Source organism: Hypanus sabinus, chromosome 10, assembly GCF_030144855.1.
Source record: "Hypanus sabinus isolate sHypSab1 chromosome 10, sHypSab1.hap1, whole genome shotgun sequence".
NCBI classification, from domain to species: Eukaryota; Metazoa; Chordata; class Chondrichthyes; order Myliobatiformes; family Dasyatidae; genus Hypanus; species Hypanus sabinus.
In genome coordinates, this window is record NC_082715.1 from 137512674 (window position 1) to 137656852 (window position 144179).

General features: G+C 43.5%; 1 long non-coding RNA gene across 1 annotated transcript; it reads left to right on the forward strand.

Moving 5' to 3' along the window:
- Window positions 1-13367: 13367 nt before the first annotated feature.
- On the forward strand, window positions 13368-83351 carry LOC132400358 (uncharacterized). The gene is made up of 4 exons (XR_009514236.1): window positions 13368-13669; window positions 15733-15929; window positions 39557-39712; window positions 82781-83351. It is a non-coding gene; the product is annotated as an uncharacterized LOC132400358 (long non-coding RNA).
- Window positions 83352-144179: the final 60828 nt, after the last annotated feature.

The window sequence follows — 144179 nt, forward strand, 5'->3', positions numbered from 1 at the left end:
GCCACCAGTCTTGATTTAGAATTATAGAATCTATTATCGGTCATTCACGGTGTCCTTTCTGCTCCTCGGTAAGTAAATTGTGGTTAATTAAGTGAGAGGTGGTTAGTTGTGAGATGCATGATGTTACAATTTTACATATAGTTGGTAAACAAGTATAAATGTTCCAATGGCTTCACTTTCAAGGACACTTCACCTCATGTTCTCAATATTTATTGTTTAATAATAATAATAATAATAATAATCTCCTTCTTCTTGTATTTGCACAGTTTGTTGTTTAAATTTTGCACCTTGATTTGTTCGTCCTTTTAGTACGGACTTTCGTTGGTTCTATTGTGTTTCTTGTATTTACTGTGAATGCCCACAAGGAAATTAAACTCAGGGTTGTATCTGGTGACATATACGTGCTTTGATAATAAATTTACTTTGAACTTTGAAGTCTGTAAGTTGGATATGAATAAAACATAAATGAAAATGATAATACATATACTGTATATGTACATATACATAAATAACACTGGCAATTAATTAAACTGATACACATTAGATCAGGGGTTCCTGATGCCATGGACCCTTACCACTAACTGAGTGGTCTGTGAACCCCAGGATGGGAGCTTCTATATTAGATGGAGACTATCAGACAACAATATTTTCACTCAGTTATAAACACCATGTGCATGTCATGGTTTTTGAACCCAACTGCAATTATTTGAACAAGGAATACATTTTCATTTGGAATTCGGGTCAGATCATTTCATTTGACCAAGGTTTTAAAAATAAACTCGACATTTCTCTTGAAGTGATATTCCTCACAGAAGTGCTATTGAGGCCTCGGAGATCCATGTGACCAGAGCTGAGGATGCAGCTTTCAACTGCTGACTTCATCATCCATGGTTAGAGCCAAATCGTCAATTTCATGCCTCGGCCCATATCTGCCTCAGAACAAGGCGTCTCTGTTGACTTTGGCCACCACACAAGAAAGGCCTTTCTTGTAGGCCTGACGACATGGAGCCACTTTTTTTCCATACAGATCCTGGTATCCGATGAGCCAGCTTTCAATCAAAAGACCTGAAATGGGGCAAGGATAATGAGCGTGTAGCATATCAAAAAGGGGATGAGTATTAAGGCTGAAAAGAAAAGCTGTTAAAGACAGCAAGCAGTCTCCACATCAAAGAGAGGGTGGACTGCCTTGTCAGCAGACTGATAAAGCATCATTTGTTCCCATTTGACTTATGCAAAAGGTTTGGCATGTAGAATTCCCGTCTTGCAGACGCAGGCCCTGTTGTTCGTGTGTCAGGAGTTAGGCAGCTGGGTGCGTTATACTAGCGGCAAACCGTATAATCGCTCGACTCCGCTGTTACAATGAGCACTTGTAGGGGGTTGGCTAAGGGGAGGAACCCACTTACAATAGGAACACAAAATTGCAGCTGCATGGAGAGTAATAATTTTGTAAGGGACTAGAGGGCTGGGCTCCCCACTCTGACACATACAGGTTTGTTTTAATTCATAAGCAGATTTTTAACACTTTCAGCTGGCGGTGGGGATCCAGCAGCTGCCTGGCCGCAGAGGATGCTCAGATTGTACATTCTGGTGGGGGTCACTTTACTTTTGACCTCTTCGTTTATGATTACAGAAGATCTGAGAACAACTGTGGCGCGTTGGAGGAAGTCAATAGAAAGGCATTGATTCCTAATTAATCGCAATAAATTCATATTAGTTAGCACTCTCTGCCAAGCCTCCTGCTCCACTCGGAGGCTGGCCTGGCTCACAGTGATTATCTTGCAAAGCTGCATTGTGGTGATAAATGGTGAGCAAATGGCAATAAATAAAATTTACCCTGTGCATTAATTTGCCGCAGGGTAACATTATCATTAATCATCCGTGTTTATATGAGATGTAAATATCTGGTGTTTGAATGCTTGTTTTTTTTTTCTCTATGACTATTTGAACAACTTGCAGGGGCAGTTATTATTCTCCCTCCAACAGCATTGTTTTATTTTTATTTTTTAATTAATTTATTTAGCGAGACAGCGCAGAACGAGCCCTTCGAGCTGCACTGCCCAGCGACCCCTGACAACCTGACTTAATACTTACCTAATCACAATGACAAATGGACGTACTCAGTACATCTTTGGATTGTGGGAGGAAACTGGAGGACATGAGGAAAACACACTCATTCCACAGGGAGGACGGTTAGACTCCTTGCGGAGGAGGCCAGAATTGAACTCTGAACTTTGACTTCCCGAGCTGTAATAGCATCACGCTAACCGCTACGTCACTGTGGAACCTAGAGTTTGCTAAATAGAAATAGTTTATAGTATTCGATACACATGGCCACTGGACCATTTCCTCAAGTCAAAGCGTGGGCTTTTGAAACTCTACAACAGTGGACGAAACTTTGGTGCACAGTATTCACTGAACACAGCAAAGTTCTGAGTTTTAAACTCTCAATCATTTGGGAACGTTTCAACCCAACTTTATTTCTCAGTGAAAGGTTTGGTTACAAAGTTATGGGTGGTATTTGTGAGGCTGTAAAATAGAAATTCTATTTTACCACTTCACCATGAAGTTCTCGTCACTGGAACAGCAAGCTGTTTGCAGTTTACTCTGCTGTTGATGTTGACCGTTTGCCTGCACTGTGCCCGACATAAAATTTGAATTAGATGCTGCCTGGCCTGCTGAGCTCCCCCAGCATTTTGCGTGTGTTGCTTGGATTTCCAGCGTCTGCAGAATCTCTTGGATGTACATTTTGAACTATATTTTATTAACATACTTTTGAGAATATTTTGATTTGTGGTGTGTGTGTGTGTGATACAAGTTTTGTGGGTGCACCATGGTCCGGAGGAACATGGTTTTGTTTGATTGTACAAATGTACAGTCAGATGACAATAAACTTGAACTTGAAGTGGGATGTCCCATCATAACATGAAATCACAGGTGGAGGAACACTTATGATATGCTCGAGAGCCATGGCGTGGTATTGTTTGGGATATTGAGGCTCAGATTCAGATTAAAATTTATTGATTAAATCTAAAACAGCAATTATTTTTAGCGATTTTATTATTTCGTGCATATCTTTTGGCGAATGTTATCTTCTTTCACATTAATCCGTTTTCAATTAAAAAAAATGTTCAATGAGTCAAACTAGGAATGAAGGACATTAGTTCTGCAGTCGTTCCATAACTGTTCAATGTACATTTGATACTTGCTTGATCCTGAGGCACCAGGGGTCTGCACCAGCGGTGTGTCGCAGGTTTTTGTCAGTCAGTTTACAATTGACACTCGTGCACTATGGAGTTGTGCTTTGTTCGTCCTTTGTGAACATTTGCAGTTTTGTACTTTTTTTGAAAATTAACCCTTGTTTTCACATTCAGTTACCCATCACAGTGCAAAAGAAAATGAGCAAAAGAAAAGCAGAAAGTGATGGTAAGCGTGAATTCAATGAACAGTGGGAAAATGAGTTCTTATTTATAGTGGGTCCATCAGGAAAACCGTTGTGTATTGTTTATGAAAACACTTTCTCACATAATAGAAGACATGATCTTAATGGACGGTATAAAACGCAAAATCAGACTGAAATAGAAGGAAAACTGAAGTTACGGAAAGTCTGAGTTACAGAAAGAATATGTGATTAAGAAAAAAGAAGAAATCAAAAGAAGACAATATATTTGTTAAAAGTCTCATTAGGTTAAGTAATATTTATCTTGTTTTTGTATTAAATCAATATATCATGTAAAAATGCTAACTATGTCTATATTAACAGTTTTTTTACAAGAATTGAATGGGTATACAAGATTTGTATAGCACATCTGAACTCATGCGTGCAAAAATTGACGCATGGAATGTAAAAGGTTGGCCACCCCCTGTCCTACTAGATACATTTTGTCAGCTACTTTAATCCCTTACGTCTTCACATTTAACCTTCCTCAGGCAGAATAAACATTCAGATTTCAATCAGATTTTGAAATGGAGAGATAAGAGTTTTCCTCTTTCCATTCGTACTTCTGCAAATTCTGAATTGGAGTTCAAGTGATCATTGAATTGACACTGACACTGACGTGGAATTCTAACATGCTTAATAATTCTGGTCTAATTGACACTAATTCAGTACTCTTGCAGAGAGAGGTTCAAGCAATGACATTTTGTGAAAGTTTTCATGCTGGGAGAGTATCATCTCCAGCAGAAAACACAGTGCCTCCTTTGCGGGCAACTAGTGATAGATAAAACATATTGTTTGTTCAACATTGATAATGCATGAAGAACTTTTTATTAATTAGTAGTTTTTTAGAGATATTTTAATTTCCAGCAAAGTCCAATAACAGCACACATACACGAATTCACTTTCAAGGACTCTACAACTCAGGTACTCATTATTTACTTACTTATCCATCCACCTATCTATTTATTATTTTGTATATGGCTCAGTTTCTGTGTACCTTTTAACAATTGTTTAATTTTTGTTGTTTAGAGATACAGCACAGAACATAGAGGTGCATAGCAGCCCACCAATTTAACCCCTAGCCTAATTGCAAGAACACTTACAATGACCAATTAACCTATCAGCTGGTATATTGTTGAGTTGTGGGAGGAAAGCTGAGCACGCAGAGGAGACACACGATTCATGGGGAGAATGCACAGAATCCCTACAGGCTGCGGTGAGATTTGAACTCTGAACTCTGATGCCCCAAGCTGTTAACAGTGTTGCACTAACTGTGACACCAGTGCGGTTCCCTATTGCATTTTTTGTTTTCCTGTGAATGGCCATAAGAAAATGAATCGCAGTGTAAGATATGGTTACGTATGTGCTTTGATAAAAAGTTTACCTTGAACTTTGCTTTCTTTCTATAAAACTTTTATCACTGTAACCCATCACGGCACAGTGGGAGCTCTGCGTAAAATCCACGTTCTGGCACAGGCATATCTTATCCATTATACAATACAGACATTACTACCAAAGTAATATTACCTGCATGGTGCTGATGGTGTATTAATTATGGAAGCGTTTTTCAATCATGAAAATTTGTTACATTAATGAGTAACTGTGGTAAACTCCTTTATTTATAAAAGTACAGAAGATATAACAAGTAGTTCATTAATTGTTAGCCGTGGTCACACTTTCAGAAGGAATCCAGGAAAATGAGTGAATAAATTAAGATCCATCCTAATTCTATTTTTGTATTTGCAGTTTGTTGTCTTTTGCACATTGGTTGTTTGTCCATCTTACTGGCTATAGTTTTTCCTTGATTCTATGCCATTTCTTATACTTACTGCGAATATCTGCAAGAAAATGACTCTCAGAGTTGTGTACGATGATAAATTGACTTTGAACTTTGATAATAAACTCACTTTGAACTTTGATAATAAACACACTTTGAACTTTGAAAATAAGTTTACTTTGAACTTTGAACTTCAGCTTTATGAAGTGAATTGATATGACCATGACAAAGTTTGCTGCAGGGATAGTTTTAAAAAAAAGATTTAAAAGATTAGAAACATCAAAACGTACAGTGAAATGCATCATCTGCATCGATGACCAACTGGGTCCAAAGATTCTGCTTGGGGTATCCCACAAGTATTGAGAGGCTTCCACTGCCAATATTGAAGGCCCACAGCTTACTAAGCCTAACCATACGTTCTTTGGAATGTGGGAGGTGATGAACCATCAATAACTCTGAGACATGGGTTAAGGTAGGCTTTTATTGGCTGGAAGAAAGCACAAGCAGCAAGTGACCACCACACAACATCCAGGAGACTGAGGAAGGGTCTGTGACTCCAATCGCCTTTATACCGGGGTCTGTGGGAGGAGCCACAGGAGCAGTCAGTGGCGGGGGGTGGGGGGGGGGTGTCCGGACAGGTATATGTAGTTCACCATAGGAGGAAGCTGGAAAATTTGGAGGAAACCCATGTGGTCATGGGCAGAGTGTAGAAAACATCTGTTAAAGAAAGGTTAAGGTTAATTGTCCAACTGGAAAGCCATGTCCTTCTTCAATATTGGAAAGCTAATATTCCACAGGGAACCGACTTCCCTCATCTTCTGCAAGATTCGCTAATCCCACACCATCAGATGCGAAAACATAAGGTAAAAAAAGTACGGAAAAAGTTACCTACTTTATGGAACCTGCTCCTGCAAGGACAGGATAAAGTTTTCCAAAATGTAATGAGTGATAGATTCTCCTGGGGGTAAGAGTTCGGTGATCTCAGTGGTGCAAAGGTAGCCCTCGTTTCATGAGCTCTGCAGGAACTACGATGAAAGCTTAAAAACAGACAGCGTCTACCATCAGATCATATTGGTTGTGTGGCTGCCGGAGTCCAACCAGAGTCAAAGTTCAAAGTTTAAAGTAAACTTATAATCAAAGTACGTATAGGTCACCATATACTAATCTCAAATTCATTTCCTTGCAGGCAAAGAAAATACAGAAATACAGCAGAATTTATGAAAAACTACACACAAATAAAGGCTGACCAGCAACTGATGTGCAAAAGAAGAAACATTGTGCAAATAATTTTCTTTCACTGAGTTGTAAAGAGTCCTTGAAAGTGGGTCTGTAGGTTGTAGAATCAGTTCAGAGTTGAGCTGAGTTAAATTATCCATGCCAGTTCAGGAGCCTGATGTTTTTTTTTGGGTAAAAACTGTTTCAGAGAATCTCCACAAGACCAGGCAGAGATTCTCCAGAATTGCACTGGGGAATCACTTCTCAGATCACTGCAGACCTCTGAAATCCTATGGGTTTCATTGGGATATACATGTACTTTGAACTTTTCCCTCTCGTTTTGTATTACTTACTTAATTTAAGTTTCTTTTTATACACACTTCTTATTGTAAGTTACAGTTTTATTATTATGTATTGCAATGTACTGGGACTGCAAAAGAGCAAATTACATGACATACGTATGCCGGTGATATTAAACCTGATTTTGACTCTGCTAATAACATTGCGTTGTTAGTGTCCATGCAGGTTAGAGTCACAGAAGGAGGCCATGGAAGTGTAGTCTAGAGAAAATAAAAGTTGCTGACAAACATAATAACTTAATGCAAAGAAATGATATTTCACGCAGAAATTTTAGTGAATTTTTGAATGAAATCACTTGTTTGATTCTGTCGTAACTCAGCAGATTTTTTTTTAAATTACAGTTGACTCCAATAACTTTAAAATGTTGTAAAGAGGAAAAGCAGGTGTTGAGATCTCCCTGGGCCTGTGACAATTAGCAAAGAAATGACCTTTTGCATTAAATGACCAAACTTCTGCTGAGATGAACTGAATTAACATCTAACAACAGGCCTGTAGGGGGAATTAGTGACTCAGACTATATGATTGTACAGACTATGAAACTGTCGCCATTCATTAACATTACTCTGTAAAGTTCTCAGCAACTTTTCTGAAGAACCATAATTAGATGTGGAAATCCATGGGCTGTTGCTGGTAACTGTATGCATCGTTGTATTAGCTCCTGTTTAAATTGTAAAAAGTATCATGAAAAGGTCCTCAGATATTAATTGTGCTGGCTCTATATGTAGCTTATCACTATATCAAGTAAAAACTTCAAAATGTAAATATAGTGAAATTATTTAAAAACTCTTTCCAATAGACATGAGAGATTCTACAAGATGCTGGAAATCCAGGGCAACGCACACAAAATGCTGGATGACCTCAGCAGATCTTTCTTTCTTTTTACAATATTTTTATTCAGAAAAAAAAACAAGATTTACAGAGTGCAACACATAGATACATCTCAACATAAATTGTGTACATTCATATATTGTAATAAAATTGATCAGAATGTTATAGCGTAACACAAAAAGGTATACCACTCTGTAATCAAAAATTTAAAGATAGGTCATACATCGTAAAAGAAATTTTTTATATTAAAAAAAAGTCAACCCCCTACCAACTACCAAAGAAAAAAGCTGATGGATGATAATGGATAATTAGAAAAAAAACATATTCCCTTCAGAAGAGAAGATAAAAATATACATAAAAGTCTGTGAACTCAGCAGATCAAGTAAATAAATGGTCGATGTTTCAGGCCGATGAAGGGTCCTGATGAAAGATTTCAGCTCGAAATGTTGACTGCTTATTCCTCTCCATAGATGCTGCCCGACCCACTGAGCTGCTCCAACACCCTGTGTGTGTTACTCATTAGTCTATGTAATTTGTAACATATGAAAAATTGAATTTAATACCTAATTTCAAAATATACAGGCTTTTATGTTCTGTTCCTGAATCTCCTATTGGAAACATAGAACATAGAAATCTACAGGATATTACAGGGCCTTTGGCCTACTCTACTCTGGAAACTGCCCAGAATATCCCTACCGCATAGCTCTCTATTTTTCTAAGCTCCATGTACCCTACCATTAATATTATATTCTATCTTCAGATTGACAACTATTCTGTCAACATAACCAGTCAAACCATTCATAAGACCAAAAGACAGAGGAGCAGAATTAGGCCATTCAGCCCATCGTGTCTGCTCTGCCATTCCATCATGGCTGATCCTGGATCCCACTCAACCTCATACAGCTGGCCTCTTGCCTTCTCAGTAATAAAATGCATGTTCAAAAATAAAATAACTAAATAATTTAACTCGTCTTTCAGTACAAATGTTCAAAGGATATCTAATTCACATATTGAGGATGTTTTGTTTTTTGTGTGCCATACGCTGCCAGAGCCTCAGCGACCACTTATCTTTTCAAGTGCTTGTCTTGGAGGAAAGATCCTGTGAGTGGTCCCCCACATCCTTCTCACAGTGCAGTGGGTTTTTTCACAAGGCCGAGTTGCGAGCACGACACTTAACCCGGCACGGATGGAAAGCGTGTCCGGGAGCAGCCCGACTGGATTTGAACACGGGAACCTTCGCTGCAGAGTCTGGCGCTGACGCCACTCCGCCACCAGCCAGACATTGCGGATATAAGTTCTGTGAGAAGGGAAAGCCTTCATAGGTCTGGCACAGGTATATCCGGGATAGATGGCATGTAGCAAAGGGTTTCCAGGTGAGCAAAGGAGAGATTAAACACTCTAAACCAAAAGAGTTTCATTTAATGTGAAGCGCCAATGACCATGTACTCTACCTCACACATGCGCTCTCTTTTTGTCCTACTGATTTAATTTATTTTTACACATATTTCTTATTTTAATTTATATACATATTATTATATATTGTAAAACAACAAATTTCATGACCTGTGTCAGTGATATTAAACCTGTTTCTGATTCTGATTAATTTCTTTGCTAAATGTTAGAGTCCCAGAGAGATCACGGCACCAGCTTTCTCCCTTCAAAAACACTTTAACAATGTCGGGGTCAACAGTAATTTGGATTCTAAAAATACTGCTAATTTACAACAGAAACACACAGGTGATTTTTATTTCAAAATTTGATTTCAATTTCTGCACAAAACTTCCTTTCTTAGAATTAGCAAGTTCAGGTGAATGAGAAGAGAGCTCAGGAACCTTGCAAAGTTCTGGTGGGGCTTGATTAAGTAGGTAGAAGGATGATATCTCTTCTGGTAGAGGTCGAAGTCCCAGAATAAGAGGTCCGTTATTTAGGACAAAGGGTTCAAAGTTCAAAGTAAACTTTTTATAAGAGTATGTAAATGTTACCATTGAGATTAATTTTCTTGCAGGCATTCATAGGTAAATAAAATATACCACAGACTTTACAAAAAAACTATAGATAAACAAATACTGACGAGCAACCAATTTGCAAATGAACGAAAAATAATGGTGAGAACTTGAGTTGTAGAGAGTCAAGTGAAAGGGAGACTGTAGGCCCTAGAATCAGTTCAGAGTTGAGGTGAGTGCAGTTATCCATGCTGGTTCAAGAACCTGATGGCTGTTCCTGAACCTGGTGGTGAGGGACCTGAAACTCCTGTACCTCCTACCTGATAGTAGCAGCGAGAAGAGGGCATGGCATAGATGGTGAGGGTCTTTGATAACGGATGCTGCCTTCTTGGGGCAGCGCTCCATGTAAATACACTCAGCGGAGGGGAGGGTTTTTCCTGTGATGGACTGGGCTGTGTCTACCATTTTCTGAGGCCTTTTCCATTCCTGGGCCTTGGTGTTTCCAGACCAGGCCATGCTGCAACCAGTTAGGATACTCTCCACTCTGCATCTTTAGAAGTTTAAAATATAAACTTCTGTACTTCCTGCCCAGTGGCAGGTTTCTGATAAAGAGTGAACGGGGTTTGCTGGGGTGGCATGGCTCGAAGGCCTGGAAAGGCCTTCCGCACCGTATCACTAAACAAATGAATGAAGGTCTTCCGCTGAATGTGGCGAACCTCTGGAATTCTAGACAAAAGGGTTGTGGAGATTCAGTTGATGAACATGGATCAATGGGGGGGGGGGTCGCTCTTTTAGAGCAATCATATGATAACATTTTATATTCCAGTTCTGCTGAAATTAATGCTAACTTTGTATTTGTCTTCCTCATCACCACTCAACCCGTAAATTAACCTTAAGGGAACCCTGCATGAGGACTCCCAAGCTTTTTTGCATCTCTGATTTTTCAATTTGATCCCCCGTTTAGAAAATAGTCTACGCCTTTGTTCCTTCTATTAAAATGCACCACCATACACTTCCCTACACAATATTCCACCTGCCAGTTGCTTGCCTATTCTCCAAATCTGTCTAAGTCCTTCTGCAGACTCCTGGCTTCCTTAATGCTAACTGTTGAGGAAGCAGGGAGTCTCTTCACCCGTCTTTCTGTTATCTGAAAACTTGGCTACAAAGCCATCAATTCCATCATCCAAACTGTGGACAGATAATGTGACAATAAGCAGCCCCAACACAGACCCGTGTGGAACACCACTGGCAGCCAACCAGAAAAGGCTTCCTTTATTCCTACTCTTTGCTTCCTGCTAGCCCGTCAGTCTTCTATCCATGGAAGAATCTTTCCTATAATACCATGGGCTCTTTCTTGTTTCGCAGCCTCATGTAGTCTCACATGGTAGATAAGGGGTAGAAACATAGAAACATAGAAAATAGGTTCAGGGGTAGGCCATTCGGCCCTTCGAGCCTGCACCGCCATTCAGTATGATCATGGCTGATCATCCAACTCAGAACCCTGTACCTGCTTTCTCTCCATACCCCCGATCCCTTTAGCCACGAGGGCCATATCTAACTTCCTCTTAAATATGGCCAATGAACCGGCCTCAACTGTTTCCTGTGGCAGAGAATTCCACAGATTCACCACTCTCTGTGTGAAGAAATATCCAAGAAAGTGGTGTTGAGGTAAAAGATTGGCTGCGACCTTTTTGCATGGTAAAACATGTACGGGGGTCCAGTGGCCTACCTCTGTTCTTATTTCTGCAGCTCTGATGTTCTCAGAGGTTCAATATTCTGCCTTAGTTAACAAACAATCGATGTTCTTACCTCGTTATTTAAGTAGTAAAAATCCAGCAGAAAAGGCTAGTTAAGAGGACTGAAGGAGAGCATCATTACCATTTGGGACCACTAGGTGGGGATGTCTTGTGTCAAAACTCAGCATTTTCAGTGACAGTTTGGAATGAATTCACTGCAATTCAAATACTTTGTTTATTAGAACATTTTCCAGGTAAACAAAAAATCTAACTAAATGGGCAATTTCACCCTCATTAAATGTTTAGATTCTGCCTCAACTAGAATGCGATTCACCAAGTTCTTATGTTTGTCAATCCATAATTACACTCTAAGAACAAGGGTACTTGAAAAGACAATTCAGACCTTTCAGGATATTCTATCATTCAATCAGACCTTTGACATGTGTTCACACGTTCCTTAATTCTTTAAAACTTTTAGATATCAGAGAGTCTTCAGTGTCAGATTTAAAGGACTTGTCATCCATTGTTTCATGCATAAAGAATTTCCAAGTCAGTTTGATATGGCGTGCTGCCACAAGAAAATCACATCAAGGCCATGATGGCCATGCTCTGTTCTCAATACTTTCATCAGGCAGGAGGTACAGGACCCGAAAGGTTCCTCACCACCAGGTTCAGGAACAGTTGTTACCCTTCAACTATCAGGTTCCTGAACCGGCATGGATAACTTCACTCATCACAACTCTGAACTTATTCCACAACCTACAGACTCACTTTCAAGGACTCTACAACTTATGCTCTCAGTATTATTTAAAAAATTATTATTAGCACAATTTACCACCTATTGGCATACAGATTATTTGTCACTCTTTGTTTATGTATCGTTTTTCATAAATTCTGTTTTAGTTCTCTATTTTCTTGTCAATGCCTGCAAGATAATGAATCTCAAGAAATGTGCTTTGACAATGAACTTACTTTGAATTTCTCTTTGTAGGGGGAAGGTCCCGATGACCCAAAATATCACAAATCCTTTTTCCCATAAATCTTGCTCAACCTGCTGAGTTATTTCAAGTCCAAACCTATGTGGAAGTGTGTTCTAACTTCACTTTTGAATGTCCTTATTGTGCCTGTGATCAAAGTCATTGGAGAGATGCTGAAGTTGGTTGATTGAATTTACTTTATTTCCTACATCCTTCACATACATGAGGAGTAAAAATCTTTACATTATGTTTCTGTCTAAATGTGCAGTGAGTTATTCATAGTAATTTGTAATAAATAGTATGTACAACAGGACAGACAATATAGCATAGAAATACAATTGTTTCAGCGTGAATTCATCAGTCTGATGGCCTGGCGGAAGAAGCTGTCCCGGAGCCTGTGGTCCTGGCTTTTATGCTGCGGTACCGTTTCCCGGACGGTAGCAGCTGGAACAGTTTGTGGTTGGGGTGACTCAGGTCCCCCTATGATCCTTTGAGCCCTTTTTATGCACCTGTCTCTGTAAATGTCCTGAATAGTGGGAAGTTCACATCTACAGATGCGCTGGGCTGTCCGCACCACTCTCTGCGGAGCCCTGCGATTGAGGGAGGTACAGTTCCCGTACCAGGCTATGATGCAGCCAGTCAGGATGCTCTTAATTGTGCCCCTGTAGAAAGACCTTAGGATATGGGGACTCATACCAAACTTCTTCAACCGTCTGAGGTGAAAGAGGCGCTGTTGTGCTTTTTTCACCACACAGCCAGTGTGTACAGACTACGTGAGATCCTCTGTGATGTGTATACGGTGATGTGTTCACCCTTTCGATCCCAGATCCATTGTTGTAATTAGAGGTGAGCCTGTCTCCATTCCTCCTGTAGTCCACAATCAGCTCCTTTGTCTTTGCAACACTGAGGAAACAATGATAGAAAACATTAGAACCTTAAAGCACCCCCCTCCCCGCACAAGCAACAGCAAATGCATCAACTCTCCCCCTCTCCCCCCTCCCCGCGCTTGCTCCACCAAAAGCGTCAACCCCCCCCCCCCCCTCCCGCCACCCACCATGCAAGCAATAGCAAGCCCCCGGAGACCATGATCTGGAGTCTATCAGAAAACAATTGTCCGTCCTAACACTCTGATATCTGAAACAGGATCTCTGACTCACTAGCGAGGGAGAGAGGTGTCACTCCTGGAACAGGTGAGAGGGAGACCAACAGCCCCCTGTTTCGATGTGACAGTCTGCAAGACCCCAGCCACCTTGAAGAGGGGAAGAAGAGATATTGAAGGAGAAATTAAGCTGTTTCATGGATGAACTGGAAGAAGTCACTTAGGCCAGCGTTAACATAAACATCTCCTGGACCCTCTCCAATGCCAGTACATCCCTTCTTAGATAAGGGGCCCAAAGGTACTCACAGTAATCCAACTGTAATCTGGCCAATGCATGATTAAGTTTCAGTATATGAACTTCTCTTTAAATTCAGTTTTATATTCACTTCCTTATTTACCCCTGGCAGTTCATATTTGTCTGATGTACTATTTTTACTGGTACATGTTTCTCCTGATGTCTATTGATCTTGCCCGTAAATATTTCCCACTGTTTCTGCACTACCCGACGGAGGTTGCATTAATAGTCATTACAGAGGTAAAGGGAAGGGAGCTGGGCTCTGCATTTATTCAGTGTTTTGCCTGATCTGTCAATGCCTGATGTGAGCATTGAGTCACCAGCTGAGAACCAGCTTAATGCTGTCAAGTTCTCAGCCAACCACTTCATTCCCACAACACAAACTCATTACACTTGCTCTCGGTGTCATCGTTCCTGGGAATTATTTAAACCGTGGAGATTTCCAATGGTCTCTGGAAATAATTCGACTGACTATGTTTTCTGTCTTCCCTTCAGCTCTTCCTTTCCTGTAAGAACTTGTTCTGAGCACCAAACTGTTCCGATTCCCTTCAATCGTTCTCCCTCAGGTTGAAGTTGATAACCCAGCACCTGACGGATTTTATAATGAGTTTTAAACCCCATGATCTATTGACTACTTGTTCAGTGATGGGTAAAGTCTCGGTGATAGGTGCGAGTGTGGAATGAGCTGGCAGCAGACGTGGTGGATGTGGGTTTGATTTCAGCATTTAAGAGAAATTTGGATGTACATGGATGGGAGGGGTACGGAGGGCTATGGTCTGGGTGTAGGTCGGTGGGACTGTGCAGATGAATAGTTCAGCATGGACTAGATGGGCTGAATGACCTCTTCTGTGCTGTAGTGTTCTATGACTCTGTCTCTATAACACCACACTACCTGCTTCTGGGCCAAGTGAATGTGGAACAGAAGACGAGATGTCCACCTATTTCCTAGAGGGGTAATAATCAATTTTATATATATACATAATGTGAAAAGAACTTCATTATTAATCCTAAACACAGGAGATTTTGCAGATGCTAGAAATCCAGAACAACATACACAAAATGCTTGAGGAACTCAGCAGGACAGGCAGCATCTGTGGAGAGGAACAAACAGTTGAAGGTTTGTTCCCTTTCCTTTCTAGTCCTGATGAAGGGTCTTGGCCCAAAATATCAACTAATGCTCATTCTCCCCCATTGATCCCTCAGTATTTTGTGTGTGGTTTGTTCTTAATCTGCCTGGCAGGTTTAATTTTGGCCTGAGTGTATTTCAGGTTCTTGGGATGTGACAATGAAGTTAAACGCTCTTACACCATTGAATAAGCAGCAATTAGATTCAATTCTGTTATTCCTTCACATATCTGTGATTTTCTCCATATTTGCTCTTCTGACTCATTTCACTGTTTCGATGTACAAGTGACAAATAAAGTTAATCATTAAATCAATCAGAATGACTAAACCAAACCCGAAGCATTGACTGTTCATTCATTTCCACAGATGCTGCCTGACCTGCTGAGTTCCTCCAGCATTTTGTGTGTGTCACACTGCTGTGCTCACAAGTCAGTGAAAAATGCACAAGCACTGCGATTTCCGTCAAACAAGATAAAACATTATTTTATGCTAGCATGTGATTAGCTTTGGAGATTTGCCATAGAAAAATATTTTTCTGTCTCCTTTTACTCTCAGAATCTGCGATTTACTAGCCTTGTTTTCTTTTGTTTTCTGCAACATGATTGAAATTGGTTCAAACATTCTGGTTTAGACTGCATAGCTTTCATCACGAACCACATCTGCCGAGTCTCCTCCACTCACACCCTGTAACTCCAGTGGATCAGAAAGCCATTGACAGCGATCTGCACTCAGAAATCAACAGTCTTTTGGGAGCAGTCATCCTGGAAGATGATGATTATCTCGCTTTCATCCCGACCAGCAACATGCAGTCAATAGTGCACTGTGTTAAAGATTTATAAAATTTCACACTTGTGAGAATTCAAAGTATTGCTACTTGGCAAGGCTCGCAGGATAGATAGCATCCTAACCTTCTGATGTTGTTTGTGGTTGCTGTTTTAAAGGTTACGGTCCCGGATTGCAAGGCATCTGACCACAAAATCCTACAAAGGATTGCGAGGACAACTGAGAGGATCATCGGGGTTTCTCTTCCATCTCTGAGATACTTACCAGGAATGCTGGACACACAGGCCCTTAGCATTGGCGAGGATCCTTCCCATCCATCCCACAACCTCTTTCAGCCCCTACCATCAGGCCAGAGGTAGGACATGGACTTCTTTCCCTCAAGCCATGAGACTATTGAATTCCCTGCCACCACACAGGTTTCATCACATATGAAGGGCATGTATCGTTATACTGTTTACTTTTTAACTTGTGTCATAAATACACCTTAATCTCCTGGAATATGTTTTATTATTTGTTAATAGATTTGAGGTAATGTTACTTTATGTTTTATGTGTGAGTTGTAGGCACATTGATCTTGGACAAGTGTTGCTTCATTTGATGGTATACATGTGTACGGTTGAAATGAGAATGAACTTGAACTCGAACCCATTGTTCGATTATTTCTTTCTTATTGTCTTTACAATCAGCTAATTATGTCAACTTTCACCTAATGGGATAGACAGTGCGCTGACGGTTGGTGACTGGCTTCAAAGACAAGGCCTCTCTGCTGAGACAAGTGATTGACCATCCAGAACTGACTGGTCCAGAGCACCAATGTTCTATGGGGCAAGGCCTTGGGGGTACCAGGAACTTGTGTGATATGATTTAATGAGGCAAGTTCCTGGCATGTGGCAGAGCCAGAGAAGGATCCACTCAAGACAAGACTGAGCAAATCTTCAACGGACACTGAAGCCAGAAGTCAACATTGTCTTCTGTCAGCTCTTTTTAAATGCTTCTCAATGCCACTGCTGTTCTAAAGTATTAACAATCAAATAATAATTTTAATGACCCCAGCATCGACGACATCTCCAAAAGATGATTCCTCAAAAAGATGGCATCCATTATTAAGGACCCCCATCACCAAGGACATGCCCTCTTCTTAAAGTTCAAAGTTCAAAGTAAATTTATTATTAAAGGACATATATGTCACCAGATTCATTTTTTTTGCAGGCATTTTTAATAAATCCACAGAATAATAACCAGAACAGAAGCGATGAAGAATTGTGCCAAGTTGGGGGTTCAACCAGTGTACAAAAGATAGGAAAGTGTGCAAATACAAAAAGAAATAAATAATAATAAATAAACAAACAATAAATATCAAGAACATGAGATGAAGAGTCCTTGAATGTGAGTCTATTGTTTCTGGGAACATTTCAATGATAGAGCAGAGTGAAATTATCCTCTTTGGTTCAGGACCCTGATGGCTGAGGGATAATAACTGTCCCTGAACCTAGTGGCATGAATCCTGAGACTCCTGAATCTTCTTCCTGATGGCAACAGCAAGAAGAGAGCATGTCCTGAGTGTTAGGGGTCCTTGATGATGGATGCTGCTTCCCTGCAATAACGTTTCATGTAGATATGCTCAGTGGTTTGGAGGGCTTTACCAGAGATAGACTGGGCTGTATCCATTACTTTTTGTAGGATTTTCTGCTCAAAGACAATGGTGTTTCCATAACAGGCTGTGATGCAGCCAGTCAATATACTCTGAAGTTTGTCAAAGTTTTAGATGTCATGTCGAATGTTCACAAACTCCTAAGGAAGTAGAGGTGCTGCTGTGCTTTCTTTGTAATTGTACTTATATGCAGGGCCCAGGACAGGTCCTCCAAAATAAAAACATCAAGGAATTTAGAGGTACTGACCCTCCCCACCTCTGATCCTCTGATGAAGATTGGCCCATGGACCTCTGGTTTCCTTCTCCTGACATCAATAGTCAGCTCCTTGGTCTTGCTGATTTTGAGTGAGAGGTTGTTGGTATGGCCCACTCAGCCAGATTTTCAACCTCCCTCCTATATGAGGATTCATCAGCATCTTTGATTCAGCCTACGACAGTGGTGACATCAGCAAACATGAATATGGCATTGGAGCTGTGCTTTGCCACACAGTCTGTAGAAGTTTGTCAAAGTTTTAGATGTCATGCTAAATCTCCGCAAACTCCTAAGGAAATAGACGCACTGCCCTGCTTGCTTTGTAATTGTGATTGCGTGCTGGACCCAAGGCAGGTCCTCTGAAATAATAACACCAAGGAATTTAAAGTTGCTGACCCTCTCCACACTGATCCTCCAATGAGAACTGGTTCATGAGCCTCTGGTTTTCTTCTCTGAAACCTATAATCAGCTCCTGGTCTTGCTGATGTTGAGTAAGAGGTTGTTGTTATGACACCACTCAGCCATATTTTCAATCTCCTTCTTAAATGCAGATTCGTCACCACCTTTGATCACCACCTATGACAGTGGTGTCATCAGAAAACATGAATATGGTTTTGGAGCTGCGCTTAGCCATACAGCCATAGGTGTAAAGCAAGTAGAGCAGGGGGCTAAGCACACAGCCTTGTGGTGCACCTGTGCTGATGGAGATTGTAAAGGAGATGTTGTTGCCAATCCAAACTGACTGAGGTCTACAAGTGAGGAAATCTGAGATCGAATTGAACAAAGAGGTATTGAGGCCAAGGTCTTGAAGTTTATTGATCAGTTTTGATGGGATGATGGTATTGAACGTTGAGCAGTAGTTGATAAAAAGCATCCTGATGTATGCCTCTTTGCTGTCCAGATGTTCCAGGGTTGAGTGAAGAGCCAATGAGATGGCATCTGCTGTGGACCTGTTACTCCGGTAGGGAAATTAGAGCAGACCTGAGTTAATCCTCAAGTAGAAACCGATATGTTTCATCACCAACCTCTCAAAATACTTCATCACTATGGATGTAAATGTTACTGGATGATAGTCGTCGAGGCAGAACACCATGAAGTTTTCGGGCATTGGTATAATTGAAACCTGCTTGAATCAAGTGGGTACCTCCGACTGCTGAAAGAAGGTTAAAAATCTCAGTGAACTCTCCAGTCAGTTGATCAGCACAGCTCTTTAGTACTCGGCCAGGTACCCCGTTTGGGTTGGTTGCATTTTGTGGGTTCACCCTCCCGAAGACTGCTACATGTTGGCCTCAGAGACTGAAATCATCGGATCATCGGTGGCTGTGGGAGTTTGTGTTGGTTCCTCCAAGCTTTGATGGCCAAAGCGAGCATAGAAGGCATCGGAAGTGAGTCCCTGCTGTGACCCATGTCACTTGATTTAACTTTATAAGAGGTTATAGTAGTCAAGCCAGCACTGTGTCACCAAACTGGAAGGTCTCTGATCTGGCTCTCCGCCGATTGCAGATCCAGGGATTCTGATCGGGGAAGACTCTAAATGATTTTGTGGAGCTACACTCAACTACAACTGCTTCAGTAAAGTCCGTAGTAAAATTTAATAAAGTCTCATCGCTAACGTTAAGGAGGAGGTAGAGGAACCTGAAGACTCAACATTTTTCCCCTCTGCCATCAGATTTCTGAATCTGCAATGAGCATGAAAACTACTTCAATAATTTTTTTTGCTCTCATTTTGCACTATTTAATTTGTTTTTTAAAATATATTTCTTACTGTAATTTATAGTTTTGTTATTATTACGTATGGCAGTGTACTGCTGCTGCAAAACAGCACAACATGTGCCATTGATATTAAACCTGCTTATAATTAACGATTACCAAAGTTCAAATCTCAAACTTAAAATTCATTATCAAAGTATGTATAGCATATACAACCTTGAGATTCATCTCTTGCAGACACTCGCAAAACAAAGAAACACATTTGAATCTGCAAAAAAGATGCGCGCAATAAAGTGCAAAAGAGGACAAATCACCCAGATAATTAAAAAGTAAGCATAAACGTCAATGAAAGCCAATCAAAAAAGACCACACTTTACTGAGAAAACAAGGAATACCCCTTACTAATCTGATATGCAGTATATGGCTGCCTAGTATTCACCATAATTGGCAACACTGAAGAGAATCTTGGTTTAAGCCAGTAAGACCATAAGACATAGGAGCATATTTATGCCATTTGGCCCATTGAGTCTGCTCCGCCATTCCATTATGGCTGATCCCAGATATTACTAAACTCCAGACACCTGCCTTCTCGGCCATATCCTTTGATGCCCTGACCAATCAGGAAGCAATCAACTTCTGCCTTAAGTAAACGCACGGACTTGGCCTCTACTGCAGTCCGTGGCAGAGCATTCCATAGATTTACTACTCTCTGCCTAAAAAATACTCCTCCTTACCTCTGTTCTAAATGGGGAATAAAAGGAGAGGGAAGGGGAGGAGTGAGAATTACTGGAAGTAGAGCCACCCCGAGACCCTCTGTCAGACTCTGCCAAGTTCCCAGGGTCTAGCAAGAATCTGAACGTTTCATGAGCGACACGCACTAAACGGTGGAGGAACTCTGCAGGTCAGGCAGCATCTATGAAAATAAATAAACAGTCGATGTTTTGGGCCGATACCCTTCATCGGGACTGGAAAGGAAGAGAGAAGATGGCCAGAATAAGAAAGTGGGGGGGGGGGGAGAGAAAGGAGGACAAGTAGATGCTTCTAGACCTGCTGAGTTCTTCCAGCATTTTGTGCGCATTTCATTCAGTTTTTTGCAGGAATTCAGACCTTGGTGGTCTGACAGAGAGGAACTCAGGGCAGGGGTGTGGGGTAAAGGAGGTCTTGAAAGTATTTAAAATTACGAGGGGCTTAGATAGGGTGGGTACCTAATGTGTGTATTCCCACGGTAGGAATGTCTAAAACTGTAGAAAATCAGTTTGCAGTGCGAGGGAGAAGGTTTAAAAGGGACCCTCACCTCCACTTTTGGCATTTAATGGGAACTTTGCAGACAAAGGGCCTGAAGCATTGTTGACGATCTCTACCACCCGTCCCACAATCTCTTTGGCCCACCACCATCAGGAAGGAGGAACAGGAGCATCAGGACTAGGACTAGGTAACAGCTTCTTCTCTCAGGCTGTGAGACTGATGAACATCCTGCCACTGCTGGGGTCTCGACACTCGGACAGCGAGCTGTTCACTGTCTACCGTTTACCTGTCATGCACGCTATATAAATTTTGAATCATATTTTATTAACTTATTTGTGGTAATATTTTGCTTTTCTGTGTGTGATATGTTTTGTGTGTGCTCTTTGGTCCAAAAGAACATTGTTTCATTTGGTTGTAAGAATCATGATCAGGTTTAATATCGCTGGAATATGTAATGAACGTTGCTGTCCTGTGGCAGCTGTACATTGCACGATATAATAATGACCATATATGACAGTAAGAAGTATATGTAAAAAAATAAATTCCATAAGTAGTGCAAAAAAGAGGGAAAATAAAACAGTGAGGTAGCATTCATGTGAATTCATTCAGAAATCTGATGAAGGAGAGGAGGAAGCTGTGCAGGAAACATTGAATATGTGTCTTCCTGTGCTTCTTCCCTGCTGACAGCGATGAGAAGAGAGCATGTCCAGAGTGGTAGGGATCCTGTAACGCTGGATGCTGATGGATATCTGGCAAGTTTCCCTTTTACTTCAGCATTCTTCACTCCTCATCTGTTTGGGCATAGTAGTTTAGCGAGAATGGCTCCAGGGAAAGTGTTTTGTCCTGTGTGTGGGACGCGGGAAGTCTGTGAGTCCTCCAGTGCACCAGGTGCACCGAGCTGCAGCTCTCAGAGAACACGTTAAGGAACTGGAGCTGAAACTCGATGACCCTCGACTCATTCAGGAGAATGAGGAGGTGATAGATAAGAGCTACAGAGAGGTAGTCATGCCTAGATTGCAGGAGGCAGGCAATTGGGTGACTGTCAGGAGGTGGAAGGTGAAATGCAGAGTACTCCATGTCTGTTCCCCTCAATAATAAGTATACTATTTTAGATATTGTTGAGGGGGCGACCTACCAGGTGGTAGTCACAGTGACTGGGTCTCTGGCACTGAGGCTGGTGATGTGGCTTGGAAGAGAAGAGAGGTGAAGAGGAGTGCAGTGGAGGTAGGAAATCCAACGGTCAGAGGAAAAGAGGCGAGATCCCCTGGGTGTAATAGAGACACCCCAATGCTATGTTGCCACCCTGGTGCCAGGGTCAGGGATGTCTGGATTCGATCCATGGCATTTTAAAGGGAGAGGGTTGAGCAGCCTGAAGTCTTGGTGCAAATTGGCACCAATGACATTGGTAGAAAGGGTGAGGAGGTCCTGAAGAGAGGTTTTAGAAAGCTAGGTAGAAAGTTAAAATACAGGACGTCCACGGTGGCAATCTGTGGATTGTTGCCCACGCCATGTGCCATTGAGGGTGAGAATAAGATGACTTGGGTGATGAAATCATGGCTGAGGAACTGCTGCAGGGGCCAAGGGTTCAGATTTATGGATCTCTGGGAAGAGATCCATAATTATGGATTATGGAAGAGATCCATTATGGATCTCTGGTGAAAGTGTGACCTGTACAATAGGGACTGGTTATACCTGAACCCCCGGGGGACCCATATCCTTGTGGGCATGTTTGCTAGAGGGGGGTGGGAACCAGAGTGATAGTGTTGAGGATGAGGTAGTTGGTTTACAAACAGAGGTAGTGTGTAGTGAGACTGCTAGCAAGGAGAGGCTGATGAGAGAGCAAAGATGTAGTCAACAGGATGTAGTCAACAAACTAAAAGGTTGACAGAATCAAAAAGGGTGAATACAGGACTGAAGATTCTGTATTGAACGTGTACAGTATACAAAGTAAAGTAGATGGACTTGTAGCACAGTTGTAGATTGGCATGTATGATGTTATAGATATCATTGAATCGTGGCTGAAAGAAAATTATAGTTGGGAGGTTAACATTCAAGCATAGGCATTATGCTGAAAGGACAGGCAGGAAGGCAAAACAAGTGGTATTGCTCTGTTGGTAAAAAAATGAAATCAAATCATTAGAAAGAGGTGACATAGGGTTGGAAGGTGTTGAATCATTGTGGGTAGAGCTCAGGAAATGCAAGGGTAAGAAGACCCTGATGGAAGTTCTTTACAGACCCCAAAACAGTAGTAACGATGTGGTTGAAAAATTACAATGGAAGATAGAAATTGCATGCCAAAAAGGCACGGTTACGATAGTCATGGGTGATTTCAATCTGCAGGCAGATTGGGAAAATTGGTTTTGTGCTGGATCACAAGAGGGGCACTTTCTAGAAAACTTGTGAGATGGCTTCTTAGAGCAGCTCGTGATTCAGCCCACTAGGGGATCAGCTGTTATGGATTGGGTGTTGTGCAATGAACCAGAATTGATTAGAGAGGTTAAGATAAGTGATCTCTTAGGGGTAGTAATCATAATACAATCAAATTCACCCTGCAGTTTCAGAAGAAGAAGCTAAAGTCAGGTATTAGTATTACAGAGGGGTAAAATGAATTACAGAGGCATGAGAGAAGAGCTGGCCAAAATTGTTTGAAGAAGAACACTGGCAGGGACGATGGCACAGCAGCAATGGCTGGAATTTCTGGGAGACTTTCAGAAGGTGCAGGATATATACACCCCAAAAAGGAAGATGTGTTCTAAAGGCAGAGAACACCACCATGACTGACATGAAAAGTCAAAGCCAACATAAAAGCCGAATAGGGGGCATATAAAAGAGCAAAAATTAGTGGGAAATTAGAGGATTGGAAAACTTATAAAAACCAACAAAAGACAACCAAAAAGACATAAAGAAGTTGAAGATGGAATACAAAGGTAAGCTAGAGAATAATAAAGAGGATAACAAGAAGTTCTTCAGATACGTAAAGTGAAAAAGAGTAGACATTGAGTCACCGGAAAATGACACTGGAGAGATAGTATTGGGTAACAAAGATATGGTGGAAGAACTGAATAAGTATTTTACATCAGTGTTCATTGTGGAAGACTTTAGCAGTTTGATGGAAGTTCGAGTGTGTCAGAGAGTAGAAGTGAGTGAAGTTGCCATTACAAGGCAGGTGCTTCTTGGGAAACTGAAAGGTCTGAAGGTAGATAAGTCACTTGGACCAGATGGTCTACACCCCAGGGTTCTGAAGGAGGTGGATGAAGAGACTGTGGAGGCATTAGTAGTGATCTTTCAAGAACAACTAGATTCTGGAATGGTTCCAGAGGATTGGAAAATTGTAAATGTCACTCCACTCAGGAAGAGAGAGGCAGAAAAAAAGAAAGTATAGGCTAGTTTGTCTGACCTCGGTGGATGGGAAGATGTTGGAATCAATTGTTAAATATATAGTTCCAGGGTATGTGGACGCCTATGATAAAATGCGCCATAGTCAGCGTGGTTTTCTTAAGGAAAATCTTGCCTGACTAAACAACACACAGGGTAGACAAAGGAGAAACAGAGGATGTTGTGTATGTGGATTCTTAGAAGGCCTTTGACAAGGTGCTACATGTGAGGTTGCTTAACAAGTTAAGAGCCCATGGTATTTCAGAAAAGATACTAGCTCAGATAGAGCATTGGCTGATTGGCAGGAAGTAAACAGTAGGAATAAAGGGAGCCTTTCCTGGTTGGCTGTAGGTGACTAGTGTTGCAACCAATTTTTTTTATGTTATATGTCAATGATTTGGATGATGGAATTGATGGGTTACAGACAATACAAAGATAAGTGGAGGGGCAGAGAGTTCTGAGGAAGTAGAAAGGCTATAGAAGGACTTAGCCCAATTAGTAAAATGGGCAAAAAAGTGGCAGGTGGAATGCAGTTTTGGGAAGTGTCTAGTCATGCACTTTGGTAGGAGAAATGAAAGGGTAGATTACTTTCAAAATGGAGAGAAAATACAAAAAAATGGAGGTGCAAAGGAACTTGGGAGTCCTCGTGCAGGATTCCCTAAAGGTTAACTTTCAGGTTGAGTCAGTGGTGAGAAAGTCAAATGTGATGTTAGCATTCATTTTCAGAGGACTAAAATAGGGAAAAAAGGATGCAACATAGGGGTTTTATAAAGCACTGGTGCGGCCTCACTTGAAGAATCATAAGCAATTTTGGGCCCCTTATCTAAGACATGGGAGAAAGTTCAAAAAATGTTCACAAAAATGATTCCAGGATTACAAGGCTTGTCACATAAGGAGCATTTGATGACTGTGTTCCTCTACTCACTGGAATTCAGTAGAATGTTGTGTGATTTCATTGAAGCCTATTGTATGTTGAAAGGCCTCAGTAGAGTGGATGAGGGGAGAATGTTTCCAATGGTTGTGGAGTCTAAGTCCAAAGGACACAGCCTCAGAAAAGATGGGCATCTTTTTAGAACAGAAATGAGGAGGAATTTCTTTAGCCAGAGAGTGGTGAATCTGTGGAATTCTTCATCACCAGCGGCTGTGGAGGCCAAGTCAATGGGTATATTAAAGGCAGAGGTGGATAGATTCTTGATGAGCCAGTGCAAGAAGGTTGATGGGGTGAAGGCAGGAGACTGGGCTGAGAGTAAAATGGATCAGCCATGATGAAATTGGTGAGCAGACCCAATGGCTAAATGGCCTAATTCTGCTCCTACATCTTGTGGTCCTGATGACAATAAATTTGAACTTGAACTTGAATTTCTTTTACATAAAGAACAGCTGCTATCTGGAATGAGCTGGTGGAGCAGGAACAAATACAGCTTTTAAGAGGCATCCTAACAGTTATCTGAATGGACAAAGTGCAGAGGAAAATGGAATTCATGCAGGCAAGTGGGATGAACACAGACAGGCTTGGTGGTTAGCATAGACAGTGGGCTGAATGGCCTGTTCTACAGTGTGCTGCTCTAGAACTGTGTGACTATGCTGGAGCACAAGAAGTATGACCATGTTCAAGAAAAGAGACTAATTTAATTGCAGTAATTGCAGATAAACAGGAACAATTATTACTCTTCGAACATTAGGCTCCTGAACCAGTGTGGATAATTTCACTCACCTCAACACTGAACTGATTCTGCAACCTACAGACTCACTTTCAAGGACCTTACAACATACATTTTCAATATCTATTACCTTTTTATATATTATCATCTTGTTTTAATCTTTCTTATATTTGCACAATGTGTTGACTTTTGTACTTTGTTTGTCCGTCTCTGTGTGCAGTTTTTCATCGGTTTTATTGTGTTCCTTTCTATTTACTGTGAACGCTAGCAAGAAAATGAATTTCAAGGGTTGCTAATGGTGGCATAGATGTATCTGGAACTTTGTGGAGGGTTTGGCTGTTACCTGTGACAGGGAAAGTAAACTCCCTCCTCAACAACCTCGTGCCGGAGAAGATGAAGACATACTGCCTGATTTGCAGCCTTCGTCTCACATACCTCAAGGCATCGTGGCCCTGATATCTGAGCTATGCTGCACTTCACAGGCAGGTGGGGTCCTAAAGGAGGCTTTTGGCACATTGGCTTTCTTAAATCAGAACAATGGGTGCAGGGGGTGGGATGTTATGTTGATGCTTTGTAAGATCTTTTTGTAAGATATTATACCTAACCTGGTTACAACATATCGATGCAGCTATAAAGAAGGCATATAGTATTAGTAGTAGATCCCAGAGGGTCATGGGTTTGTGCCTTTTGTGAACTGTGTCCTGTGTCCTCTCCTGGGCATGGGTTTGTGCCTCTTGTGAACTGTGTCCTGTGTCCTCTCCTGGGCATGGGTTTGTGCCTCTTGTGAACTGTGTCCTGTGTCCTCTCCTGCCCCAGCAGCGGGTTCCCCCTCTCTACGTCTCTTCCAAGGGAAGGGCAAGTGCCGATACAGCTTGGCACCAGTGTCGTCGCAGAGGTTGCCAGAGTGAAGTTGTAAACAACATCAAACTGTCTTAGGGGCCCCGGCTCTGGATTTCTTCCCTGAGGTTTACTCCTGAAGCCTCTCCCATGGGTGGGTACGGCCGCAAGGCAGCGGAGGTTTAAAATCAGGGTTTTCCTTCTCCTAGGTGGGCTGCTGTCCAAGTCTGACGAGCCCCACCTGCCCGAAGCAACTGGTTTTGAGGCGCCAGTGGTCTGCCTTTGCCCCTTCTCTTGTCAGTAGAAACAGTTCCACTTAGCTAGTAGCTAAGCCACATGTGAGAGCCTTTGACTTGGTTGTCAAAGGCTGTTAAAGTTGCATGCTATTTCGAGCACTTTATAGGTAGTGGGAGTTTGTCCCCACTTCCACCCCGGCTACGACAACCTTAGGAACCTATAAAAAAGGCAAGTCAGCATCTATATTTCATTAGGAGTTTGATGAGATTTGGTTTGTCACCAAAAACACTCAGAAATTTCTATAGGTGTGCCACGGAGAGCTCCATCACCATCTGGTATGGGGCAGTGGGGACAACCGCACAGGATCGAAGTAAATTGCAGGAACTTGTAAAGTTAGTCATCTCCTTGACGGGTACTAGTCTCAGGAACCTCCAAGATAACGTCAAGGGGTAGTGCCTTAGGAAGTAAGCATCCGTTATTAAAGACCCCCTACCACTCAGGAACATGCCCTCTTCTCATTGCTACTGTCAGGAAGAGGGTACAGGAGACTGAAGGCACACACTCAGCAATTCAGGAACAGTTTCTTCCCCTTTGCCATCCAATGTCTGAATGGACCTTAAGTCCATGAACACTACCTCACTACTTATTTGTATTTCTGTTTTTGCATGTTACTTATTTTAATTTACCTATTATGTATATATATACTTACTGTACTTCAGATTTTTTCCTCTATGTTCATCATGTATTGCATTGAACTGCTGCAGTAAAGTTAACAAATATGCTGGTGGTATTAAAACCTGATTCTGATATTGATGAGGCCTAAGTTGGAGTATTGTGTGCAGTTCGGTCACCTACCGACAGGAAAAACGTCAATAAGACCAGAAGAGTGCAAAGGAAGTTTACAAGGATGTTACCAGTACTTGAAGACCCGAGTTATGAGGAAAGGTTGAATAGGTTAGGACCTTATTCCTTGGAATGTAGAAGAATGAGGAGAGATTTGACAGAGGCATACAAAATCATGAGGGGTACAGATAGGGTAAATGCAAGCAGGCTTTGTCCACTGAAGGTGGGTGGGACCACAACTAGAGGTCATGGGTTAAGGTTGAAAAGTGAAATGTTTAAAGGGAACACGAAAGGGAACTTCTTCCCTCAGAGGGTGATGAGAGTGTGGGATGAACTGCCAGCTGAACAGGTGGATAAGAGAAATTTGGATAGGTAATTAGATGAGAGCGGTATGGAGTCTATGGTCCCAGTGCAGGTCGATGGTTCAGCTCGGACTGAATAGGTCGAAGATCTTCTTTCTGTGTTGTAGTGTTCTATGACAATTACTCCAACAGGTCCAAAAGAACAGGATCGACTGGTACACATGGCTCTTCATGTAGAGCCCTTGACTCCATTAATCTCAAGGGTCCACAGAACAACCTCCTTCTCAGGTATGGCCGTTCATATTTACTCTGGCATGCAACTGAGGATCCGATTCACGGGTTCCACAGCAAACATGACCTCAGGTCAGACTGAGAAACTGGGCAACGTGTGTCATCTGTTCGACGTCTTCCACCATATTTCTTTCTGAAACGTCACCACGGGCAGAGATTAATCGGGAGAACAAAGGAAGCGATTCAAGACTTTTTCCAAAGCCTCTTTGAAGAAGTGTGTGTTCTCAACATGCTTTGGCAATCCTCGGCATGTGGCCATGTAAAATGGAGGGATGGCTTTGCGAAGCTCAGGATCATTTGTGGGGAACATAAGGCCACCAGCAGCAGGAGTGACGCTTTTTCACCCAAAGTTCCGACCACTTACCCTGTCGAACTGCCGCCAACTTTGCTCGAGTTTGCAGGTCCCACATTGGCCTTATTGCCCACTCCAGGACCCACTACACCAGAATGGAAGCCAATCACCCTTGACCCCGAAGGGTTGCTTAAGAAGAATAAGAAGCACAGTGCTGTGCTGGACTGTAAATGGAGCGTATCGGAATGAAGAATGGTTCTTGTCCCGCTATTGCCCGAGGTTAGGAAAGGGAGGATTAGATTTGAATTTGCATCAACACTGACGCCATTGCTGGGGATAATTACAAACATTCAATTTTATACCAGTGTGAATTACATGCTAGGGATACATTGTGAGTTTCACGGCTGTGATTTAATTAAAATTTCCAGCCTGCTTTATGGTGCTGCTGGAGTACTTCAATTCAAGTTGCAGAACAGAAACACTGACGCCTAGTACCAGCATTAAAAGAACAATTCCCTGAGAATGCATAGAGCCACCTCTGTTAAATTGCAACGAGGAACACAAAAGCCTGTAATCCCCGTGTCACTGAAAAGTCTTTCAAGTTACAGCGGAGAGCACTTGAGCCACAGGAATAAAACTCCGTTCTCATTCAGTTCTGCTCCACGGGGTGAGTGAGATGAAGGATCCAACTGGGGGAATCAGACACGCAGTGAGGGAAGGTCAAATGATGTTCATCCAAAATGTATTTTAAAGGGGCAGGGAATTTTGATTCTTCCGCATGATTATTTCATTTTACGTGTGGGATTAACAAATTGCAGTTTCCATTAAAGAATACATTATATTTGCTTTTCCCCCCCTCCCCCTTTGAGCTGCATGACAATCTTAAGACCATAAGATCTGAGAGCAGAACTAGGCCATTCGGCCCATTGAGTCTGCTCTGCTATTCCATCATAGCTGATTTATTATCCCTCTCAAACCCATTCTCCTGCCTTCTCCCCATAACTTTTGGTGCCCTATCAGCCTCCATTTTAATATACTCAATGAATTTGCTTCGACAGCCGCCTGTGGCAGTGAATTCCAGAGATTCACTACCCTCTGACTAAGGAAATTCCTCCACATCTCGATTCTAAATGGAAGTTCCCTAATCTGAGGCTGTGCCCTCTAGACCTAGTCTCACCCACTACAGGAAACGTTAAGGGGATGTTGATGTGCATCGTGGTGGATGAAAACAAAGGAGGTGGAACGTAGGTCAACAGGAACCCAAGAGAGCTCTACGCGAGCTAGGCGTAGGTGCAAAGGAATGGAATTTACTGAAGAGGATGGAGAGCTGTTGAGAGGCCGACAAGACGGTCGTGGCATCATGTGTAAAATCAGCTGGCACTCATATGCCAACTCAAGCCACAGACGCCGCAGGCTCCCTTTTGAAGCTGTTCTGAGACACAACGGGACCCACAGGAGACGATCACGCCAACACCCATTCATCGGGTAGCCCTCAGAGCAGCCTTTATGGAGCAGTGAAACCACCCACATAAGCCATTGGTCTGTGGGTGACATACCGTGGTGTGATGCAACGTAACGCCAAGGTTCTAGACCACAGGACTGATGCGAGTTGGAGATTGCGGTCGGCAAATATCAGATGGGCTGCCAAACCGAGCAACCCAGGTGCTGATGAACACACAGGCCACGTCTGCAGCCGTCGTCCATGCTGGAGGGATGACCTCTGCCTACCCGGTGGCGCGGACCACCATGGTAAGAAGGTACATGAAACCGTGGTGGGGGGGGAAGAGGGCCATGAAGATCCACGCTGACCTGGTCAAACCATCGCTCAGGGACCTCAAAAGGTGCCAAAGGTGCCCGAACGTGATGGCTAATTTTCACCCACTGGCACTCAACACTCCAATCATGCATGTCCTTTCTAAGGCTGTGCCACAGAAATCTGACCTGGAGGCAAGAGGCCACGTACGGAGTTGAAATCAGTCCAGTTCCAGTTTTGTGGGCATCTTAGGACAAGGGCAAATGGGAGAGACACCACACAGGAGAGAAGACCCTGCTTCCCTGAACTTAATGTCAGCCGACCGCAGGCCTGTGACTGCTGTTCAGTAAGCCTGGGCCTCTGAGTCCGTAGCTTGGTTGGCTGCCATGTTGGCATAGTCAACCCCGATGTGTATGGCCTCAACAGCTGGCCATGAGGGGCAATCAGCCACGGCATTATTTTCCCCTTGATGTGCTATACATCAGTCGTGAACTCTGATTTGTAGGCCGGGGGCATTGCTGCCGTGCAGACCAAGGGTCTGATATTTTGGCCATCGTGTGCAGGAGGGGTTTGTGGTCAATGAACGCTGTGAAATGGTGACGCTCTGGAAGAAAACAAAGATGGCAGAGAGCCAGACAAAGACCGAGAAGCTCACGGTCTGACGTGCTGTACTTCCTTCCGGGAGGACGGAGCTGCCGGCTGAAGAAAGTGAGTGGCCGCCACACGCCTCTGACCATCTGTCCGTGCACAGCGTCCACAGGGTAGGCTGGGGGATCAGTAGTAATAGCTATGAGTGTGTTGGGGAGTGGGTGCGCCAGTAAGGTTGTGTTGGAAAGAGCTCGTTTAGTGTCAACAAATGCCCTGGTCATGTCCGCTGACCAGTCAAGCACGTGATTAGGGTATTGCCTTTCAGCGCACTGTACAGGGGGAACATAAGTTTAGCAGCTCAGGGAATTAATCAATGATAGAAATTCACCATTTCTAAAATCTCTTATAGTTGCCTTAGTCATGCAGGACAGTGGGGAATCGATAATAGTGGCTACTTCTGATGGGAGGGGTTTCGCACCTTCTGTGGAGATGCGATCCTGAGAAAGTCAATGGTTGACAACACAAACTGGCGTTTAGCAGGATTAATAATCACCCCGTGTTGGCTGAAGTACTTGAAAAGTGTACGGAGGTGAGATACGTGTTCGGATTTGAATGCACTGGTGACAAGTATGACATCCAGGTAAACAGAAAGAAAATCTAAGTCTTTTAATACAGAGTCCATCAACCATCAGGGTCTATGCTGCACTTATCAGCTCAAACAGCTTGCGCAGAAACTCAAAGAGGCCAAACAGAGTTATCACAGCCATTCTGGGAATGTCCTTCGAGCACACATACGTCTGAAGATAGCCCCCGTCCACTTCTAAAAGAAATCAACTTTCTGTCTGAGAAGACTTCAATGCATGGGACTGAGTAATAATCAGGGATGGTGACCTTGTGGGACTGAGTAATAATCAGGGGTGGTGACCTTGTGGGACTGAGTAATAATCAGGGGTGGTGACCGTGTAGGACTAAGAAATAATTGGAGTGGTGACCTTGTGGGACTGAGTAATAATCAGGGGTGGTGACCTTGTAGGACTGAGTAATAATTAGGAGTAGTGACCTTGTGGGACTGAGTAATAATCAGGGGTGGTGACCTCATGGGACTGGGTAATAATCAGGAGTGGTGACCTCATGGGACTGGGTAATAATCAGGGGTGGTGACCTCGTGGGACTGAGTAATAATCAGGGGTGGTGACCGTGTAGTACTGAGTGATAATTGGGGTGGTGACCTAGTAGGACTGAGTAATAATTAGGAGTGGTGACCTCATGGGACTGAGTAATAATCAGGGGTGGTGACCTTGTGGGACTGAGTAATAATCAGGGGTGGTGACCTTGTGGGACTGAGTAATAATCAGGGGTGGTGACCGTGTAGTACTGAGTAATAATTGGGGTGGTGACCTTGTAGGACTGAGTAATAATTAGGAGTGGTGACCTCATGGGACTGAGTAATAATCAGGGGTGGTGACCTTGTGGGACTGAGTAATAATCAGGGGTGGTGACCGTGTAGTACTGAGTAATAATTGGGGTGGTGACCTTGTAGGACTGAGTAATAATTAGGAGTGGTGACCTCATGGGACTGAGTAATAATCAGGGGTGGTGACCTCATGAGTGAGTAATAATCAGGGTGGTGACCTCATGAGACTGAGTAATAATCAGGGGTGGTGACCGTGTAGGACTAAGAAATAATTGGAGTGGTGACCTTGTAGGACTGAGTAATAATTAGGAGTAGTGACCTTGTAGGACTGAGTAATAATCAGGGGTGGTGACCTTGTGGGACTGAGTAATAATCAGGGGTGGTGACCGTGTAGTACTGAGTAATAATTGGGGTGGTGACCTTGTAGGACTGAGTAATAATTAGGAGTGGTGACCTCATGGGACTGGGTAATAATCAGGGGTGGTGACCTTGTTAATTCATTGGTAATCACCACATGGGTGGCAACCACCATCGGTCTTTAGGACTGTATGGAGAGCCAAAGCCCAGGGGCTGTTCGACTGGCGTACATTGCCAAGTCTTTCCATGTTGGCACCCTCAGACTTCATGGTTTCCTGCTTTTCAGGGTCCAGTGTTTGCGTGCAGGCATGGACCAGCAGGCCAGTTGTGGGAATGTGGTGCACGATCCCTTGTTTTGTGATTTAATGGAGAACGTGGGCTTGGTGAGGTTTGGGAATGTAGCCAGCAGTCGAGTATTTTCACACGTAGGGGTGCATGTGCTTGACACAGTCGTTGTGGGAAATGTACTGCAAGAGCAGGTGAACGCCCCCAAGTCCATGTTGTCACCCACAAGCCAGGAGTTCTTAAGATGAGCGAAAAGTCTTTGGGTGCACAGGAAATCTGCCCCAAGCAGAGGTCTAGTCACTTTATCCAGGAAGAAATCCCATGTGTAACATCGTCTGTCTTGTCCTGTAAATCTGGATCCAGCTGCCGCTGGTGGCCTCCAGCGAGGTTTCATCACTCTTTGCCTTCTGATCAATAGGCGATGCTGGCAGCACACTCACTCTAGCAGTCGAGTCACAAGAAGATTTGCCCTGGTCGGGTGCCCGTAAAGAACAGCGGTCAACCCTGACAACTGGAACCCACAGTCTTCGCAGACCTCTGATGTCCTGATGCAGTGGCACTGTCGAAGCTGAAAGGCAGTCAGCACTTCCTAGCCTTCGTTTCAAAGCGAGCGTGGTAAAAACGCAGATCCGGCGTAGTCTGTTCCACAGCTGTGGGCATGCGTGTGTTGGAAGCCCTGCTGACCGGGCTTATTGAAGCAGGGAAAGGATGAGGAGTTATGTATCTCTGTCTGGCTGAGCATTGACTATCAGGCACTTTAGTAAGCTCCCTATAGTCCTTTATGGGTGCAGACATCTCACCTCTCCCGGATGTTCCAGGAGCCTCCCACATATTGATATTGGCTCCCTGACACCTGCAAATTATATACAACATCCTGGAAATTGTTTTTTTTTTGAGAGTAAGGGGGAGAGAGAGAGAGACAGCCAGACAGACATAGTGAGAGAGTGACAGAGAGAGCATCCTGATTGGTTTCTCTTCATGCTAAGTAGACCTATCAGTTTTCTCTGTGGGCGGGCTTTACAGCCGACCGCTCTCTCTCTTTCATTGTCCATCAGTTCAGTTTAGTGTCCTGCAGCGCCACGGCAGAGTGTTCCAAAAAAAGGAAATATAAAACGTACTGCTCCCCAGACTACTCTAAAGTGTACTCCTGCCTAATGGGGGTCAAAAGTAATGACAATGTTGCTCGCTGCACTGTTTCCAACAGTGACTTTTCTATTGCCCACGGTTGGTTAAATGACTGTAAAAGATGTTGAGGTAAGTTTAACAGGTGCCATTTGTTCCCAGTGAGAGACAAAATCTTGAAAAATCTTGAAAAATTTGTCAGTGGTCAATGCAGAGAGCCAAGATGAGGTGAATTCAGAGCCGATTTTGACTTTGTCAGAGAGATTTCCAAACATGATCAAGGCAATTGCAAGAGAACAGCTCCATTTGGAAGTCCTGGATTGTGTCTCAACTAACCTTAAAGGACTGGTGCCAACTACAAAAGTTTGCCAGTTGATGAGTTCTGGGAGAAGCTGTCCAAAGTAAAATCTGTGAGCACAGGGCAGTTGAGATGCAAAGAGCTCTGCCAGTTGATGAAGCTGCTTTTGGTGCTGCCAAATTCTAATGGTGATGTAGAAAGGGCATTCAGCATGGTGTGTCACATTGAGACAGAATTCAGAAGTCAGCTGTCTCACAAAACACTTGTGAATCTGATGTCTTGCAAAATTAACGAATTCATTGACACAGACTGCTGTGAGGGTGAGACTTCCAGTAAAATGCTCAAATCTGCCAGGCAAGCCACATCACAGTACAAGGGAAGTTTACGAAAGAAACAGAAAAACTACCTTGCATTAGCATTTAGCTACTAGCATTGAGACTGCCAACAAAATACTCAACAAGGAATATATATATGTAAATAATTTCAATATGTAATCAAATAAATTTTGTTCTTTCATAATCAAATGTCCTGTATACATACACCCTTGGAGGTCGACTGGAGGGGGGATATGGGGTTGCGGGGGGGGGGGCGGGGGGTAGAGGTGCTATTCCCTGAAATGAGTTTTTGCAGGGTGGGATATCTGCAGGTGTTTTAGTGAGGGCTACGTGAACTTGATCAGGCATCTTCTGCGTGAAGGGTACTTTAAATAAAACAAGGATGGTGATTTCCCAGGAGAGACAGCATGCGCTTCATTAGCTCCGAAGGCCTAGCATCACCGAGGCTGGACAAGGAGAGCAGCTGTTTGGCGCGCTCGGACTCCGCTAGTCCATAAAAGGTGAGATTTCAGCGACGGTGTTTATCGTGTTCAGACAGGTGCTCTAGTAGACTCACCACTCTCACAGCCATGGAACAACTCAGCTATGCTACTACATAGTAACATTTGGTGTCGTCCGCAGAGATTCCTCGCAGCATGAGTTGGGGTTTGGCTTGTTTAAATGAAGCGATGGCGTTTTGACCGCAAAACTCCAGCCTTTTAAAGTGACTGTGTTGGCCAACGTGTTCAATAACTCTGGAATCATCCTACAGCATCGCAATCACCAACGTAGGCTTTCATAAAGTAAGAAGACAGAGGTGTTTTAAGTTTAGGAGAAACTGTAACAACTCTTTTATTGCCCTCCAAACACAGAATATAAAGCACGGTTGAAAAACTTCATGTAATTCTGTCATCACGTCAGACCAGCCTCTCAAAGTGAACCCCAGCTCAATATCGGTGGTTGTGAATTATACAAACTTTAGCCCGGGGGCTGGGGGGGGGGGGGCAGACATGGTCAACAGCCCCCCCCCCCCCCCCCCCCCCCAGCATTCCTAGTGGCTGGCGCTATTTACTGTTCTTGTTTAAAACTGTTTCCGGGGGATTATGGTGGGGATGTTCAAGCTGCTGTTATCTGTGGTCACGGACTGAGTGCTCGCCACATCGGTGTCAGGAGCCGGATTAGAAATCGACGGCGAGATCGAGGAGCTACGGCATCGGACGGAGCGCCTTAAAACCCAGGGAAAAAGTCAGGAGACTGGACGGAATGCCTCCCCTGCACCCGTGGCTCCCAAAGACGGGGCGCCGACCCGGAGGGGGAACCTGGAAAATGACGATCATGTCTTCCCAGGGAACCTCGACGGGAGGCAAGTGTGCACAGTCTCCTCAACCCGGGGGAACACGGTGGAGCATGTCACCCACCTCCCTCAGGGCCTACACCGGTGAACTGAAGATACTGCAGCCATGGGAGTACGGGCAACATGGCGGGCACCACCGACGCTGCCAGAGCAAGAGGAAAACTAAGAGGCCTCTGCAATTCACGCTACAAGGTCCACCCTGAAGATCCTGGATACATTGGTGTCAGCCGCCTGGAGCCTTACCAGGTGCAGGTCAAACTTGCTGCACAACAGGAGCGGCCCCGAGGCCTGCTGTCCCACTGGGGGGGTGGGGGGGGGTGTACTGAAGCCTTGGCTCTCCGGCAGGGCAGTCCCAGAGAGTGGTTCTGGTGGGGACCAGCGTAACCATCACCGGTCTCACAGTGTCCCACAGCGGAACCAAGCGTGAGCGGCAGTTGTGAGGGAGACCTCCCCGCCGCCGACCAGCAGCTGCACAGCGAGCGGCTGAGTGATCCCGTGCTGGGCCAGGCAAGGGAATGGCTGAGCATGGAACATCAGCCGGAGTGGGCAGCGGATCCAGAGACGGTGGAAGACATGTCTTGCAGCTGGTGGGCCCCCCCCCCCGTCCCGGCGGCTCCGCGCCACAGTGCTGCGGTCGGTGCCTGGGCTTGTTGGAACCGGCCATTTCAGGGTCAGAAAGACACTGGGCGACCTGTGCAAATGCCTCTGCTGACCAGGGCACAGGCAGGACACGGGGCTGTTCGTGCACTGCCCCAATGCTTGCACGTCCCAGAAGGGGCCTGGCCGCCAGTCTAGGGTGCCAATGCGGCGTTACCCACTGGGAGCCCCAGTATGGGTCGACTGCCTCACCTGGAAATAGGGACTACCCCCAAGTTTGGAAGCCAGTGGAAGGGGCCGGGATAGGTGATTGAAAGCATCTCCAGCGTCATATACTGAGTGCGGTTGCCCGAGCAGCAGAAGGCACTCGTGCTGCATTGGCACCATATCGGCCGTTGGCCACCAGCGTCACAATGGTGCTGAGGGAAGTCTGTGGCACACTGGGTACACTGCCTCTTGCCTCTCCAAACAGTGCCTTCCCTGGGAGGGGAGCTGCAGACAATCCACAGTGCCACCTGCACTTTTGGTCTCTGTCGTGGACTCTGGGGTCGCCTGGGAAGGCTGACCCCTTAGGTAGGGGCAGCGTAGGACTTTGGGGGAGAAGGTGATGGTCGACAACGCACCCCAGCATTCCCGGTGGCCAGCGCTATTTGCTGCTCTTGTGTTAAAATGCTTTTGTGGGATTATGGTGGGATGTCCAAGTTCATGCATTGTTACATTTTAGCTTGGGTTAAACAGTTATTTACATGTGTGTTTGTGGATCACCCTGAATGTAAATGGGGTGTGATCCCTGGTACGAGACTGCCTCGGTTCTCACACTGGGCCCGGTCTGTTTCTGTGCTTGTTGAGCGAAACAAGCTCCTCTCATCTGTCATCGTGGGTCAAATGCTCGCTACAGTATGTTTCCATCCATTACACTACCCAACCGCAGTGACTCTGTCTAGGCCTTTCCATAATCTTGCCCTACTCTTACGGAGGTGGGCATTCAAATATTCAGATTCCGATTCACTCATTCACCATATGTACATCGAAACTCATTGTCGAATGTATCATACCAACACAACCTAAAGATGTGCCTGCAAGTGCCACCTCACATTCTTATTGCTGCCTCCCCATCAGTTCCTCATTCTGCCCTCGTACTTGTTCCCTTTGTCTGCCTATCACCACTCCTCCTTCATTTTCTCCAATGGTCCATTCTCCTCTCCTATTAGACTTCTTCCTCTCTTCAGCCCTTTGCCTTTTCCACCTATCATGTCCCAGCTTCTCACTTCATCCACCTATCACCTTTCAGCTGGTATTCCTTCCCTTCCTCCCCCACATTTTTATTCTGGCTTATTCCCCCCTTCCTTTCCAGTCTGGACGAAGGATCTCAAGAGTTTTTTTTTTAATTTCCACAGATGCTGCTGGACTTTGGCATTCAGTGTGTGTTGGTCTGTATTTCCAGAATTTGCGACATCTCCTGTGTTTCTATTTTCTGCCTGTGTCTTTAAAGTCATTTTATGTAACAAGAGAATGAAGGAAATAGACTCCGGAGTTGCAATTTTAAAAAATGACCTTGCTGTGTTAAGTGGAGAAAATTACGAAAACCAGGCAACTTTTTGTTTGCTAATTAGAGCAGGCTGAAAAAGGCTATCTAACCATTCATATCGCTTCATAATGGCCTCAGCTGTTTATTCAAACTCTTTTCATTCATTAGTGTTGGATTGGGGTGTAGAGTCATTATTTTCCTGGTATTTTTCTCATAGTTTAACTTTCTATGCTTGCTTGTATTTTTATAATTACCCATATACTCAGCAGCTACTTTACCTCCATACCACATAAAGTGGCCACTTTGTGTATGTTCCTGGTCTTCTGCTGCTGTAGCCCACCCACTTCAAGGTTTGATGTGCTCTGCTCTTCTGCACACCCCTGTCATAACACGTGGTTATTTGTGTTACTGTTGCCTTCAGGTCAGCTTGAACCAGTCTGGCAATTCTCTTCTCGCAATTTCACCCACTGAGCTGCAGCTCACTGGGTGTTTTTTTTTGTTTATCAAACCACTCTCTAATCTCTAGAGCATGGGCTCCCATGGTTAGTGGTAGGGGACCATGGCATAAAAAAAGTTTTGGAGCCCCTGCCCTAGAGATGATTGTGTATGAAAATTCCAGGACATCAGAAGTTTCTGAGATACTCAGACCACCCTGTCTGGCACCAGCAGTCATTCCAGGGTTAAAGTCACGTGGATCACATTTCTTCCCCATTCTGTTATTTGTTCTGAACATCAACATAACCTCTTGATCTTGTCTGCATGCGTTTATGCATTGAGTTACTGCCATATGATTGGCTGACTAGGTACTTGCATTAATGAGCAGGTGTACAGGTGGTACCAAATAAGGTGGCTGCTAACATGTAATTGTTCAGTGAATTTTCTTCTATTTACGGAATAGTTATTTCTGTATTTTTCCAGAAGTTTAGTTTTCCTGTAGCATGTGTCACAGCACTTGAAGCTGCCTGTTTTATAGGTTAATTATTATCACTGGAACTTCTGTTATCTCTAGTGTGATTCTGAGATGATGATGGATTCGACTGTTTAATTCTTAGATTAGACAATTTAATTGTTATTTTCGTTGTAGTTATGGATATAATTACTTATATTTAAGTAACTGCTTACTATGATCCCTAAGCTATAGTATGCACTTAATAGTTTAATATACCTCTAGTGGTTATACAAAGCATAATTCTAGAAATTCCTTTGTTCTGCATTAAGTGATGAAGTATTTCCCATTGGTATTGTAGTATTGAATGCATACTTTCTAATTGGTTAACTCTTATCTATAGATTTGACTGGAATTTTCCTTATCTCTATGGATATAGAATAGATAAATACAAAGCAACGGCATCTCTATGTTCTTTGTTCTTCAGTGTCTCTTCCTTCTCCGAGTAGTACACCCATATTACTGTTTGTTTCAATTTTCCCTCTTCTATCAGCTCTTAACAAAGCAATCATGAAGCAACACATTTTATGCCTCCTTCCCTTCTTCTCAAGGAACCTTGGGTTTAAATACCAGAGTCCATCATTGACCACAACTACCTTTCCCTTTCCTTTGTTCTCTCGGCTCCTCTTTCTTGTTTGTCTTCCGTGCTTGTAACAGGTGATAAAATGACTTAAATTAATAAAACGATCCTCAGCAGTAACCTTTATGCCTTGTTCTTGACCTATGCAGAACCTTTGGATCACAAACCCATCAGGATCCAACAACCGGAATGAAAAATGATTCAAGATTCAAGATTGTTTAACGTCATTTCCAGTACACAAGTGTAAAGAGGACAGAATAATTGCAATTTCAGCAGCATCTTCTTAAAAGAAATTTACTTTCCAGGTATGAGTTGATTATCGATTGTCCCTATCACCCATGAAATTTGTTCTGGTCTCGGGGATAACGTAGAAACTCCTTTCGGACAGCGGCAGGAATTGAATCCTGATTGGTGACCGCTGGGTGCTGTAAAGTGATTGTGCTGACCACTACGAGATTGTGCTGCCTTCAAAAGGTAGAGAATAACAAAGGTTCACAAGCTTCTGAAGGACAAAATTTCATCTAATCTCTGTCTTTATTAGGTAATCCTTTGTTGCAAAGCAGTCTACTGCTGGTCCCTTTTAGTGACTTAAACAGCAAAAAAACAAGTGCAAGGATGGTTTGAAGTTGCTGCCATTTGCTTATTTTCCTTTAATTCCCATGTCAGCCTCATGCAGAGAAACTGCAAAATATGGAAATAATAATGCGCCAAACCCAAACCAATCCCGAAATAAACTTTGGCTATTGTTTTGTTTCATAATTTTCAGGAATGCCATCTGTATTCCTTGATATTTTTTCTCAAAGCTTATTTTCTTGCTCTTCATTAATTACCCTTTGCTGGTTTCTGGATTTTTCCCAGCCACCTGTCATACTTGTAGCCTTCACAGCATAATCTGCTTGATCTGCCTATTGACTTCTCAGCCAGTCCGAACCAGCATGGAGATATTGGCTCACCACAACTCCGAACCACTTCTACAACTTTATTGGTCAGGGTCGACCATGGGTGTTGTGTCACAGCTGTCTACGTTGTACATGCAAGTCAGGGCAGTATGATATGGAGAGCAAGCTGTTGCCCGTGCAGCAGGCTCCCCCTCTCCACACAGCAGATGAATCCAAAGGAACAGCAGAGACTGATACAGCTCGGCACCAGCAGGAGTTGCCAGTCAGTGTCGAACTCGACTTAAGGATTCCAGCTCCGGATTTCCTTCAGGGTTCACTCCCGTACCCTTCCCCAATCTACAACCTACAGTCTCATTTTCGACTCAGTACTACTTTTTTATTTGCACAGCTTGTCTTCTGTTGCACATTGGCTGTTTGTCAGTCCTTGTTTATGTACAGTGCTTTTGCAAATTATATTGTACTTCTTTATTTTCCTGTATATGCCTGAAAGGAAATGAATCTCAAGGAGGTATATGGTAACATATACCTACATCAATAATAAACTTATTTTGAAACTGAAGGGATTTAGACATTGTGTAAGCAGCAGAGATTAGTTTAGTTGGCCATTTGAGCATTAATTTAACTGGTGTGGTACAACATTATGGGTCGAAGGGCCTTTTCCTGTATTGTACTGGTCGATGCTTTATGATCTAACTATCAGCACTTTAACTAGCCACTGACTGATCATTCTTATCCTGTGGTATTTATTTTTTAAAGGTGTGCACATACTTGACAATTATGAGAAGTTTTCCCAGGTATGTGATACAGCTTAGCTACAACCTTGCATTTCATTCTGTTTACCCAGTATGTCTTACTAAACCCTGGCATTGTAATCAACTTTATTTAAGTTTATGATGCTAGTTTTAGTCATAAACATCTCACTCTGAGCTGTGTGAAATTCTGTCACATTACGATCTCTCTTCACTTGAATACTTAGTTCTGAGATTATTAATAATCCTTATTATATATGCAACACACACAAAATGCTGGAGGAACTCAACAGGCCTGGCAGCATCTATGGGAAAAAACACAGTTGACGCTTTGGGCCAAAGCCCTTTGGCAGGACTGGAGGGAAAAAAAGCTGAGAAGTAGATTTGAAATGTAGGGGGAGGGGAGAGAGAGAAACACGAGGCAATAGGTGAAACTTGGAGAGGGAGGGATGAAGCAAAGAGTTAGGAGTTGACTGGTGAAAGAGGCAAAAAGCCATGGAAGAAAGAAAAAAGGGGTGGGGGAGGAGCACCAGTAGGAGGCGATGGGCGGGCAAGGGGATAACATGGAAGAGGGGCAAGGAGGTGGGAAATGGTAAAGGTCCATGTCTGATTCCACTGCACATTGTTCTAACGGTTCTGGATGCTCTATAATAAAATCAAGAGATTCTGCAGAAGCTTTAATATGTTTCTTGCACAGAAACATTCTCTTCAGCCCATCTAATCCGTGCCACAATTACTTGTCTCCCATGTGCCTTCCAGCTCCATTTCTAGGATTCCTACTTTGCTCCCCTGCCAAGATCTTGGGTATCTACAATTCATCCATTGCTGCTCTTAATGGTTCTTGTATCGCATCCAGAATGACCTTGACTCAAAACGTCGACTGTCCCATTCCCTCTACAGATGCCGACTGACCGTTGAATCCTTCCAGAGTTTTTTTCTTCCACCTTAGTTGAGCTCCATACCATCTGGGCAGGCAAAGAGAAAACATGAGAGAGGGATAAAGGGGACGGGAAATGACAAGGGCCGCCAGGGAAGCGGTTAGTGCGATGCGATTATAGCTCGGAGTTAAAGCCTGACGCCACCTGTAAGGAGTTTGTACACTCCATCCCCTGAGTGACTAGGGTTCGTTTGGATGTGGCAGATTCCTCCACTGAGTTCATTTCTGTAAGAAATTCGTATATCCTTCCTGTAGGTGTGTGGGTTTCCTTTAAATACACCAGTTTCCTCCGACAGTCCAAAGATGTACCATTTTAATAGGTTAATTGGTCATTGTAAATTGTCATGTGAGTACGCTAGTGCCCACCTTCTTATTTTGGCATCTCAACCCTTCCTTTCCAGTCTGGATAAAGGGTCTCAGTATGAAGCATCAATTGTTTAATTATTTCCATAGGTGGCTGCCTGACCTGCTGAGTTTCTCCAGCATTTTGTCTGTGTTGTTAAACAGGTGTGCTGTTGGGCTGGAAGCGCCTGTTCCACACATGCCTCTAAATAAATAGATAAATAAACTGAAATATGCTTTATCTTATACCATCACTGCTTTGAAACTCAAGAAGTCTAAACTGACAGTATGAAAGAGAACAAGCTTGATTCCCCAAAAAAATGTTTGAAAAACAAGTTGTGGCAGGAACTCAGCATCAGTGGAGGGGAAGGGAGAGTCAATGTTTTGCGTCAAGACTAATCTTCTGGGTGAGATACGGAAAGAGGATCATCCAGAGAACAATGGATAAAGTGTATAAACCTGAGATCTAGGCAGGGGACAGAGTGGAAGGCCCAGAAATGGAGCCAGGAGGTGCATGGCCATGGTGACAGTGGAGAGAAGTACAAAGGAAGGACACATGGGGTGACAGTGATTCTGGGCGAGAGCACGGCCTCTAGGCGAGAGAGCAGCAGAACGGTGAGAGCGGGTCTCACAGCTCTCCTGATGGACATTTCACTTCTGCTATCGGGACCAAAACTCAGACCAAGATTCAGGATTGTTTAATGTCATTTCCAATACACCACGGTAAAGGAGAACAAAATAATTGTTGCCCCAGATCCAATGCAGCACAGAAACACGGAAAGATAAAGAACATAATAACAATGAAAAACACAATAAATATAAATTAATAAGAGAGCTTATGTACATAGATCGATTGTATGTCCATAAAGTGATGCTAGGCACGAGAGTGTCTGCACATAAGGTGACTGACAGGAAATGATAAAGCAGTGGTGTTTGGGGGTGTGGTGAGGAGGGTTAGTGGGTGGAGGTGTTGATCAGCCTTACTGTTTGGGAAAGTGAGTGTTTTTGAGTCTGGTGGTCCTGATGTAGATACTACGTAGCCTCCTCCCTGATGGGAGTGGGACAAGCAGTCCATGAAGAGGGTGGGTGGGATCCTTCATGATGTTACTGGCCCTTTGCTCGAAGTTTTCTGTACATATGTACTTGACAGTGGTAGGCTGGTGCCAGTGATGTGTCGGGCTGTTTTGACTACATGTTGTAGAGCCTTCCTCTCTGCCGCAGTGCAGTTTCCGTACAGTGCCATGATCCAGCACGTTGGGATGCACATCCGTAGAATGAACTGTGTATAGATGCGGTATTCCAGCTCTCTTCAGCCTCCTCAGAAAGTAGAGGCATCGGTGAGATTTCCTGATTGTGCAGGATGTGCTCTGGGACCGTGAGAGGGTGTGCGAGATGTGCACTTGCACGAGTTTGAAACCGCTCGCAGCTTCCACTACTGTGCTATTTGTGTAAAGAGAGGTGCGAGTTCTGCTGGAGTCGGTCACTGTCCCCTTTGTCTTGTTGTCATTGAGGAAGAAGTTCTTGACACTGAGGATAGTCTCCCTCCTGCATTAACGTCTGATCTGACAAAGAGAACAAAGACGAATGTAATTCAGATGCTAATGGGTAAAGACAAGCCAGTCAGTAAACCCAGTAACAATGGACAAATTATTGATTGTTAATTTTCACAACGAAAAGTCAAGCGAAATTTGAATGAGTTTCTTATACTTGACTGCAAGATGAACATTATGTCTATAACCTCAAGGGTAACAATTTACCAATTAAAGTCTGAAAATTGAGGTAAATGTTTGTTTCATTATCCATTTGGGATAAATTAGTTAAAGGACCGAGGGAGGCTTTCATACCTTTGCCAACGCAATAATCTCTAGCAGGAGACAATGATGTTTGTTGTGTTGCTTGTTTCTGCCACTGAAATCATACTGGAGCCTGCTGATGTCAATTAGCAGAATAACTGAAAACTATTCAGCTTTAGACATTAAATTAACTTAATATAAAAAACATTTGCAGATGGCACCTAATGAAAAACAAGTGGACACTGGAATTGTTACGAGGGTTATTCTCCGCTAATGTTGAAAATCTGACAAAATATCCCCCCACAAAGATGAATAGGATTGTGTATTCTTGTCATTTTAGTAACATTATCTTGGGTTTGATCTATGTCAAAAACTTATGTGCAAGACATAGAACTTGTAAATTACAAATGGGTAATTAATGTGAACTGGTTTTAAGGTTACCCTGAAACTCAAAATCTCGTTGCATGGTTCAATGTTTCCAGTATCCAAAATTCATGGCAAGCTGAAGAGTTTCAGTGTGAAATCTCTATGTATTTTGGTGTCAAGTGTGCAGGAGGAGAATACTGAAGGAATGGCTTGTCACATGAAGAGTGTTTGATGGCTGTTTTCACTAGAATTCGAAAGAATGAGGGGTGACCTCATTGAAATCTATCAAATGGTGAAAGGCCTTGATAGAGTCAATGTGGAGAGGATGTTTCCTGTGCTGGAAGAGTCTTAAAACCAGACAACAGAGCCTCAGAATAGAGGAGAGTCCTTTTAGAATGGAGATGAGGAAGAATTTCGTTAGCCAGACAGTGGTGAGTCTTCGGAATTTTTTTGCCACAGGCAGCTGTAGAGGACAAGTCCTCATGTATATTCAAGGAGAGGGTGATAGATTCTTGATTGGTCAGGGCATGAAGGGATACAGGGAGAAAGCAGGAGAGTATGGCTGAGAATAAAATTGTATTAGCCATGATGAAATGGCAGAGCAGACTCAATGGGCCAAATGGCCTAATTTTGTTTCTGTATTTTATGGTCTAATGGAAAATAAGCCATCAAGATCCAAAGGCAACAGGGCGCTATGGTAGCTATTACAGCTCAGGGTGTCGGAGTTCAGAGCTCTTTAAGCAGGCCCGTGTGTTCCTTCCCGTGTGTGTTTAGCTTCCCTCCAGGGGCCTGGGTTTCCTCCCACAGACCAAAGACGTGGTGGTTTGTAGATTGTCCTGTGATTAGGCCAGGGTTAAGCTGCTCGATTGCTGGGTGGTATGGCCAGTGATGTGTCTCTAAATGAAAAAATCATAATTAAGTCTATTATCGAGGTACATACCATATGCTTTCCCGAGATTCTTTTTTTTTGCTGGCATTTACATGAAAATAAAGAAATACAATATAATTTATGAAAAACTATAAAAAATAAAGACTGACATGCAACCATTGTGCAAAAGAAGACAACCTGTGCTGAGTAAAATAAATAAGTAAATGCTCCTGAGAATGAAGAGGAATCAAGGCCTAACATGACAAATGGGACTAGCACAGAAAGGCATTGTGGTTGCTTGGAATGAGGTGAATGGAAAGGGCCTGTTTCTGTTCTTTACATTTCAATGATTCTGTGAGCCAGTTTGAAAGCCCGTAATCACTTGGAAATAATAATCTATATTCTCATAAAAGTACCACATTGATTGTTTGCCGGTTTTGCGCCACCTCTTCGACGTGAGTAGGATTTGGGAATTCCTTTCGGAGCCCCGACAACCATCCTATAAACATCCACTGGGATATGTCTTTTTATTTCTTTAACTTCACCTAAACCAGGCAACAAAGAGATTCCCTCAGAAGTCAGTATGACTGAGTGACTGTCAGGAGGGACAAAGGTGAAAGGCACCTCATGCAGAGTGCCCCTGTGGCTGGTGGCTGTTCCCCTCAACAACAGCTCCACCACTTTGGATACTGTTGGCAAGAGGGGTGACTGATCTGAAGAAAGCCACAGAGGTCAGGTCTCTGGCACTAAGTCTGTCTCTGTGGCTCAGAAGGGGATTGGGGAGAAGAGATGAGCTGTAGTGGTAGGGCATTTGTTGGCAGGGGAGCAGAATGGAGGTTCTGAGGAAACACGAATGAGATTCCCGCATGGTTTGCGGCCTCCCACGTTCCAGGATCAGGGATGTCTTGGATTGAGTCCACATCACTCCTAAGTGGGAGGGTGAGCAACCAGAGGTTGTGACCCATCTCGGACCCAATGGCATGGGTAGCAGGGGATGACGAGCTCATGCAATCTCAGGATTGCTACCCATGCCACGTGCTAGTGAGGCCAGATCATACAATTCAGCATGTGGCTAAGGAGTTGGTGTAGGAGGGATGGCTGGAATATTTCCCACTCTTCCCGGAATGGTGGGACCTGTACAGATGCATCTGAACTGGATGGGGGAATAATATCCTAGTGGGAAGGCTTGCTTGTGCTCCACAGGGTGCAGGAGGGTTAGGGGGGGTGGTGGGATTTAAACTGGAGCTGCAGGGTGTTGGAAACTGGAGTGCCGGAACAGATAGTGGAGTGGTTGTGGCGAGAGGTATTGTTAAGCCTAGGTTGAGTGTGGCGGGACTAATGTTCTGAGCTGTGTGTGTATTTCAACGCAAGGAGCGTTGTAGGAAAAGCGGGCCACCTTAGGGTATGGATCAGAATGTGGAATTCTGACATGGTAGCCATTAGTGAGACTTGAGGAGCAAATCTGTAGAGAGATTTCAGGTTGTTGCAAGAAGCGTTTAGTTTGTGATTGTAGGCGATTTTAGCTTTCCACATATTGACTGGGACTTCCAGACTGTAAAAGGGCTGGATGGGAAAGAGCTTGTGAAATGTGTACAGAAAAGTTTGCTTAATCAGTACACAGAAGTCCCAACTAGAGAAACTGTGATACTAGATCTCCTATTGGGGAACGAGACGGAGCAGGCCACAGAAGTTTGTGTAGGTGAGCATTTACCATCCATTAGATTCAAGGTAATTGTGGAAAAGGATAGTTCTGGTCCTCAGGTTGAGATTCCAAATTGGAGAAAGGCTAATTTTGATGGTTTTTTTAAAGGATCTGGCAAGTGTGGATTGGGATTGGTTTAACACTTAAGAATAAAATTAGGAGAGCTAAAAGAAGGCATGAGGTTGCCCTTGCAGACAAGTTGAAGTAGAATCCTGAGGGATTCCAAGAGCCCTAATAGCAATAGGATAGCACAGCGAAAAATTAGTCCTCTTGAAGATCAGAGTTGTAGTACATGCGTGGAGCCAAAAGAGAGGGGGGAGATCTTAAATGGATTTTCTGCATCTGTGATTACTCATGAGGTGGACAGTCTATAGATGTTATGGTCCGGTCCATGAAATCCGCATTCCGGTTCACGGTCTGGTCCATGTTCCTTATTCCAGGTTTTTCGGGTTTCCCCAGTTTGTGCTAAGGCAGCTGATTCTGGTTTGGGCTGGCCTCATAAATAGCTTCAGGATTCAGCCTCTGGCTGCTGGATTGTTCCTGTCTGTATCCCTTCCTGCCTCTGCCTGGGGCCTTGCCCTGTTTGGAACTGTCTGTCTGTGTCCACACCTTTGCTAGGTAGGTCCAGCTGTTTTGCCACTCTTTAGTGTTGGGAACTGCCTCTCTGAGTTCTGTGTTATGAGTCCTGGCCCTATGTCCTGTATCCAAGGAGGGGACCTGGCTCTGTGTTCTGTGTGATGAGTCCAGCCCTATGTTCTGTACCCAAGGAGGGGTCCTGGATCTGTGTTCCATGTTCCTGTCTCTCCCTTGACCAAGGCTTTGGGTTCTCATCATGTCCATGTGCCTCGCCTAGCTCAGGAGTACCTTGCCCAGCCCTGTGCTGGGATTCCCTTGTCCTGTGCTGGGGTTCCCTTTCTGGGAGTCTCACGTCCAGTCCTGTTGTCTCTCACTCGACCAAGGCTCTGTGTTCTCATGTCCATGTGCCTCACCCAGCACAGGAGTACCTTGCCCAGCCCGGTGCTGGGATTCCCTTGTCCTGTGCTGAGGTTCCCTTGTCCTGTCCAGGAGTCTCTCATCCTGTCCTGTGCCACGTCTTATCCTTGCCTGGTTCTGGTGTCTGAGCCCGAGTCAAGACCCAGGTTCAGTCTCTGGCTTGGAGTCCAAGCCCAGGCTCCTAGTTCCCAGTTCCATGTCCTGGTTCCCTATCCTAGTCAGGTCCTAGCCCAGGCCTGGAGTCCTTGTCTCATCTGGGGCCGGTGTTGTGTCCAGTGTCTTCTTCCTCTCTTCCCCTGCTTCCTTTGCACACCTCGTCCTGTTCCTGGTAGTTCAGTGTCTGTGTCTTGCTTTTGGGTCCACACCCATTGCTCCCTTATGACAATAGAAGTGAAGAAATATAGCAGTGAGGTCATGTTCCCTATACAGATTAGAGAGAAGAAGGTGTTTGTGGTCTTGAGACAAATTGGGGAGGATAAATCTCCAAGATCTGACAAGGTGTTTCCTTGGACCCTGTGGGATGCTAGTGTAGATACTGCAGGGTCACTTGCAGAGACATTTAAAACATCACTAGAGACAGGAGAGGTACCACAGGATTGGAGGGTCACCAATGCTGTTTTGTTGTTTAAGTAAGGCTTTAAGAATAAGCCAGGAAATTTTAGGTTGTTGAGCCTGACATCAGTAGTTGAAAAGTTATTGGAAGGTATTCTAAGGGATGGAATATATAATATTTGGATAGACAGAGAATAATCAGGGATAGTCAACATGGCATTGTGCATGGTATGTTGTGTCTAACCAATCTTAAACAGTTTTCCAAGGAAGTTACCAGGAAAGTTGATGAAGCCAAGGCAGTGGATTTTGACTACGTGGTCTTTACCAAGGCCTTTTGCAAGATCCCACAAAGGAGGTTGGTCAAAAAGGTTCAGTTGCTTGGCATTCAAGATGAGGTAATAAAATGGATTAGACAATGGCTTTGTGAGAGAAGACAGAGGGAGGTAGTGGGTAATTGCCTCTCTTACTGTGGGCCTGTAACTAGTAGTTGTTTCACAGGGATTGGAACTTGGTCTGTTGTTTGTCATCTATATCAATGATCTGGATGATAATGTGATAAACTGGATGAGCAAATTTATGGATGACACCAGGATGGGGAGTTTAGTGGACAGCGACGAGGACTATCTATGCTTGCAGCAGGATCTGTACCAGCTGGCTGAAATAGGGCAGATGGAATTTAATGCAGGCAAGTGTGAGGTGTCGCACTTTGGGAGGACCAGCCAGGGCAAGTCTTACACAATGAGTGGTAGGGCACTGAGGAGTGCGGTAGAACAAAGGAATCTGGGAATACAGGTCCATAATTTGTTGAAGGTGGTGTCACAGGTTGAGAGGGTCTTAAAGAAAGCGTTTGGCACATTGACCTTCACAAATCAAAGTATTGGGTACAGAAGATGGGATCTTGTACTGAAATTGTGTATTTGTTGCTGAGGCCTAATTTGGACTATTGTGTGCAGTTTTGGTCTATCTATAAGAAAGATGTAAAAAGACTAAGAGTGCAGAGAAAATTTACAAGGATGTTATAAGACTTGAGGGCTTGAGTCACAGGGAAAGGTTGAATAGGTTAGGAATTCCCTAGAATATAGAAGCATTAGGGAAAATTTGGTAATTATACAAATTGAGGGGTTTAGATAGGGTAAATGCAAGCAGGCTTTTTCCACTGAGGCTTGGTGAGAATGGAACTAGAGGTCATGGGTTAAGGGTGAAAAGTGAAATCTTTAAGGTGAACATTGGGGGGCAACTTCTCTCAAAGGGTTGTGAGAGTGTGGAACAAGCTGCCAGCACAAGTGGTGGGTGTGGGTTTGATTTTTAACGTTAAAGGGAAGTTTGGATATGTACATGGATGAGAGGGGTATGGAGGGCTATGGTCCAGGTGAAGGCAGATGGGACTAGGCAGATTAATGGTCCAGCATGGATCTAATGGGCCAAATGGTCTGTTTCTGTGCTACAGTGTTCTGTGACTCAATGAATGGAAATGGCTCATGATTATTTCTGGTTTTGGTGGAAATATTCTGTTGGACAAGGTTAATGGGTGATAATGTTGTGTGCAGTGCTCACTGATTGGTTCATAGAACCTGTGTGTTGGATCACAGAACGTAGAACAGCACAGTAGAGGCCCTTTGGCCCACAATGTTGTGTCAAACATTTAACCTGAGATCAATCTGAAGTTCAAAGTAAAATTTATTATCAGAGTACATACATGTCATCACATGCAACTGAGATTCTTTTTCCTGTGGACATACTTAGCAAATTTATAGAACAGTAACTATAAGCAGGATCAATTAACAGCAAGCTGTGCAATTGCAAATATAAATAAATAGCAATAAATAATGAAAGCATGAAATAACAAGATAAAGAGTCCTTAATGTGAGACCATCAGTTGTGGGAACACCAGAGGTAGAATGAGTGTAGTTATCCCCTTTGGTTCAAGAGCCTAATGGTTGAGGGGTAGTAACTGTCCTTGAACCGGGTGGTGTGAGTCCTGAAGCTCTTGTACCTTCTACCTGGTGACAGCAGCGAGAGAAGAGCATGACCTGGATAGTGAGGATCTTTGATGATGGATGCTGCTTTTCTACGGCAACATTTCATGTAGATGTGCTCAGTGGTTGGGAGGGCTTTACCTGTGACCTACTGGGCCGAATCCAAGGTAGGATTTTCCACTCAAAGGCATTGGTGTTCCCATACCTGGCCGTAATGCAGCCGGTCAGTATACTTTCTGCTACTGTACACAGCTTTAGAAGTTTGTAAAGATTTTTGAAGACATGCGAATCTCTGCAAATTCCTGAGGAAGTAGAATGCAACCCTTCCCTCCCACATAACCCCCCATTTTTCTATCATCAATGTGCCTATCTAAAGTGGTTCTTAATTGTCCCTAATGTACCTGCCTCTACCACTGCCCCTGACAGGATGTTTCATGTACCAACCACTTTGTGTGAAGAACTTACCTCTGACAAGTCTTTATACTTTCCTCCAGTCACCTTAAAAGTATGCCTTTCCTCATTTGCCATTTCTGTCCTGGGTGAAAGTCTCTGGCTGCCCAGTTGATCCCTGTCCCTGTACACCTCTGTCAAGTCTCCTCTCATCCTCCTTCGTCCAAAAAGAAAAGCCCGAGCTAACTCAACCTATCCTCAAGACATGCTCATACAAATGAGTGTGTCAACCCGATCAGGGCACCGTCCTTGCACCAGCAAGTACAAGTTTGGAAACTTTCAGTCTTGCCAGTCTTGACTGCTGAATCTTAAAGGGTCACCATGTTTCCTTAAAACTTTTAATTGCAGATAGGTGCTTGCTGTTTGCTGTAAGAGTGCCAGAGTTCCCCTATATAGAAGTAAAGGAAATCAAGGATATTGAGGCATACAAGTCTCACCGCCCTCCATTCTAACAACTTTTGAACAGGAGCACCATTGAGAGTGTGCTGTCTGGCTGCATTATTGTGAGGTGTGGAAGCTGCAAGGCATTGGATCACAAGACCCGATAGAGGACAGGTAAAACTGCTGCGAGAATCACCCCGAGTATTGTTGAGGATCCCTGTCACCCATCCCACAACCTCTTTGACCCACTACCCTCAGGAAGCAGGACCAGGACTGGCAGACTGGGTAACAGCTTCTTCCCTCAGGCCGTTGGACTAATGAATACCCCACCACCACTGAGGACCCATCACTGGGGCAGCGAGCTGGTTACAGTTTACTGTTTACCTGCGCTGCACATTGCATACATTTTTGATGTATATTTTTAACTTATTTATGGTAATATTTTGTATGTGCGATATATGTTGAGTGGGGGCACAGTGGCCTGGAGGAATGGTGTTGTTTGATTGTATATACATACAGTCAGATGACAATATACTTGAACTTGAAGGTAAACAAAGCTCCCAACACTCGCTTTGCTACAGCTTGTTCCTTTGGGATCCTGGTGAGAAGTCTTGACCTGTGTTCCTTGTTGGGTTTACAGCTTTGATGGTCTCTGCTGTTGCTCCAGTGAGGTACACAGAAAGTTTGTAAAGATTGTTGACTGTAGGAAGCAAACAATATAGGAAAAGCCTTTGATTCGATACAAATGTAGAATGCTATGTGGATGGCATCTGCGGCTGATTCACATATGCGCTATTCTTCAGCCTGTTCCACTTAACGTGCTCAACTCAATTACTAAGATGGTCCAACGTGCATGCAATCGGGAGCGAAAAATAAGGTCTGACAACCAATTGAAATTCAGAAACATCTCTTTGCAAGAATGTCAAGGGATTTTCTCTGAGAGTTCTGTACAGGCACAAATAGAAATAATAATAAGAGGTTTTTTTTTCCAGCCAAGTAGGAGTCGTTCATTTTGAAACTGTTTTTTAGTTCCTCACATCTTTGAATTTGCAAGGAGCCACTCTAACGAAGACAGCTCACTTTATCTCCTAACTCAAGAGTTATGAGATTATTTTTAAAGGCACACAGATGTTGCCCATCAAAGAATATTACAAATGTTATTTTCCCTGAATCCATGTATAATTTATCATTATTTTATCTAGAGATATGGTGCAGAACAGGCTACTCTGGCCCACTGAGCTGGGCAGCCCGGTAACCCACCTAACTAACACCAGCCCAAGCACGGGACAATTTACAATGACCAACTAACCTACTAACCAGTATGTTTTTGGACTGTGGGAGGAAACCGGAGTACCCAGAGGAAACCCACACAGTTCAAGGGGAAAATGTATTAACTGCTTTCAGACGGCACCAGAATTGAACTCTGAACTCTGGAACTCCTTGAGCTGTGAAGATGTCACACTAACTGCTATGCCCTAACTTATTTATACAAGAGCAAACACGAGGAAATCTGCAGATGCTGGAAATTCAAACAACAACACACACAAAATGCTGGTGGAACACAGCAGGCCAGGCAGCATCTATAGGGAGAAGTGCTGTTGACGTTTCGGGCCGAGACCCTTCGTCAGGACTAACCAAAAGGAAAGATAGTAAGAGATTTGAAAGTTTTTATATAAGATTTATATGTTTTTTTTAAGGTGCTAAATGTAAGTACTAGGAAAAGATGACCTTTCCTTATTAACTCAGAATCAGCATCAGGATTAAAGTGAGTATTCAACAGTCTTCCAAATCCTATCTGATCCTCCTCCACAGATGTGTCATGTTAGCTAATCCATCCTCATGAGGAACATTTGTCCATGAACCCAATGGCATTGTTCTCAAACAATAAGGCACATTATGCGGTACCTTAAAACATGTGGCAATAGAGAGTGAAGTCTTTGGAACCAGGTTTATTATCACTGACATATGTGATGGAATTTGTTGTTTTGCAGAAGCAGGTTAGGGCCTGGCATGGGAATTGGTACAGTTGACCAAAAACCCGAGTGAGACAACTGACAAAGCAGAGTTTGTGGATTCATGGGCTGTTCGGAAACCTGGTGCCCTCAACATCTGAAAGAAAAAGGAAAGATGACAAATAGTTAGAAGATCAATCTTTCATTGCTGATGTTTCACACTTTTATAAAATGGCTTGCTTTATTATAACAGTGCCACCAACATTATACTGTCTCACATGAACATGCACCTCACACTGTATGTCACCCTGTTAATCGTCACTCAGGGGCAAATTCCCAAATCCCCAACTCCCCCCTCCCATGCACAAGCAGCAGCAAAGCAATGACCCTCCTGCCCCGCAAAAAAAATCGGCAACCCCCACTGAGCACTCAAAGCATCAATAAAGACACAGACTTGCAGTATCCCAAAGACTACTCGTTCACCCGGTATTTGACATTCCACAGGCTCTCTCTCCCCCTAATAAGGGAAAAAGAGATGTCCCTATTTCACAGCGAGAGGGGAGGCGGTATGTGCTGGATTTTGACTATGCATGCTGTGTTTGACTGAATGTACTATATTTTGCACTTTGGTTCCAGAGGAACGATGTTTCATTTAGTTGTGTGTGTGTGTAATTTTATTTGTTCAGAGTACAGCACAGAGTGTGACCTCCCAGCCATTCAAACTGCCCGCTGCAGCAATCCCCAACAACCCCTATTTAAACCTAACCCAATTGGGACAATTTACAACTGACCTGGTATGTCTTTGGACAATGTGGAGGAAACAGAGGAAACACATGCATTGCATAGGGACGACATACAGACGGCGTTGGAATTGAACTCTGAACTCCAGAACACCCCAAGTTGCAATAGCGTCATGCTAACTGCTACACTACTGTGGCACCCTATATCTACTTTCAGTCTGCTCTGAGATCAATCTAACCCTTCCTTCTCACAGAGCCCTGTGACCCCATTTCTCTTTCATCCCTGTGCCAATCTAAGAAGATGTCAGAATTGAACTCTGAACTATGATGTCCTGAGCTGTAATAGCACCAAGCTACCATGGAGCCCAATGTGAACTTGAATTCCAACCCAATGACCCTTTAATATATCTTTGAGTCTTTTCTCTCTACAAGCTACACCTCAGTGTTAGGTCTGATGTGAGGGTGCTGTTTCACTCACATATCTAAATAACCAGTCAAATGATGTCCTTTTTGAGAACATCACCTGCCATGGCCCACCACAGCCTATCTACTCCTCAAGTTACCATTCTGTTTTTCCGATCGACATTCCTACTTCAATTTGTCTCCTTCCATCCTCCAATGCCTTTTATTTGCTCGTCCATCCAACCTGCAGAAATGGAGAAATGGGATAAATGACGGTGGGTGGGGAGGACAGGGCTGAGATGGTGCTGGGCGGAGGGCATTGAGGGTGAGGTTGAGGCAGGGATGAATATCTTTGGATACGCGCTGTTGTGGTCTGAGTGTCACCAGTGAAAGCAGCTTAAAACAGCCCAATAGGAAGGGGTAGACACCTGAGGTTATGGTGCAGGGACAGGAAGAGAAGCCATTGTATACAACCGGCATCGTCGCAGTCACTCTGGAAATGAAAGTGTGCACTCACTGGCCACTTTATTAGGTACTCCTGTACACTCGCTCATTAATTCAAATACTTAATCAGCCAGTCATGTGGCAGCAACTCAATGCATAAAAGCATGCAGACATGGTCAAGAGGTTCTGTTGTTGTTCAGGCCAAACATCAGTATGGGGAAGAAATGGGATCCAAGTGACTTCGGCCGTGGAATGATTGTTGGTCCAAATGGGGTGGATTGGGCAGCATTTCTGTGGGTGAAAATGCCTTGGTCAATGAGAGAGCTCAGGGGGGAATGGCCAGACTGGTTCAAGCTGACAGGAAGGTGACAGAAACTCAGATAATGCTATATAACAGTGGTGCGCAGAAGAGCAGGTTTGTTAAAGTTGTTATGGCTGAGGTTGGTTATGGGGACAAGCTCCCACTACCTATTAAATGCTCCCAATGGCGTGCACCTCAAACAGCCTCTGTCAACCAAGTCCAGCTCCTGGCCTTCACATATAGCTTAGCGACTAAGACTGGAGGAACCGTTTCTACTGACAGGAGAAGAGGCAAAGGCAGGTTACTGGTGCCTTGAGACCAGTTACTTCGGGCAGATGGGGCCCATCGGTCGTGGTTGGCAGCTCATGTAGGAGAAGGAAACTGATCTCAGACTTCTGCTGCCTTGCAGCTATACCCACTCACGGGAAAGGTTGGCGAGTAAACCCCGAGGGGAAAAAATCTGGAGCTGGAGTCCCAAAGGGAGTCCTACATTGAGGTCAATGCTGACTGACAACTCCTGTGATGCTGCATCGGTCTCTGACGTTCCTTTGGGTTTATCAGATGCGTGGAGAGGGGAGAGCTTGCTACATGGGCAACAGCTTGCTCTCCATATGTACTTGCATACCTGGATGGCTAGGATGCAATATCCATGGTCAACTCTGACCGATGGAGGCCTAAGACCAGCTCAGAAGAGCATCTCTGAATGCACAATACATTGAACTTGAAGCGTATAGACTACAGCAGCAAAAGTCCGCGAGTGTACACTCAGAGGCCACATTATTAGATACAGGAGATAAAGTGGCCACTGAGTGTATACAAGTTCTTGCTTAACAATTCCTTCACTTTAAAATGGTCACCATTGCACCTTACCTCTTGGCCACATAGCCCCATACCTGTGTAATCTTTTCCAGACCAATGAACTGAAGTGTCATAATATGAGGTCCACGGCAAATTAGTTGTTTGGATCCCGAACTGGCTTGCACATAGAAGACAAAGGGAAGTGGTTGAAAGGGACATTTGAGCTGGAGATTTGTGATTAATGGTGTTCCGCAGAGATTGCGCTGGGACCTCTGCCGTATGTGATCTGGATGAAAACGTAGATGGCTGAGTTAGATGATCCCAAGATTGGTGGAGTTGTGGATAGTGTAGAAGACTGGCAAAAAATGCAGTACGATATAGATCAATTACAGATATAGGCTGAGAAATAGCAGACGGTTTAACCCAGATAAATATGAGGTGTTGCATCTTGGTAGGAGAAATGCAAGGAGGAAGTACACTGTTAAAGACAAGGTCCTTAACGGGAATACTGGGCAGAGAGGTCTTGGGATCCAAGCTCATAGTTGCTTGAAAGTGGCTACACAGGTTGATTATGTGGTCAAGAAGGCTTATGGAATGCTTATAGAATTAGATGAGACAAGAGGTTATGTTGCAACTTTATAAAACTCTGGTTAGGTCACGTCTGGAATATTGCACACATTTCTGGTTGCCTCACTATAGGAAGGATGTTGAGGGTTTGGAGAGGTTGCTGAAGAGGTTTACCAGGATGCTGCCCGGTTTAGAGGGCATGTCCTATCATGAGAGGCTGAATAAAATTGGGTTGCTTTTTCCGGAGCGCCGGAGAGTGAGGGAACATCTGAGAGGTTTATAAGATTATTGGAGGCATAGATAGAGTAGACAGAGTATCTGTTTTCCATGGTTGAAATATCTAACACCAGAGGGCATGAATTAAAGGTGAGAGGGGGGTAGGTTCAAGGGGGAAGTGAGGGGTAAGTTTTTTTTTCAAAGAGTCATAGATTTCTGAAATATGCTGCCTGGTTTGGTGGTAGAGGCAAATAAATTAGAGACTTCTAAGAGATGTTTGGATGGGCACATGGATGTATGGAAGCTGGAGGGATGTGGACATGGCACAGAGAGGAGGGATTAGCGATTGGGTGCTTTTGATTTGCTTCTTAGTTGGTTTAGCACAACATTGTGGGCTGAATGGTCTTTTCCTGCACTGTACTCCTCTATGTTCTATGGCATGATATCTTCAATAGGAATAAAGAGAACTTCAAAGGAGCTAGATACTGGGGGAAATGGAGGATGTGTATCCTGATAATTTCTCCCTTGCTCAACGTGTGTATGTCGGTCAGGCTTAAAGTGCTTTTTGTTATCTATACCATTGCTATTGTGAGGTAAAAGATGATGCATTTCCAAAATATTTAGAATATTTCACTAACAATTTTAAATATTAGGTAAGCTGAGGACACGGACAAACTCACATGAAATGAATACTTGAAACTTCATCTATTTCTCTTTGGGTTGTTAAAATTTCAGTCTGACATCAAAAACCCAATTGCAGCTCAAGGTAGTGTCCACGGCCAGACTGAAAGTGAGAGGCCACACTGTTCAAAGTGTTGAATCGTTACACAGTGGAAGTCCTTCCTTCATCATTGTTTCTGCTGGCACCAAACCTATTCTTACCCTCACAATTCAATGCTTTCTTCTGTTTCTTGATCTACTTGTAATTAATTTTTTTTGAAGGTATAATCTTTCCTAGAGTAATTATGATCTAGAAACTATTGACAATTTTCAGAACAGCAAACAATGCCAAACACATCCTTTCCACTGTAACCTAAAACTAGGGATTTGTTAGGAGGATGTTCCACACCCCATGCATATTTTAATTATTGCAGAAAAATATATCTGTTGTTTTTATTAAAGCAGATTCATTTAAACCTGGTGTCTTATTTCATTTCTGAGATTAACCAAGAAGTTTCAGTGTCCTTCTTAACTCACTGTAGGCAAAGATGTGCATGTTTTGCAGGGTTTGATACAATGAAATTTATCACTTCATCTTGAGGTCCATGCCTATGGATCATAAAGTTGCTGCACAAGTTGTTCCCGTGGTTACGTAAGCGCATGGTATGTTGGCTTTCATTAGTCAGGGGATGGAGTTCAAGACCCACGAGGTAATGCTGCAGGTCTATAAAACCCTGGTTAGTCTACATTTGGAGTATCACATTCATTTCTGTTTTCCTCATTATAAGATAGATGTGACTGCCTTAGAGAGGGTGCAGAGGAGGTTCACCAAGGTACTCCCTGGATTAGAGAATGTCTTATGAGGATAGGCTGTGCGAATTGGTCTTTTCTCTTTGGACTGAAGGAAGGTGAGAGATGACTTGATAGAGATGTATAAGATGCTAAGAGGCATAGATAGAGTTGATAGCCAGTACCTTTACCCCAGAATGACAATGGCCAATGCCAGAAGACATAATTTTAAGATGGTGTAAGGAAATTTTAGGGGTATATTGAAGGTAAGATCTGAGTAGCAAGAGCATGGAACGTGTTGCCAAAGGTCGTGATGGAATCAGATACATTGGGGACATTTCAGAGACAAGCACATGAATGAAAGAGAAATGGGTCACCGGGTTATGTGAGAAGGAAAGGTTGGACTGATTTTAGAGCAGGTTTGGGGTGCCATGGTAGTGTTGCTGTCAGCACAACGCTTTTGCGTCTCAGGGCCTTCTGCCGCTCAGAGCTCAGTTCTGGCGCCGTCTGCAAGGAGTCTGTGTCCTCGCTGTGGAATGCGTCGGTTTCCCCTGGGTGCCTCGGTTCCCTCCCACAGTCTAAAGTCCTACCGGGTAGGTAAATTATTCAATGTGAATTCTCCCATGATTAGGTTAGGGTTGATCGGGTTTGCCAGTGGTTACTGGGGCAACGAGGCTCGAAGGCCCAGAAGGGCCTGTTCCACACTATATCACTAAATAAACAGTTAAGAGGTGGGCCCAATGTGATGGGCCGAAGGCCCTGGACTGTGCTGTAGTGCTCTGTGATCTCTTATGATAAACCTGCTAATTGACTCTGATTTGTGCAATTGAACATTAGGAACTCCCTCTGACCACAAGGCCACTTGCAGGGTTGTATGTGCACTGGAAGTTGTTATGGTCACTGTTACTACCCAAGGAGTTTGCCACAGAATAACTAAATGATTTTACCAGCAGATGGTATTATCTGTAGTTAAGTGAATGAAGAATCGTACACTAATCACACTGATCACTTTGCACTATAATAGACTTGGTTCTGCTCGTGTTCTTTCTTGTAAATATTCTGTATAACTTGCGTTTAATTTACAAGACAGCTGTTTATCTGATGCTATCTGCCTATAATGTTGCCACAAGTAAGTGTTTTATTACAGCTGTGAATATGTCTACATGTGCAAACTTGACTTTGGCTTTGGACATCAGTAGGATGGGGAAAAATCTAGAGGGGAGCACAGCGTTTTGTTTAGATGATGTTATGGATGCCTTGGAGAATCGTTTAGTAATCTCACATCCTCACAAAAGGCCATGGACTTCTGCTTTGTGCTCTGGATCAACCAGAGGTCAAGATGGTCGAGGCCTGAAGGTCAAACCTGTGATTGGAGAGGCCTGGGGACAGAACCAGAGGTCAGCGCAGTCTGCAGGGCAAAGCCAAAGACTGAGGTCTGGTGGCTGGCAAGCCTGGAGGTCGAAGACCCAAGCTGGAGAGTCCCGAGGTAGATAGAGTGGGGTCAGGGCCAGAAGCAAATGCTTGGAGGCCCGATGGCTGTGAATTTTAGAGCCCGGGGCCAAGGACTGGAGGCCCAAAAGTGACCTGGCCGGTCCTGTAACTGGGGGGGGCGGCTTGTTTTGCTTTGGTTGCCTTGTTCTGCTGTTGTTCCTGCTGCTTGGGTTGTTCTGCTGAGCACTCTGGGTGGGCTATGTTGGCGCCAGAATGTGTTGTGACAGTTATGGGCTGCCTCTGCACAATCTTGGGTGTGTTGGCTGTTAACATAAATGACGCATTTTGCTGTACGTTTCGCTGGATACGTGATAAATAAATGTACCTGAACTTGAATCTGACTGACTGGAAATAGAAGCAGCGATGCAATGTGTTTACTGCACCAGTGATCAACACAATTCTACTCTCCTCAGCTTACAAATAAGGTGAAAAAGTCTGCAAGGTGTTTTCCCTCCTGAGGGAAGCCATTTAACTCGCTCCTAGTAATTAGCGGACATTTTATACTTGACTTCACTTTATGGTGAAACTGCCCTCTGCGAATAAAGAATAGTTCGCAGCCTCCTAATCCTTATTACCGAATGGCCCAGCAAGGTCCTTATCCCTAAACTCTGGAGGTGCTTAATTATGTTTGTTCTTTGGAAAACATCTTGTCAGGTGACATGAATCGTGTGGAATTGTTGAATGGAGAACAACTGAGGATATAAAATCAGTTAGAAATTCATTTCTTTCAGTGGAGTTGATTTCTCTTTAAATGTTTTTTTCTTTAATTGGCAATATTTGCACATTTTTTTTGCTGTCACACAAAGTCTGGAGTGAATCTGGAGTGAATCTGGAGAGTGAGAGAGAGAGAGAGAGACACACCCTATAGCTCAGTACGATGTGGTAAAGTGTAACTTATGAGAGACAGCATAACCTTGTAAATTTTTGTCCAGAGGACCATAAGACATAGGAGAAAAAGAGGCCATTCTGCCCATCGTCTGCTCTGCCATTCCATTATGGCCAATTTATAACCACTCTCAACTCTATTCTCCGGCCTTCTTGATGCCCTTGCTAATCAATCCCTGCTTTAAATATACCTAATGACTTTGCCACCACAGCCATCTATGACAATGAATTCCACAGATTCACCACCCACTGGCTGAAGAAATTCCTCCTCATCTCTGTTCCAAATGAACATATCTCTATTCTGAGGTTGTGCCCTCTGTTCCTGGACTCACCCACTATTGGAAATTCCCTCTCCACATCCACTCTATCTAGGCCTTTCAATATTCAATAGGTTTCAAAGAGATTCCTCTGAGGTACCCCTCAGCTATCCCCTTCCTAACCAGCGGAACTGGGCTGCCATCAACTACATTAGGTTGTTACTCCTGGTGCTGTAAACTCTGAACTTCCTTCCCCTCATTTCAGATTCAGAAGCAGGTTTATCTTCACCAACATCATGTCATGAAATATGTTGTTTTGAAACGGCAGTATAGTATAAGACAGAAAAAAAAAATTACTATAAATTACAATAAATAAATAGATCAGAAGATCTCTCTGCTCGATCTTTTGCATTATTTGTTTATATATACCCATTGTAATTTATAATAATTGTTATATATTGCACTCAACTGCTGCTGCAAGACAACAAATTTCATGACATGTCAAAGATAGTAAGCTTGACTCTGATAAACAATGCAAAAGATAGTGGGATAGTGATTATGGGTTCATGGGCTGTTCCAAAATCTGACGGTAGAGGGGAGGAAGCTGTTGTGTGTCTTCAGGCTCCTGTACTCCTCTCTGATGGAAATAATGAGAAAGGGGCATGTCCTGGAGGCTGAGGGTCCTCGAAGATGGATGCCGCCGCCTTGGGGCACCACCTGTTGAACATGTCCTTGATGGTGGAGGAAGGTTGTTCCTGTGATGGAGCTGGCTGATCAGTGTCAGAACCGGGTAAAATCTCACTGGCACATGTTGTGAAACTTACTGTTTTACAGCAGCAGTACATCAGTACATTGTGATACATAATACATATTAAGAAAACTATTAATTTTACTAAAGAATATTTATATTACTGTGCAAACGTCTTAGGCACATATAGCTAGGGTGCACGGTCTTTTGCACAATACTGTATTTGTCAACGTGGAGCACAGAGCAAATCTGGCAGGAGAAAGGGACGTTGGGAAAGGTGGGGGTGAAGCCCTGCAGGAGGGGTGTGGGCTAGGTGGCATAGAAGGAGTGCCAGGAGTGGCATTGGCATGGGTACAGACACACCCATCCCTGAGACACCAGGCCAGGTCATTTGATGCCAAGCATTTGCTTTATTGATCCTTACAGAATGTTTCTCTGGTGCTTTCTGCTCTCTTCCACTTTTCCCAACCATGATTCCCCTCTCTGTGACCCATTCCCAGTCTCAGCCCACAATAGAGACCTGTATCAGAATCAGGTTTATCATCACTCACAAATGGCATGAAATTTGTATTTTTTTAAATGGTGGCATATAGTGCAATGCATAAAATTACTACAGTGCTGTGCAAAAGTCTGAGCTATATATAGGTGGCTGTGACTTTCGCACAATACTGTAAATTATGTAAATAGTGTGAAAAGAGAGCAAATAAAAAGAGGTAGTGTCCATTGTCCATTCAGAAACCTGTGAGTGTCTTTAGACTCCTGTACCTCCTCCCTGAAAGCAATCACCAGCTAATAGAGATACAGGATGCTATAAAGGTGCAGTTTATGGGAACAGTGCTGGATTTTGTTTTTCGTTCGTCAAATGAAAGTGGAATTTGCTGCAAAGCCTACATTACATTTCCCACACCCCATCCTCATCACATTCTACAGGGGTTGTATTGAGAACATCCTGAGCAGCTGCATCACTGCCTGGTTCGGAAATTGCACCATCTCGGATCACAAGGCCCTGCAGCGGATAGTGAGGTCAGCTGAGAAGATCATCGGGGTCTCTCTTCCCACCATCACGGACATTTACACTACACGCTGCATCCGCAAAGGAAACAGCATTATGAAGGACCCCATGCACCCCTCATATGATCTCTTCCCCCTCCTGCTGTCTGGGAAAAGGCTCCGAAGCATTGGGGCTCTCATGACCAGACTATGTAACAGTTTCTTCCCCCGAACTATCAGACTCCTCAATACCCGAAGCCTGGACTGACGCCTTTCCCTATTGTCCTTTTTATTATTTATTGTAATGGGTGCACTGTTTTTGCGCACTTTATGCAGTCCAGTGTAGGTCTGTAGTCTAGTATAGCTTTCTCTGTTTTTCTTATTACGTAGTTCAATCTAGATTTTTGTACTGTGTCATGTAAACCATGGTCCTGAAAAACGTTGTCTCATTTTTACTATGCACTGTACCAGCACTTATGGCCGAAATGACAATAAAAGTTGACTTGACTTGATTTACTGAGGTAGTCTCTCAAACTGCTGGGCTCTGGTTCGTGTGTGCGCCTTGCCACTGCTGGGTCCTAGAACATCCAGTACAATTTCAGTGAGGAACTGGAAGGGCACCCTCTCACACCTCACCTCTGACTCTTTGAACTATGTACATACACCAGTACCCACAGGAACAGGCCTGTTGGCCCACAATGTTATGCCAAACCAAATAAATTAGCAACCAAAATGGCCAACTAAATTGATCTCTTCTGCCAACCCTATTCCCAGTTCCATTGAGAGTAGGGGAAATTCAAACAAGAGGACATGAGTTGAGAGTTAGGGGGCAAAAGTTTAGGGGTAACACGAGGGGAAACTTCTTTACACAGAGAGTGGTAGCTGTGTGGAACGAGCTTCCAGTAGAAGTGGTAGATGCAGGTTCGGTATTGTCATTTAAAGTAAAATTGGATAGGTGTACGGACAGGAAAGGAATGGAGGGTTATGGGCTGAGCGCAGGTCAGTGGGACTAGGTGAGAGTAAGCGTTCGGCATGGACTAGAAGAGCCGAGATGGCCTGTTACCGTGCTGTAATTGTTATATGATTACACTATGTCCATATCCTTACATTTTCCTCACATTCATGTGCCGATCTAAATGTCTCCTAAAATTGCTGATGTATCTGTCTCTACCACCCCCTCAGGCAGCACATTCCTGGCACCCAACACTCTGTGATGTCACGTACCCCATGACCAGATTAAAGAACCAGCAGAAATGGAGAACACACTGGAGTCTGGTATTGCTATAAACTACTAGTGTTTATTAGTAACTATGCAATACAGTAATATTAATGCAGATATATTGAACAGGTTAGCAAAGATATATATATGTGTGTGTGGAAATAGGAACAAAACCAGGCTCTTTCAAACCTAGGGGTAAATAGATACAGTCTTACGATGTGATGAAGAGAGTTCAGTTCAGTTCGAGGTAGTTAGTTGAGTAAAGTTGGAGAGAGAGAGGTGAGAGGTGATGCCGTCAGTCTTCCCGTTGTCTTCTGCATTCCTGTTGTGGTCACCGACTATGACCATGATACGTACGACTGTTCTTCAGTGGTGGAACTATTACCCAGGAAAGGAATAATTCCCCACCGGTAGTACTTTTTCACATTGTGAGCCACTGATCAATTTCTACAAATCGATCCTCTGAAACCCCACCTTCCTGTGGGTGCAACAAAGCTCGTTCAGTGTCCACACTGTGTGTCTGTCTGTGTAACAGCGGACCTGGTTTTTACCTCCACATGTTGGACGCCAGCTGTCCATCAACCTGCTCTGCCCTCCGCTCTTTGCAGGAACTTTAACAAGCAGGCAAGTGTTCTTGTGGAAAGGTAAACAACTTTCAGAGAAACCATAACTTCAATCTTTTGAGCAGTTTCTGTCTCTCTCTCTCTCTCATTGCACTGGACGCCTCCCTCTCTCTCTCAATAGCAGCACAGTTTATAGGGTCAATTCTGGACCCCGTTCCAAACTAGGGTTACCCATGACAAGGAAACTAACTTGCCTTTTGCATGTCCCAGGGTGAGGGACTTCTCAGAATGAGACCCCAGCATTCTTAAGTGGGAGAGTGAGCTGCCAGAGGTTGTGGGCCATGTTGGTACTGAGGACATGGGTAAGGTGAGTGATGAGATACTGCAAAGTGAATTCAGGGAGTTGGGTGCTAAGTTCAAGGACAGGGTTGTGACCTCAGGTTTGCTACCCGTGCCACAAACTAGTGAGGCCAGAGATAGGAAGGTCATCCAGTTTAACACCTGGCAGGAGTGAGGGCTTCAGATTTTTGGATCATTGCGCTTACTTCCAGGGAAGGTGGGAGCTGTACAGAGGGGACAGTTTGCAGCTGAACTGGAGGTGGACCAATATCCTAGTGGGAAGGTTTACTAAACTAGAGTTGCTGAGGGATGGGAACCAGAGCCCCAGAACAAATAGTGAAGAGGGTGCGGGGAAGGATGTCATTAAGCCGACAGACAAAGTCAGGAGTTAAAATGTTGAGCATGGTGGGACTAATATTCTGAGCTGCATATATTTCAATGCAAGGAATATTTTAGGAAAGGTGGGTGTGCTTAGAGCATGGATCAACACGTGGAATTATGACATTTGAGGCATTAGTGAAATGGTTGCAGGAGGGGAAGGATTGGCAGCTCAATATTCTAGATTCTGTTAATTTAGACATGACAGAAAGGGAGGATTTAAAGGAGGAGGGGTGGTATTACTGGTCCGGGGAAGTATCAATGGAGTGCTCAGTCAGGACAAATTGGAGAACTTGTTTAGTCAGGCTTTACGGGTAGAAGTGATGAATAAGAAAGATATGAGCACATTAATGGGATTATAGTATAGACCACCCAGCAGTCTGCAGGAATTAGAGGAGCAAATTAGTGGAGAGATTGCAGCCTGTTGCAGGAAATGTTAGGTTGTGATAATAGATGATCTCAATTTTCTACATATTGACTGTGACTCCCGTACTGTAAAAGGACTGGATGGGAAAGAATTTGTGAAACTGGAAATTGGATTATACATTAGCTTCGCAGAAGAAGCCAGAGAATATTTCTAGATGGTTGCCTCTCTGACTGGAAGCATGTGACTAGCTTTGGCCACAGGGGTCTGTGCTGGGTCATTTGTTGTTTGTCATCTATATCAAAGATCTGGATGATAATGTGGTTAACTGTGGCTAAGTTTGCAGATGAAACCAAGAGTGGGGGTGTAGTAGACAGTGGGGGAGACTATCAAAGTTTGCAGCTGCATCTGGAAAAATGGGCTGAAAAATGACAGATGGAATTTAATGTGAGGTGTTGCACTTTGGGAGGATCAACCAGGGTAGGTCTTACACAGTGAACGGTAGGGCACTGAAGAGTGTGATAGGGCAGAGGGATCTGGGAACACAGGTCTGTAATTCCTTGAAAGCAGAGTCACCATTGGATAGGGACATAAAGAAAGCTTTTGGCATGTTGGCCTTCAGAAATCAATGTACTGAGTACAGGTGTTGAGATGTTGTGTTGAAATTGTATAAGACATTGATGAGGCCTAATTTGGAGAACTGTGTGTAGTTTTGGTCACCTAGATAGAACATAGAAATCTACAGCCCATTGCAGGCCCTTCGGCCCACAATGTTGTGCCGACCATATAAACTACTCTAGAAACTATCTAGAATTTCCCTACCGCATAGCCTTCTCCTTTTTTCTGAGCTCCAAGTACCTGTTTAAGAGGCTCTTAAAAGATCCTGTTGTATCCACTTCCACCACCACTGCCAGCAGTGCATTCCATGCACCCACCACTCTCTGTGTGAACATCTTACCCCTGACGTTCCCTCGGTATCTATTTTCAAGCACCTTAAAACTATGCTCCCTCTTGTTAGCCATTTCAGCCTTGGGGGAAGAAGCCTCTCATCATCTTATACACCTACAGGAAAGATGTAAATAAGGTTGACAGAGTACAGGGAAAAAATACAAGTATGTTGCTGTGACTTGAAGACCTGAGTTATAGGGAAAGGTTGAATAGGTTAAGATTTTATTCTGAAGAACATAGAAGATTAACGGAAGGTTTGACAGAGGTATACAATATTGAGGTTATAGACAGAGTAAATGCAAGCAGGCTTTTTCCACTGAGATCATGTGATACTACAACTAGAGGGCATGGGTTAAGTGTGAAAGGTGAGATACTTAAGGGAAACATGTGGGAGAACTTATTCACTCAGAAGTTGCTGAGGGTGTGGAATGAGCTGCTGGCACAAGGTGGTGGATGCAGGAGTTGATTTCAGCGTTTCAGAGAAGTTTGGATAGGGATGTAGATCGGTAAAGTCTGGAGGGCTATGGTCTGAGTACAGATCTATGGGACTAGGCAGATTAATGGTTCAGCACAGACTAGATGGGCCAAATAGCTTGTTTCTGTGCTGTAGTGTTTTATGACTCTATGACTCAATTTTCTTTGAAATTACCCACTTTCACCTTAAGTGTGTGACCTTTGGTATTAGTCATTTCAACCCTGGGGAGAAAGGATATTCTGTCTACTTTATCTATGCTTCTGATAATCTTATAAACCTCTATTAGATCTCCCTCAGCCTCTGCCATTCAATAGAAAGCAAACCCCATTTTGTCCAACCTCTCATTATAGCTCATGCCCTCTAATCCAGGCAGAATCCTGATAAACCTCTTCTGCTCTCTCTCCCAAGCCTTGACATTCGTGGTACAATGGAGTGACCAGAACTATAAGTAATATTCAAAACGTAGCCCAACCAAAGTTTTATAAAGCTGCAACACAACTTCCTGACTTTTGAACTCCATGATTGGACTAATAAAGGCAAACATGCTGGAAGCCCTCTTAACCACCCTATCAAACCTGTGTAGCCGCATTTCAGGGAGCTATGAACTTGGACCCCAAGATCCCTCTACTCGTCAGCATTATTAAGGGTCTTGACCTAACAGTGTACGGTCTCTTTGCATTTGACCTAGCAAGGTGAACCACTTCGCATTTGGCTGAGTTTTGATCAGCCATTCCTTTGACCCTACACGCAACTGATCTGTATCCTGCAGTATTCTTTGCCAGTCTTCTACGCTGTCGACAACACCACAAATCTTCGTATCATCTTCGTGAAGACTGAGCGCTCCTGACAAAACTCCACCCACTGAACTGCTGGAGGGGCTCGGCAGGCCGGGCGACGTCCATGAAGAGAAACGTATAGTTGGCATTTCGGGTTGTTCCCGATTTATTCATCACGTGTACATGGAAGCTGGCAGTGAAGTGCTTTGCCATGCTTTGAGTCCCTTAACCCGGAGAAAAAGCTGAACTGAGTTTAGTTGAGTGTGTGGTTGGACAGAGAGACCTGTTTGATGGCAAAAGGTCACCACAGTAGTAGTGCGACCACTTGAGTCTGGTAAGATGGAGGTCGTTCTCATGTACAATACCAGGTACAATAATTGAGTGCAATACTTTCCAAGTTTTTAGACGTAATGTTGAATTTCCTTGAACTGCATTTGATGTTACCTTTGAAGTGTTTCCTTTGCCAAACAGGGCCTCATTGACCTTTCTTCAAGTGTGAGGAAAGGATTTGTTTCGGAAGTCATGAGCCAGGCAGCCGGGGGCATGATCTATCCCGCAGAGTTGGGGTTGTTTTATCACGGTGAAGATGATCTCATTTTGGCCTCCCCCAGTACACTGGTGTTGATGCATCTGTTCTTCCAGCTGATCCTGAAAATCTTCTGAAGTTCAAAATTCTTTGGTGGTATTGTTTAGGGCTACAACACCTTACGCACAGGGTGGTAACTACTCGTTTGGATTCGACCTGCTTTTTGTGGGGAGTGGATAAATTTCTGCATTGTCAGGTAGATGTCAGTGTTGTAACTCCGCTGGAACAGTTTGGCTAGAAGTACAGTTAATTCTGGTGCACAGTCAAGATTATCACCTGCTCCCATGGCCTTTGGTACACTCAGTTCTGACGTCCATTTTCCAACACTACATAATCGAATCTGAAATAATGAGCCCAGACTTCTGTGATTACAAGGAACTTGTTGAATGCTGAGATACATGCTATTTGAAGCCTGCTGGTTCACACAGTTGCACATATTAACCACCTGTAATTTTAGGTCCTGAACCCTCGGCCAACCAAGTAACGATACCACATTTGGAGACCATAAAGTGCTGATTCTTAGCTAAAAGAAGTTGCGACATGTAGTGTAGTGTGCCTTCAAGAATTGGGGATATACCAGGGTACTTAACTCAGAACACAGAATGTAGAAGAGTACACCACAGTACAGGCCCTTCTGCCTACAATATTGTGCTGACGTGTTTACCTATTCTAAGATCAATCTAAACCAGGGGCTCCCACCCTGGGGTCGACAGACTTCTCAGTTAAAAGTAGCGGTCCATATCATAAAAAAGGTTGGGAACCCCTGATCTACACTTCCTTTTCCACAAGCCCTCCATTTTCCTATCAAACATGTGCCTATCTAAAATGTCTCTAATGGAGCTGCCTCTATCTCTAGCCCTGGCAGGGTGTTCCATTAACCCTCCACTCTCTGTGTAAAGCAGAGGCAAGACAATGGTGGTGATTTCAAGTAGAATATCTGCCAGGATTCTTAAAATCAATCTAAAATCTAAAATCAATCTTAAAAACCCTCCCCCATAACCGGCCATTTTTCTTTCATCAAAATGCCTAAGTGTCTCTTAAATGCCTCCACCATCACCATCATCACCCCTGGAGGCACCTTTCATGCACTCACCACTATTTGTAATAAAAACCTTCCTCTGACATCCCCTCTGTACCTTCCTCCATATCGCTTTAAAATGATACCCACTCGTATTGGCCACTTCTGCCCTGGTAAAGGCATCTGGCTGTCCACTCAATCTGTTCTCATCACCTTGCACATCTCTATCAGGTCGTCTTTCATCCTCCCTCACTCCAAAGGGGTCTCCTCCCACTGCTCAGTGTTTCTGTTCATGTGAGCATGGTACTTCACTGCTTGGGTTTGAAAGCTGCTCATCTATTGGGGAAATTATTGCACTTCAGTGAAAAATATCTGGCGAGAAATCCCTGCTAGTACTTATGTGATCATAAATCACTTTTCTTGCAAAGCTTGTCTGGTTCCATTATCATTTAATTTACGGGTAATGTTTACACTGGGTTGGAATTGTTATTAACATTGAATATTGATGCACAATAGTGTAAGCTATGCACAGCTTCTTATTAAATCAGGCCAATTATGGAATAATACCTGAATACTTCTGAAGCGATAATGATCCATTAGAAAAGATCTGTGGTGCAAGATGTGTAATTGCATTTATTTGTACTTATTGCGCAGATTGCAAGCTTGTAGTCATTTAAATAATTTTAATAAAACTAAAATAAAATTTAAACAATCATAAACAATTATCTTGTGACCACATTTTTCTTAAGCTGCAAAATGTACAGGTAACAACTAAACTTACGGATGTGTGGCCAAGCACAGCTCCAGTGCCATATTCAAGTTTGCTGATGTCAGCGCTGTCATAGGCCAAATCAGAGGTGGTGAAGGACAGCATAAACGAGGGAGATTAAAAATCCGGCTGAGTGGTGTCACAACAATATCAGTAGGACCAAAGAGCTGTTAGAGGTATGCAAAATAATGAGGGGTATAGGGGGTAAATGCAAACAGGCCTTTTCCACTGAGGTTAGGTAAGACTAGAACTAGAGCTCATGGGTTAAGGGTGAAAGGTGAAATGTTTAAAGGGAACATGAGAGGGAACTTCTTCACTCAGAGGGTGGTGAGAGTGTGGAACGAGTTGCCAGTGGAAGTGGTGGATGCGGGTTGGATTTCAACATTTAAGAGAAATTTGGATAGGTTGATGGACGAGAGAGGTATGGTCCAGGTGCAGGTAAATGAGCTAGGCAGAATAATTGTCTGGCATGGACTAGATGGGCCAAATGGCCTGGTCAGTACTCTAGTATTTTATGACTCTATAAATTTGACTTTACTTGCAATTGTAAGTTATAGATTTGTAATTTTCTGCTGTGGCCACACATGACAAATTTGTGGGGCCGAGACCCTTCATCAGGTCTGGGGAAGAAAAGTAAGAATTCAGAGTAAGATTATATAATACAACTACTCTGTACAGACATCCACAGCATAATAAATTTCAAATTGTCTCATTCAGGCTTAAAGATCTAATTGCTGCGGAGGATTTCTTACTCTTGTGGGATAATGTCTTTCCTGACCCGCTGGGGTTATTCAGTTGGCGGGTGCGACTCGTGGCTGTGAAACAAGCTCAGCTCCTGGGGCCGCCTCCGTGGTGGTTGCTGGAATGGACGCTGGGACTGCTGGAAGTGGTTCTGAGAGCTCCGGACACCCTTCTTGTGGACATGTTGGCTTCCTGAACGGTGCATGACAAGCTGATAGATCTGCTGATCTATTTCAGACCACCAGATGAAGCTGTGAGCCAAGATCATTTTGACCACGCCTAGAAGTGATGTGGCTCCTCCAACACTTTAGCTCTTTGCTTGGATGTACAAAAACTTCCAATCCCCATACAACGCAACCTCTGACAAGAGCAGGTTCATCCAGACGCTGGTAAAAATGGAGGAATTGGCATTTCTGCTGCACATTCCATTCATTTTGTGTTGCCAAATAGATCTGAGACAGTGTGGGTCTTTTCTGGTTTCACTTTGTATCGTCTCTGCTGTAATAGAGAGACTTTCAATTTGCATTAGGGAGAATATGTCAAAAGGAATGTCGTCTTTTGTAATATTTTCAGGTATTTCTTTTTCCAGGATCGTTACCCTCCTGAGTTTGATCTTGTAATCATGTCCTCCAAGAAACAGAGCCCATCTCCACATTTGTGTTGCTGTTGTTAGTGGAACACCCTTCTGTGGATTGAAAATGGACACCAGTGGTTGATGATCAGTAATGAGAGCACACTCTCCCCTATAAAAGTACTGCTGAAACATTTTACACCCCAAACCAGACTTAACGCCTCTGTCAGTTTTTCTCTGCAGTGGTAAGGCAATGTGATGCAAAGGCTCTGGGGCAATAATTTTCATCACTCATGACATGTGACATGACTGCACCTGTATCATAAGCTGAGGCATCACAGGCAAGCTCCTCTGGCCGATGTGGATCGTAATGTGTCAGTTCAGTGTCACCATTTCCTTTGTTGTCTGGAAAGCCACCTCACACTGCTTTGTCCATTGCCGTTGCTTCCCGATCTGTAGTAATGAGTTCAAGGTGTGGATCACAGTAGCCAGGGTTAGCGGGAACTTGTAGTAGTAATTGATAAATCCTAAAAAGGACCACAAATGTGACAAGCCCTTTGGCCTTGGGGCATCTGCCACTGCTTGAATTTTCTTAGCATATTTGTGTATTGTTTGAATGTCAATGGTGTCAAGCAGTAAATGATGCTTGATTTAAAGAATTCACACTTGTATTGTGCTCTAACCCATAATCTTCTAATCTTTCACACTGTCTTGAGATTTCAGAGATGTTCCTTGTCATCCTTACTGGTAACAATGATGTCATTCAGGTAACAATGAGTGCCTGGGCAGCCTTGTTACCTGCTCCATGGCTTTCTGCCAGAGTGCAGGTGCAGATGCTGCTCCAATATAAACCTATTATAGTGATACAGCCCTTTGTGTTTATGGTGAGAAACACTTTGGACTCGTCTTCCATTTCTTTCTATAGCAGGCTTCAGGAAAATCCATTTTACTGAAGTGCTTCCCTCCAGAAAAGTTTGCAAACAAATTCTTTATCCTGGGCAGAGGATATTGATCTACTTTCAGAACTGGGCTGATGGTGACCTTAAAAGCACCACAGATCCTGACAGACCTATATTCTTGGCTACTGGGACCACTGGCGTGGCCCATGGGCTCCACTCAACCTTGAAGAATTCCTTCAGCTTCCAGGCGATCTAGCTCACTGGCTACTTTATCACAGATGGAATAAGGAACCAGGTGGGCTTTGTAAAACTTGGTTGTGGCATTTTCATTTAACACTATTTTAGCCTTTGTGTGTTTTGAATTTTTGAATGCCGTCCTTGAACACTGCTGTGGCATCATCCACCTTTCATAATTTGCTTTCAGTTGACTCCATTGCAGGGGATGTGGCATGCAAATGGTGGATGGGTTGCCAATCAAGTTAGTTGTCTCAGCCAATCACAACCCGACAATGCTGGTCCTCCTGTTATTACCACATAAGTTCAATGTTGGTTGTTGTATTTCACTGCTTTTAATCTCATTCCCATTGGAGCTGGCTTTTCTCCAGTATAAGTTCTTAGTTGGATATCTGCAGGGTTCAGTTCATTATCTTTTGAAATACCATTCAAACTCATTTTTTAAAATGTCTGAAACAGCTGAGCCTGTTTCCGATTCCATTTTAGTTAATTTCCCATGCATTACTGGTGTAAGACAGATTACTTGTCTATTGTTAGTTTTCATGTTGTAAATCTGAATGCTACTCTGTCCTGCATCACTCATCATTATTTGATTTTTTTTTTGTCAATGGTTTGCAGATTAGTGCCACTTTTGAAACTGCATCTTTACTTTGTATATTTTTCTCCTCTCTGTGCAGTCCATTTATTTTTGTTGGACTGACATGCTCTTTGTTCCTGTGTTGCTAATTTTTGTATTTCAGTTTTAAATCTGCATTGGTCTGGTGTATGTGAGCCCCTCCCAGAATGGTAGCACAATTTGTTTGGCCAGGCAGGTTTCTGTTTAAATTTTGTTCTTGTTCACCTTCATTCCAGACAGCAAGTCAATTGAGCCTCTGTCTGTTGTTTCCATAGATACAATTATTTCAACTGCTCTTTTAGATGTGAAATGTGCTTCCGTCAGGAGCCATTCTTGAATGCATTCTTGTAAGATTCCGCACATAAGTGATCTCTCAGTGCATCATTAAGCCCCTCACTGAACTGACAATGCTCAGATAATTTCTTAAGTTCAATCACATATGCCAAAATGGACTTCCCTTCATTTTGATTCCACTTCTGAAACCTAATGTGTTCTGTAATCAACAATGGCTTCAGTTCTAAAAGTTTCTGCATCACTTTCATGATATCAGCAAAGCTTATTTCAGCTGGTTTGGTTGGAGCAGTAAAATCTCCGAACAAACTGTATGTGTTTCCACCCAATGCATTCAACAAAACTAGCAGAGGCTTCTCATTGGCTATTTCATTTGCTCCAGATTCCCTGTCTGCCTTCATCTCTCCCGAGGATGCCCACAAGGCAGTGGGGTTATTTACCCACAGCTGGGGATCTGGTTCACTGGCACCAGGGCATGTCCACACACTGGCGGGCCTACGTGCTTCATGTGCAAGGACCAGATCTACTCCCCGTCTTCTGTAGTTCAGCCTGAGTGAAAGGAGTTCAGTTTCTGTGTGTCGCCAGCGAGCTAGCACAACTTGAGACTTGCTGTTGGAGAGGCAGGGAGAGACTTATACATTCAGCTCCCCTTTTCGCAAGACTGCTAGCCAGTGGAGGAAACTGAAAGTGACAGTGAGTGACAAGCACTACCCACTTCACAACCACACTACATGCATTACAACAACCATTTTGACACCCAGAGCTCACTGTTTATAAACTCATGAATTTGCCTATTTTCTGCCTTTTTTTATTAACTCAAGCATCGTTCTCCTCTTGTGAAGAGGAGAAAACGTGGTTTCATTTTAAAAAAAAATTCAAACGTCTCACTCTGCTTCAACAGTTGTCTCGGGTTCACTTAAAACTTCCTCGTCTCCGCTGTTAAGCTTTGTAACTCCAAAACTTGAAACTAACTGAAAGCCAAACAAGAGAGCCTGAAAGATGTGTGTATTCTTCATTTGTACTTTTAGCGAGGTGCTCACTTATGACGCGGTGGCGTGTTGACATATTCTATTCATGTACTTTTGTATACAATCTGTAGTGGATTATGTAAACAACCAAGAATGCTTAATGTATTTACAAGATTACTCAAATATTAAAAACACAACACATTTAAATGGGGTAACACACACAAAGCTGGAGGAACTCAGCAAGTCGGGCAGTATCCATGGAGTCAATGTTTCGGGCCAACATCCTTCATCCTGACTGTTTATTCCCCTGCATAGATGTTGCTTAACCTGTTGAGTTCCTCCAGAATTTTGTGTGTGTTGCTCTGGATTTGCAGCATCTGCAGAAACTCTTGAATTTTATGTAAATAGGCATTTGATGGTCGGCACAAACTCAATGGGTTGAAAGGCCTTTCTCCATTCTCAATAATCTGCAAGTCTGTAACTCCAAACTGCATCTTTGAGTGTGGTGAGGCTTATTTTTGTCTTCATGACTGACTGACTGGGCTCTTCTTTTTGAAAGATTCTGAGTAGTCTAGTTCATTAAACATTACAGCATGTTGATCTGCCGGACTGGAAACAATTATAATCTTGGCCAAACTAGACCCTGTCAGGAAAATACAGGAGAAGAAAGCAAAGGTTTTGCTGTTAGCAGAGAAGATTTAAAAGTACATTCATAGCAGTAATATTTTGAATTCTGACACTATTGTTCAAAATTATCATTGAACATTCTAGAATGAAATATCAGCTGTCACATTTGTTCACAAGTGCAATTATAATCTTTTCGCTTCCAAACATCTACATATAAGTTAAGTAAATTTCAAAATGAGTTGGATGAGCAGATAAGCTTAAATCATGTTATATAGATTGAAACAGAAGCTTTAGAATAACAAAATAGATGCGAATAAAATGCTACCTGATGCATCAAAGTGAATGAATTATTTGATGGGTTTACTTTGCAGCATTAATACAAATGGAAGTGAATCTGTTATGCATTATCTCTCTTCTCTCATCACTTTTTCTTCTTCAGATCCTCCTCACAATATTTTTAATCTTGAGATTTTTGTCTTGAGGTAATGACGGCAATTTATAATCATAATTGGTGCTCAGCGCTGTAAATTGGATGTCTACATTTACAAGGTGGCATGGTTGTGCTGCAGGTAGTGTAACACTTTACAGCACCAGTGACTGAAATTCTGGTTTCAATTTTTGACACTATATATGAGGAATTGGTATGTTCTTCCCATAATTATGTGGGATAATTATGCTCTGTTTTCCTTCTGCATTCCAAAGACGTACAGGTTAGGGTTAATAAGTTTCCGGTATGCTATTTTGGAACCAGACACTTACGGGCTGTCCCTGGATAGTATTGGTCATCGACACAAATGACATATTTCACTGTACGGTCTGATGTTTTGATGTACATGTGACAAATATCATCGTCGTCATGATGTAGGTGAATATGGTCTTTGACCATAACTGGTCTTGGCAAATTTTTCTGCTGAGATGTTTTGCCATTGCCTTCTTCTGGGCAGTGCCTTTACAAGACGTGTGACCCCAGCCATTGTCAATACTCTTCAGAGATTGTCTGCCTGGTGTCGGTAGTCACATAACCAGGACCTCTGATACACACCATCTGCCCATATGACCGTCCACCACCTGGTTCCATAGCTCCACGTGACCCTGATCAGGGTGGGGGTGGCCACACCTTACCCAAGGCTGACCTGCAGGCTAGCGGAGGGAAGGAGCACCTCCTTTGGTGGATTGGAGCGTGGAGAGTTTGGTTATCGTTGTATTGGAAAAAGACCAGCGCACACAGGCTATTCAGCCATTTAGCATGTCCACATTGAATCTGTAACTTAAACACAAGAGATCCTGCAGACGCTGAAAATCCAAGATGGCACACACAAAATGCTGGAGGAACTCGGCAGGTCAGGCAGCACGCGTGGAAATGAAAGAGTCGACGTTTTGGGCCGAGACCCTTTTTCGGGGCTGGAAAGGAAGGCGGAAGGCACCGGAATAAAAAAAAAGGTGGCGTGAGGAGGAAAGAGGAGAAGCTGGAAAGTGATCAGTGAGGCCAGGCACGTGGGAAAGGTAGAGGGCTGGAGATGAGGGAATCTGATAGGAGAGAAGAGTGGACCATGGGGGGGAAAAGGAAGGAACTTTACTCCGTTCTGTCCGCCCTATGACCCTACTTCCACGCACACACTCTCCAACAACGATCACTAGGTAGTGATTAGTCCTGATGAAGGGTCTCAGCCTGTAACGACTGCTCTTTATTCCGGGATCTTTGCTTCCCTCCATTGGTGCTGCCTGATCTTCTGAGTTCCTCCTGCGTTTTGTGCGTGTTGAACAAGATTTCCAGCATCTGCAGAATCTTTTAAGAAAGTGATTAGCAAATGGTACTGCTGTTTCATTCCTACCTTTTTCTTAACTGGGATTTAAAGATGAGCTCTATTTGTCAAATGTACATTGAAACAGGCAGTGAAAGGCATTGTTTTGTGTCAATAACGAACCAACACAGTCTGAGTGAGGATGTGCTCGGAACAGACCAAAAGTGAAGCCATGCTTCTGGCACCAGCATAGCATGCCCACAACTAACTTGTATGTCTTTGGAATGTGGGAGGAAACCATTGCGGTCACGTGAAGAATGTACAAGTTCCTCGCAGAGAGCAACAGGATTTGAACCCGGGTCACTGGCGCTGTAGTAGTGTTATGCTAGCGGCTGCACGACCATGTCTTACCACTGTCATTTCTTGGAAGCTCATCTCTGGTCAGGAGCACTCAATGCCCCCTCTATTCACATACGTTCCCTGATAAAATTCATTCTATTGAAGTAAATTGAATGAATTTTGCAGAAATTGTGCACAACACTGGCACAATTGCGTACATCATTCAACACTACTGGTAATAAGCTTTGTTTCCTCTTGTAGAACTTCAAAGACCAGGGGATAAATCAATATACTTCACTAAATTTGTTTGGTTTTGTTGGAAAAACCATTTAATGCTGAAGAGACGCAAGTTGCTTTCAGTCCTGTTTGACGCTATTTGCAATAAACGCCTGAAATTTGGAGCTCACCAATTTTTAGTGTCCTTGACTGGTGCTATTGGCACCAGACTCCTGAAATAAAGGTAGGCAAACAAACGTTATTTGTTGGTTAACTTAACTTACTTGCTGCCCGTTATGCCGTTGGTGTTTCGGGAAGCAATGAAGGTCCTCCATCTCTGATGTGGTCCAGGGTTTCCTTCATTGTGCCGGTAGCATCCCCTGGGTTTTCACGACTGTTAGCCATGCAAGTCCGAGGTGAAGACTCAGTGATAGATGGATAGATACTTTATTGATCCCAAAACAAATCAGTGTGTCACAGTAGCATTACAAGTGCACAGATATACAAATATTAGCAGAGAAATAAGAAAGAATAAAAAATAACTTACCTTAAACTGTCTAACAGCAGAGGTCATCACTTCTCCGGCTATAGGTTGACTCATTATAGAGCCTAATGGCCGAGGGTAAGAATGACCTCATATAGCGCCCTTTGGAGGAGCCCAGTTGTCTTATTCTATTACTAAAAGTGTTCAGTCAAAGTGGCAATGCAGAGGGTGAGAAACATTGCCTACAATTGCCAGGATTTTCCGTAGGGTTCTTTGTTCTACCACAACTTCCAGTATGTCCAATTTGACTCCTATAACAGAGCCAAACTTTCTAACCTGTTCATTGGGCCTGTTGGCATCATCAGTGCTGATGCCATTGCCCCAGCACACCACCACATAGAAGGTTATACTGGCAACAACAGTCTGGTAGGATATGTGAAGGAGAGGCTGCATATTCCCAAGGGCCTCATTCTCCTCAGGAAGTAGAGGCAACTCTGGCCCTTCTTGTACACAGTCCCTATGTTGGGGCTCCACTCAAGTCTGTCATGTAGGTGTACCCCCAGGTACTTGTAGGTCCTCACCACACCCATGACCTCTCCATCAATAGTAACAGGGAGCAACATAGGCTTAGCCTTCCTAATGTCCATGTGGTGGCTGCAATTACCAGCCGCACCATCAGTCGGGCATATTAAAGTGTCCCGTAGCCAACCATCCTCCTGATAATCTGGCCAACGACGGAGCTGTTGCATTACGCCAGCCTAAGTAGATGGGGCTGGATAATTGGATCGTGCCATTCTGTGGTGTCACTTGGTTTGAGGAGTATTTGTTGTTGTAACCATGCTCTGTTTAGCTGATGCAAGTTTGGACTCTAGAACAGTTCTGTTGAGCTTGTAAATATTTTGGGTAAATAAAACCCCTACTTTTTTCTACATTTACATGCTCTCCAGTTTTATGCTTACCCTTGTCTTTCACAGTCCATCACCATCTCCTCTGTCATACAGATGATTCAGCTTGAACCATTTAGCAAAGTCCTCCACCAGCGTCCTGCATTTATCCTCCCCTCCTTCCTTAATATACTCAGCTAGTGCTGAGTCATCAGAGAATTTCTGCACATGACATGGCTCAGCGTTGTGTCTAAAGTCTGAGGTACACAGGGGAAACAGGAAGGGAGCCAATACAGTCCCCCGTGGGGCCCCAAGGCTGCTTATAGCCATGTCTGACACACAGCTCTGAAGCCGCACAAGCTGTCGTCTGCCAGTCAGGTAGCCCATTACCCCAGCAACAAAGGCTGTATGGTATTGAGAAATCTAAAAACATCATCCTCACAGTGCTGCCTTGCTTATCCAAATGGAAGTAGGCTCTGTTCTGCAGGTACATGATGGCATTGTCGACCCCAATGTGCTCCTGGTAGGTAAACCACAGGGGATCCAGGGCTGATCTGACCAGGGGTCGGATGTGAGCCAGGACCAGCCTCTCTGGTGTCATCACAATTTGTGAGGTCAGGGCCACTGGACTGTAGTCATACAAGACTTTTGGTCGGCCCTTCTTGGGTACTGGGACCACGAACAATGTTTTCCACACAGTCGGGACCCTTCCAGCTGAGAGCCAGGTTGAAAATGCTCTGAAGAGCCCTGCACAACAGCCCAACACGCTCCACACCATCCGGTCCCAATGCTTCGCCGTGTCTGAGTTGCCCCAGAGAACTTCTCGCCTGCTCGGTAGTGGCACCATCGCACTCAGGCACAGAGTGATGCTTCACCGCTGCTTCCGGAGTAGTTTTGTTTTAACAGTTAAGCTTGTTAGTCCTGAGCTGAACCCCCAAAGTCGGAGGATTGCCGGATCATTGTCAGTCTGGCCTCCACCCTTTGACCTGTCTGGCATGGGTGACCCTACAACCAGCCAAATTATAAAATCCTGACTCCAGCCAGCATAGCTCTCTGGGTCATCGAGGCACTCAAACCTCCAAGCCACAACAAGGTAGTGGTCTTGTAGGATTTATTGGTTTATTATTGTCACGTGTACTGAGATACAGGGAAGAACTTGTCTTGCATACCGTTCATACAGATCAGCCACATCTGGCATGGGAGCTAGATAGGATCAAAATAAGCTGCAGAGAGTTGGTAAGTTAGTCAACTCCATTATGGGCACTGGCCTCCATAGTATCCAGGTCATCTTCAAGGTGCAGTGCCTCAGAAAGGTAGTGTCAGTTATTAAGGACCCCCATCACCCTGGAAACACCTTCTTTTCATTGGAAAGGGTACAGAGGAGATTTATCAGAAGGCTGCCTGGTTTAGAGAATATGGATTATGATCAGAGATTAAGGGAGCTAGAGCTTTACTCTCTGGAGAGGAGGAGGATGAGAGGAGACATGATAGAGGTGTACAAGATATTAAGAGGAATAGACAGAGTGGACAGTCAGCGCCTCTTCCCCAGGGCACCTCTTGCTCAATACAAGAGGACATGGCTTTAAGGTATGGGGAGGAGAACAATGTTTGGCCCAACATTGTGGGCTGAATGGCCTGTACTGTGCTGTATTGTTCTTTGTTCTTACCATTGGGTAGGAGGTACAGAAGCCTGAAAGTGCACACTCAACGTTTCAGGAAAAGCTTCTTCCCCTCTGCCATCTGAATTCTGAATCGATATTGAACCCATGAAAACCACCTCAATGCTTTTAATTTTATTTTTGCACTATTTATGTAACTTAGCTGTTTGATATATACACACACTTACTGTAATTCAGTTTTTTAAATATCTTTATTATGATTTATTACATTGTACTGCTTCCACATAATTAACAAACTTCACGACATGCCGGTATTATTAAACTTGATCCTCATTCTGATTCAATTCAACACATGGTTATTTTTTTAAAGGTAGAACAAGGAAAACAATAACAGAATGCAAAGTAAAGTGTCGTGCAGGTAGATAGTAAGGTTAAGATGATAACAAGGTACAAAGTAGATCACAAGGCCAAGAATCTATCTTATACAAGAGGTCCGTTCAAGGGTCTGACAGAAGCTGTCCATGAGCCTGGTGGTAGATGCTCTCGGGGTTTTGTATCTGCTAGCTGATGGGAGAGGGAAGAAGAGGGAATGTCTGGGGAGGGGATGAAGAGTTTTTGACTATACTAGCTGCTTTACTGTATCGGAGTTGATAGAAGAGAGGCTGGTTCGTATGGTGGTGCTGAGCTGTGTCCACAATTCTCTGTAGTTTCATGCAGTCGCAGACAAACCAGTAGCCGTAGCAAGCCGTGACGCATCAGACATCCTGCGTTCTATGGTCTTTAGCCTCCAGAGGAAGTACAGGCACAGGTGAGCTTTCTTGGATATGGCATTAACGTGGCTGGACCAGGACAGAATATTGGTGATGTTCACACCTGAAGCTTGAAGCCCTCAACCCTCTCAACCTCAGTGTCATTGTTGGAGACAGGGGCAACTTTGAATTAAAAGGTGCGTAACTGAATTTTGCTGAGAACTTGGGTGTGAATCAGCATTTAACTACTCTCCATGACGTGTATTGTACAATAGGAGAGATGTGAGTCATTGAGGTGAAGGAAAAGATGGGTGTTGGGTTGAGAGGCACCATTCTCTGCTATGGCTGACACAGTGGTTCTATGATGATTGGCCCCATCAACACTAAGTGGCCTCTAGTGTTTGAAAGATGCTGTCAGCCGTCACCCTGTCTTTCAACATAGTGCTGTAAGAGAAGGGGGTATCTGTGGAATTCATTGCCACCGACAGCTGGTGGAGGCCAAGTCATAAAGTGGAGGGCCATAGGTTCTAAAGGCATCAAAGGTCACCGGGAGAAGACAGGAGAATGGGATTGGGAGGGATAATAAATCAGCCATGACGGAATGGTGGACAGACTCAATGGGCTGAATGGCCTAATTCTGCTTCCATGTCTTATGGAGATACTGCGTGGTTAACAGGACCTTCTGGCCCTAAGAGCCCATGCCATCCGTAGTGCATTCAGTGGGGATGCAGTCATTGCCAAAAACTCGCGCTGATGCCTGAAATGGGAATTCATCAGGGAAAAATGAGGCTTTCCAAGTCTACTATTGAATCACTGAAGTCACATCGAGAATGCTTTACATCATATCCCTCTGCCAATGTGCCAGAGCAATGACTCTAACCAGCCCCCAAAGATGCACTGCTGGTGGTGCCTTCACAGGTTGTATCATGCCCTGTATGGCAATTCCAACATTCAGGATTGCAAGAGGCTGCAGAAAGAAGTGGACACAACCTGGCCCGTCGCAGGCACAGTCCTCTCCACCACGGGCAGGAGGTACAGAAGGTGGCATCCGTCATCGAAAGATCCCTGCCACCTGGGTCATGACCTCTTTTCCCTGCTGCCATTGGACAGGAGGTATAGAAACCAAAGTCCCACTCTACCAACAGCTACTTTCCTACGTCCGTTAGGCTCTTGAATGGACCTGTGCGATCCTACATTACTTCAGGAATGGAACATGACATGGAGAGATGGAGGTGCACAAGATGATAGGAGCATAGGTAGAATGCATGGCTTGAGAATATTTCCCCAGGGTGAAAATGACCAATACCTGAGGGCATAATTTTAAGGTGATAGGGGGGATGTCAGAGGTAAGTTTTCTTTTATACAGTGAGTGGTGTGTGCATGAAAGATGCTACTGGTTGTGGTGGCAGAGGCAGGTACATTAGGGACATTCAAAAGGCTCTTAGATGGGCACACAGATGAAAGAAAAATGGAGGGCCAAGTGGGTGAGGGTTAGATTGATCTTGGAGTAGGTTAAAAAGTTGGCACAATATTGTGGGCCGAATGGCCTGTACTGTGCTGTACTGAGAGAGAGCCTTCTCTCTGATTTTGTCTTTTTTTTGTACTAAGGTTTTATTTTTGCACAATCTTTCTTCTTCATCTCTTTACTGCCGTGTATAATTCATGTATAATTTATATATAATTTATTTTCTGTCTGCTGCCTGTACCTAGGTGCCGGTCATGTTGCTGCAGGCAAGCTTTTCCAGGGGACCTGTAGCTCTCCGTACTTCAGCACGAGGCCATGAACTCGAGTGGGTTCGTTCCTTTGCTTCAGTGAGGGAGATGATAGGTTGCACTTTAATGTAGCAACTTCGTCTGCTAACGGCAGAAAGACTCGCTGTGTGACATCGGCTAGACAGTCGGCATCAGGCGAAGAAAATCCACACAAAGGAACGCTTGTGCTTGGAGTAAATTATTATTATGATCTATCGTATGCAAAACAGCATTTATGTGCAATATTCGTATAAAAAGTGCATGCAAACGGTTTAATTTCTAGGCCAAATACTGTGTGTCAGAACAGAATTGCACAGTTGGAAGCAGTCTTAAATCATTTTCATAGAACTTGAAGTTGCTTCAGGATATTTTGCTTCATTATCTTTCGGGCATATTTAAAGTGGAGGCCGATAGGTTCTTGATTGGTCAGGGTGACAAAAATAGTGAGATGAAGACACCAACAGAGAAGTCTGTTGTCACCAGTACAATCTTCTATGTGGTTTAGAATCTCAGAGAACAATGGCAACCAACAAGGACATCCTCTCACTGTGCCTGTGGTGTGCAGTTGGGGTAATCACATAATCACAATCAGAAGCAGGTTTATTATCACCGACATCTGTTGTGAAAGTTGCTGGTTTGTGGCAGCTGTATCTTGTAACACCTAATCCATAAAAAAACAAACATAATCCATAAAGACAGGAGGAGGTTCTGCAGATGCTGGAAATCCAGAATAACACATGCAAAATGCTAGAGGAACTTAGCAGGTCAGGCAGCATCTATGGAAAGAGATAATCAACTGATGGCTCAGGCCGAGACCTTTCATCAGGACTCACAATGAAGGGGAGCTTCAATACATAACGTTAGCTTGAAAAGGTATCCTAGGGAAAATACAAGCAGAATGCTGGAAGCCTGTTGCAAACAGCTCAGCATGTTAGACTGATCAAACCAAGAGAAAGGACTACAGATTTATATAATTAACAGATATCTTAGCAAATATAAAATATCAGTGGATTAACAAGAGTCATGAAAAAGCAACAAAGAATAAAAATGATAACTGTGCATTTATAGCACCTGTCATGATTTCAGGACAGACTAAAGCATATCCCAGTCAACGATGTGCTTCTAATGTGCAAACAGTACTAATGTACCAACTTAATATGTGCACAACAAGAACTCTTAAACCAAAAGTATCATGACAACGGGACAATCGTGATTCCAAAATCTTGTGATCTTATTCTGCACTTAAACCTCTTTTGTTATCTCACTCTTATAACTGCATAGAAACATAGAAAGAGTAGGATATCCATCCCAATTCTTCCCATATTCCATTCAACTATAAGGCACAGCAGCAGAAATAGGCCACTCAGCCCATTGAATCTGCTCCACCATTCTATCATAGCTGATTCCATGACCCCTTTAGCCTTAAGAACTACATATACATATTTCTATATTAACATATTTAACAATTTGTCTTGAATTATTTTCTCTGGTGGAGAATTCCATGGGCTCACTATTCTTTGGGTGAAGAAATTTCTCCTTATCTCAGTCCCATATGGCGTTCCTCTAACTCCTTGACTGTGATCTTTGATCTTGGACCCAATCTGTCCTGCTCCTAATATTTGTCGGTTTTGAGGCAATCCCCTCTTAATTCTTCAACAATAAGATAAAAGATTTGGAAATGATTGCTTGGTAGCATTATTCAGAATTCAAAGTTCAAAGTAAATTTTATTTTCAAAGTCACCCTATACAGCCCTGAGATTCATTTTCTTGTGGGCATACTCAATCAATACATAATGGAATAATAAATGTAACAGAATCCATGAAAGACAGAACCAACTTGGGTGTTCAAACACTGTGTCAAAGGCACAAACTGTGCAAGTGGAAAAAGAAAGAAAGCAATAATAAAATAATGATGATAAATAAGCAATAAATATCGAGAACATGAGATGAAGAGTCCTTGAAAATGAGTCCATAGGCTGTGGGAACACTTGAACGATGAAGTGAAGTTGAGTGAGGTTATCCCTTCAGTTCAAGAGCTTGATGGTTGAGGGGTAGTAAGTGTTACTGATGCTGGTGGTATGAATCCTGCGGCTCCCGTAGCCTTCTGATGATGATACTGGACTAATAAGTCAGAGACATGGAATAATACTCTAGTAATTACTTGGAGTAATGATGGACACCTTATGAAGTGAGACCTCCACCACCAAAGACATGCTCTCTTCATATTGTTATCATCAGGAACAAGTACAGGAACAGCTTCGTCTCCTATGCCATCTGATCTCTAAATGGACATTGAACCCATGAACACTGCCTCACTACTTTTTATTTCTGTTACTTTGCTCTACTTATTTTAACTTAGCTATTTAATAAACATCCTTAATGTAACTCAGTATTTATCATGTATTTAATTTTATTCCTGCCGTAAAGTTAACAAATTTCATGACTATGCTGGTGATATTAAATCTGATTTTGATTCTGAATAACTTTGAAGTCATCATTCAACTTAAAACTGCAACTAAATTTCAGAGTGAGAAGGACCAGCATCACAAATGTCCTTCAGAAGAACAAACCTACAGATCATCTCTGGATGAATGGTCAAACCTGAGCTTTATAGTGCCTCAGGGTGATGTTGTTGCTCTCTAAATCTCCGATTAGACCAAACTTCGAGTATTGCGTTCCGTTCTGGTCACCTCATTATGAAAATGAAGTGAAAGGTTTAGAGGGAGTGCAGATGAGATTTATCAGGATCTTGCCTGGACTAGGTCGAGCGGACAGCCAGAGAATTTTTCCCAGGGTGCCTGTTTAAATTGAATGGAGTAAAATTTAGGGAAGATGTCAGAGACAGGTTTTTTTACACAGAGTGCTGGGTGTCTGGAATGCACAGTCAGAGGTGGTGGTAGAGGAAGATACACTGGGGGCATTTAAGAGACTTTTAGACAATGGTGAAAGGAAAATAGAGGGTTAGGGGCTGTGTAGGAAGAAAATGTTAGATTGATCTTGGAGTAGGTTTAAAGGCCAGTGCAACATTATGGGCCAAAGGGCCAGTATTGTGCTATACTGTTCTATGCTTTATGTTTTATTTTAATTTATTAAAGATACAGCATGAAACAGGCCCTTCTGGCCCTGTGAACCACACCACAGCGATGCCCAACACCCCCGATTTAACCCTATCCTAATCAGGGGACAACTTACAATGGCCAAGTAACTTACACAGTAGGTCTTTGGACGTCAGAGGAGGGAGATTTCATGCTGAGGTCATCTTGGAAAAAATTATTGAGGCAGTCTGGACGTGTCGTTTACCTCTCCAGCCCATCTGTGTCCACAGTGTAATTTGACTGAGCAGTTTGATAAAGAAAAGATGCAGATAAGCATGACCTGACATAAACTGTGTGATGTCACAATATGTCACTGACATATAGACTCGTGTGATGTCGTAATCTGCATGTACATGCAAATATAGAAACAACCGTGAAAGTGGCACAGAGTAAACTCGTGCTGAACAGCGCACATAAATTACAACTCCAGGGAAATGACTAATGCGCCTGTATCGAGGCAGCCAGATTTAGTGTCAAGTATGGATTACATTAACTTGCTGCAAGCAACGCTGTGGAGCTATATACCAAATTTTTTGATCAAATTTTAATCTGTAGGTGGTGAAATATATTATACTTTTTAAATGTTGCTGCCCGCAGTGTTCAAATCATGTTTCTCTTTGCTACTACTTGTTCACAATGCCGTGAATACACTTGTATTGTTTCTTTTTTCAAATTCATGGTGATATTTCTATTGCATTTCTTTTTGATTATATTTTTATATGTCCTTTAGCTTTCCCAAAAAATATTTTTCAATGTCCTGCATTGCCGGCTCTTCAGCCTTGCACTTCACTGTAAATATAGATAATTTGCTTCTAAGCAAAACTCATTACAGCACAGCTTAAGGTTATTTCTCATGGTAGATTCTTAACTTAAATTTTTAAATTTGCAGTAGGAGGTGTGAAGGTTTTTTTGACCGTGGATTGTCCAACAGCCGTCTGTAGGGAGATTGCTCCATTAACATGCTAAGTCTGTGGCGCAGATTTTACATGGCCTTCCTTCAGAATTAGTTCCTCTGAAAACATTAATCAGGGATCCAGCAGATGCTTGAGAGGCAGGAGAAATATGATATTGAAGTAAAGGCAAGATGACACGGGAGTCCTTTGCTCTGTACTCAGTCACCAGCGTTGGATGTATCGAAGTAAGTATGAGTAAGCATAACTAGATGGAATCAATAAGAGACGCTCGACAGCTGTGGCAGGGTTAGAATGGCATAACTTCCTGCAAAGTTAAATCTCGCAACATAGGGCACAGCGGATCATCGTTTCCTAATGATCTCGATGCCTTCTATGCTCGCCTTGAGCACCACAGCAGGGAGGGACCATCGCGCGCCCCCGTGTCTCCCACTGATCCTTGGGTCTCAGTGTTTCAAGACGACGTGCGGGCTGCCTTCAAGAGATTGAATCCAGGAAGAGCAAATGGTCTGGATGGAGTCCCTGGCCGAGTACTGAAGACCTGCGCTGACCAACTGGCTGGTGTGTTCACTGAGATCCTCAATTTCTCGCTCCGGTGATGTGTGGTGCCCCCCTGTTTTAAGTAGGCTTCTATCGTACTGGTGCCCAGGAAGAGTGTGGTAATCTGTCTAAATGACTATTGCCCAGTGGCACTTACATCCACAGTGATGAAGTGTTTAGAGAGGCAGGTGCTGAAGCATATCAGCTCCTGTCTGAGTGGCGAATTGGATCCGCTCCAATTTGCATTCTGAAGCAACTTGTTCATAGCAGATGCCATCTCACTGGCTCTTCATACAACCCTGGAAGATGTGGACAGCAAGGGTGCACACATCAGGGTACTCTTTATCAGATCAGGTCAACGTTTAGTACCGCCATCCCTTCAAAACAAATCAGTAAACTCCAAGACCTGGGCCTCAATGCCCCCTTGTGCAATTCGATCCTGGATTTCCCCAGACAGTTCAGATTTGCAAAAGCATCCCCTCCACAATCTCCAATCAGTACAGGACCACCACGGGATGTATGCTTAGCCCCTGCTCTACTTGCTTTACACCGATGTCTGTATGACTACATACAGCTTGGACACCGTATCGAATTTTGCTAATGACACCACTGCTGTGGGCCATATTGAAGATAATGGTGAATTAGCATACAAGTCGGAATATGAAAATTTGACTGAGTGGTGTAATAATGACAACCTCACCATCAATGTCAATAGAATCAAGGAACTGATTGTATACTTCAGGAGAGGGAAACCAAAGGTCCATGAGCCAGTACTCGACGGAAGATCAGTGATGGATTGGGTCAGTAACTTTCAATTCCTGGGTGTCATGATCTCAGAAGACCTGTCCTGGGCCTATCATATAAATATTACTGCAAAGAAAGCACTTCAGCACCTCTATTTCCTCAGGAATCTGCAGAGATTCAGCATGTCATCAAAAACCTTGGCAAACTTCTATAGATGTGTGGTGACTGGCTGCATTACGGCCTGATAAGGGAACACCAATGCCTTTGAGTGAAAAATCCTACAAAAGGTAGTGGATTTGGCCCAGTACATCATGGGTAAAACCCTCCCAACCATTGAGCACATCTACATGAGATGTTGCAGTAGCAAATTAGCGTCCATCATCAAAGATCCTCACCACCCAGGCCATGCTCTTCTCTCACTGCTGCCTTCAGTTTGAAAGCACAAGTGCCTCAGGACTTGCACCAGCTGGTTCAAGAATGATTACTACAGGGGAACGTCACGTGATGATGTAGGAGCAAGATGTGGAAATCCAGCTCTCCCGTAAAAAAACCAGTAAAATAATGTCTAAGTGAAGAAAAGTTAGTAAATACTTTTTAAAAATTACATAAACTACTCAGGATTGTCTTAAGATACATCTCCTAAACAGAAGCAGAAGAAAACTACTACTGTGAAGACAACACAATTTGGAAAAGAATCAAAGTCGGCCGCGATGAAAGAGCCTCGGGCTCAAGTGCATTTTACCTCCAGCGATACAGAACAGGAAACTGCGGCAACATCAACCATTTCCAAAAAAAGGAGCAACAGAAATTGCACATGCATGAAGGAAGGGGCATGCGCAAACACGAGCAACCCAAACTACAAATCCCAGCTATGACCGGAACTGAAAGTGAAAGTGAATATGAGGTGGAATCAGATTCTCTGGATAAATCAGATGAAGACAAAGAGACAAACAAAGAAGAGCAACAGGAAGAAGTTGGAGGTGATATTGGAGACATAAAAAATCTTTGGTGCAAATAATGCATTAATTAAAAGCATTAAAAATAATAAAAAAGATATTCAAAATATGAAGATTTCGTTTGATAAAATGATGAAAGACAGGACAAAATGGACAAGAAAATTAAAAACTTGGAAGAAACAATGGGAGACACCATTGATAGAGTGAATAAAATGGAAGATAATATTTCTGCCTGGACATCAGAAAGAAAATGGTTGTTGGAAAAAGTGGATGTACTTGAAAATTTTAGCAGGCAAAATAATATTAAGATTGTTGGACTTAAAGAAGGTATAGAGGGAGAGAATCCAATACATTTTTTTCAAAAATGGATTCCAGAAATTTTGGAAATGGAAGAAGGAACCCAGTTAAGTGAAATTGAAAGGGCTTAAGGAGCCTTAAGATCAAGACCTCAACTCGATCAAAACCCACGATCAATCTTGATAAAATGCTTAAGATAGCAAGATAAAGAAAAGATCCTGAAGGCAGCTGCCCAACGTGCCAGAAAGAGAAACGGGCCATTGATGATAGAAGGGGAAGCAATTCTTTTCTATCCTGATATAAGTTATGACCTTTTGAAGAGAAAGAAGGAATTTAACCCAGTGAAAAAAGTTTTATGGGAAAAGGGTTATAAATTTATATTGCGCCACCCGGCAACCCTGATAGATTTTTTGGTTGACGGAAAAAGAAGTTCTTTTACTTATTATTGGGATGTGGAAGAATATGCACGAGAAATCCCAAATATTCACTAACCACAGCCAAGGATTTAAAAGTGAAATGGATTAAAGATGAAGACAGGGAGAGTGAATGGAGTTGATGGATGTTTTAGGACAGAAGAATATTTAAATATATTCTTAATTATATGACACGGGGAGAAAGGAAAAATTTGAGAAATATTAATCGAGAGTAGTGATATTATTTTTTCTTCTCATATATTTTTTATGTTACAGGGGAGCTGGGTGAACTTCGGATCGATTGCTAGGGGATTCACATGTGTAATCATGGCAATTACCGTGACCCGTACAATGGAGGGGGGTAATGTCGTGTTTTTTTTATTCACAACATTAGTAGGGGGGTATTTTGTTATTTTTTTCTTTATAATCTATTTTTCTTTAATCTTTTTTTTTCTTTGCCTGGACGATCGGGGGAGGAGACACTTAGCAACATTGAGAATTTTAAAAAGATTCCCCAAGGTACTACGGAAGTTGAAAAGTTTGGTATTACTATAGACTGGAGTAACCCTGTTAAAAATAATGACTAATTTACTGAATTTTTAAAGTTTTAATGTTAATGGGCTTAATGGACTGGTGAAAAGAAAAAGAATTTTAACATACATTAAGAAAATGAAAATAGATATAGCTTTTAGCTGCATTCCACTTGAAAAAATTACTTATAATTTAAGAGATAAATATGAAATATTTCTGAAAATTTGTCGCCCTTATTTACAAAAGATAGGATTAAATATATAGGTGCTCCAAAGGTAAAATTATTGGTTATTTGGGGAAAGAAATAAATATATATACTAAAGCAATTACGAACTCCGTGGAGCATGTGGGGATCTTCCGATATCCAGGCACTCTTTCTTTCTTTCTTTTTTCCTCTTTTTTTTCTCTTTTTACAGGGATATGTTAGGGGGGAGGGGTTAAGGGGAGGGGAGGAAGGGATGATAATTTTTTTCCCTTCTGCAACCATTTGAAAATTCAATAAAAAAAATTTATAAAAAAAAAAGAATGATTACTACCTCTCAATCATCAGGCTCTAAAACAAACGGGGGTAACTACACTCATTCTAGCTCTGGTGCTCCCACAACCGAAGATCTCACGTTAAGGACTCTTTATCTTGTTATTTCATGCTCTCGTTATTTATCGCTATTTGTTATATTTCCATTTTCACAGTTTGTAGCTCAGTGATCCTGTTTACCATTAGCGTTCTAAAGATTTGCTAAGGATGTCTGCTGGAAAAAGAATCTCAGGGCTGTATGTGGTGACAGGTATGCACTCTGATGAGAAATTTTACTTTGAACGTTGAACTTTTGCACTTTTAATGTCATCCATAATAATGGATAATGGAGAGGGTCAACAACTTTAAGTTGCTCAATGTTATCATTTTGGAGTATCTGTCCTGGGTTCAGCATGTGAGTGCCTCTACAATGAAGGCACAGCAGCGCCTCTACTTAGAAGCTTGTACAACTTTGGCATGTCACCTAAGACTTTGAGAAACTTGTATAAATACAAGGTGGAGAGTATCCTGACTGGTTGCATCACAGCCTGGCATGGAAATACCACCAAGGGCCTAGAACAGGAAAACCTGCACAAGGTAATGAATACAGCCCAGTATCTTCTGTTTCATTACTTCAGAAACAAATCGAAAGGAAAACACAGAGGCTGGGAAAACATATCTGTTTCGTTCTTACTTTAATAAGGTGCACACTGGTGACATAATGACATATGCCATTCACGTACTTTTACATATATCATGCAATATATTATGGAAACAAAGAATCAAAGAATGCTTAATCAACAATCTATTTATAATATTACTCAGTTATTACTGAAATAGTAAATACGCTACAGAACTCCTTGTTCAGCTGTGTACTCCAGCTCGAAGTAGAATTGGCAGGTGAGGCTTGTGATGTGAAACAATCACAGCTTCTGAAGCTGCTTCCGCGTTGATAGTAGGAGTTGACTCCAGGACTGCACAAATTGGTTCTGACAGCTCCGGACACCTTTCTTCTCCAACAATTGACTCTGCTCTCCCCAACTGGTCGAATCGTTGTCTCCAGACGACCTCAGACGCTATGTAGCAGAGTGGTCCAATGCTGTCCTTAATCTTTCAAAGTACCCACATTTGATCACGTCTGTAGTCCCTTCACCAGGACTGCTTGTCCAGGAGTGAAACATCGTACCTCCTTGTTTGAGGAGCACACAATTTTTCTCAGCTTATTGTCCTGCAGACTCCTGAGATTGGGTTTGAGGAGATCCAAGTGTGATTGCAAGTTATGACGTAGGAACAGCACAGCTGGTGAGTTGTGGGTTGTGGAGCGGGCTGCATTGTGATATGTAAGGAGGAAATTGGTGAGCTTCCGATTCAGTGTCAGTTAGTGTTTCCCGCTGACACTGCTCACAGAGCGTTCTTTAGAGTCTGGACAAACCTTTCCACTAAGCTATCTGTAGCTGGGTGTTATGGTGCAGGAATGATGGAAACTGTTCGGCAGAAGAACTGCGGTCCTCTCTCACTAAGTGTTCTGGAACACCAGTCCTTGAGAGAAGGCTTCGCAACACATCAACAGTACTCAAGGCTGTAGTAGAAGCTACTGGAGACACTTCTGGACAATTTGTAGCTGAATCCACTACTGACAAGAAATTTGTACTGCTAAATGCCTGGCAAAATCCACATGAACCCTCTGCCAGGGCAATGCAGGTCAATTCCAGGGATGGAGATGTGCCGCTCTTGGCAACTTCTGGATGTGTTGGCAACATGAGCTGTGCATGGCAAGCTGCTTCAAATGCTGATCCATCCCAGGCCACCAGACAAGCCTTCAAGCCAATGCTTTCATTTTCACCGTGACGAGATGGCCACTGTGTGGCTGCTCCAACACTTCAGCTCTCAGCTTGGATGCTCCAGCAGCTCTCAATTGCCCATGTAAGACAAACTCAGTCAAGGCCAAGTTCATCCTGGTGCTGGTAAAAATGAGGGACCGGCATTTCTGCTGCACATTCCAGCCATTTTGAGTTGCCATGAGGACCTAATCTTTTCTGCTTTCTCTTTGGGAGACTTTCAATTTGCCTTGGGGGGAATACCATATAACCATATAACAATTACAGCATTGAAACAGGCCATCTTGGCCCTTCTAGTCCATGCCAAACGCTTACTCTCACCTAGTCCCACTGACCTGCGCTCAGCCCATAACCCTCCATTCCTTTCCTGTCCATATACCTATCCAATTTTCCTTTAAATGACAATACCAAACCTGCCTCTACCACTTCTACTGGAAGCTCGTTCCACACAGCTGCCACTCTCTGAGTAAAGAAATTCCCCCTTGTGTCACCCTTAAACTTTTGTCCCCTAACTCTCAACTCATGTCCTCTTGTTTGAATCTCCCCTACTCTCAATGGAATAAGCCTATCCACGTCAACTCTATCCATCCCCCTCATAATTTTAAATACCTCTATCAAGTCCCCCCTCAACCTCCTACGCTCCAAAGAATAAAGACCTAACTTGTTCAACCTTTCCCTGTAACTTAGGTTCTGAAACCCAGGTAACATTCTAGTACATCTTCTCTGTACTCTCTTTATTTTGTTGACATCTTTCCTATAATTCGGTGGCCAGAGCTGTACACAACACTCCAACTTCAACCTTACCAATGCCTTGTACAATTTTAACATTACATCCCAGCTCCTATACTCAATGCTCTGATTTATAAAGGTCAGCATACTAAAAGCTTTCTTCCTCACCCTATCCACGTCCAGAGGAGTATCATCTTCTGTAAAATTTTCAAATATTCCCTTTTCCAGGGGTAAATTAGACAATTTATTAGCATTTCTATGATTAGATGCCCTTTTGAATTCAATCTGGTATTGCATCCTCCTTAGAAACAGAGCACATCTCTGTATCATGCTACTGCTATTGGTCGAACACACTTCTGTGGCTTGAAAGTGGACACGAGTGGTTGATGATGAGCAATGAGGGTAAACTTTCTCCTAAACAGGTACTGGTTGAAACGTTTTACACCTGAAACCAGACTCAAGGCCTCTCTGTCAATCGGTGCTTGAAGGGAGCGCAACGTAAAGGCTACGGAGTGTTCGATTCCATAATGCATAACATGTGACTTGATTGCACCTATACCATAAGGCATGACATCACAGGCAAGCTTCTCTGGACGATGTGGATTATAATGTGTCAATACATTGTCTAACGTCGCCATTTCCTTTGTCGTTTGGAAAGCCACCTCACACTGCTTTGTCCATTGCTGTTGTTTCCTGATCTGTACTAATGAGTTCAGGGGGTGCAGCACAGTAGCCAGGTTTGGCAGGAGCCTGTTATAGTAACTGACAAATCCTGAAAAGGACCACAACTGTTACAAGTCCTTTGGCCTTGGAGCATCCGCCACTGCTTGAATTTTCTCAGCCCACTTGTATAATCCTTGTGCTTCAATGGTGTGACCACAGCAAGTGATGCTTTGTTTAAAGAGTTCACACCTGTTGCATCATGCTCTGAGCCCGTAATCTTCTAATCCTTTTAACAGTGTCTCAGGGTTTTGGAGAATGTTCGTTGTCATCCTCACTGATAACAATGACGTCATCCAAGTAACATTGAGTGCCTGGGCAGTCTTGCAGAACCTGGTCCAAAGATTTCTGCCAGAGTGCAGGTGTGGGTGCTACTCCAAAAATAAGCTTATTATTGCAATAAAGCCCTCTGTGAGTGTTTATGGACAGAAACACTTCGGACTCTTCTTCTGTTTTTATCTGTATGTAGGCCTCGGCTGAGTCCAGTTTGTTGAAGTGTATCCCTCCAGAAAGAATTCCAAAGATATCTTCTATCCTGGGCAGAGAATATAGGTCCACTTTCAAAACTGGGTTGATGGTGACCTTAAAATCACCACATGAGTTGGATTTAGCAGGCAGGGTTAAAGGATATCTCACGATATTCTACAGTTAAGTTTACTGTAAATATAACTGAAGTTCAGTTCCATAGCATTCTAAAGGGTAACCGATTACTTGTAAAAATCCCATCACCTTCACTTAATTCCTCCTTCTCCACCGCATCTGCTCTCAGGGTGAGGCTTTATATTCCCAAGCTAAGGAGAGCTCCTTCTTCAAAGAAAGGGGCTTCCCTTCCTCCACCATTAACGTTGTCCTGACCCACATCTCTTCCATTTTGCGCATAACTGCCCTCACCCCATCCTCCCACCACTCCAGCAGTTCCTCGTCCTCACCTCCCACCTCACCAGCCTCCACGTCCAGTAAATAAGTCTCCATAATTTCTGGCATCTCCAACGAAATCCTACCATAAGAGTACCTTTCCCTTCCCCACCACTTTCTGCTTTTTACAAGGATTGTTCCCTATGCAACTCCATTGTCCATTCACCCTTCCCCACTGATCTCCCTTCTGGCACTTATCCTTGCAAGTGGAACAAGTGCTACACCTACCCCTACACCTTTTCCTTCAGTACCTTTCATGGCCCCAAACAGTCCTTCCAGGTGAGGCAACACTTCACCTATGAGTTTGTTGGGGTAATTTACTGTATCTAGTGCTCCCTATCTAGCCTCACATATACTGGTGAAACCCAACGAAGATTGGGAGACCGCTTCACTGAACACCTACGTTCCATCTGCTAGAAAAAGCACGATCTCCCAGTGGCCACCCATTTTAATTCCACATTCCATTCCCGTTCCGGCATGTCAGTCCATGGCATAAGAGCATAAAAAGTAGTAGCAGGAGTCGGCCATCCAGCCCATCGAGCCTGCCCTGCCATTCAATAAGATCATGGCTGATCTGTCCGTAAACTCAGCTCCATCTACCTGCCTTTTCCCCATAACCCTTAATTCCACAACTATGTCAAAATCTATCTAACTGTATCTTAACTATATTTAGTGAAGAAGCCTCAACTGCTTCCCTGGGCAAAGAATTCCTCAGATTCACCACTCTCTGGGAAAAACAGTTTCTCCGCATCTCCATCCTAAATCTTCTCCCCTGAATCTTGAGGCAACGTCCCCTAGTTCTAGTTTCACCTACTTTCCTACTTCTATCTTATCTATTCCTTTCAAAATTTTGTACGTTTCGATAAGATCCCCTCTCATTCTTCTGAACTCCAGAGTAGAGTCCCAGGTGACTCAATCTGTCATCATAGGTTAACCCCTTCATCCCTGGAATCTATTTTCATGATGAGGTCACACTCAGGTTAGAGGAGCAACACCTTATATTCTGTTTACATAGCCTGCAAACTGATGGCACGAACATTGATTTCTCAAGCTTCTGGTAATGGTCGCCCTGCCCCCTCTCTTTCCCCATCCTCCATTTCCAATTCTCTCTCTCACCTCATCTCCATACCTGCCCATCACCTCCCTCTGATGCTCCTCCCCTTCCCATTCTTCCATCGCCTTCTGTCTTCTATCAGCTTCTCCAGCCCTGTATCTCTTTCACCAATTGACTTCCCAGCTCTTTGCTTTACCCCTCTGCCTCTCCCTATCACCCATCACCTACTACCTTGTATTTCTTCCTCCCCTCCTCTGACCTTCTTACTCTGACTTCTTATCTTTTGTCTTCAGTCCTGGTGAAGGGTCTCAGCCTGAAATGTCGACTGTTTACTCTTTTCCATAGATGCCGCTTGCCCTCTTTAGTTCCTCCAGCATTTTGTGTGTGTTGCCTAGATGGAATACAGTGTCAAGAAGTTCATGGTTATGCACTTTGGTAGACAAAATAAAAGTGTAGCGTATCTTCTAAATGCAGAGAAAATTCAAAAACCCAGGGTGGAAAGGGACCTGGGAGCCCTTGTGCAGGATTCCCAAAAGGTTAACTTGCAGGTTGAGTCAGTGGTGAGGAAGGCATTCATGTCAAGAGGACTAGAATGTAGAAACAAGGATGTAATGTTGAGGCTTTATAAGACACCGGTGAGGCCTCACTTGGAGTATTGTGAGCAGTTTTGGGCCCCTTATTTACAAAAGGATGTGCTGAGACTGGAGAGGGTTCAAAGGAGTTTCATGAAAATGATTCTGGGGATTGAAAGGTTGATTTATTATCCACCTGAAACCCATTCTTTTGCCTTCATTATGCAGATTAACTAGTTTAGTTGGAGTTCCCAATTACGACCATAAGCCATAGAAGCAGAAATAATTAGGCCACTCAGCCCATTAAATGATCTAATTATTTATCATTGCCGGATGTTTTTTTTTGTTGCATCTCACACCCTGACCAACACACCAGAGCAAATCTCTGAGGGAAATCGCTAAAAAGAAGAATGGGATTATTGTCCATTCAAGAATCTGAGGGCGGACGGGAAGAAGCTGTTTCTGAAATGTTGAGTGTATGTCTTCTGGCACCTCTGATTTCTTTTTAAAATATATGCATTCAATCACATAGGTAATGGTACGGTAACGGGACGGTGAGGTAGTATAGTGTTTAGTATAATGTTTTACAGTACCAACAATTGCCACCACTGTCTAAGGAGTTTATACATTCTCCCCGTGACCCCATGGGTTTCCTCCGGGTGCTCCGGTTTCCTCCCACATTCTAAAAGACATCTTGGTTAATTGGTCCCATGGGTGTAATTGGGCCTGTTACTGTGCTGTATTTCTAAATAAAAATCATAAAAGATATTTATGCTGTAGCTGTTCGAAGAACAGTGAACTCATTTTAAAGATCTGCACCCAGAAGAACTTGGGAATAATAGTTCATTTTCTTCATGAATAGTATACAAAGAATTATGGGCAAATCTCCAAGAATTTCTTGCTCTGAAATTTCTTCTTGCTACCTATTATCAAACAAAACTTCAACATATAAAATTCAGTCACAGTACATGACCAGATGCATTCCACAGGTAATACATTTGTCCATGCTGCAGATGAACAAGCTGAGTCCAAATGTCTCTTTGGTCATCTTTGTCTGTTTTCCATCCTTGGATCATTGAGTCCATTTAGAACAGAGATGAGGAGGAATTTCTTCAGCCAGGGGTAGTGAATCTGTGGAATTCTTTGCTACAGGGAGCTGTGGAGACCCAGTTGCTGGGTATATTTAAGGTGGAGGTTGATATGTTCTTGATTAGTCAGGCCATCAAAGGTTATGTGTTGAAGGCAGGAGAATGTGGTTGAGAGGGTTAATAAATCAGCCATGAAGAAATGGCAGAATGGACTCGATGGGCTGAATGGCCTAATTCAGCTTCTGTATCTGATAACTTTCAGTTTTTACTTTGACAGATGTTCATTCAACTCTTTTATAACAAAACCAGTCATCACACCTTTTTTTTTGCTTCTTTGGGCCAGACTGTTCCATAAAAAACAATTTAGAAGAGAAGGGATGGTTATTTTATTTTTTCCTCTTACTTACTAAATTTAAACATTCATGGCCCAAATTGTTGATATACAATATCTACTTCTTTTAAATTTTCTTAGGTATTTGAGAATAAACCATAGTACTTCATTGCCATTGCCATCATACAAGGGTCTCATTAATACTTAAAACTGAAGTCAGATGAGTTCATTTGGACCCCAATGGGACTTGTGCTTCTGTTATTAAAGGCTGAGAGTATCCAGAGCTCCCACAGCCACTCGGAACAGACAGGGCCCCTTCATTTCACAAACCTTCAAAGGTTGTTGCCATTTGCAATTTCCCACTTAACCCCCTTCACTGAGGTCCAAGTGAGGAGACCATTTTGTTAGAGGTGACCCTAGGGAAATTAGCTCCACAGTGATAAGTGCACAGAAGGTTGATCCATTAAGTTGTAGCTGCCTTTAACCCTTTCAACAGGCATTATTTGGTATAGAACATCGAACATTACGACACAGTACAGGCTCTTCAGCCCGTGATGCTTTGCCAACCTTTTAATCTCGTCTAAGATCAATTTAATCTCCAATTTCTTCCCTGGCTTTCCATAAGCTACTGGTTTGCACTTGTTCAGGCCCTGGGGATGTGCCCACCGTAATGCACTTGAAGGCTACATAAAGCTCCTTCCTCATATTATGAATGTATTGCAGGAACTGACTAGTTTGTACCCTTATTACTTTCTCATCTATGATACTCACTGAGGAGAATCAGACATTAAAATTCTTGGCCATCTCCTCCGGCTCCACATATAGGCAGCCCTGATGATCTTTAACGGCACGTAGTCTCTTCCTAGCCACCATTTAAGACCATAAGTTATATAGATAGGGTTGATGTGGATAGGCTTTTTCCATTGAGAGTAGGGGAGATTCAAACAAGAGGACATGAGTTGAGAGTTAGGGGGCAAAAGTTTAGGGGTAACACGAGGGGGAACTTCTTTACTCAGAGAGTGGTGGCTGTGTGGAATGAGCTTCCAGTAGAAGTGGTAGAGGCAGGTTTGATATTGTCATTTAAAATAATTGGATGAGTATATGGACAGGAAAGGAATGGAGGGTCATGGGCTGAGTGTGGGTCGGTGGGACTAGATGAGAGTAAGCATTCAGCACAGACTAGAAGGGCCAAGATGGCCTGCTTCCATGCTGTAATTGTTATATGGTTATAAGATCACAAGATATAGGAGCAGAATTAGGCCTTTTGGCCCATCGAGTCTGCTCCACCATTTCATCATGGCTGATTTATTATCTCTCTCAACCCCTTTCTCCTGCCTTCTCCTCATAACCTTTGATGCTCTAATTAATCATGAACCTATCAACTTCCGCCTTAAATATACTGAATACCACTCTACCCTCTGGCTAAAGAAATTCTTCATTACCTCTGCTCTAAGTGGACATCCCTCCATTCTGATGCTGTGCCCTCTGGTCCAAGACTTACCTAATATAGGAACAGCCTCCCCATATCCACTGTGGAGGCCTTTCAATATTCTATAGGTTTCAATGAGATTCCCACCCCCCCCAGTGTGTAATTCCAGTGAGTACAGGCCCAGGGTCATCAAACACTCCTCATACAGTAACCCTTTCATTCCTGGAATCATTCTCATGAACCTCCTCTGGACCCTCTCCGATCCTAACTCATCTTTTCTCAGAAAGGAGCTAAAAAAAAACATTGATTGAATGCCTTGTGGGAATAAAGGGAGCCTTTTCTGGGTGGCTGCCAGTGACGCGTCACGATCCACAGATGTTTGTGTTGGGATTGTTTCTTTTTACATTATTTGTCAATGATTTGGATAATGAAAATGACGGTTTTGTTGCAAAGTTTACAGATGATATGAAGACAGGTGGAGGGGAAAGTAGCTTTGAGGAAGTAGAGAGGCTACAGAAGGACTTAGACAGATCAGTAGAATGGACAAAGAAGTGGCAAATGGACTTCAGTGTCAGGAAGTGTATGGTCATGGACTTTGATAGAAGAAATGAAAGGGTTGACTATTTTCTAAGTGGAGATAAAATACAAAAATCTGAGGTTCAAAGTTACTTCTAAGTGCTTGTGCAGGATTCCCTAAAGGTTCATCTTTGGGTTGAATTTGTGGGGTGCGATAGGCAAAGGCAATGTTAGCATTGATTTCAAGAGAACTAGTATATAAAAGCTAGGATATAATGTGGAGACTTTATAAAGCACTGGTGAGGCCTCACATAGAGTATTGTGAGCGGTTTTGAGCACCTTATCTTAGAAAAGATGTGTTGAAACTGGAGAGGGTCCAAAGGAGATTCACGAAGATGATTCCAGGATGGAATGGCTTGTCACATGAGGTGCGTTTGAAGGCTCAGGACTGGCTTTCACTAGAATTCAGAAGAATGAGGAGTGATCTAATTGATACCTATCAAATGTTGAAAGGCCTTGACAGAATAGATATGAAGGGGATAATTCCTATGGAGGGAGACTAGACTAAAGGATACAGCCTCAGAATAGAGGGGCATTCTTTTAGAACTGAGATGAGGAGGAATTTCTTTAGCCAAAGGGTGGCGAATCTGTGGAATTTGTTGCCGCAGGCACTTGTGGGGCCATGTCTTTATGTATATTTAAGGCAGAAGTTGATAGATCCTTGATTTGTCAGGGCACAGGGAGATACGGGGAGAAGGCAGGAGGTTGGGACTGAAAGGAAAAATTGAGCAGCCGTGATAAAATGGCAGAGCAGACTTGAGGGGCCAAATGGCCTAATTCTCTCCTATGTTTGTGGTCTTATGGTCTAAAACTGCTCACAATACTCCAAGTGCGGTCTTACCAGTGCCTTATAAAGCCTCAGCATTACATCCTTGCTCTTATATCCTAGTCTCTCAAAATGAATGTTAGCATCACATTTATCTTCCTCACCACTGGCTCAACCTGCAAATTAACCTTTAGGGAGTCCTGCACATGGTCTCTCTGCACCTCTGATAATTAAAAAAAATTCTCTCCATTTGGAAAATAGCCTATCCTTTTATTTCTTCTACCGAAGTGCATGAGCAAACATTTCCCAACACTGGTCTTATGATCTAAAATTAATGAATACAACTCATTATCAACCATGGAGTAAACACCTAAGCGAGGGATAAACTGACCTAAAATAGACTGACGATTATGTAAAATAACCTTAGGTTAAAAGAATCTAATATTGCCTGAACTAATGATCATTTTCAGCCATGTCTATTTTTTTAAAATTTTAAAATTAAGGTTATTGCTTTTAGATACCAGAAACTTTATTCTCCACATGTAACACAACTTGGACATTTAAAATGGAATGAAACAACTTTTTCTGGGTCAACGTTTCCTAATAGTTTGATGATTTAGAGGCTATTAATTTTCACAAATTTATAGACACGCTACAAAGAAAATGCATCAACTTCTGGTATTCCAACAAATATAGCATAACAAAAATGTGAAGTTCCTTCCACCTATGTCACTGAATAACAAGGCCTTAAGTAGACTACATTTATATACACTCTGTGGACAATTTCTTCTAGTACCTCCTGTACCTAAGAAATCTTCCACTGAGTGTACGTTAGTGATCATCTGCTGCTGTAGCCCATCCGCTTCAGGATTCAACGCGTTGTGCATTCAGAGATGCTCTTCGGCACACCACTGTTGTAATAATTGGTTATTCTATCAGCTCGAACCATTCTGGCCATTCTCCTCTGACCTCTGTCATTAACAAGGCAATTCCACTTACTGGATGTTTGTTGTTTATCGCATCATTTTTCGTAAACTCTGGAGACTTTAGTGCCTGAAAATCCCAGGAGATCAGCAGTTTCTGAGATAGTCAAACCATCCCATCTGGCACCGAAAATCATTCCACTGTCAATGTCAAATTTCTTCCCCATTCTGATATTTGGTCTGAACAATAACTGAACCTCTTGACCATGTCTATATGCTCTTATGCATTGAATTGCTGCCACAAGTTTGGTTGATTAGATATTTGCATTAATGTGCAGGTGTATATGTTAATCTTGTTATTTAAAAGATTGCTCAACATTTTGTATGATTATGTCTGTTGAAGAACTCTCAACACAATAGTACAGCATTTCACTGGAACAGACTTTTTAGCCCATAATGTCTCTGCCAACCACAATGCCAGTTTAATTTAATCCCAGTTGCTTGCACGTGTTCCACATATCTCCACTTCCTAAACACAAGAGATTCTGCAGATGCTGGAAACCCAGAGAAACATGCATAAAATGCTGCAGGAACTCAGCAGGCCAGACAACATCTATGGAGAGGAACAAACAATTGACATTTCAGGCCGAGACCCTTCCAACCTGAAACGTTGACTGTTTATTCATCTACAGGGATGCTGCCTGAGCTGTTGAGTTCCTGTAGCATTTTGTGTGTGTTACCTCCATTTCCTGCCTGTTTGTATGTCTATCTAAATGACGCTTAAAAGTTTCCATTGTATCTGTTTCTGTCACTTCCCTTGGCAGCACATTCCAGGCAGCCAATGCTGTAATGCTGTAGCAAGTGCAATAACTTCTCTCTTTTGGTTTTGGAACCAAATTTGGCCATCTGTTTTTTGGTATAATCACAACTTTGTGTGGGAACATTAATTTTCTTGTTTTGGTTGTTTGGCATTTTCACACGTCTTGAGTCATTGTGTTCACTGATTTTGCCTCAACAGCGCTGCCTTCGGTGCTCATTACTCAGTCGGGTTAAGCATTAAACTTTCATTCCTTACAATACAAATGCAGACCATCTTGCAGGACGAATGCACATGGGAATACGAGCAGTGGACTGCAACTGCAATCACCAATATTTAGTTGGATATGCTCTACAGGAAAGAAATGCATACCTTATTTTCCACTTTTCCCTTCACCTGATACTCAACTCCCTCAATCTATGGATGGCTACTAAGGCATTTCAATCCCTTCCGTTATCGTGATGTAGCCCTTAGTTTTAGGCCATTCGATTGTTCCAATTATTTTACTTATTTTACTTCATTTTAGAGATACAGTATGGAACAGGCTCTTCCAGCACCAGCCAGAAACCCACCGATTTAGCCCCTAGCTTAGTCACAGGACAATTTACAATAATCAATTAACCTATTAACCGGTACATCTTTAGAATGCGGGGAGGGAAAGGAGCAGCAGGAAGAAACGCACGTGTTCATGGGAATAACATCAAAAAACGTTCTTCCAGAAGTCACTGGCTCTGTGACTCAGAAGGGAAGGGGTGAGCTGTAGTGACAGGGGATGAGTTAGGGGAACCGTGGACGAGGTAGATTCCGGGATGGTATGCTTCCTGCGGGCGCCAGGGTCAGTCCTCAGCATTCTTGAATGGGAGGGTGAGAGGCTGTGGTCCATGGCGGCACCAATGATACAGATAGGAAGGGCGATAAGGTTTTGCAAAGTGAGTTTGGGTGCTAAGCTGAAGGACAGAAGTTCCAAGCTTGTGATCTCAGGATTGCTACCCATGCCACATCTAGTGAGGCCAGAAACAGGAAGATCATATTGTTTAACATGTGACTAAAGTGTTACTGCGGGAGGGCATCTTTTAGATTTTTGGATCAATGTTCTCTCTTCCAGGGAAGGTAGGACCTGTACAGGACTAATATCCTAGCTAAAGGGCTTGCTAGCGATGCGCGGATGTGTTTAAACTAGAATTATAGGATTTCTGCTTTTTTTTTCCAGTGGTGTGGTCATGATTCATTAGAAGAGCAAATAAAAGAAGGCAGGGACAAGTGGAGTAGCTATTTTTCTTGGAGCGGCCATTGTGTGAGTGGACCAGGGTTAGAGTGGGGAGTCTTTGGCTCCCCAGGCTTGTATCTGGTGAGTTTATTCATCTTTCTTCTTCTTCGTTCTTCAGTCTTGGTCTGTTAGAGCAGTGAGAATAGCTCCAGGGGCTGTGTTATATCCTTTGTATGAGATGTGGGAATTCTGTGAGAACTCCAGCCTCACGGTTAACCATATCTGTACCAGGTGCATCAAGCCACAGCTCTTCAGAGAACATGTCAAGGAACTCGACTACCTTTGGTGCGTACAGGCATTGAAGAGACGATAGATAGGAGCTACAAGGAGGTAGTCACCCCCAAGTGCAGGAGGCAAGGTAACTGAGGAAAGGGCAACCAGTAAAAGGTACCCCTGTGGCCATTCTCATCAATAATAAGTATACTATTTTGGATACTGTTGAAGGGGACCACCTGCTGGGGAGGAGACACAGTGACTGGGTCTCTGGCACTGAGTCTGGCCTCTGTGACTCATAAGGAAAGGATGAGAAGAAATTTGCAGTCGTGATAGAGATGAGGTTCCGTTGACGTGACAGAGACACCCGGATAGTATGCTTTCCCCCCGCTGCCAGGTCGGGGATGTCTCAGATCAAGTCCGCGGCATTCCAAAGGTGGAGGGTGAGCAGCCAGAAGTCTTGGTGCATATTGTACACTGGTGACATAGGTAGGAGAAGGGAGGAGAGATCATTTAGGGAGCTAGGTAAAAAGCTGTAAAGTAGGAACTCCAGGGTAGTAATCCCTGGATTGCTGCCTGTGCTACGCATCGGTAAGGGCAAGGGTAGGATGATTTGGCGGGTGAATGGATGGCTGGGGAACTGATGCAGGGAGCAGGGTTTCAGATTTCTGGATCACTGAGATCACTTCTGGGGAAGGTACGACTTGTACAAAAGGGTAGGGTTACACCCGAAGCGAAGGGGGACCAATATCCTTGCAGGCAGGTTTGCTAGAGCTGTTGGAAGGGTTTAAGCTAACTTGGCAGGGGGATGGGAACCATAATGAAAGAGCTGAGGACAGGACTGTGGGTTTAAAACAGAGGTAGTGTGTAATGAGACTGTCAAGAAGGACAGGCAGATGACAGGGCAAAATTGCAGTCACGGGATGAGCTGCAATATAAAAGGGGACAAATGAAAAAAGGTACTGAATACAGGACTGTACGTATGACATCACCAAGCTGAGGCTGAAGAAAGATCATAGATTGGAACTTAACATCCAAGGATACACATTGTATTGAAAGGACAGGCAGGCAGGCAAAGGGGGGGGGGGTGGTGGCTCTGTTGGTAATAAATGAACTTAAATCCTTAGAAAGAGGTGACAAATGATCAGAAAGCGTAGAAGCCTTGTGGGTAGAGGTAAGAAACTACAAGGTTAAAAAGAACCTGATGGGAGTTACATACAGGCCTCCAAACAGTAGCCATGATGTGGGCTACAAGTTATAATAGGAGATAGAGAAAGGGCAATGTTACAATATTCATGGCGGATTCCAATATACAGGTAGATTGGTAAAATCAGGTTGCTGCTGGATCCCAAGAGAGAGAATTTGTAGAATGCCTGTGAGATGGCTTTTTAGAGCAGTTTGTTGTTGAGCCCACTAGGGGGATTGGCTATTCCGGGTCAGGTGTTGTGTAATGAACAGGATTTGATCATGGACCTCAAGGTAAAGGAACTGATAGGAGACATCGATCAAAGTTTGACAGAATTCACCTTGCAATTTGAGAGGGAGGAGCTAAAGTCAGATGTGTCAGTATTACTGTGGAGTAAAGGGAATTACAGAGGCATGGGAGAGTTGCTGGCCAAAGCTGATTGGAAGAGAACGTTACTAGGGATGAAGGCAGAGCAGCAATGGCTGAAGATTCCGGGAGCAACTCAGAGAGTGCAGGATAGACACATTCAAAGAAGTATCCTAAAAGCAGATGACGCAACTGTCGCCGACGAGGAAAGTAAAAGCCAACATAAAAGCCAAAGAGAGGGCATATAATAGAGACAAAAAAATAATGGGAAATAGAGGATTGGGAACCTTTGGAAACCAACAGAAAGAAACTAAAAAAGACTCATAAGGGAAGAAAATGAGACATGAAGGGAAACTAGCCAAAAATATAAAAGGGATACCAAAATTGTTTTGAGATATATAAAGAGTAAAAGCCTATGGAACATAGAAGACCAGAGTACAGGAACAGGCTATCTGGCCCATAGTATTGAGCCAAATCAGCTAAAAGGCTAATTAAAAACACTCAAACACTAATCTGTCTTACCTTCTCCAAGTCCATATCCCCCATCTTCCTTACATTCATGTGCCTATCCAATCGTCTCTTAAAAGCTTCTGGTGTATTTGCCTCTATCATCATACCAGGCAGCACATTCCAGGCATCCGCCACTCTCTGAGTTAAAAAACTTAACCCCTCTCACCTTCAATGCATGCCCTCTGGTATTAGATACTTCAACCCTGGAAAACAGGGTCTGTCTACTCTACCTCTGCCTCTCATAATCTTACTATCAGGTCTCCCTCAGCCTTCAGTGCCCCAGAGAAAGCAGCTCATGTTTATGCAGCCTCTCGTGATAGCACATGGTCTTGAAACCAGGCAGAATCCCGATAAACCTCTTCTCCACCCTTTACAAAGCCTCAACATCCTTCCTATAGCGGGTGACCAGAACTGTACACAGTACTCCAGATGTGCTCTAAGCAGAGTTTTATAAAATTGCAACAAAACCTCTTGACTTTTGAACTCAATGCCTCGACTAATAAAAGTAAACAATCCATAAGCCTTCTTGATCACCTTACAGACCTGTGTTGTCACTTTTAAGGAGCTATGACCTTGGATCCCAAGACCACCCTGCTTAGAAACACTGCTAAGGATCTTGCCCTTTTTAATATACTGTCTCCTCTCATTCACCCTACCAAGGTGTAACACCTCACATTTATCTGGGTTGAACACCATCTGCCATTTCTCAGTGCATATCTGGAATTGATCTATATCTTGCTGTATTCTTCGCCCGTTTTCTACACTATCCACAACTCCGCCAATCTTGGTAACATCTGCAAATTTACTAACTCACTCATCTACATTTTCATTCAGGTCAATAATATAGATGATAAAGAGCTGAGGTCCTAGCACAGATCATTGTGGAACTACACTAGATACTCTAGCTCAAATAAGTCCCTTCAACCACTTCCCTTCGTCTTCTATGGACAAGCCAGTTCTGAATTCAAGCAGACAAGTCGCTGTGGACCCCATGCATCTTAATCTTCTGCATTAGCCTTCCATGAGGGATTTGCCAAAGGCCTTACTAAAATCCATGTAGACAACATCCCCTGTCCTACCCTCATTAATCTCTCTCATCACCTTGTCAAAAAGCTCAATCACGTTGGTAACGCACAACTTGTTGTGCACAAAGCCATGCTGGCTCTCTCTAAATAGGCCACGGGTTTCCTAATGCTCATGTACTATCCTTGAGAACTTGCTCCAGCAATTTCCTACAACTGACATGAGACTCACTGGCGTATAATTCCCGGGATTTTCCCTTGTTCCCTTCTTAAATAGAAGCACAGCATTAGCCACTCACTGGTCCTCACCTGTGGTTAAAGAGGACACAAAGATACTGGTCAAGGCCCCAGCAATCTCGTCCCTTGCCTCCTTCAATAACCTGGGGTAAATCTCTTATCCATCTTAATACTCATTAACAGGCCCAACACTTCTTCCCTCCTTGAACTCTAAATGTCCTAATTTATTTTACACATTCAGCACTGATCTCCACATCCTCTAATCCTTTTCCTTAGCAAATACTGAAGCAAAGTACTCATTAAGAACCTCCCTCATGTTCCCTGCATCCAAGAAAACATTCTCCCCTTTATCCTAGAGTGATCCCAACCTCTCCCTAGTTACTCTAAGTGTATGCATAGAATACCTTGGGATTCACAATCCTATGTGCCAAGGGCTTTTCATGGCCCCTCCTGGCATTCTGGATTCCCTTCTTTAGTTCATTTTTGGCTCTTTATACTCCTTGTGTGCTTCCTTTGATCCTAACTTCTGAAGCTTTATATACTTTTCCTTTTCCTTCTTGACTAAATTCCTCATCTCTCTGGACATCGAAGGTTCTCTTATCTTTCCATCCCTGTCCTTCCTTCTAACAGGGACATACCTTTCCTGTATTCTTTAAACACCCCTCAAATGTCTGGTGTGGATTTGCCAGAGAAAAGGTGCTCCAGATTAAAGCTTCTTAGTTCCTGTCTAATGCCCTTTTAATTTGCCCTACTGCAATTTAAAACTCCACCACTGATGCACCATCAATAACTCACTCTGGGACGTAAGGCGAGATATCGGCTTTTATTGACTGGAAGAAGGAACAAACAGTGAGTGACCACCATACTACATCCTGGAGACTGAGAGGCCGGGCTCAGGCCTTGATCGCCTTTATACCGGGGTCTGTGGGAGGAGCCACAGGAGCAGTCAGCAGGGGGCATGTCCAGACAGGTATATGTAGTTCACCATAACCACAAGGACCATACCTGTCCCTACTGAAAGCTATCCTGAAAGTTGAGTTGCAGTCACTGTTCCTTAACTGTTCCCCAACTGAAAGGCCACTCACCTGGCCAGGCTCATTACCCAACACCATGCCCAGTATGGCCTCTCCTCTTGTCGGGACCAGCCACATATTGACTTAAGAAGCCTTCCTGGATGCACTTAACATCTAAACATCTGCCCCATCTAAACCCCTTCCACTAAGAAGGTCCCAGTTTGTATTAGGGAAGTTAAAATCGCCCATGACAATAACCCTATTACTTCTACACATTTCCCTAATCTGATTATGTTACGACACGCATGCAACTGTGCCACTTTCCAGGTTTGGACGTTCTGACTCCGGAATATGGATAGTTGGCACGGCCCCTTTAAACATTCCTCCCATCACGTTAATTGGTGGCCATGTATTGGCACAAGGATTTAATATTTAAACTGAACTGAGGCTCGATACTCAACTGTCAGCTCAGTGTCGGATTCTTGTCCAGCATCTGGTTTAGAGCACTATCAGAAGTCTCATCTATAATATCTCCAGCCTCTCGAATGATCCTGAGCACATTGAAGTCCAGCTCCAATTCCTTGACCTGGTCAGTCAGGCAGTGAAGTTGTAGTCATCAGGGAAACTGTCAGATATCCTGAATGCCCGCATCTGACAGGAGGAGGATTCCATCCTGTCTACTCTGTACTGAAAAGGAAGAGGACTTACCTTTTCTTAACTGTGCCTTCGCCTGTTTGCCTGTTAAGCCAATTCCTTCACGTGCCAAATCACTGGCGCACTCAAGCAATGGCCACTTCGCTTGAGTCTACCCTCCTTTTATTTGCAGCTGAGTTTAGGTCTCTGAAGCTGATGCTTTCTGCACCCTTGCAGCCCAAAAAGAAGAGGCCTTGGCCAAATCGGAACCTTTTATCCTCTCTCTCCTGGCTTCTGTAGGGCTCCGATGCCTACACTCACACCTTTTGTGCCTGAGCTGCTGATAAGAGACCGGCTTTACCCGATCGTGCTCCTGATATACTCACAGTCCAAACTTCGGTAGGCAGGTGACGCTAACATTCTCCGCGCCTATGTAGCCCAAAAGGACCAGTGAAGCGAGAGTAAATTTTGGACCATTGACAAATGACACTGGAGCAGTAGTAATGGGTGTCAAGGAAGTGGCGGACAAACTGAATACGTATTTTGTATTAGTCTTCACTGTGGAAGACACTAGCGATATGTCAGAGGTTTGAGAGTGTCAGGGGCCAGAAATTAATGCAGTTGCTATTACTAGGGAGAAGGTGCTTGGGAAATGGAAAAGCCAGAAGATACTGTAGGTCAGTCACCTGGACCAGATAGACCTCATCCCAGATTTCTGACAGAGGTCGCTAAAGAGAATATTCAGGAATTAGTAATGATCTTTCAAGAATCTAGATTGAGGGTTGCTTCTGGAAGACTGGAAAATTGCAAAAGACTCTCCACTCTTCAAGAAGGGAGGAAGGCAGAAGAAAGGAAATTATAGGCCAAGGAAATCTGCAGATGCTGGAAATTCAAGCAACACACTCAAAATGCTGGTGGAACGCAGCAGGCCAGGCAGCATCTACAGGAGAAGCACTGTAGATGTTTCGGGCTGAGACTCTTCATCAGGACTAACTGAAAGGAGAGATACTAAGAGATTTGAAAGTAGTGGGGGGGGGGAGGGGGAAATGCAAAATAGGCCAGCTCGCCTGACCTCAGTGTTTGAGAAGATGTTGGTGTTGATTTTAAGAATGTGGTTTCAGGGTAATTGGAGGCAAATGATAAAATGGGCCAAAGTAAGCATGGTTTCCTTAAGGGAAAATCTTGCCTGACAAATCTGTCAGAATTCTTTGAGGAATCAACAAGTAGAATAGACAAAGGAGCACCGATGGATGTTGTGTATTTGGACTTTTAGAAGATCCATGATGAGGGGCCGCACATGAGGCTGCTTAACAAGGTAAGAGCCTATGATATTACAGGAAAGGTACTATCAAGGATAGAGCATTGGCAGAAGGCAAAGAGTGGGAATAAAGGGAGCCTTTTCTGATTGGCTGCCAATGACTAGTGGTGTTCTGCAGGGGTCAGTATTGGGTCCGGTTCATTTTATGTTATTTGTCAATGGTTTGGATTATGGAAATTGATAGTTTTCTGACAAGTCTGCAGACGATACGAAGGTAGGTGGAGGGGCAAGCTGTGTTATGGAAGCAGGGAGGCTGTAGAAGGACTTAGACAGATTAGCAGAATAGGCAAAGGAATGGCATTGGGAAGTAAATGATCATGCACTTTGATAGAATGATTAAAAGTGTAGAGTATTTTCTAAACTGGGAGAAAATTCAAATATCTTGAGGTGCAAGGGGATTCCCTAAAGTTTAATCTGCAGATTGAATCAGTGGTGAGGAAGGCAAATGCAATGTTGGCATTAATTTCGAGGGGGCTAGAATATGCAAGAAGAATGTACTGTTGAGGCTTTATATGGCACCTGTGAAGTGTCATTTGGAGTATTGTGAGCAGTTTTGGACCCCCTATCTAAGGAATGTTGGACTGACATTAAAGAGTGTCCAGAGGAAGTTCATGAGAATGATTCTGTGAATTGAAGAGTTAATATATGAGGAGCAATTGATGACTCTGGGCTTGTACTCATTGGAGTTTAGAACAATGAGTGGGAAATCTCATTGAAACCTAGCGAATGTTGAAAGGCCTAGATAGAATGATGTGGGGAGGGTGTTTCCCATGGTGGTGGAGTTTACAACCAAAGGGCACAGCCTCAGAATAGGGGGATACCCATTTAGAATAGAGACAAGGAGGAATTTCTTTAGCCACAGAGTGGTGAATCTGTGGAATTCATGCCACAGGCAGCTGTGGGTGCCAGGTCGTTAGGTGTATGTAATGCGGAAGTTCACAGTTTCTTGATTAATCAGGGTGTGTTGGCGCGTGGCCTAGTGGGCAAGGCATCAGACTAGTAATCTGAAGGTCACTGGTTCGAGTCTCAGCTGAGGCAGCGTGTTTGTGTCCTTGAGCAAGGCACTTAACAACACATCGCTCTGTGACGTCACTGGTGCCAAGCTGCATGGGTCCTAGTGCCCTTCCCTTTGTCAACATCGGTGGCGTGGAGAGGGGAAGGTTGCCAAGCTGCAGCTTGGGCAACTGCCGGTCTCCCATACAACCCTGCCCAGGCCCGCACCCTGGAAACTCCAGGCGCAGATCCATGGTCTCTCGAGACCGACGGATGCCACCACCAGGAAGGGTTATGGGGAGAAGACGGGAGAATGAGGTTGGAGAGGGAAATGGATCAGCCATTCTGGAAATGGCAGAGTGGACTCAATGGGCCAAATGGCTTCATTCTTCTCCTATATCTTGTCGTCTTAGGAGCTTATTTCGCTGTCTTCATAATGTATATAAATGTGTATTTGTTTTTCTGAAGAGTATTATGTATACATAAGTATACATAGAAGTACCGACTAGAGATGGGGCAGTGTTGGATCTCCTGTTAGGGAATGCGATAGGTCAGCTGACAGATGTATGTGTTGGGGAGCACTTCGGGTCCAGTGATCACAATAGCATTAGCTTCAATATAATTATGGAGAAGGACAGGACTGGACCTAGAGTTGAGATTTTTGATTGGAGAAAGGCTAACTTTGAGGGGATGCGAAGGGATTTAGAGAGAGTGGATTGGGTCAAGTTGTTTTATGGGAAGGATGTAATATAGAAATGGAGGTCATTTAAGGGTGAAATTATGAGGGTACAGAATCTTTATGTTCCTGTTAGGGTGAAAGGAAAGGTTAAAGGTTTGAGAGCACCATGGTTTTCAAGGGATATTAGAAATTTGGTTCAGAAAAAGAAGGATGTCTACAATAGATATAGGCAGCATGAAGTAAAGGAATTGCTCGAGGAATATAAAGAATGTAAAAGGAATCTTAAGAAAGAGATTAGAAAAGCTAAAAGAAGATACGAGGTTGGTTTGGCAAATAAGGTGAAAGTAAATCCGAAAGGTTTCTACAGTTATATTAAAAGCAAGAGGATAGTGAGGGATAAAATTGGTCCCTTAGAGAATCAGAGTGGTCAGCTATGTGTGGAACCGAAGGAGATGGGAGAGATTTTGAATGATTTCTTCTCTTCGGTATTCACTAAGGAGAAGGATATTGAATTGTCTAAGGTGTGGGAAACAAGTAAGGAAGTTATGGAACCTATGACAATTAAAGAGGTGGAGGTACTGGCGCTTTTAAGAAATTTAAAAGTGGATAAATCTCCGGGTCCTGACAGGATATTCCCCAGGACCTTGAGGGAAGTTTGTGTAGAGATAGCAGGAGCTCTGACGGAGATCTTTAATACGTCATTAGAAACGGGGATTGTGCTGGAGGATTGGCGTATTGCTCATGTGGTTCCATTGTTTAAAAAGGGTTCTAGAAGGAAGCCTAGCAATTATAGACCTGTCAGTTTGACATCAGTGGTGGGTAAATTAATGGAAAGTATTCTTAGAGATAGTATTTATAATTATCTGGATAGACGGGATCTGATTAGAAGTAGCCAGCATGGATTTGTGCGTGCAAGGTCATGTTTGACATACCTTATTGAATTTTTTGAAGAAGTTACGAGGAATGTTGACGAGGGTAAGGCAGTGGATGTAGTCTATATGGACTTCAGCAAAGCCTTTGACAAAGTTCCACATGGAAGGTTAGTTAAGAAGGTTTAGTCGTTAGGTATTAATGCTGGAGTAATAAAATGGATTCAACAGTGGCTAGATGGGAGATGCCAGAGAGTAGTGGTGGATAATTGTTTATCGGGATGGAGGCCGGTGACTAGCGGGGTGCCTCAGGGATCTGTTTTGGGCCCAATGTTGTTTGTAATATACATAAATGATCTGGATGATGGGGTGGTAAATTGGATTAGTAAGTATGCCGATGATACTAAGGTAGGAGGTGTTGTGGATAATGAGGTGGATTTTCAAAGCTTGCAGGGAGATTTATGCCGGTTAGAAGAATGGGCTGAACGTTGGCAGATGGAGTTTAATGCTGAGAAGTGTGAGGTTCTACATTTTGGCAGGAATAATCCAAATAGAACATACAGAGTAAATGGTAGGGCATTGAGGAATGCAGAGGAACAGAGAGATCTAGGAATAACTGTGCATAGTTCCCTGAAAGTGGAGTCTCATGTAGATAGGGTGGTGAAGAGGGCTTTTGGAACGCTGGCCTTTATAAATCAAAGCATTGAGTACAGAAGTTGGGATGTAATGCTAAAGTTGTACAAGGCATTGGTAAGGCCAAATTTGGAATATTGTGTGCAGTTCTGGTCACCGAATTATAGGAAAGATATCAATAAATTAGAGAGAGTGCAGAGACGATTTACTAGGATGTTACCTGGGTTTCAGCAATTAAGTTACAGAGAAAGGTTGAACAAGTTAGGTCTCTATTCATTGGAGCGTAGAAGGTTGAGGGGGGATTTGATCGAGGTATTTAAAATTTTGAGAGGGATAGATAGAGTTGACGTGAATAGGCTGTTTCCATTGAGAGTAGGGGAGATTCAAACGAAAGGACATGATTTGAGAGTTAGGGGGCAGAAGTTTAAGGGAAACACGAGGGGGTATTTCTTTACTCAAAGAGTGATAGCTGTGTGGAATGAGCTTCCTGTAGAAGTAATAGAGGCCAGTTCAGTTGTGTCATTTAAGGTAAAATTGGATAGGTATATGGACAGGAAAGGAGTGGAGGGTTATGGGCTGAGTGCGGGTAGGTGGGACTAGGTGAGATTAAGGGTTTGGCACGGACTAGGAGGGCCAAGATGGCCTGTTTCCGTGCTGTGATTGTTATATGGTTATATTATACTTCGTTATATTATTTGAGCTTTTTTGGGTGGGGGGGGCTGGTGAGTATACTTCCTGTCTCTTGCTCCACAATTCACCTCAGTAGGTGGCGGTAATGCACCTTATGCTGGTCTGCCAACATATTAAACTTTACAAGAAGAAGAACAATTTAGGCGGTAATTGCTGATTGCTATAATCTGTGCATTCTTGGTTGCAGGGAACAAGGCCAGCAAGTTAGCAGTCTGGTGCTGTTCGGAAGCACTTTGCACAGAGCCCCAAGCTCCCACTTCTGTTGAATGCGTGGGGCAGTGTGGCTGACACATTGCCGGACTGCTCGTCGACTGAGTGGGAATCTGAACGAGTTATGTTTAGAGGCTGAGTTTCTGGGAATGTGGCACGTCCTTTACGCAGAGAAACAAACAATCTGCCCTGTCCTCCTGTCTACATCTCAAGCTGCGTTTGCTGCTTCTCAGCCTGGCTCTTCCTACAGGCGAGAGCTGAGACACCGGAGGTTGCAATCGTTGGGAAAGAATGCAGGTGAAGATTTATTTAGCTTTATTCGCCACGCGTACGGTCGAATCAAGTCAGTAAGAATTTGCGCTTGGCAGTTCACAAGTGGTGCCAGGCTTCCTGTGCCAATGTAGCAAGCCCACAACTTACTAACCCAGCCTGTACGTGTTGAGAATGTGGGAGGAAACCCACATCATCACAGGGAGAACGTACAAACTCCTTACGGAAGGCGGTGGGAATCCCATAAGACCATAAGTTCAAAAGACATAGGAGCAGAATCAGGCCATTTGGCCCATCGAGTCTGCTCCGTCATTTCATCCTGGCTGATTCATTCCCTCTCAACCCTGCCTTCTCCTGCCTTCTCCCCATAAGCATTCATGCCCTGACTAAGACAACTGCACTGCTCCAAAGAGCACAATATGAGGTCATTCTTACCTTTGGCTCTATGAATCAACCCGGGAAGTGATGAATGCCCTCCTGTTAGACTGTTTGTGGTAACTTATTTTTTATTCTTTCAACTTCTTTTCTAATATTTATATCTGTGCACTTGTAATACTACTGTGACACTGATATTTCCTTTGGGATCAATAAAGTATATCTATCTATCATCTATCAATCTATCTATCAATCAATCTATCTATCTATCATCTATCTATCATCTATCTATCTATCTATCTATCTATCTATCTATCTATCATCTATCTATCTATCTATCTATCTATCTATCTATCTCTATCAATCTATCTATCTATCTATCTATCTATCTATCATCTATCTATCGATCTATCTATCATCTATCTATCTATCTATCTATCTATCTATCTATCTATCTATCTATCTATCTATCTATCTATCTATCATCTATCTATCATTCCAAAGACATACTAACCAGAAGTCTTTAGACTGTTGGAGGAAACCAGAGCACCAGGAGGACACCCATGTGGTCAGAGTCAGAATGTATAAATTCTTTACAGACAGCGGTGGGAATTGAACCCTGATTGCTAATTTCTGGTGCTGTAATAGCACTATGCTAACCAGTACGCTACTGTGCCGTCCTTCTAAGGATGAGACGTCTTTTCTCCCGGTGACTCTGAAAGGTGCCAGCATTGTTTGGGCTTTTTTGAGAATACATGTCGACCAGTGTTGAATTTTTGACAAACACGATCTCCCAAGTGTTCAAATATCTCTTCGTCTCTGAAATAAGCAGGGAGAACAAGCAAAGTCTCCAAGTCAAATTTGAAGAAGTCAACGTGGTATTCGTAGGTCATGGCCAAGAAAGCTACCCTGCGCTGCTGCTTCCTCAGGAGGCTAAGGAAATTTGACATCCTATCCTGATGGAATATTGTTTGGTCTGGAAATTGCTCTGCTCACCACAGCCAGAAACTGCAGAGAGTTGTGGACACAGCTCAGAACATCACGTAAAACAGACACCCGTCTGTGTACTCTGTCTACATTTTCCCTTGCCTTGCACAGCCGTCAGCATAACCAGAAAACACAGCAATTATGAACATTCTCATCCCCTATCACATCAGGCTGATACAACAGCTTTTAACTCAATATTAGAGGACTATTGAATGAAGTCCCAGTACAGCAAATTGATCTCACAATCGATCTTGCACTTCACTGTCAACCTGCACTGCACTTTCTCTGCAATTACAACACTTCATTCTGCATCTGTTATTATTTCACTTTGTACTACCTCAATGAAATGATCGATATGCCATGAAATGATCGGTAAGCCATATTGTTCACAGTACCACAGTACATCGTTTAGAGTATAGGAGTTGGGATGTCAGGTTGAAGTTGGATAAGATATCGGTGAGGGCTAGTTTAAAGTATTGTGCGCATTCTGCTCACCTAACTACAGGAGATGCACCAACATGATTGAAAGAGTACAGAGAAAATTTACTCTCTGTACTTGAGGACCTGAGTTAGAGGGAGAGGTTGAATAGGTTAGGACTTTATTCCCTGGAGAGCAGAATGGGAGGAGATTTGATAGAAGTATAAATAATGAAAATTCCACCCAGTGAGTTTGGGTGAGACCAGAACAGGAAGTCATAGGTTTAGGGTGAAAGGTGAAATATTTAAGAGGAACCTGACAAATTATTCTTCACTCAGAGGGTGGTGAGAATGAGTTGCAGCAGAAATAGTGGATGCAGGTTCAATTTCATTCAACTTCGAAGAGAAGTTTGGATAAGTGGTGGTGGCATCTGTCGGTCTCGAGAGACCATGGATCTGCGCTTGGAGTTTCCAGGGCGCAGGCCTGGGCATTGGACAAGTAAGACCATAAGATATAGGAGCAGAATTAAGCCATTTGGTCCATTGAGCCTGATTCATCATTTCAGCATGACTAATTCATTTCTCCTCTCAGATACAATCTCCCTAACCCTAACCCCATATCACTTCATGCCCTGACCAATCAAGAATCTATTACCTGGCCTCCACAGCCTCCTGTGGCAACAAATTCCACAGATTCGCCACTCTCGGGCTAAAAAATTTACTCTCATCTCCATTCTAAGAGGACGCTCATCTATTCTGAGGCAGTGTCCTCTGATCTTTGGCTCCCCCACTATAATAAACATTCTCTCCACATCCGCTCTATCAAGGCCTTACACCATTCTATAGGTTTCAATGAGGTCACCCCTTATTCTTCTGAATTCCAGTGAATACAGGCCCAGAGCCATCAAACGCTCTTCATCTGACAAGCTGCTCAATTCTGGAATCATATTTGTCAACCTCCTTTGAATCCTCCCCCGTTTCAGTACATCCTTTCTAAGATAAGAGGCCCAAACCTGCTCACAATACTCCAAGTGAAGCCTCACCAGTGCTTTATAAATGCTCAACATTACATCTTTTCTTTTATAGTCTAGTCCACTTGATATGAATGCTAACAATTCATTTGTATTGCTCACTACGGACTCAACCTGCAAAGTCAGCTTTTAGCAAATCCTGCACAAGGAATCAGATTTTTGTATTTTCTCTCCATTTAAAAAATATCTTACCCTTTTATTTCCTTTACCAAAGTGCATGACCATACATGTTTCGACACTAAATTCCATGTGCCACTTCATTGCCCATTCTCCTAATCTGTCCAAGTCCTCTGTAGCCTCTCTACTTCATCAAAACTACCTGCCTCTCCACCTATCTTCGTATCATCTGCAAAATTTGCAACAAAGCCACCAATTCTGTCATGCGAATCATTGACGTTTAACATAAAAAGAATCGGTCCCAACACAGGCCCCAGTGGAACACTGTTAGTCACTGAGAGCCAAGCAGAAAAGGCTCTCTTCTTTCCCACTCTTTGCCTCCTGCCAACCAACCAGCCAATCATCTATCCATGTTAGAATCTTTCCTGTAATACCATGGCCTTGTAATTTGTTAAGCAGCCTCATGTGCAACACTTTATCAAAGGCTTTCTAAAAATCCAAGTACACAACATCCACTGATTATCCTTTGTCTACCCTACTTGTTATTTCTTCAAAGAATTCCAACCAATTTGTCAGGCAAGATTTTCCTTAGAGGAAACCATGCTGACTACAGCTTATTTTATCATGTGTCCCCAAGTACTCTGAGACCTCATCCTTAATAATCGACTCCAACATCTTCCCAATCACTTCGGTCAGACTTACTGGCCAATAATTTCCTTTCTTCTGCCTCTATCCCTTCTTGAAGAGTGAAATGGCAGTTGTAATTTTCCAGTCTTCCGGAACCTTCCAGAATCTGGTGGTTCTGGAAAGATCATTACTAATGCCCTCACAACCTCTTCAGCCACCTCTTTCAGAACCTGACATGTTGACCATCTGGTCCAGGTGACTTTATTTCCCTTCAGACCTTTCAGTTTCCCAAGAACCTTCTCCCGATTAATGCCAACTTCATGACTCCTGACACCTGGAACTTCCACCACACTGGTCTGATATTCACTCATGCCTCTCTTTTACACTTCATGCATCTGAAGGAACTTTTGGTATCCTCTTTAATATTATTGGCTAGTTTGCTTTCATATTCCTTCTTTACCTGAATGACATTTTAGTTGCCTCCTGTTGATTTTTAAAGTTTCCCAATCCTCTAACCCACTGATTTTTGCTCTGTTGTATGCCCTCTGTTTGGCTTTTATGTTAGCTTTGACTTCTCTTGTTAGCCAAGGTTGTGCCACCTTGTCTGTAGAATACTCCTTCCTCTCTGGGATGTACGTATCCTGTGCCTTCCAAATTGCTTCCAGAAATTCCAACCATTGCTCCACTGCCATCATCCCTGCCAGTGTTCTTTTCCTAATCAATTCTGGACCACCTCCTCTCTCATGACTCTTCAATTCCCTTTATTCCACTGTAATTCTGATACATCTGACTTTAGCTTCTTCTCAAATTGCAGGGTGAATTTTATCATTATGACCACTGTCTCAGAAGGGTTCCTTTACCTTAAGGTCTCTAAACAATTCTGGTTCATTGCACAACACCCAAGCCAGATTAACCAAACCCCATGTGGTCTCAACTATGAGCAGCTCTAAAAAGCCATCTTGTAGGCACTCTAGAAATTCCCTCTCTTGGAATCCAGCATCAACCTAATTTTCCCAATCAACCTGCATATTGAAATCCCCCTTGACTATTGTAACATTGCCCTTTTAGCATGCATTTTCTATCTTGCATTGTAATTTGTATACACATACTTACTATTCTTTGTGGTTTGTACATAACCCCATCAGTGTCTTTTTACCCTTGCGGTTCCTTAGCTCTATCCACAATGATTCAACACCTTCTGACACTATGCCACCTCTTTCTAATGATTTGATTTCATTTTTTACTGACAGAACAATGCCACCCTCTCTGCCTTCCTTTTGATACAATGCATATTCTTTGACATTAAACTCCCAGCTATAATCTTCTCTTAGCCATAATTTAGTGATGACTACAACATCATACATGCTAATTTGTAATTGCTACAAGATCATCTACTTTATTCCGTATGTTGCACACATTCAAGAGTAACATCTTCAGTCCTGTATTCACCCTTTTCTTTTTTGTCACCCTTTTATGTTGCAACTCATCCTTTTGACTGCAATTTTGCCCCGTCAACAACCTCTCCTTGCTTGCAATCTCACTGCATGCTGCCTCTGTCTGGAAACCAAATAGCTCATCTTCAGCACAGTCGTTCTACTTCCCACCCCTCTGCCATATTAGTTTAAACCCTCTGGAACAACTCGAACCAACCTGTCCACAGGGATATTGCACCCCCTCAGGTTCAGGTATAACCCATCCCTTTTGCATAGGTTGTACCTTCCCCAGAAGAAATCCCAATGATCCATAAATCTGAACCCCTCACTCCTGCACAAGTTCCTTAGCTATGCATTTATCTGTCAAATCATCCTAACTTTACTCTCACTGGCACGTGGCACAGGCAGCAGTCCAGATATTACTACCCTGGAGATCCTGTCTTCAGCTTTCTACCTAGCTCCCTAAAATCTCTCTTCAGGACCCCCTCACCTTGTCTACCTATGTCATTGGTACCAATATGTACCAAGACTTCTGTCTGTTCACATTTGCCCTTGAGAATGCCATGGACACGATCTGAGATACCCTGATCCTGTCATTAGGGAGGCGACATACCATCTGGGTATCTCTATCGTGCCCACAGAACCTCTGACTATGGAATCTCCTATCAACATTACAGTCACCTTCAACTCTCTGCTCTTCTGCGCCACAGCACTTGATTCAATGCCAGAGACCCAGTCACTGTTCCTGCCCTGGTAGGCTGTCTCCCTCAACAGTATCCGAATTTGGATACGTATTATTGAGGGGAACAGTCACAGGTGTACTCTGCACTGATTGAGCATTTCCCTTCCCCTTCTCCTGACAGTCACCCAGTTACCCGTCTCCTGCAGTCCTGAGGTGACTCGTCTATCACTCCTCATTCTCCCGTATGAGTCAAAGGTCATCGAGCTGCAGCTCCAGTTTTTTAACAAATTCTCTGAGGAGCTGCAGCTCGGTGTACCGGGCGCAGATGTGTTTATCCGGGAGACTGAAGGTCTCCCAGACTTCCCACGTCCCACACACAGTACAGAACACCAGCCCTGGAGCCATTCTCACTGCACCACTATGCCCGAACAGACGAGGAATGAACAAGTCAGAACAGAAAGAGAGAAACCTACCAGATACGTTACCTCGCCCGAGCCTGATGAGCCAAAGCCACTCTGACACAGGCACATTCAAAAGAATGGCCACTCCACTTGCTCTTGAGTTATTTTTATCGGCCCTTTTCTAATGAATCTCTCTCATTCACCGGTCGCTCCTCAACTCAGAGAAACCACTGTGAAGCTCTCGCCTCCAAGTACAAGAATGGGAGGACTAAAGCTGATAGGACTAAGCGGAATAACAGCTCGGCATGGACCAGATGGGCCAAAGGGCCTGTTTCTGTGCTGTACTTACAACTCTACATACGACCTTATGTGACAATAATGAGCTAGTTCACTGAATTAACTGGGCAGTGTTTTGAAGAGGATGTTTGGTCAAACGTCAATCATCAGGTTGTTGCATGACCTCTGTAATGAGCGTTAGCTGATGGTGTCCTTTGATGACATCCCAGGGTCTGTTCCTTGTTCGGGCTTTAAGACCAAGATGATTTCCTGCACGAAACACGGGGTAAACCAGTGTGACGGTATGAGAATTCATATAAAAGGGTGAGGGAAAATTGCCGTAATCTCTCTAACTCTACAGTTGTTCTGATGACCTGGTGAGCTGGTTTTCATTAACTCTGCCTGCAACATCTGTGCTTTCTCTCTGTTGTACTGTACTGTGCGCATTGAGAGGTGGGACAAACTTGGGCTGTTTCCTCTGGAGTGTTGGAGACTGAGCAGAGACCTGATGGAAGGTGATATAATTCTGAGAGGCAGAGATAGAGCGGACAGTTGGGCGCTTTCTTTCCCAGGGTGGAAGTGTTGAGCACCAGAAGGCATGCATTTAAACTGAGAATGGGAAAGTTGAAAGTATGCCTTTTTACGCAAAGAATGGTGAAATGCACTCCAAGGGTGCTGGTGGAAGCAGATGCGATAATGGCACTTGGACAGGCTATGTAGCATTCACCAAGCTCAAAAAGCAATCACTTTCTCCAAGGAGTGAGGCTGATCAAAGCCTCCACCCATTAACCCACTCCTCCACACCCCCAGCCACCACTACTTTATCATTTCCTGTTGGTCATCTTATGTGCAGACATTCATGTTCTCGTGTCAATTTATGGACAAAAAAATCTATGTTATATGTTATATATAGACATAATTATTTATACACTATAACCATATAACAATTACAGCACGGAAACAGGCCATCTCAGCCCTTCTAGTCCATGCCGAATGCTTACTCTCACCTAATCCCACTGACCTGCACTCAGCCCATAACCCTCCATTCCTTTCCTGTCCATTTACATATCCAATTTTACTTTAAATGACAATACCAAACCTGCCTCTACTATCTTATGTATTTATATTTATTGTGTTTTTTTATTATTGTGTTCTTTATCTTACTGTGTTTTTTGTGCTGCGCGTTCTGATTCTGTGTTTAATATCACTTGCATATGTCAAGAAATCTGTTGATTTGTGGCAGCAGTATTGCAATATAGAATAATAAAACTAAATTACAAAAAGAAGTTGGTACTGCATATAAAAAATAAACAAGCACTTCAGAAAGAGGTGGAAAATATTGAGGTAGTGTTCATGGGTTCATTGCCCATTCAGAAATCTGCTGGTGGTAAGGAACAAGTTTTTCCTGAAGTGTTTAGTGTGAGTCTTCAGAAGGGATTACAGTAATTTAATTTGGCTTTGTGCTTGGCACAGATCTTTCAAAGTTTAAAGTTCATATCGAAGTTCAAAGTTCAAAACAATTTTATTATCAAAGTTCATGTATGTCGACCATATACAACCCTGAGATTAATTTTCTTGTGGGCAATCAAACTAAGTACAAGAAACACAATAGAATCAATTAAAGACCGCACCCAACAGGCAGGACAATAGCTAAAGTGCAAAAAAAAACAAACTGTGCAAATATAGAAAGAAAGATTAAAAAAATAATAATAATAAATAAATAAGCAATAAATATTAAGAACGTGAGCTGAAGGTACATGGAAGTGAGTTCAAAAGTTGTGGGAACAGTTTATTGTTGGGGTGAGTGAAGTTGAGTGAAGTTATCCCCTCTGATTCAAGAGCCTGATGTTTAGGGGTAATAACTGTTCCTGAGCCTGGTGGTGTGAGTCCTGAGGCTCCTGTACCACCTTCCTGATGGCAGCAGCGTGGAGAGAGATTTTGCTGGGTGGTGGCGGTCCCTGATGATGGTGGGGGATGCTGCTTTCCTGCAACAAGGTTTCATGTAGATGTACTCAGTGGTGGGGAGGATTTCCCGTGATAGACTTGGCCATACCTATTACTTCTTGTCAGCTTTTCGAGACCGACCTGGTGTTGCCATACCAGGCCATGATGCAACCAATCAATATACTCTCCGTTACACATCTTTAGAAGTTTGCCAAAGCTTTAGATGACACGCTGAATCTTCACAATCTTATAGAATGTAGAGGTGCTGCCGTCCTTTCCTCCCAATGGCACTTACATATTGGGCCCAGGACAGGTCCTCTGAAATAACACCAAGGAATTTAAAGCTTCTGACCCTCTCCACCTCTGATCCTCCTATGAAGAACGGCTCATGGACCTCCGGTTTCTTCCTGTTGAAGTCAATAATCAGCTCCTTTGTCTTGCTGACATTCAGTGAGAGATTGAGAAGTGGATGCTGTAGCACAACTCAGCCAGATTTTCAATCTCCCTCCTATATGCTGACTCATCACCACCTTTGATTCAGCCAACAGTGGCGTCGTCAGCAAACTTAAGTATGGCATTGGAGCTACACTCAGCCTCACAACCATATAAATAAATTTACATTCAATGTATGCATATTTTGCTATATATGACCCAGAGATTAATTTTCTTGCAGGCACTTAGAAGAAAAATGTTTTAAAAATTGAATAGAATTTATGGACCTAATTTGTGGGCTGAAGAACCTGTTACTGCATTTATTTTTATTTTTTATTTTATTGAGAGACACATCGCAGAACAGGCTCCTCCGGCCCAACAAACTGCACGACCCAACAACCCACCGATTTAACTCTAGTCTAACCACAGGACAATTTAAAATGACCAATTAGCCTACTAACCGGTATGTCTTTGGACTGTGGGAGGAAACCGGAGCACCTGGAGGAAACGCACGTGGTCACCGGGAGAACACACAGACTCCTTACAGACGGTGTCGTGATTGAACTCTGACACCGCAAGCTGTAATCGTGTCCCACTAACCACTACACTACCATGGCCCTCATTTTATGTTCTATGTTAGAAATGAGAAAGAAGACCAGAAATGCTGGGAACGTATAGTCAATTTGCTGGCATTTATTAATAATGAAGTGAGTTTTGTTACACTCCTAATCTGAAATGTGCAAACAATGTGTTCAAATGTTCGCTTTTTTTTCTACAGATGCTGACTGACTGATTAAGAGTTTCCGGGAGTATGTGTTTATATTCCTAATTCAAATAATCCCTAGATCTTCCACACCACTTCCCAAATCCCACATTCTTATTCATAACAGATCATTCTCCTATTTAATTTCCCTTATTTGCAATATGGAAAGCCACAGAGAGGCCACATTAGCTTCAACTATTGTGATGTCTGCTGTCAGAGCCACTTATTTATGCAACCTCAACGCAAAGCCAGAAAGCCTGGGGCGGCCATAAATGTTTCAGAATCACCGCGTGGGGTCAGGGAAGCAAAGGGCCTCTGCTGCTTTACTGAATGGAGTTGAGACAGGAAGTGTACACATATGGCAAGGATTTATTGTGCCCAGGACTTCCCATTCACATCCCATTATATCAGATTCTCAGAGCAGAGTGTGTCAGTCCAGCGTTCATTTCCAATTCGGGTGTAGGCCGAATGATTTGGACAGCTCAGCAAGCTGACATCTGCAGTTGTATGTGTTAATCTGACAGTACAAAAGAATATTATAAAATATGAGATATTTATTTATATACATATTGAATTATTTACAGTATTTATTGAAATAAAGCTCAGAATAGGCCCTTCTGGCCCTTCGAGCCGTGCTGCCCAGCAAACCTCAATCTAACCCCAGTGTAAATATGGGGCAATTTACAATGGCCAGTTAGTCTACAAACCGGTATGCCTTTGGACTGTGGGAGGAAACCAGTGCACCTGGAGGAAACCTGCATGCCCGCAGGAAGACGGTAGAAACTTCTTACAGATGACACTGGAACTGAAGTCCAAAATCTGACTCAGTTGTAATAGAGCCACACTCATCGCTATATCACCACGATGCCTGCTTACAGGAAGTTCCTTGTGGTGTAGTTTTGCGCTGTTTGATCTCTGCTTCTCGCTATGTTCTCAGTTAATCAGCAGTGCGGTGCAGCTCAGAAACACTTCCACTTTCTGGATCTGTCCAAACGTGTTGTAAAATGCTAGGCCTCGTCCATTTCCTAGCTGTTCACTTCCCATTTCTCTTGCCCTGAACTCAAGAGTCTGTAAGTAACTCCCGCAAAATGCTGGAGGGACTCAGCAAGGCAGGCAACATCTATGGAGGGAAATGAACAGTTAACGTTTCAGGCCGGGAACCTTTGTCTGCTCTGAACCCCCCAGCTTACATGTTGATACCAGGAGCACCCGGGGGAAACCCATGCATTCCAAGGGGAGGACGTACAGACTCTTCACAGAAGTCGATGGAATTGAACTTTGAACCCTGACACCCGGCGATGTAATGGCGTCACAACAACCGCCACGCCATCATGGTGTCCATGGCTTATATGTTGAAGCATTCTCAATATCTCAGTGCAACTTCTTAAACATTAAATATTTGGCTCATTGGGTTGTATCTTGAAATAGAGCCACCAAATCATAGAACACTACGCACAGAAGCAGGCCCTTCAGCCCATCAAGACAATGTTGAATTATTAATCTGCTTGTTCCATCAACCTGCACCTGGATTTTAGCACTCTACACCCCTCCCAACCTTCTGCCTATCCATGTACCCCTTATATTGAAAATAAAACCTCGTCCACCACTTCCTCTGGCAGCTCGTTCCACCCTCTGAGTGAAGAAGTTCCCCCTCATGTTCCCCTTGAACACTTCACCTTTCACTCTTAACCCATGACCTCTAGTTGTAGTCCCTCCCAACCTCAGTGGAAAAGTCCTGTTTGCTTTTACCTTATCCATACCCCTCAAAATTGTGTATATCCCTATCAGGTCACCCCTCATTTTCGTAAAGTCCTAACCGATTCAAACTTTTCCTATAACTGAGGTCTTCAAGTCCCGGCAATATCCTTGTGCATTTTCTCTACACATCAAAAACAGTAATGTAAACTTTCAAGAAATGTAAATTTACATCTGTTTTTCTCCACGTATGTTAGGAATTTCCATTGTTCTAAAGGATTCTATATTTAGTTTTGAGTACTCAGATTGGAATGAATTGATTATGTAATTGGTGACTGTAATTGACCTTAAGTAGGCAAATGAGTGTTGGAATCTGGTTGAGTCGATGGGAAAGTGGGAAAAATAACACAGGATTTGAGTACAATCAGTGTGACTGGCTGCCTCAGGATTCAGGATACAAGATTCAAGATTGTTTAACATCATTTCCAGTACACAAGTGTAAAGAAGAAGGGAATAATCGTTTCTCTGGATCTGATGCAGCACAAAAAAATCACAGGAAGATAAAGAACAAAAATCATAAAAAAGCACAATAAATATAAATGCATAAGTGAGCTTCTAAGGCACTGGTGAGGCCTTTCTTGTTATATTGTGTGCAGTTTTGGACCCCATATTTAAGAAAGGATGTTCTGACATTGGAGAGGGTGAGAGGAGGTTCAGGAGAATGAAAGGGTTATCATATGAGCAGGTCTAAGCCTGTGCTTGCCGGAATTTAGAACAATGAGGGGAAATTTCATTGAAGCCCATTGAATGTTGAAAGGCCTAGGTAGAGTGGATGTGAAGAGGATGTTTCCTTTGTTGGAGGAGTTTAGAACCAGCGGGCACAGCCTCAAATGAGAGATACGTCCATTTGGAACAGAGATGAGGAGGAATTTCTTCAGCCAGATGGTGATGAATCTGTGGAATTCATTGCCACAGGTGTCTGTGGAGACCAGGTCACTGGGTGCATTTAAGGAGGAGGTCCTTGATTAGTCAGGACATGGAGAGGTTACGTGGAGAAGGCAGGAGAATGGGGCTGAGAGGGAAATGGATCTGCTAAGATAAAATGGAGGAACATACTTGATGGGCCAAATGGCCTAATTCTGCTTCTACATCTTCTGGCCTTGATTGATTGTATGTCCGTAAAGTGACACGAGGCACTGGTGTGTCCGCTTGGAGAAAGTAATTGTTTCTGAGTCCGGTGGTCCTGGTGTGAATGATTTGGAGCCTTCCTCTTGGATTGGAGCAAGACAAACAGTCCATCAGCAGCGTGGACCTTCATAATGTTACTGGCCCTTTTCGGGGGCACCTTTCTATACATGTATATACATACATACACACACACACACACACACACACACATACATAAATATACATATATATGTGTATGCATGCGTATGTATTTATATATATGAATACTGTATATTTCATATGTCCTCGATAGTGGGTACCTTGGTGCCGGTGTTCCTTTCAGCAGTTGAAGAGCCACAGTGCAGTTTTTGTACCGTGCAGTAATGCAGCTTGTTAGAACGCTCTCTATTGCACGTCTGTAGAATGACGTGAGTATGGGAGTGCAAAGCCCAGCTCTCTTCCTCCTCCTCAGAAAGTAGAGGTGCTGTTGAGCTTTCCTGACCTTGTAGGATGTATTCTGTAACCAGGAGAGGTTTGGTGTGACGTGCACTCCCAGTTACTGAGAAATTACGTAGAAACCGGTATAAAGCAATGGCTTCCTGACTCAGGGCTATGCTGGACAGTGCCAGTGAGAGCAATGGAGAATAGAATAAGAATTCTATGGAGGGACCTTATGGAGCCAAATGGGATTTTGTCCATTTATCATAATTTGGCCTTTAGGGATTAAGGCTGCAGGTGATATATCACATCAAAGTAGGAATGGTGGAGGTAATTTTTTTTCTTTATGCACTCAGAAAATATTCTGATTATTGAAAATCCTCTGATTTTAGAATCCTGATGAAGGGTCTCGGCATGAAATATTAATTGTTTATTCCTCTCCATAAATGCTACCTGACCTGCTGAGTTCCTCCAGCATTTTGTGTGTTGGCCTGCAACCATCTTTCAAAGATGCTGTAAATGGGAGAAGGGCCACAAAGCCATTAATTCATGCTATTTCCATCCCACCCCCTCATATCACCATCCATGGTTTTGTAAATTTCTACCAGCGTACCAGGAAGGTCATTCTATCTGGTTGCATCACCATCTGATGCAAAGGAACCACCGCCCAGGATTGGAAAAAGCTGTAGAGTGTTGTCAGCTCAGCCAGCTCCATCGTGGGCACTCGCCTCCCCAGCATCCACACACCTTCAAAAGCTGGCATTCATCATTAAGGACCCCCATCACCCAGAACATGCCCTCTTCTCATTGTTACCATCAGGGAGGAGGTACAGGAGCCTGAAAACACACACACAACATTTCAAGAATAGCTTTTTCCCCTCCACCATCAGATTTCTGAATAGACAATGAACCCATATGCACTACCTCATTATTTTATTATTTCTTGTGCTCTTTTTGCACTTAATTTAATTTTATGTATGTGTATATATATATATTTCATATTGTAATTTATAGTTCTTTATGATGTATTGCACTGTCCTGATGCCACAAAGTGACAGATTTCATGACGTATGCCTGTGATATTAAACCTGCTCCTGATTCTGGTGGACTTTAGGATACACTGTCACTGTAACTTCAAAAGAGAGGCAGCAACCTGCAGACACCAGCACCTGGCATTGTTCTGGTAATTCAGAAATTCCATTGAAATTCTAACAGATAACAGGTAACCAATTAAGGAGCCAAATTCAAGAGTTGTGGTACCTGCTGTTGAAACCAAGAAGAGTCCAGTAAAATGGAGGCAACTGGCATCCATTGACAAACTTACTGAGCAATTGCATGTTGTGCGATAAAAGAAAGTGAAACTACAAGACCATAAGACATAGGAGCAAAATTGGGTCATTTGCCCATCAAATGTGTTCCACCTTTCCATCATGGCTGATTTATTATATTACTAATTAAGAACCTATCAAACACTGCTTTAAATATTGTCATCATCTTCATCATTATGTGCTGTGTCGTATGACATAGGTGATCATGGTCCCAATTTTTTCTACAGAAGCAATTTGCTATTGCTGCCTTCTGGGCAGTTCCTTACAAAACATGAGAAAATCTGCTGATGCTGGAAGTCCAGAGCAACACGCTCAAAATGCCGGAGGAACTCAGCAGGCCAGGCAGAATCTATGGAAAAGAGTAAACAGTCGAGGTTTCAGGTCAAAATCCTTCATCAGGAAGGTCGATGAAGCCTGGCCTGTTGAGTGTCTTTACAAGGTGGGTGATCCCAGCCATTATCAACACTCTTCAGAGATGGTCTGCTGGTGTTGGTGGTCACATAACCAGAACTTATGATATACACCAACTGCTCATACAACCATCCACCAGCTGCTCCCATGGTTTCACCTGACCCTGGTTGGGGAGCTAAGCGGGAGCCACACCTCGCCCAAGGGTGACCTGTAGGCTAGTGGCAGGAAGGAGTGGCTTACACCACTTTTGTCAGAGATGCACTTCCACCCGTGCTTTAAAGATTCACAGTGTTTAATAGTTTTTGAGAGGTTTTTAACTGAACCAGCAGGCATTGTTGCCAGGACCAACCAGCTCAGCAGCCACACTGCCAGCACTGCCTTGGAAGAGCTAAATACAGCAGCTCTATGTTCCATACACCCTGAGGCAGTACAATTGAGTGGGGAGCTGACGGGGATGCAGGGAGAATTAGCAAGACTAAATGGGATTTACGTCGGATTAGTGTAAGTGGTTTCTTCAAGTTTTAAACAAGTTTCTTCAAAGCACCTCAGATAACAGAAAGAAACAAAAATTGCTGCCCCCAATCCAGAAAAGTTTACCGGAATCAGCATCTGTCGCTATCTATCACCTGGAAAATGAAGCTCATTATAGATGGTGACATATACTATGTACTTCATTAATAATTTACTTTGACTTTAATTAATTAATGTAGAGATGCAAAGCAGAACAACCCTAGTCTAATCATGGGACAATTTACAATGACCCATTAACCTACAAATCGGTGCGGCTTTGGACTGTGGGAGGGAACTGGGGCACCTGGAAGAAACCCACGCAGCTCACTGGAAGAGCACATAAACTCCTGACAGATAACATGGAATTGACCTCCAAACTCTGGAGCTGTTAATAGCTTCGCGCTAATCGCTGTGTCAACTTTGACTTTGATCTGAGTCTTTTGCTGGGTTCGCGTTACCAGATCGCAAAGTGACCTACCGGGGATTTCTTTCGCAGCGGCGTGCACGTTGTATAATAACAGTTATTTCGATTTGAAACACCAAACATGGACGAGCTTTCTAAATTCTAACTTGAATTGTTGGCTCGACGTGAAAAATTGCTCACTTCTGAATGAGAACCATTCCAGCCCCAATCAAAGCCTTGCTCCTTTTAATCTGAATTTTATGCCGTAAATTATGAAGGAAGTCTGAAGCCAAGCTGTGGAAAGTGTAGATATAATAGTTACAACAATATTAATAAAACTGAAATAGAAATAAAAAGTTAAAAGGAAAAAAATGATAATTTCCAAGTTCGAAGACGATTTCTGTCATTGGTCATTACATCAACTCATAACCAGGCTTCCTATAATCGCTTCTCATTTGAGGGAACAGTTAGTTTTATTTCTCTGCATCTATTTACTCTGATTATGATGTATAATAACATGCATCACCCTACCCTGACCCCCTACTTATAATAACACTTGTCTTCTCACTGTAGAAAACTGCTTTATTATAAACAGCAGAATGACCTCCTTTCAATTGTGATTTAGATTCAGATTCAGATATACTTATCCCATGTACATAGGACCATGTTCTCCTCTGCCATCCCATGTACGTAGGTACATGGACTGGCATGTGCCATGTGCATTAACAACCAACACGTGCTGAGGGCAGCCCGCGAGTATCGCCACTCATTCCACACCAACTCAGAAATGCCCACCATGTTGATCAGAACATCACAAGCAACAACAACAGGACAAGCCTCTTTCCCACGATCCCACCTCACACTCACAGACAGACCTCCATTCCTCGGCCAGGACTCGAAGACTCACAGACATCAGGGCTCTGCTTTCTGTGAATGACGACCCAGGGGTTTCAGCCATCTGTGCCATCAATCATAGGACTTTGAACTTCGGGCCTCATACTCCAGACTTCCATGGAGCTCCAATCCTGGGACTCGCTGACCGGGGGGGGGGGGGAGTCCTCCCTGGTCCAGACATGCAGTCTTGCAGGTATGGGGCCGCCAACGTTTGGACATGACTCAGCACTTCGACTGTTAGGTCGATTACTGAATCTAGGTGCCTGAAAATTTCTGAAAATTTATTTGTTTCTCCTTCTAACCTCTCAGACAGACTTCAAATGACCCATATTGATATTCTGGTTAACCAACATCACCAAATAGATCACCACTTAACTCTTTGGGGCTGAGCTGTAAGCAAGTAGGACACTGTGTTTCCTGTATCACCGTAGTCATTTCGCCTAGAAGTATAGAATTGTTGAGTGCCGTGGATTGTCCTGGGGTTGTGAAGCCTCACGGACAGAAGTGTGCATTGAGCCTTTCTTTGACTTGCTGGCGTGAGTCCACACAGCTTCTGTGATCCTTTTCAGAATCAGAATCAGGTCTGTTATCACTGGCGTACAGTCCAGTGTAAGGTGGAGCAGAGAGGGAGCAAAGGATGGTGGGAAAGCTGTGGGTGGAGCACCACAGGAGTGGGGTGGGGGAGGTGGCAGAGAAGGAGGGCCCGGGCAGGGGGGTAGCGCAGGTGCAGACACACCCAGCCCTGAGACACCAGGCAAGGTGATTTATCCCAAATATTTGCTTTATTGATCCTTACAGAATGTCACTCTGGTGCTTCTCGCTCCCTCCTCTCTCCCTTCCCCTTTTCCCAACCATGATTCCCCTCTCCCTGCCCCCTTCCCACTTACAGTCCACAATAGAGACCCATATTGGAATCAGGTTTATCATCACTCAAAGTATCAAGAAATTCGTTTTTTTTTTTTTTTGCGGCCACATTGCAGTGCAATGCATCAAATTCCTAAAACATTGTGCAAAAGTTTTAGGCACTCTAGCTGTATATATGTGCCTGAGACTTTTGCACAGAACTGTACGTCATGAAATTTGTAGCCTTGTGGTGCAAAACATAAATATAACAAAACTATAAATTATAGTCAGAAATATCCAGTATACTAAAAAGTTATGCAAAAAAGAGCGAAAGTACTGAGGTAGTGTTCATAGGTTGGATCATTGCCCATTCAGAGATCTGAAGGTGGAGGGGAAGAACCTGCTCCTGTAGTTACAGGTCTCAAATTCTGATTATCCTGAAAGGATATGGACCACATTATTACCAGGGTCTGAAAACCAAGAGATTCCAGAAATCTGGAAATCCAGAGCACAAGGTCTCGGCCTGAAGTGTTGACTGCTTATTCCTCTCCACAGACGCTGCCTGACTTGCTCAGTTCCTCCAGCATTTTGTGCGTATGACCAAGGTCGTATTGATTCCCACGTCCAAGTGGCTGCTGTAGGGATTATTTCTAATAATCTCATCAGACCAGCTATTTCGTTATCGATACTATCCTCAGTGGAGGGGGTCTCACAGCAAGAGAGAGAAAAAACTTTTATTGGCTTTAGTGAGGATTTAACCAGCAATTGATGCGGTATCAGAAATTGTGGTGTATCCTCTTTACACCCTCCTACATGGTTGGGTTTCCTTTACAAATTAATAGTGGTCTGCGAAGTTCATGAATAATAACAGCAGCAAGATGGCTTTGCAATTGCTAGCTCATTAACAATTCTCCCTAAAACTGTTCATTCTGAATGCTAATGTAGTAATAGCATATGCTTGTGTGACACTAAAACTAATATATTAACTCACTTCTGCCAAGAATTTATTAGAACAACGGACACCCTACCTGACTGGACTCACTGACAAATTAGAGATGGGGTAATTTGGTGGGACAAGTTAGCAGGATACTCATACCTTAAGAGCCTCTACAAATTATATTCAGATTTATTTATCGTGTGTACATGGAAACGTATAGCGCAACGTGTCATAGCCGAAAGGTGGTCGTGGGGACGAGCTCCCACTGCTGAACAAATGCTCTTCATGGCGTGCGTCTCAAACAGCCTCTGACACCCAAGTCCAACTCCTGGCCTTCACGTGTGGCACAGTTCTTACACCCGGTGGAGCTGTTCTCACTGACAGGAGAAGGGGCAAAGGCGGACCACTGGCACCTTAAAACCAGCTGCTCCGGGCAGATGGGGCTCGTTAACCACGGATGGTAGCTCATCTAGGAGAGGGAAAACTCCGATTTCAGACCTCCACTGCCTTGTGGCTATATCCGCTCACGGGAAAGGCTTTATGAGTGAACCCTGAGGAAAAATCCGGAGTTGGAGTCCCAAAGGCGGCTGACTGCTGTACCCAGCACCGGCATGGCAACTCCTGCGATGCTGCTGACAACAAACTGTATTGACTTTCGTAGTTCCTTTGGACCTGTCATCAGCATGGAGACGGGGGGGTCCAGCTGCATGGGCAACAGATGGATCTCCATATCAACTCTGCCATGGAGAAGCCCCTCTTAGTGACTACCAGAGGCGCAGTACCCATGGTTGACCACGACCGACAGACGCCACAAAGTGTCATTCGGGTCAATGGCCAACACTGGGAGCAGCCGTCGGGTGTCGCCACATATTCTGCTGCAGACACAGTATACCCATAATGCTTGGCTGAACAACACAGAGCACAACAAAACTGAACAAAACATGCAGAAAGAATCAGCTAAACAAGCCCTGTTCCTCCTTCCCACCAACACATGGACAGTCCTCCAATCTCCAGGACAGGCATCTAGTCCTCAAATATCCAGGACAGGCCTCTGGTCCTCCAATCTCCAGGACAGGCCTCTAGTCCTCCAATCTCCAGGACAGGCCTCTGGTCCTCCAATCTCCGGGACAGGCCTCTAGTCCTCCGATCTCCAGGACAGGCCTCTAGTCCTCCAATCTCCAGGACAGGCCTCTGGTCCTCCAATCTCCGGGACAGGCCTCTGGTCCTCCAATCTCCAGGACAGGCCTCTAGTCCTCCAATCTCCAGGACAGGCCTCTGGTCCTCCAATCTCCGGGACAGGCCTCTAGTCCTCCGATCTCCAGGACAGGCCTCTAGTCCTCCAATCTCCAGGAAAAGCACCTGGTCCTCCAATCTCCAGGATAGGCCTCTGGTCCTCCAATCTCCAGGACAGGCATCTGGTCCTCCAATCTCCAGGAAAAGCACCTGGTCCTCCAATCTCCAGGACAGGCCTCTGGTCCTCCGATCTCTGGGACAGGCCTCTAGTCCTCCAATCTCCAGGACAGGCCTCTAGTCCTCCAATCTCCAGGAAAAGCACCTGGTCCTCCAATCTCCGGGACAGGCCTCTGGTCCTCCAATCTCCAGGACAGGCCTCCAGTCCTCCAATCTCCAGGACAGGCCTCTAGTCCTCAAATCTCCAGGACAGGCCTCTGGTCCTCCAATCTCCAGGACAGGCCTCTGGTCCTCCAATCTCCAGGACAGGCTCTGGTCCTCCAATCTCCAGGACAGGCCTCTAGTCCTCCAATCTCCAGGACAGGCCTCTAGTCCTCCAATCTCCAGGAAAAGCACCTGGTCCTCCAATCTCCAGGATAGGCCTCTGGTCCTCCAATCTCCAGGACAGGCATTTGGTCCTCCAATCTCCAGCACAGGCATCTGGTCCTCCAATCTCCAGGAAAAGCACCTGGTCCTCCAATCTCCAGGACAGGCCTCTGGTCCTCCGATCTCCGGGACAGGCCTCTAGTCCTCCAATCTCCAGGACAGGCCTCTGGTCCTCCAATCTCCATGACAGACATCTGGTCCTCCAATCTCCAGGAAAAGCACCTGGTCCTCCAATCTGCAGGACAGGCCTCTGGTCTGATCTCCGGGACAGGCCTCTAGTCCTCCAATCTCCAGGACAGGCCTCTAGTCCTCCAATCTCCAGGAAAAGCACCTGGTCCTCCAATCTCCAGGATAGGCATCTGGTCCTCCAATCTCCAGGACAGGCATCTGGTCCTCCAATCTCCAGGACAGGCCTCTAGTCCTCCAATCTCCAGGACAGGCCTCTGGTCCTCCAATCTCCAGGACAGGCCTCTAGTCCTCCAATCTCCGGGACAGGCCTCTAGTCCTCCAATCTCCAGGACTGGTCCTCCAATCTCCAGGACAGGCCTCTGGTCCTCCAATCTCCAGGAAAAGCACCTGGTCCTCCAATCTCCAGGACAGGCCTCTGGTCCTCCAATCTCCGGGACAGGCCTCTAGTCCTCCGATCTCCAGGACAGGCCTCTAGTCCTCCAATCTCCAGGAAAAGCACCTGGTCCTCCAATCTCCAGGACAGGCCTCTGGTCCTCCAATCTCCAGGACAGGCCTCTAGTCCTCCAATCTCCAGGACTGGTCCTCCAATCTCCAGGACAGGCCTCTGGTCCTCCAATCTCCAGGACAGGCCTCTGGTCCTCCAATCTCCAGGAAAAGCACCTGGACCTCCAATCTCCAGGACAGGCCTCTGGTCCTCCGATCTCCGGGGCAGGCCTCTTGTCCTCCAATCTCCAGGACAGGCCTCTAGTCCTCCAATCTCCAGGAAAAGCACCTGGTCCTCCAATCTCCAGGACAGGCCTCTGGTCCTCCAATCTCCAGGACAGGCCTCTAGTCCTCCAATCTCCAGGAAAAGCACCTGGTCCTCCAATCTCCAGGACAGGCCTCCAGTCCTCCAATCTCCAGGACAGGCCTCTAGTCCTCAAATCTCCAGGACAGGCCTCTGGTCCTCCAATCTCCAGGACAGGCCTCTAGTCCTCCAATCTCCAGGACTGGTCCTCCAATCTCCAGGACAGGCCTCTGGTCCTCCAATCTCCAGGACAGGCCTCTAGTCCTCCAATCTCCAGGACAGGCCTCTGGTCCTCCAATCTCCAGGACAGGCCTCTAGTCCTCCAGTCTGCAGGCTTAGCCAATTGGGCTTTGACTTCTGGAGTCCCAGTTGACCCTCTGGCTTCGATCTTTGTTATCAACCTTCAGATTAGCTAATGATGGGACCCCAAACTCCAGGCTTGAAGTACGGGCATGCCAAATCACCGGCCCCATGTCTCGGCTCGAACATAAATCTCATCCTGGGACCCACCAACCTAGGAGAGCCCTGCATCCACTGATGTCCTTCATCACCCATCCACGTCACCGGCAGGGGCCTAGTGTCAGTGTAAACTAACAACACAAGAATAAAATGGAAGTAACGAACTGGACTTAGTTTGAGAAGATTAGAATTCAAAAGCAAAACAGTACAGTCCTCTCTCCTACATTTGTACGCAGACACGTACAGATTCTCTCCTTTCTGCTGTTCAGTACTTCAGATTTCTTCTCCAATGATCGTCAGGGTGGGGAGGCTTGTGAGTTCTGGAGGTCCTGAGGGTGATGCCGTCTGGAGCTGAGCTCCTGGTAGGGCCAGCCATGGCGGTAAGGTCAAGGTGGGAGGTTCCAGACAAACAGCAATCCAACAAAGACCCCATCAGCGGAGCTGATGGAGGATGCTGACACATCACAACGTCAGTGAAGGGTTCCCAGTCATTTTATATTCCATACCACTGGTCCCTGACACCGATCTGCCCAGGACTACGTGGTGGCTGCCCCGTGCATTAGCCCCCCCTCCCCACCCCCCACGTTATGCAAACTCACACACAGCCATTCTGCACTCGTAACCCCTTTGGAGGACATCGCACCCGACTCTAGTGATCACAGTGCTGTGATTTCAGGGTGGCGTGGCAGGCACAAAGTTTTACAGTCCACGTGACCCAGGTTCAGTTCCCTGCCACTGCCTGCAAGGAGCGTCTATGTTCTTCTTGTGACCTCCGGGTGCTCCGCTTTCCTCCCATCATCCAAAGGTGTGCCGGATGGCAGGTTAATTGGTCATTGTAAATAGTCCCGTGTTTAGGCTAGGGTTAAATTGGAGGTTGCTGGGCAGCGTGGCTCAAAGAGCTGGAAAGGTCGATTCTGTGCTGTATCACAAACAAATAAATACATATTTATCTCAGGAATTACAACATTACCATCAGGGATATATTTTCTCAGGGTATACGCCATTTAGATCAACATCCTAGAATTGGGAAAGGATTTGTGTAAATAACATGTAGCATGCTGAGTTAGTTATTCATTTAAACAGATGACGTGCATTTTACTGGAAGGCTGATAAATAATAAGATTTGTAAAAGGGATGTTATCCCAAGACATGATGCATTATAAAAGTGACCAAGTTATGTCAAACACAAGATATCCGTTAAACTAAAGGCTAGCACACAACATATATTTGATCAGATCTGCAGTTTTTATACAATTCAGTAAGTTGCAGAGGGTGGATGTGAAATTTAAGCTTGTTCATTCCGTTTACAGAGACATTCTGCATTTCAATTGCTAAATGCTTGTGGATAATTTTATTGTAACACACACAAAATGATGGAGGAACTCAGCAGGTCAGGCAGCATCTATGGAGGGGAATAAACAGTCGGTGTTTCAGGCCAAGACCCTTCATCAGGACCTGGAATGTTCAAATAGCAAACCTCTCTTAAATGTTGCAATCAAACCTACATCCACCACTTCCACTGGCAACTCATTCCACACTCTCACCACCCTCTGAGTGAAGTTCCACCTCATGTTCCCCTTGAATATTTCACCTTTCACCTTTAACCCATGGCCTTCTAGTCTCTCCGAACCTCAATGGAAGCACTTACCCTATCTATACCCTTCATAATTTTGTATACCTCCATCAAATTTCCCCTCATCCTCCTACACTTGAGGGAATAAAATCCAATCCTATTTAACCTTTCCCTACAACTCTGGTCCTCAAGTCCCAGCGATATTCTTATCATCTTAGAATGATCCACAATTTAGTATTGTATCCTATCAGGGATCTCCCATTGATCTTGCTTGAGCCAGTCAGAAAACCTCAGAGTTTTGATTCCTCCTTTGCAACAGCAATGCCTTATGATGTCTGACATCATTCGTTGAGATATTATGTCGTGCGGACAGTATAACTGCAAAGTGTAATGGTACTCAGTAACTGAGTCAAGACTCAAGACTCAAGATTGCTTAATGTCATTTCCAGTTCACAAGTGTAAAGGAGAATGAAATAATTGTCACTCTGGATCCAATGCAGCACAAATAAAGAACACAATAATAAAATACATAATAAATATAAATACATAAGATAGCTTATTTACATAGATTGATTGTATGTCTATAAAGTGACGCTGGGCACAGGAGTGTCTGTACATACGGTGTCAGTAGTTTTGATGAACTAATGTGTTAAAGCAGTACTGACGGAGTAAATGAAGAAATACAGGGGTAGTTTTGAGTTTGGTCACTGATTTGAGATGGGCAATATCGATTCCACGGCTCATTATCCTTTGCTCTTCATCTTCATTTCCTTTGAAATCCTCGAAATGAAAATCAGAAGAGATGTATAGTGGGCGGCTAAATCGATACCGCCTGCTTTACGCGATTGCCCAAAGTTTAAATTGCCCCATTATCCTTTGAAAAAGCAGAGAAGGAAAGTAATGGTGTCGAGAAAGTAAGGGAAATTAAAGGCAAGTTATCCATCATTCTGTGACTGGAGAAAATACACAAGATAATTGTGAAACGAAACTAAACCACAAGCACAGATGCTTAAATATCCTTTCAGGGTATCGAAATGTCAGTGCTTCATTGTAATTAGTATGTGGTTAGTTACAGTCAAAGAAATTGCTCACAGTTTCTGCAAAGAGCAAAGAAGGTCGCTTCAAAGCTTCACTGCATTTGTGGGCTTGTATGAGCTTTCAGTTGTTCAGAGGTTGGAGACTGTGGGGATGAGTGTGTGTTTGGGATGGAGAAATGGAGCTTATTTTGCTGTAGTTCTTTTGTTGATTCTTGTGTTCTGAGTTGTTCTGCTGAGGATGGCAGTTTCACCCTCTGAGTGAAGATGTTCCCCTTTAGTTCCTCTTAAACATTTCACCTTTCACCCTTAACCCTTGCTATGCATTGTATGTTGGTGCCGGAATGCATGGCAATATTTGTGGGCTGCCCCCAGCACACCCTTGGGTGTGTTGGTTGACAACACAAACAATGCATTTCACTGTATGTTTCAATGTCCATGTGACAAGTAAACTGGAATCTGGAAACTTATTCAAAACAGTCATAACTGAAATTTACAGACTGCTAGTTGGATCCAGTCTAATTATTGCAGCTAATTGGTGAATAAGCTTGGTGACTTTGTTCAGTTTTACAGGTAACCTCCAGAGACTCTAAGATTAGTTATTCTTAATCTTACAGTGATAGAGCACAACAGCACAGAAACAGGCCCTTTGGCCCATTTAGTCCATGCCAAACTATTATTCTGTCTAGTCCCATCAACCTGCACCTGGGCCATAGGCCTCCATAGCCCCTCCCATCCATGAGCCTATACAAATTTCTCTAAAATGTTGAAATTAAACCCGTATTCACCACTTCTGCTGGCAGCTCGTTCCACACTTCCACCACCCTCTGAGAGAAGAAGCTCCCCCTCAAGTTCCCTTAAACATTTCACCTTTCACCCTTAACCCATGACCTCTAGTTCTTGTCTCACCTAACCTCAGTGGAAAAAGCCTGCTTGCATTTACCCTATCTATAGCCCTCTAATTTTGTATACCTCTATCAAATCTCCCATCATTCTTTGACGCTCTAGGGAATAAAGTCCTAACCTATTCAACTCTTCCCTATAACTCAGGTCCTCAAGTCCCAGCAACATCCTTTCTGGTTTTGAGGGTTGGATAATAAAGCCTTAGCTATTGTCTCGCTAATTTGCTGTGAGGCGAGCAGCTGTGGGGCAGCTTTTTTTGTCTTTTAGTGTGCAATATGCAGCGGTCACCCACAATGTATGAGGCTGTCCACACTGGCCCTTTTCAGATCTCAGCCTGAGGCACACTGGGCTCCTGACCCTGACCGGTCACAATACTTATCCACTGGCCTTAATGACCGATGTCACTTACGAGCAGACCTCGCTTTTTCATTCTCCAGCTCTCTTACAAGCACCCTTGTGTAGAAAGTTCATAAGGAAATAATCAGATAAAGCTGGCGAGCTGAGTTCACATATCGAACCCTCTCTCCTTTAGTGCGTTTGCTAACTGTCTGAGTGCACTATGTGGCAAATTGTAAATGACATAGTGATTACAGAAGCCCAGCTGGGTTACATTTAGAGGTGATCAAAGTTCTTGGTTCAATAAGATTGTCAGCAGAAGATGTGTTTGTCACTGATACAATCATTGAGGAAAGAGAACTGGGAAGAATTTCTTCAGTGCTGTCTCAGACAGATCTATCTTTATGGACATGCATTCAATCTACGGATAGAAGCTCTCTTATGAATTTATATTTATCGTGTTTTTTATTATTATTGTGTTCTTTATCAAATCATGTTTCTTTCTTGTGCTGTATTGGATCTGGAGTAACAATGATTTTGTCCTTTACACTTGTGTACTGGAAATGGCATTAAACAATCTTGAATCCTGATGTGCACGTTAATTTCACTGCAAGATGTCATTGTATAAATTATCTTAACACTTTTTTTTGCTGACATTTCACTTTTCAGAGCACCCTCCCCTCAAGTGATAGAGATGTAAAGCACTTGCTGGTTACTTGACTCAAACCTTCGACCCTTTTCTTGTGGTAACTACCCCTTCCTTTCCAGTCCTGGTTTATTTAATTTTATGTGATGCAGCGTGGAGCAGTCCCGTCCGGTCCTATGAACTGTGCCTCACAGCTAACCACCTAATTATCAACAGCCTCAGCAGAGGACAAATTACAGTGACCAATTAACCTATTAACCGGTACATCTTTGGACTGTCGGAGGAATCTGGAGCACTTGGAGGAAACCCATATAGTTCACAGGAGAATGTATGAACTTTCTTAGCAGAGGACCTCAGAACAAAACTTTGAACTTTAATGCCCCAAATGATAGCATCATGCTAAAAACACTGTGTTTATATCGTACCACTGATGAAGGGTCTCAGCCTGAAACCTTGACTATTCATTTCCCTGCCGAGATACTGCCTGAACTACTCCAGCATTTTATGTGTTTTGCTCCCGTTGTGATGGTCTTGTATTTGTTAGTTAACTTAGAGATTAAATACTTTTGATGGATAAGACTGGATTTAAAAAGAGACAGATTCACACTCCACCACCAGAAATTTTTCAGATGCTTTTAATGAGTTTTGCCAAAAATATGAACTTTAGTGATCTTAAAGAGCAAACACGTGGAAATCTGCAGATGCTGGAAATTCAAACAACAACACACACAAAATGCTGGTGGAGCGCAGCAGGCCAGGCAGCATCTATAGGGAGAAGCGCTGTTGACATTTCGGGCCAAGACACTTCGTCAGGACTAACCGAAAGGAAAGATAGTAAGAGATTTGAAAGTAGAGGGGGGAGGGGGAAATGCGAAATGATAGGAGAAGACCGGAGGGGGTGGGATGAAGCTAAGAGCTGGAAAGGTGATTGGTGAAAGTGATATAGAGCTGGAGAAGGGAAAGGATCATGGGATGGGAGGCCTTAGGAGAAAGAAATGGTGGGGGGGGGGGAGCACCAGAGGGAGATGGAGAACAGGCAAACAACTAAATATGTCAGGGACGGGGTAAGAAGGGGAGGAGGGGCATTAACGGAAGTTAGAGAAATCAATGTTCATGCCATCAGGTTGGAGGCTACCCAGCTGGTATACAAGGTGTTGTTCCTCCAACCTGAGTTTGGATTCATTTTGACAATAGAGGAGGCCATGGATAGACATATCAGAATGGGAATGGGACGTGGAATTAAAATGTGTGGCCACTGGGAGATCCTGCTGTTTCTGGCGGAACGAGCGTAGGTGTTCAGCGAAACAGGAATACATTCAAATACAGGAATACAATTGGATACAGGAATACATTTGAATACAGGAATATAATTGGATACAGGAATACATTTGAATGCAGGAAATATATGAATACAGGAATACATTCAAATACAGGGATACATTTGGATATGTAAAATAATCTGCATGTATTAGCCAGAGCTCTCTGACAGAACACCAATGTTAAAGGTTAAAAGGAAGTCAAGAGGGAAGCAATTGTTATGGAGAGTAAAGGTATCAGTGACACCTGACAACATACTACTGCACATGAGATATTGTTTCTGAGATTTGAGAAAAGATGTTATCCAAAATTTTAAAATGGGCAACGAGTGAAGTTCTACATTTAATTCTCTTCTGTGTGCAGTTGGTGAGCATGTTAAGACTAAATCAGAACATTAAAGTGTGGAAGTGCCATTATTTATTTTGCAAATGGATAGATTGCCAGTGCAGTCTTGACAAACTGATCATTCTAACCCAGATTCTGACATTATAGGAATTTAAGTGCTTGCACAGGAAACACTCATGAGACTATATCTTTCCTGAGACTTTGGCACCAAAACATGTGGCGACACTTCACCAGTAATCAACAATGGTGCACGTCAAAGACATGTGCTTTGACCACTGCTTTACTCTCTCTACACCCTTGACTATGTGACTTGGCAGAGCTCAAATCCCATCTACAAATTTGCTGACAACACCACTATTGGATGAATTTCAGATTGTGAAGAGAAGGCATGAAGGAGCAAGACAGATCAGTTAGCGGAGTCCTGTTGAAACAACAACCTTGCACTCAATGTCAACAAGACCAAGGAATTAATTATGTATTTCTGGAAGGGGAAGGTTGAGGAGACACACACCAGACCTCATCAAAGAACCAAAAGTGGTAAAGGTGAGCAATTCCAAGTTCCTGTGTGTCAGCATCGCTGAGGATCTATCCTGGACCCAACATACCAATGCAATTACAATATTTCATTTGGAGTTTGAGGAGATTTGGTATGTAACCAAAGGCATTCGCAGACTTTTACAGATGTGCCATGGAGAGCATTCTAACTGGTTGGATATCCACCTGGTATGGAGGAACCACTACAAAGGGTCAAAATAAGATGCTGAAAGTTGTGAACACTGTAGTCTTGATCACGGGAACTAGCTTCAGCAGCATTCAGAACATCTTAAGGAGCAGTGCCTCAAAAAAAAAATGGCATCCATCAATACAGCCCCGCCCCATCAACAAGGAAAGACTCTTTTCTCACTGCTACCGTCAGGGAGGAGGTACAGAAGCCTGAAGGCACACACTCAACAGTTCAGAAACAACTTCTTCCTCTGTGCCATCAGATTTTTGCATGGACATTGATCCCATGAATACTAACTCACTACTTTCCTGATGAAGGGTTTCGGCCCGAAACGTCGTCACTACCTCCTCCCATAGACGCTGTCTGGCCTGCTGAGTTCTGCCAGCATTTTGTGTTTTTATGTACTTCCAGCATCTGCAGATTCACTCGTGTTGCCTTTGAATTCGTTACTTTCTTTCTTGCTTTTTGTACAACTTAGTTAATATAACTTTAAAAAAAACATATATACTCCTCACTGTAATTTACAGGGTTTTTATTATGCATTGCAACATACAGCTGCCGCATATCAACAAATTTCACGATATACTGTAGGCCAATGATATTAAACCTGATTCTGAATTTGACACCGTCACATCCATGTCTGTGTTGTTTGTTAATGCACATAATGAATTTTCACTGCATATTTTGATGCACGCATGATAAATAAATCTGAATCTGAGATTGCAGATGCCAGAATCTGGAGTAACACAAGCCACTGGAGGAACTTGGGGTTGGACAGGAAAGACCAATCCACTGGGCAAGACATAGCTCAAACCAAGATGAAAAGCTGAAATTGCAGTTGTCTGAATATCCTCTAGTCCTCTATTCCCACAATGCTAGTGTCAAAAGGAAGATGGAAGGACAATGAAGAATTGGCAATAATCAACTAGTAAGCATCTTGCTTGGTCATTCCAGTCAGGGCTCAAGTGGTGCTGGTCTAAATCAAATAAAATCATTAACACGAGATTTTGTATTTGCTGGAAATCCAGAGAAACACCCATAAAATTCTGCAGGACCTCAACAGGTCTGGCAGGTTCTATGGAAGGGAATAAAGAGTTCAGGTTTCGGGTTGAGACCCTTCATCAGGACTGGAAATGAAGGGGCGGAAGCCAGAATAGGAAGGTGAGGGAGGGGAAAGAGTACAAGCTGGCAGATGATAAAATAAAGTAATTAGATTCCTTTCCTGAAGG